Source organism: Salvelinus namaycush, chromosome 11 (genome assembly GCF_016432855.1).
Source record: "Salvelinus namaycush isolate Seneca chromosome 11, SaNama_1.0, whole genome shotgun sequence".
Taxonomy (NCBI): domain Eukaryota; kingdom Metazoa; phylum Chordata; class Actinopteri; order Salmoniformes; family Salmonidae; genus Salvelinus; species Salvelinus namaycush.
Window position 1 is genome coordinate 38926139 of NC_052317.1, and position 144179 is coordinate 39070317.

At 43.6% G+C, this 144179-nt stretch overlaps 6 protein-coding genes and 1 pseudogene across 7 annotated transcripts; 3 read left to right on the forward strand and 4 right to left on the reverse strand.

The window, feature by feature from the left end:
* Positions 1-11736: 11736 nt before the first annotated feature.
* scp2a (sterol carrier protein 2a) lies at positions 11737-31559 on the reverse strand. Its single transcript, XM_039004364.1, has 16 exons — positions 31318-31559; positions 30429-30483; positions 30142-30213; positions 29473-29604; positions 27887-27951; positions 26848-26974; positions 26611-26674; positions 26392-26478; positions 26042-26192; positions 25800-25947; positions 23697-23804; positions 20404-20557; positions 18176-18269; positions 17605-17734; positions 16385-16464; positions 11737-11875 (listed from the first exon to the last, which is right to left on the reverse strand). The coding sequence occupies exons 1-16, from the start codon at positions 31498-31500 to the stop codon at positions 11780-11782; spliced, it is 1746 nt and encodes a 581-aa protein (XP_038860292.1). The 5' UTR covers positions 31501-31559; the 3' UTR covers positions 11737-11779.
* A 214-nt stretch (positions 31560-31773) lies between these two features.
* On the reverse strand, positions 31774-34140 carry czib (CXXC motif containing zinc binding protein). Its single transcript, XM_039004366.1, has 8 exons — positions 34117-34140; positions 33945-34028; positions 33391-33447; positions 33206-33287; positions 33028-33059; positions 32721-32798; positions 32289-32354; positions 31774-32151 (listed from the first exon to the last, which is right to left on the reverse strand). The coding sequence occupies exons 1-8, from the start codon at positions 34120-34122 to the stop codon at positions 32074-32076; spliced, it is 483 nt and encodes a 160-aa protein (XP_038860294.1). The 5' UTR covers positions 34123-34140; the 3' UTR covers positions 31774-32073.
* A 1025-nt stretch (positions 34141-35165) lies between these two features.
* On the reverse strand, positions 35166-49346 carry uck2b (uridine-cytidine kinase 2b). The gene is made up of 8 exons (XM_039004365.1): positions 49232-49346; positions 40411-40476; positions 40080-40173; positions 38225-38321; positions 37532-37674; positions 37221-37318; positions 37059-37107; positions 35166-36815 (listed from the first exon to the last, which is right to left on the reverse strand). Exons 1-8 carry the CDS (start codon positions 49334-49336, stop codon positions 36676-36678), a joined length of 792 nt encoding a protein of 263 aa, XP_038860293.1. The 5' UTR covers positions 49337-49346; the 3' UTR covers positions 35166-36675.
* Positions 49347-56599: 7253 nt separating this feature from the next.
* Positions 56600-60653, forward strand: LOC120056158 (zinc finger protein 236-like). The gene is made up of 3 exons (XM_039004368.1): positions 56600-57154; positions 57348-58124; positions 58504-60653. Exons 1-3 carry the CDS (start codon positions 56824-56826, stop codon positions 59445-59447), a joined length of 2052 nt encoding a protein of 683 aa, XP_038860296.1. The 5' UTR covers positions 56600-56823; the 3' UTR covers positions 59448-60653.
* A 7041-nt stretch (positions 60654-67694) lies between these two features.
* Positions 67695-71269, forward strand: LOC120056159 (zinc finger protein 260-like). Of its 2 annotated transcripts, none has more exons than XR_005477763.1 (4): positions 67695-68021; positions 69019-69107; positions 69345-69465; positions 69845-71269. XR_005477763.1 is itself a non-coding variant. In XM_039004369.1 (4 exons), exons 1-4 carry the CDS (start codon positions 67808-67810, stop codon positions 71035-71037), a joined length of 1587 nt encoding a protein of 528 aa, XP_038860297.1. In that variant the 5' UTR covers positions 67695-67807; the 3' UTR covers positions 71038-71269. The 2 variants fall into 2 exon arrangements, 1 of the variants encoding a protein (XP_038860297.1); XM_039004369.1 differs by having other exon boundaries at positions 69345-69435.
* Positions 71270-73669: 2400 nt separating this feature from the next.
* LOC120056160 (purine nucleoside phosphorylase-like) lies at positions 73670-80075 on the reverse strand. Its single transcript, XM_039004370.1, has 6 exons — positions 79855-80075; positions 78225-78394; positions 78030-78133; positions 76342-76517; positions 75932-76122; positions 73670-75696 (listed from the first exon to the last, which is right to left on the reverse strand). The coding sequence occupies exons 1-6, from the start codon at positions 79875-79877 to the stop codon at positions 75479-75481; spliced, it is 882 nt and encodes a 293-aa protein (XP_038860298.1). The 5' UTR covers positions 79878-80075; the 3' UTR covers positions 73670-75478.
* A 14088-nt stretch (positions 80076-94163) lies between these two features.
* LOC120055405 lies at positions 94164-95203 on the forward strand (annotated as a pseudogene).
* Positions 95204-144179: the final 48976 nt, after the last annotated feature.

Genomic DNA, 144179 nt, shown 5'->3' on the forward strand with positions numbered 1-144179 from the left:
ATTCCCTCTTTGGCTTAAAGTAAAAAGGAGAAGCATGTGTGGAGATAATACAGTCATTTACAGTATGGGGGTACCCCTAAACATATGGGGGTACCCCTAAACATTCAAGGCAAGAGCAGCAAGCTACAACTAAATAACCACAGGTCTTACTCTGAATATGTTTATGATAATATATGCTGTAAATATATTTATTTCAAAAGTGAAAAGGAATTTGTAGTTTGTATGAACAGACAGTATGATTCAACAGGCACCATTATATCTCTGTCATGAAATTAACATAATTATTCATTGTTTCATCTAGTCCAATTGTACAAAATGTAACCCCCTTTTCTGTAAAAAATCAAAACAAACAACAACAAAAAACAAATATATTCTAAGGAAACACAAATACACATATTGAACTGTTGTGTATTGCTTCTGTTGATGAACTGATTGTTTGGTGTTCTTATTTGAAATCAGTAGTTTGGAATTGTTAGCTGAGTTGGATTTTCTTGCTATCGCAAATACACTTTCTGCCCTTTTCATGTTGAACCAAAAGAAAGACAATGTTAAGAGTTCAGAGAAGACCAACAACACAAAAGGGACATGGAAAACATTCAAAAAGGGCAGTTACAAAAGTTCAAAAACCAAATGGATGAACTCTCAAAGAACCCAACGTTCCATCAAAGTCATAGTTACCATAATCTATAGCAACCGCTTAGCGTTGATGTACATTGCCCACAGCCTCACAGGGTGAAGGGAAGATAAGCTCCAACACACACCTTGGAGCTCTCCTGAGTGAGCCAGGAACGAGCTACAGTCTCAAAATAGAACATTTACCTCAGGCGACGTGTTATGTGTACACACTTTCCATACTGTGGCCACTAGCGCATCTCAAATAGCACTCTATTCCCTGTGTAGTGCACTACTTTTGACCAAGGCTCTTGTCTAAAGTAATGCACTATATAGAGAATAGGGTGCCATTTGCGACACAACCCAAATCAGTAGTCCTTAAGGGATTCCCTTAGTCTTAACACCAGCCTGCCCTGGTTCTCTTCTTCCCAGATCATAGATCAGATCCCACAAGTTTTCCTTATCCGTTAATCGTTAACATTAAGGTGACCTAAGTCTGGTAGCCCGGGACTGAGAGGATGGACTAAACGGTCACTGAGCCAGGCCACACGGCCACCACAGCTGCTAAATGCCACCAGTTGGCACCATTGGATGGAGGAAGGGTGGAGGGAGATATTAAGAGCGCAGGCTGTATCTGACAGAAGGTGCGGCCCCGGTGGGGTGGGGTTGAGGGTGGAGGTGGGCTAAGCGTGGGGGTAAAAAAAAAAGGTACAGCATAATGAGATGAACGCACAAAATGGAAATTACAAATGCATTCAAAAGACATTCAAAATGTGTTATAATTCGGATAATCTAGAAACAGTGCTTTATATTTTGTTCTGTTGGTTTTGCTTTACCAAAAAGCCTCAGAGGCTTAACCCCAATGACTGTATATATGAATCATAGGCGGTTGCTGAGGGGAGAACGGCTCATAACAATGGCCAGAATGGGGCAAATGGAATGGCATCAAACACATAGAAACCATGTGTGTGATGCATTTGATACCATTCCACTGATTCCGCTCCAGCCATTACCACGAGCCCGTCCTCCTCCGTTTAAGGTGCCACCAACCTCCTGTGATATGAATGGACAAAGTCATCAATCACTTGACACCATTTGTTCCTATGTGAGGACTCAATAGGGCATTGAAGCCAAATGAAGTTGGTTCAGATTGCATCTCATGGAGACATAACATGTGCCGTTTGAGCTGATCCAGGAAGTGATGTTGGTTCAGATTGCATCTCATGGAGACATAACATGTGCCGTTTGAGCTGATCCAGGAAGTGATGTTGGTTCAGATTGCATCTCATGGAGACATAACATGTGCCGTTTGAGCTAATCCAGGAAGTGATGTTGGTTCAGATTGCATCTCATGGAGACATAACATGTGCCGTTTGAGCTGATCCAGGAAGTGATGTTGGTTCAGATTGCATCTCATGGAGACATAACATGTGCCGTTTGAGCTGATCCAGGAAGTGATGTTGGTTCAGATTGCATCTCATGGAGACATAACATGTGCCGTTTGAGCTAATCCAGGAAATGAAGTTGGTTCAGATTGCATCTCATGGAGACATAACATGTGCCGTTTGAGCTGATCCAGGAAGTGATGTTGGTTGAGATTGCATCTCATGGAGACATAACATGTGCCGTTTGAGCTGATCCAGGAAATGAAGTTGGTTCAGATTGCATCTCATGGAGACATAACATGTGCCGTTTGAGCTGATCCAGGAAGTGATGTTGGTTCAGATTGCATCTCATGGAGACATAACATGTGCCGTTTGAGCTGATCCAGGAAGTGATGTTGGTTCAGATTGCATCTCATGGAGACATAACATGTGCCGTTTGAGCTAATCCAGGAAGTGATGTTGGTTCAGATTGCATCTCATGGAGACATAACATGTGCCGTTTGAGCTGATCCAGGAAGTGATGTTGGTTCAGATTGCATCTCATGGAGACATAACATGTGCCGTTTGAGCTGATCCAGGAAGTGATGTTGGTTCAGATTGCATCTCATGGAGACATAACATGTGCCGTTTGAGCTAATCCAGGAAATGAAGTTGGTTCAGATTGCATCTCATGGAGACATAACATGTGCCGTTTGAGCTGATCCAGGAAGTGATGTTGGTTGAGATTGCATCTCATGGAGACATAACATGTGCCGTTTGAGCTAATCCAGGAAATGAAGTTGGTTCAGATTGCATCTCATGGAGACATAACATGTGCCGTTTGAGCTGATCCAGGAAATGAAGTTGGTTCAGATTGCATCTCATGGAGACATAACATGTGCCGTTTGAGCTGATCCAGGAAGTGATGTTGGTTCAGATTGCATCTCATGGAGACATAACATGTGCCGTTTGAGCTGATCCAGGAAGTGATGTTGGTTCAGATTGCATCTCATGGAGACATAACATGTGCCGTTTGAGCTAATCCGGGAAGTGATGTTGGTTCAGATTGCATCTCATGGAGACATAACATGTGCCGTTTGAGCTGATCCAGGAAGTGATGTTGGTTCAGATTGCATCTCATGGAGACATAACATGTGCCGTTTGAGCTGATCCAGGAAGTGATGTTGGTTCAGATTGCATCTCATGGAGACATAACATGTGCCGTTTGAGCTAATCCAGGAAATGAAGTTGGTTCAGATTGCATCTCATGGAGACATAACATGTGCCGTTTGAGCTGATCCAGGAAGTGATGTTGGTTGAGATTGCATCTCATGGAGACATAACATGTGCCGTTTGAGCTAATCCAGGAAATGAAGTTGGTTCAGATTGCATCTCATGGAGACATAACATGTGCCGTTTGAGCTAATCCAGGAAATGAAGTTGGTTCAGATTGCATCTCATGGAGACATAACATGTGCCGTTTGAGCTAATCCAGGAAATTAAGTTGGTTCAGATTGCATCTCATGGAGACATAACATGTGCCGTTTGAGCTAATCCAGGAAATGAAGTTACAGGCTCAGTGCTGCCCCTCTCATTGATTTACTCAAGTTGAAGGCTGACTGTAGTACTGCAAGTTGCAATTAGCAACTAAATGATCCTCTTCTGTGTGCGATTTTTAAATAATTAGTTCAAGGACATACATCTGGTGTATTAGAAATAATTATTGGTACCATGATTGTCTTCAAAAATTATTTTTATATACATGAAGATTGACCCCGAAGATTGACATTCTATTGAGTATGCAGGCTTGGGATATTTTCAGGTTCCAGGAATTGTGTACAGAGCCTTGTGACATCGGAACGTGCATTAACATGCTGAACATGAGGTGATGGCAGTGGATGAATGGCACAGCCATGAGCCTCAGGATCTCGTCACGGTATCTCTGCATTCAAATTGCCATTGATTAATTGCAATTGTGTTGGTTGTCCGTAGCGTATGCCTGCCCATACCACCGCCACCATGGGGCACTCTGTTCACAACGTTGGCTTCAGCAAACCGCTCGCCCACACGACGCAATACACGCTGTCTGCCATCTGCCCGGTATAGTTGAAACCGGGATTCATCTGTGAAGAGCACATTTCTCCAGTGAGCCAGTGGCCATCGAAGGTGGGCATTTTCCCACTGCATTCGGGTTATGACGGAGAAAAGCAGTCAGGTCAAGACCCTGGCGAGGACGATGAGCACACAGATGAGCTTCCCTGAGAAGGTTTCTAACAGCAGAAATTCTTCGGTTGTGAAAACCCACAGTTTCATCAGCTGTCCGAGCGGCTGGTCTCAGAGACGATCCCGCAGGTAAAAAAGCTGGATGTGGAGGTCCTGGGCTTGCGTGGTTAAATGGGGTCTGTGGTTGTGAGGCCGGTTGGATGTAGTGACAAATTCTTTAAAACCATGTTGGAGGCAGCTTATGGTAGTGAAATGAAGATTAATTCCTGCAGTCAGCATAACAATTGCACACTCCCTCAAGACATCTGTGGCCTTGTGTTGTGTGACAAAACTGCACATTTTGGAGTGGTCCACCTGTGTAATGATCATGCTGTTTAATCAGCTTCTTGATATGCCACACCTGTCAGGTTTCTTTATTTACTTTCCCCACAGCCAGCATTAGCATTGCTACTGGTGAAACAATGAGAATGGTAGGGCCTATTGCAGGATGCTTCCAAAAGCATGCCCAAATACTCATTCACTTCAAACCAAATGTTATAGCACCCAAGTACCATAACATGTTGCATGTATAGAATATTGGAGGATATTATAGGAATTCTGGTAATTATTTAACATTTCCTGTAGAAAAAATGTTTTGCGAACATATTTGGCAAATTTTGATATGCACAAAAATAAGGTCATTTGGGTTTTGTACGAATCAAATCAATTAAATTTGTCACATGCAGCGAATACAACAGGTGTAGACCTTACCGTGAAATGCTTACTTACAAGCCCTTAACCAACAATGCAGTTAAGAAAAATAAGTACTTACTAAATAAAATTAAATAAATAAAAGAGGAACATTAAAATAACAGTAAGGAGTCTATATACAGGGGGTACCAGTACAGAGTCAATGTGCGGTGGTACCGGTTAGTCAAGGCAATTGATGTCCAATGTACATGTAGGTAGGGGTAAAGTGACTATGCATAGATAATAAACAGCGAGTAGCAGCAGTGTAAAAACACAGTCATAACACATAGAAAAGTTACATCTTAGGCCGAGTACATGGTGAGCCGTATCTCTGCAGATGATCTGTCTATCTGGTCAAAATCACTGATACAGGTCCCCGGTACAGGTAACTCCTCCCTCTGGTGGTACAGGTAACTCCTCCCTCTGGTGGTACGGGTAACTCCACCCTCTGGTGGTACGGTTAACTCCTCCCTCTGGTGGTACAGGTAACTCCTCCCTCTGGTGGTACAGGTAACTCCTCCCTCTAATGGTACGGGTAACTCCTCCCTCTGGTGGTACAGGTAACTCCTCCCTCTGGTGGTACAAGTAACTCCTCCCTCTGGTGGTACAGGTAACTCCTCCCTCTGGTGGTACGGGTAACTCCTCCCTCTGGTGGTACGTCTCCAGAGATACGTAGATTCACATAAAGGTCCTATCTATCAAATTACTACATGCAGAAATAGGTGTTTTTGGTGGTGGTCAAAATGACTTCAAAGGACTTGAATTTGATACAGAGACTAAACAATGATTTAGATTTAAAAAGAAGAAGTTGATTGACAAATCATGAACATTTTGAAGAATTGAATAAAACACCTTTGGGCTATGATAAAATTATCCCAGTTGGTAGTATGAGGGAAAGAAATTCTCTGGTACTTTTGTTTGCTTTTTAGACAGTAGTTCTGAAAGTAGCGCTCATGAGCCAAAAGTGGTCCCCGAAAATTGCATAGCTGTCACCCAAATGGTGAGGGGCTTAAGCTCACTAGTTGAACCTTGAATTGCTAGGGGTTTGGCCCATGTGGGGGAACATTTTAGGGAAAATGTAGGTAAAACAATAATTCTGCTCATAAATTATGTATGTATGAACTACACAGTGACACATCCAGCCCAAAGCGGGAGGTTTTAAAAATACTAGTCATCAAAGTACATCCTAAATAGCACCCTATTCCCTATATAGGGAATAGGGTGCCATAGAGCTCTGGTCAAAAGTAGTGCACTACATAGGGAATAACGTGTCAATTGGTATGCAGAAAGTTCTGTCTTTGTAGAAAACCAATCATGTCCTGAGAGAAAGATCAACATGACATTTGACCCTTAAAGATACTTATGTACAACATAACAGAATAAAAATCTAGGGGCTGGATTCAATCAGATTGAGCTTTAACCAGAGTTAACCAGCGTTGGCTGACATCAGCATAGCAGACATCCTGCTGGTGTTGGAGGTGGGACTGTGGTATGAGCTGACATATCGGTGAGCGGCTGCTCTTGTGTGTCACAAACCACTCCCTTCCTTATCATCCCTACCCAGTTACAAGTTCAAAATGGCGCTAGAAAGTGTAGGCTCTATCGCTGTTGGAAATAATGACTGTCAAATGTCAAACCGTTGATGTTAGACTAATGCATGTTTTCATGTTCATTTAGATGGAGAATCTATAGCCTATCAGTCTAATTCAAGTGTTTGGACTTGTAACGCTGCTGCATTGGATTTGTCGGATTAAAGTTAACACATTTTGTTGTGTTACAGCCTGAATTTAACATGTGTCAGTGGCCAACACGCAATACCCCATAATGTCAAAGTGGAATTATGTTTTTAAAAGAAAAGAAAAAAATATATGAAAAAATGAATAGCTGAAATGTCTTGAGTCAATAAGTGTTCAACATATTTGTTATGGAAAGCCTAAATAAGTTCAGGAGTAAACATGTGCCGAACAAGTCACATAAGATACATGGACTCACTGTGTGCAATAAGTGTTTAACATAGTTTTTGAATGACTACCTCATCTCTGTACCCTGCACATACAAAATTATCTGACCAGTCGAGCAGTGAATTTCAATTTCTTTGCCTCGCAAAGAAGGGGACCTATTGGTTGATGCGTAAAACATTTTTAAAAACATACATTGAATATCTCTTTGAGCATGGTGAATCAATACACCCAGTCACTACAAAGATAAAAGCGCCTTTCCTAACTCAGTTGCCAGAGGGGAAAGAAACCACTCAGGGATTTCACCATAAGGCCAATGGTGACTTTAAAACCAATTTAAATTGCTGTGTTGGGAGAAAACTGAGGATGGATCAACAACATTGTAGTTACTCTACAATACTAACCTGAATACAAAGTGTTATGTTTTGGGCTAATCCAATACAACACATTACTGAGTACCACTCTCCATATTTTAAAGCATAGTGGTGGCTGCATCATGTTATGGGTATGCTTGTAATTGTGAAGGACTGCAGAGTTTTTTCAGGATAAAAAAGAAACGGAATGGAGCTATGCACAGGCAAAATCCTAGAGGAAAACCTGGTTCAGTCTGCTTTCCACCAGACACTGTGAGATGAATTTACCTTTCAGGAGGACAATAACTTAAAAAACAAGGCCAATTCTACACTGGAGTTACTTACCAAGAAGACAGTGAATGTTCCTGAGTGTCTGAGTTCCAGTTTTGACTGAAATCTGCTTGAAAATCTATGGCAAGAACTGAAAGTGGTTGTCTAACAATGATCAACAACCACTTTGACAGAGCTTTAATCATTTTGAAAAGACCAATGGGCAAAATGTTGCCAATCCCAGAGTGCAAAGCTCTTAAAGACTTACCCAGAAAGACACACCTTTAATCACTATCAAAGGTGATTCTAACACGTATTGGGAAAGGGGGGATACCTAGTCAGTATGTATTCAACTTAAACGTGTCTTCCACATTTAACCCAACCCCTCTGAATCAGAGAGGTACGGGGGTCTGCCATAATCGACATCCACGTCTTCTGCGCCCCGGGAACAGTGGGTTAACTGCCTTGCTCAGTGGCAGAACGACAGATTTTTACCTTGTCAGCTCGGAGATTCAATCCAGCAACCTTCCGGTTACTGGCCCAACGCTCTAACCACTAGGCTACCTGCTGGTTACTGGCCCAACGCTCTAACCACTAGGCTACCTGCTGGTTAATGGCCCAACGCTCTAACCACTAGGCTACCTGCTGGTTACTGGCCCAACGCTCTAACCACTAGGCTACCTGCTGGTTACTGGCCCAACGCTCTAACCACTAGGCTACCTGCTGGTTACTGGCCCAACGCTCTAACCACTAGGCTACCTGCTGGTTACTGGCCCAATGCTCTAACCACTAGGCTACCTGCTGGTTACTGGCCCAACGCTCTAACCACTAGGCTACCTGCTGGTTACTGGCCCAACGCTCTAACCACTAGGCTACCTGCTGGTTACTGGCCCAACGCTCTAACCACTAGGCTACCTGCTGGTTACTGGCCCAACGCTCTAACCACTAGGCTACCTGCTGGTTACTGGCCCAACGCTCTAACCACTAGGCTACCTGCTGGTTACTGGCCCAACGCTCTAACCACTAGGCTACCTGCTGGTTACTGGCCCAACGCTCTAACCACTAGGCTACCTGCTGGTTACAGGCCCAACGCTCTAACCACTAGGCTACCTGCTGGTTACTGGCCCAACGCTCTAACCACTAGGCTACCTGCTGGTTACTGGCCCAACGCTCTAACCACTAGGCTACCTGCTGGTTACTGGCCCAACGCTCTAACCACTAGGCTACCTGGTGGTTACTGGCCCAACGCTCTAACCACTAGGCTACCTGCTGGTTACTGGCCCAACGCTCTAACCACTAGGCTACCTGCTGGTTACTGGCCCAACGCTCTAACCACTAGGCTACCTGCTGGTTACTGGCCCAACGCTCTAACCACTAGGCTACCTGCTGGTTACTGGCCCAACGCTCTAACCACTAGGCTACCTGCTGGTTACTGGCCCAACGCTCTAACCACTAGGCTACCTGCTGGTTACTGGCCCAACGCTCTAACCACTAGGCTACCTGCTGGTTACTGGCCCAACGCTCTAACCACTAGGCTACCTGCTGGTTACTGGCCCAACGCTCTAACCACTAGGCTACCTGCTGGTTACTGGCCCAACGCTCTAACCACTAGGCTACCTGCTGGTTACTGGCCCAACGCTCTAACCACTAGGCTACCTGCTGGTTACTGGCCCAACGCTCTAACCACTAGGCTACCTGCTGGTTACTGGCCCAACGCTCTAACCACTAGGCTACCTGCTGGTTACTGGCCCAACGCTCTAACCACTAGGCTACCTGCTGGTTACTGGCCCAACGCTCTAACCACTAGGCTACCTGCTGGTTACTGGCCCAACGCTCTAACCACTAGGCTACCTGCTGGTTACTGGCCCAACGCTCTAACCACTAGGCTACCTGCTGGTTACTGGCCCAACGCTCTAACCACTAGGCTACCTGCTGGTTACTGGCCCAACGCTCTAACCACTAGGCTACCTGCTGGTTACTGGCCCAACGCTCTAACCACTAGTCTACCTGCTGGTTACTGGCCCAACACTCTAACCACTAGGCTACCTGCTGGTTACTGGCCCAACACTCTAACCACTAGGCTACCTGCTGGTTACTGGCCCAACACTCTAACCACTAGGCTACCTGCCACCCTATTGCCTCAGGAGGTTGAATACTTATCTAATCAAGATATATTAGTGTAATATTTTTCATAATTTATTGACTATGTGTTGATCGTTGACACAAAAAAATGACAAATCCATTTGAATCCCACTTTGGAAGACGACAAAATGTGGAAAAAGTCGAGGGGCTTGAATACTTTCTGAAGGCACTGTAGATGTGTCAGGAACAAGGGGAACTGAAAGTAAAGCAAGAGACAGAACACATTGTCTTCAATAAACATGCATGGGTTTTAAATGCAGTAGATATCGATATGCAGACTGGAAGAGACTTACTACACAAACACAAAGCCATTTTCAAAATGGAACACTATTCCATTTTTAGTGCACAACTTTGTTGGTCAATCCCTAAACTGTAGCCCCCTAGGTTAAATAAGAGAAAACTGAGGAAAGGGATTTCATTACTATGCATTACACCTTTAACAAACAAAACAACCCACCTCAGAACAGAAAAATTGTTGAGGAAAACATGAGGAAGACAACTTATGAACAAAGTAAACGGTCCGTGTACGTATGTATGGATAATTGGTTTGCTCAAAACACCTCTGGTCAATCATTTCAAGTTTCACAAGTTTATTCGCCATGTGCACAGGATAACAGGTGTTAAACAGTACAGAGAAATTCTTACTTGAGAGCTCTTTCACAACAATGCAGTGAATTTGTGAAGCAAACACACGATTATTAGTTTCACCTGTCCTACGGGCCATGGTCAAAAGTAGCACGCTAAATAGGGAATAGGGAGCCATCTTGAAAGTAATTAATGAAACACTCAGTCTGCTGGTCAACATAGCTGTTATTTATTTAGTAAAAATCAATTGCATTCATTCAGTCATTCATACATACACATTCTATATAAAAGCATTTCCTCAAATCAGGTCCTATCGGACTGTCATATTGAAATCAGAGCTGTCAGTTCATAGAGACACCAGAGGCACATAAAGTGGTGTTCTGTATTATTATAAAATAGTCCACCATGTTACATTATTATTAAACATTATTTACTACACAAACATAAAATATTGTATACATTTACCTCAATGACAGTGTTATTATTATGTGGCGGGAGAGCAGGCGAAGAGTCACTGCCATGCTCTCGCAGCAAACGCATGGCATATGGGACACAAACACCTGGTCACTGTGGTATTAAATGACTGAACAGCAGTGCCGGAGATCAAACCAGATTAGTTGGGTCTTAAAGATGATCTTTTGCTTTTCTTGACACAGCAACAGCCTCATAAGCTGTTTGTAAAATGGCCGTCAAGAGTCCAAAAAAACTTCAATTGCTTTTCACAACTGTCGCAATCTCTCTTCCTCCTGTTTGTCACAGCAGCTCAGAGCAGAATATTGTGACATAACAGTTAAGACATTTTCCAGTTCTATGTGTGTATGTGTCTTCACATTGGTTGGTTGAAACATGAGGAACCCATAAATCATGAGGAAAATGTGAATTAAATATAAATATTATCTCATCAATTATGTTACAGGACACTTGAGGAAGTTAGAATCTTGGGACATTGGGGTTGATTTCTCAACTAATTATCTAGTATAGAATCTATTTCAAAGAAAGACAGAGAGAGGGATCAATAGAGAAAGAGAGAGGCTAAATTAAGAGTGAATGTGAAGGGGTGTGGAGGAGAGAGATGGAATGAGATTATAGAGAGACGAGGAGAGGTAAGAGATGAGGAGAGGTGAGAGAGGAGGAGAGGTGAGAGAGGAGGAGAGGTGAGAGACGAGGAGAGGTGAGAGACGAGGAGAGGTGAGAGACGAGGAGAGGTGAGAGACGAGGAGAGGTGAGAGACGAGGAGAGGCGAGAGAGGAGGAGAGGTGAGAGAGGAGGAGAGGTGAGAGAGGAGGAGAGGTCAGAAATGAGGAGAGGTGAGAGATGAGGAGAGGTGAGAGATGAGGAGAGGTCAGAGATGAGAGGTCAGAGATGAGGAGAGGTCAGAGATGAGGAGGTGAGAGGAGGGGGGAGAGACAGGTGAGCGAGAGGTGAGAGGAGTGAGAGAGGTTAGAGAGGTGAAAGGAGGGGTGAGAGGAGGGGTGAGGGGTGAGAGAATGTGCATAACTGCTACATATGGCAGGAGTTCCAGAGCTGAGGGTCTATCAGCCAATCACAGCTTGGCTTTGGCTGGCACCAGCTGCAGACTCTGAAGCTTCATGGCCATGCCCATGTTTCCTGCGATCTTCAGCTTGCCCTGGAAGAATGCCTGCAGCGGACAGGTAGGGGAGAGAAATTATAAATCAGAGGAGAATGGGTTAAAACATAGGAAAGTCAACTACTGCTCAGGCTCCAAGGTTTAAAGGGTTCAGATTACCCAGTTGCAGGATTAACACAGTTCATTGAAAACTGGGACACGGGGGAGAGAGAAAGAGAGAGCGGGAGGGGCTGGCAGTGTCAGTGTTGGTCAGGGTGACAGCTTGCAGCCAGGGAACGGCTCTGCTCTGACATGAACCAACTGGAGGCATGCCAAACCCAAAAAACAACCATAACATTGCAGGATTCATCCTTGAGGAAGTATGTGTATGATGTCTGTTAAATGGTACAAAAAGAGGTTTCTAACCTCAAGTGTCTTTCGTGGTTAAATAAAGGTTAAATTCAACAACAAAAAATCCCCAACTTCTTCAATTCTGCTCGCTGATGCTGACTCTCAAAAATAAAAGCTCTGACGAAGACTAAGAGTCCGACACATAAGCTTGAATAAAATAAGTGACACTAAGAAGAGCAGTGTGAAGGTTTCTCTTTCCTTTGGGTAAACGAAGGAAGGGAAAACCCAAAGGACTGAGTTCAGTGTTGCTGAAAGGATCAATTAAACCAAATGAATCAATGTGTGGATGGGAAGTGGGCCTAGATTTAGCCAGGAAAAATCACCCAAAAACATCCACTATCATTAATCACATTCTTCCCTGTTGAATTTCTCCTCCCTTTGTATTACTTTTGTCTCAATTGCGAAAAGTTGGATTGGAAAACGTCCACCTGCTGAAAATGTCACCATGGTAAAAATCTACATTTCCCTGCTGTGTCATCTCCCTTTCTCCTCAACGTCAGAAAATGGATCATGGGAATCAGTTATAGTCTGGTCCTCCAGCCAACCTGGGGACGATGTTAGTTCAATAACAATAAATCTCATCGCTCTCAGGTCTTTGAAGTCCTTTATATCTGAACGGAGGTCTGAAACCACACCTGGCCAAATCTGGCCCCTGTGGCAACTGGGTTCCTAACAGGTCTGAGACCACACCCGGCCTTTCCCTGTGGTACCTGGGTTCCTAACAGAGGTCTGAGACCACACCTGGCCTTTCCCTGTGGTACCTGGGTTCCTAACAGAGGTCTGAGACCACACCTGGCCTTTCCCTGTGGTACCTGGGTTCCTAACAGAGGTCTGAGACCACACCCGGCCTTTCCCTGTGGCAACTGGGTTCCTAACAGAGGTCTGAGACCACACCCGGCCTTTCCCTGTGGTACCTGGGTTCCTAACAGAGGTCTGGGACCACACCTGGCCTTTCCCTGTGGCAACTGGGTTCCTAACAGAGGTCTGAGACCACACCCGGCCTTTCCCTGTGGTACCTGGGTTCCTAACAGAGTTCTGAGACCACACCTGGCCTTTCCCTGTGGCAACTGGGTTCCTAACAGAGGTCTGAGACCACACCTGGCCTTTCCCTGTGGCAACTGGGTTCCTAACAGGTCTGAGACCACACCTGGCCTTTCCCTGTGGTACCTGGGTTCCTAACAGAGGTCTGAGACCACACCCGGCCTTTCCCTGTGGCAACTGGGTTCCTAACAGAGGTCTGAGACCACACCTGGCCTTTCCCTGTGGCAACTGGGTTCCTAACAGAGGTCTGAGACCACACCTGGCCTTTCCCTGTGGCACCTGGCACCACTTGACCTCTGATTTTGAACACTTTGGGGTGATTAAGTGCTTGAGGACACCCACACTGTTTGCTGAAGTAGGTAAACATACTCATTCCATTTCTTTTGTGTGTGTGTGTGTGTGTGTGTGTGTGTGTGTGTGTGTGTGTGTGTGTGTATGTAATCAATGCATGTAATCAAAATCAATTGATTTTTCTCTCCCTGTCTGTTACATGTTGAGTGAATTGTCCTTGGTCTGTGGGCGTTGTCAGACTATGTCCCTTATGTCCAGGGTCAATGTCCATGAACAGACAAGGGGCTGATGCCCTTAGTACATCTGAAGGCCTTGACTAAACATTTATTTCTTAGGGGAGAGGAGGGAAGGGTTGAGTGAGTGAGTGAGTGAGTGAGTGAGTGAGTGAGTGAGTGAGTGAGTGAGTGAGTGAGTGAGTGAGTGAGTGAGTGAGTGAGTGAGTGAGTGAGTGAGTGAGTGAGTGAGTGAGTGAGTGAGTGAGTGAGTGAGTGAGTGAGTGAGTGAGAGAGAGAGAGAGAGAGAGAGAGAGAGAGAGAGAGGAGACCCACCCTATGGCATAACAGAATGCATTCTGGACAAGGACTAATCTCATTACACTGGCCAATTTCCAAACCTATTTTTAGAAAACAATCAAATCAGATTTGGCATCCTACTTAAGATCGGGCTTCGCTCGCTTTGGTAATTTTGATCAATATCAAATGAATATTTTTTGTTGTTGAATTAATACAAAAATACTTACAAGATTCATAAAAGCTGATCTCTATGCATCTATGTAACCATCTGCCTCTCCTGAGGAACTCAATTTGCACTAGGCTTGGTGGGCTACATTCATATTGTCATACAGTCCTTCTTATCCCAGGATTTACGGTATTACCGGCATAGCCCACCACGGGGGCGCAAAAAATGCAAGAAAAGCCCATTTAGCCTATATTACCAGAATGCAGAATTTAAAAAAAAATTCAGACTGTGAATGTGAATGTGAAGGAGAGCAATTGTGCAAATCACCACCTAATGTGTGCCGGAAATGACTTGCCGATAAATATTGAATGCTATGGACTCACCAGCTCGCTTTCTCCAGGCGCAGAACTGGCCCAGCGTCGTACGTGTTTGGCCGGTGTAGGCCGTCATTGTAAATAATTATTGGTCTAGTTAAATATAGGGTAAATTGAAAAACTTTATTTAAAAAAAAATCTTTATTCTCCTGTTGTGCTATTTACAAACAAACACATGACTGGCTCAACTCTTTTGGGGAAGTACGGTGTAGGATTCTAGAATGAAATACACTTATTCATGTTACGATACTAGAATTGATTGATTCCTTTACATTTAATGATGTATATATTAAGAACTGGATGAGAACTAGGTGTATGGAAAGTTACTGAGTAAGACAAGGGGGAGGCAGGAAGTTTGCATTCTGTCAAACATGTTATCTCATGGATCCTATGGAGAGAGGCAAAGGGCAAAAGTCTGGTTTCAGTCACTGATAAGGTAGGACTGTGGAGTAGGGAGGAGTGAGTAATTCAGCCCAAGGTCAGGTCAGATGAAGTGAGAAGGAACAGTCCTGTTACACACATATACTTACACGCCCACAAAGGTTCTAACAGGAGGCAGGGCCATGACTAAACCAGTGAGAGGAACTAATTAAGTTCCTGAATAGCAACAGAGATGTGTTGGCTGTCTATATGTACAAGGAGTTGACTCCTCCTAGTAGGAGGGTATAAATATATGTGCTTGTTTAAACATGTTTTTGCAGCTGTTTGACTCAGTGGGTGAATAAACTTGGTTTGAGCTTTTCCTAGTTGTCAGAACCTAACAATGGTAAGCTTCATAATGTAAAATAATGTGACAAGTGAAATGAAGAACGCAATCTGTTTTATCTGCTAATGCATTGCACAAGTTCACTGCAGGTATTAACTTGAAAAGTAGCTACAAATATTCACATTTATTAAAAAACTTAAAATAAATAGATGAAGGTATTGAAAAACCATGCCGTGGCTTTTTCCAAATACCCCGGTATACTGCCCAAGCCTAATTTGGACTAAAAGTGAGTGAAGAATCTCAATATTAAAGATATTGAAATGAAATGACTGGTCTCCATCAATGAGACAGAGATTCACTTTACTGTATAATACAGTGCATTCGGAAACTATTCAGACCCCTTGACTTTTTTAAACATTTTGTTACATTACAGCCTTATTTCTACAATGTATACAAAATCAAAAACGGAAATATCACATTTACTAAGTATTCAGACCATTTACTCAGTACTTTGTTGAAGGACCTTTGGCAGCGATTACAGCCTCAAATCTTCTTGGGTATGATGCTACAAGCTTGGCATAGTGCATGTATTTGTGGAGTTTCTCCCTTTCTTTTCTGCAGATCCTCTCAAGCTCTGTCAGGTTGGATGGGGAGCTTTGCTGCACAGCTATTTTCAGGTCTCTCCAGAGATGTTCAATCAGGTTCAAGTCTGGGCTCTGGCTGGGCCACTCAAGAACATTCAGAGACTTGTCCCAAAGCCACTCCTGTGTTGTCTTGGCTGTGTGCTTAGGGTCGTTTCCCTGCTGTAAGGTGAACATTCGCCCCAATAGGAACAGGATGCACCTGAGCTCAATTTCGAGTCTCATAGCAAAGGGTCTGAATACTTATGTAAATAAGGTATTTCTGTTTTTATATTTTGTATAAATGTGTATAAAAACTGAACAAGAGGACAATAGTATTGGGCTTCATCCAAAATGGCACCCTATTAGCATAGAGCTCTGATAAAAAGGCTGTGCACTATATAGGGAATATGGTGCCATTTGGGACACAGCCTTATTCATTGTTGTTTTAAGGACTCACCGTCTGTGGATTCATCTTGCCTGTCATCAGCTTCATTAAGTCTTCATCTCCCATGGTGATAGTGCAGTCAGCCTTCTTATCTGAATGGAGGAGAGAATAAAATAACAGAGGTTAAACTTTGGTGCACAATTTCTACTTAAAATATCAAAAGGGACGCAAAAGGCACGATTTTGTAGAATGACGCTGTTACGAACAGAAAAAGAGGAAGTATGCTCTATAGTTTCTCCCCCATCTTCAGTTTCTTGTTGATCGGAACCGTTCGAGAATCCAATCAACTATATACTGCAAAATACATGGGAACCTTGACATCATGTTAACTTAAATGCCCAACACCATAATCATTGGGACTGCGCTATTCATGGTTAAATAACATAAGACTACTGTCCATGTGGTTAAGAAGGGAACAAGTTGTCATTCCAGTACCAGGGACAGGATGAAGTGTACTGTGCTGTGCTCTACTTCACACACCTGCCACGGAAGTTGCTTTTATGAAATGTTCGCTGCTCTTCAGAGACCATTCAACGTACTATTGGGACAATGTCCCAAATGCCACTCCATAGTGCTCTGGTCAACAGTAGTGCTCCATATAGGGAATATGTGCTTTCTATACAACGTCCTAACAAGTGAGATAGGTTTGATAACAGGAACGGCTCAGAGGAAGGCCAAGTTTCAAAAGGTTTTTCAACAGAGCTGAGTGGAAGAACAGGACATTGCTCCAGACAGCCATAATGGAAGCAATTTAAAAGTTCTCTCTGTGTGTGTGTGTGTGTGTGTGTGTGTGTGTGTGTGTGTGTGTGTGTGTGTGTGTGTGTGTGTGTGTGTGTGTGTGTGTTTTCTAAAGGAACAATTCAAAAAGTGTGTGTTTGGCGTTTGATTAAAATCCTTCTTTATCTTTTGCATTACAGAGCTGCTCTCTCAGAAGACAGACCGCCCATCCTTCAGTCATTTATATTCTGCAGACAACCATCTCCTCAGACGGACAGTCGTTCTGTTTTTTTGTAAGGAAATCTAATATGTCAGAATCTCAGCCAAGATCATCGATCTCCTCCAAGTCCTCTAATGCTCACACTGATAAAAACACTCAACATTGTCAAAACACAAAGACCAGATATTCTGATGACACACACACACACACACACACACACACACACACCACACACACACACACACACACACACACACACACACACACACACACACACACACACACACACACACACCAGCGTCGTTGCTCACGGAGCCTTGTCCATTCTTGGCGTCTACGACCCACAGAGCGTCTTTCCCCTCTGGTCCATCTGTCACCTTGAAGGCAAAAACTCCTCCAATCTTCTTCACAACGTCTACTCCTTCCTGCAGACAAACCCAATGTGACATCAGAGCAGAGAGAGATGGACTGTTATGGCTCTGCGTTCTGTTGGGTTGTGTTAGGCTAATGTGGCAGCGGAGGCTAACGTCGGGTTAAAGTTACCTAAATATATACGAGGGTGACGGACTCCATAAATCACGTAGCTAGCTAGTGGTACTGGGTTCTGAGACTACCTTGACATTGGTCTCTGGTGACAAACTATTAAACAGAGACAACCTTATAAAGTCATTATTATAATACAAAAAGCTTTGTTAAATAACATTCAAATGTGGCACTTAATTTATGTGACAACAAGCAGCAATGACACTGCAGAGTGAGACGGAGGTAAGCAGTCGTCAGCGCCCACACAGAACATGAATACATTTGGACTTTGTATAGAAGGATATAAATGATGAATAGGAATTTAGTTTGTCCAGGTGGTGTACCTCGTGTAGTTTCTTCTCTATCTCCTGGAAGACAGAATAGACTCTGAAGCCCTCCAGACGTTCTGCTCTGGTGGGGACAGCCGCTATCTGGGACCTAGAAAACACACACAGGAACAGAACACGGCTTCAGTTAGAGTGCGTTCTCCTCACACAGGAACAGAACACGGCTTCAGTTAGAGTGCGTTCTCCTCACACAGGAACAGAGCACGGCTTCAGTTAGAGTGCGTTCTCCTCACACAGGAACAGAACACGGCTTCAGTTAGAGTGCGTTCTCCTCACACAGGAACAGAACACGGCTTCAGTTAGAGTGCGTTCTCCTCACACAGGAACAGAACACGGCTTCAGTTAGAGTGCGTTCTCCTCACACAGGAACAGAACACGGCTTCAGTTAGAGTGCGTTCTCCTCACACAGGAACAGAACACGGCTTCAGTTAGAGTGCGTTCTCCTCACACAGTAACAGAACACGGCTTCAGTTAGAGTGCGTTCTCCTCACACAGGAACAGAACACGGCTTCAGTTAGAGTGCGTTCTCTGAGAGAAAAGACAGGCTAGGAAAAACGTGTGTGTGTGTGTGTGTGTGTGTGTGTGTGTGTGTGTGTGCACGCACAACATCATCATTGAAGGACAGTCATAAAGTAAACGTGTGTGCGCTTGTTTGAGTATGCGTGCAAATGTGTGTGTGTGTGTGTGTGTGTGTGTGTGTGTGTGTGTGTGTGTACCAATGTTGAAAGGAGTATGGTTCAAGGCCATACTACAGTATCTTCACTTAATCTGTTCCAACACAGAAGGTTAAAGTACATGCTGTGGCCACGTCCCAAACAAAACCCTATTCGGTCCACTTCTTTTGATACACACAATAATAGTCTTTGATGAAACCACTTTCAACATTCAACATTGGTACATTCAGTGAGTGAGTGAGTGAGCTGGCTGAACGACAGGTCTGTCTACCTACACATCAGGTAGACTGAACGACAGGTCTGCCTACCTACACATCAGGTAGACTGAACGACAGGTCTGTCTACCTACACATCAGGTAGACTGAACGACAGGTCTGTCTACCTACACATCAGGTAGACTGAACGACAGGTCTGCCTACCTACACATCAGGTAGACTGAACGACAGGTCTGTCTACCTACACATCAGGTAGACTGAACGACATGTCTGTCTACCTACACATCAGGTAGACTGAACGACAGGTCTGTCTACCTACACATCAGGTAGACTGAACGACAGGTATATTATTTATCTGAATATCAAGTGTTATTCTATAGCCTGTCACTCAGGAGAAAGAACAGGTGGATAAAAGACATGTAGGTGTGTAGTTCCATGTTGTTGTTGCTGTGTGTGTGTGTGTGTGTGTGTGTGTGTGTGTGTGTGTGTGTGTGTGTGTGTGTGTGTGTGTGTGTTGTTTGAAAGAGAGAGAGAATGTTTGCTTTCTCAGTTATTAGGAACTTTTTACAAAATATGGGTTTGGTGCAGTATAGAGGATTAGAGTTGTGAGGAATGCTCCCATTTTACCTCCAAATATTAACAACAACTATCACACAGAGAAGCAACAAGATTGTGAACAATGCCCGCCAACTATATCTTTGAAGCCAATTCAATACCGTGAAAAACAGTGTTGAGATAAGAACCACGTTACCCAGTTCAAACAATGACTTGAAGACGTAGGCCTGAAGAGATACTGTAACACAGCCATTTCAACCTTGCCTCGGGGCAATTCCTCATTCACCGAATTACACCGAATTACACAGACTCTGATTTGTCACTTTGATCAATTGAACATTGATTTCAACGTTTAATAAACCAAACAACTCTATGCACAATGACTACTTTGAACAATTTACACAGTCAATTGTTTCTATAAAAACATTTACTGGAAAAGTTGTATTTTGTTACCAGGCTTTGTATCTGTGTTTTTGTAACATTTTCTGTGGAAATTGTTCTAAGTAGTCCTTGTGCATAGAGTTGTACGGTTTGTTAAACATGGAAAGAAATTGTTTTATTTATTGTACATTTTAAAGTGAGAAATCTGAGTCTCAGCGTAATTCCGTTACCATGGAATTGCCCCCCCCCCCCCAAAAGTGTTTTCTATTATTTTAAACATACGATTTCTGCAAGGATCTTAGAGATGAAGCCTAGTTATTTAGTTATTTGGTAAATCACCTCAGTTGTGTGTTTCTCACCTAGTCAGTTAATTAGTAAGTTGGCAGGCAGATAAACTCACCTGGCGTCCTGAGGGAACCCCATCCTGTAGAGAGTGACGACCACAGCTCCTCCCAGGCCGATGTTGTGCTGTAGGGCCACCTTCGCCCCCGGGACCTGCCTCCTCTCAGCCTGGCCTCTCAGCTGCCAGCACAGCTCCGCACACTGGGCCAGACCTGAGCAAGCAGAGAGAGAGAGAGAGCGGGGAGGTCAATGACACATACAGAGAGAGATCAGATCAGAACACTGTGCCAGACCTGACTAATCAACCACAGAGAGAAATTAAGGCCAACACAATAGAGCAGACCTGAGCAATAACAGAAACCAATAGGGTCAATGCACTGAGTCAATCCCAGAGATCAGAACGCTCAGCCAGACCAGAGTAATCAACAAGAACAAAATGAGAGAGAGAGAGGTCAGAACACTGGGCCAGACCTGACACATCAACTACAGAGAGGGGAGGTTAATACTGAACCAGACCGGAGTAATACACCACAGAGAGATAGCGCTCTAGGATGTCTGTGAGATCAGAAAACTGGGCCAGAACTTACAAAATCACAGGTCAACGCACTCTACAGCTATATAGGCGTTATATAAGAAAGTCATCATGCTAACAACCAGAGGGATTGGAAAGCCTACTGTAATATCTACTTGGACAACAAACTGAACATCACATGTATGAACATTTTATATTTCAAAAGTCTTCATATTTGAAAGGTCTCAATTAACAGATTGATTTCCTATCATAGATTTGGGGATTTCCTGTTTGTCCTTCCTTCCTTCCGCGAGCACACACGCACGCGCGCACACGCACAAAGCCTGTAAGTGCTAATGCTGGATTGCTAAATCTAACCAGATGGACAACAGGCATTTGAACCCAGTGTGGCTGAGGCAGGATGTCATTTCACAAATTAAAAATAACCCTAGGTCCCTGACACAACACATCGCTGGCCCTATAAAAACACAACGACCTTCCATTTTGCTTTTCTAATTTCTACATTGAAAAATTACTACATAGGGCCTCCATTACAGACATTTATAATCCTCTCCGATTCCAATGCACTTAATTTCCATCAACTCTTGCCTGCCACATCAAAGGGTGACAAGTTAACACCCCTCCCTAATCTTGCTGGCCGTGACTCCTAGGTTAGCGTTCCAGCATATAATAAACCCCAGGAAGAGTAGCTGCTGCATTGGCAGGAACTAATGGGGATCCTTAATAAACTTCAGGAAGAGTAGCTGCTGCCTTGACAGGAACTAATGGGGATCCTTAATAAACCCCAGGAAGAGTAGCTGCTGCCTTGGCAGGAACTAATGGGGATCCATAATAAACCCCAGGAAGAGTAGCTGCTGCCTTGGCAGGAACTAATGGGGATCCTTAATAAACCCCAGGAATAGTAGCTACTGCCTTGGCAGGAACTAACGGGGGTCCTTAATAAATAGAGTACAGTGGCTATAGAAAGTCTACAACTCCCTTGTGTTACAAAGTGGGATTAAAGTGGATTCAATTGTCATTTTTTTTGTCAACAATCTACATACAATCCTCTTCATTATATAAGTATTCAAAACCTGAGTCAATACATGTTAGAAACGCCTTTACAGCTGTGAGTCACTCTGGGTAAGTCTCATAACAGCTTTGCACATTTGCAGTGTACTATATTTGCCCTTTATTCTTTTCAAAATTCTTCAAGCTCTGTCAAGATGTTGGGGATCATGGCTAGACAGCAATTTTCAAGTCTTGCCATAGATTCTTATGCAGATTTAATACAAACCTGTTACTTGGCCACTCAGGACACTTCACTGTCTTCTTGGTAAGCAGCTCCAGCATAATTGTGGCTTTGTGTTGTAGGTTATTGTCGTGCTGAAAGATGAACGTCTCCCAGTGTCTGGTGGAAAGCAGACTGAACCAGGTTTTCCTGTAGGATTTTGCCTGTGCTTAGCTACATTCCGTTTCTTTTCATCCTGAAAAACTCCCCAGTCTTTGCCAATGTCAAGCATACCCATACCATGATGCAGCCACCAACATGCTTGGAAATAAAGGAGGCAGTTACTCAGTGATGTGTTGGATTTACCCCAAACATTAGGCTTCGCATTTAGGCCAAAACGTATATTCCTTTGCTGTATTACTTTAGTGCCTGGTTGCATACATATGCATGTTTTGGAATATTTATATTCTGTATATTTTTATTCTTCTTTTCACTCTGTCATTTAGGTCATTATTGTGGAGTCACTACAATGTTGTTGATCCATCCTCAGTTTTCTCCCATTACAGACATTGAACTCTGTAGCAGTTTTAAAAATCCACAATGGCCTCATGGTGACAACCCAGTTTCCTTCCTGTCCTGCAGCTCAGTTCAGAAGGACGACTGTATCTTTGTATCTGGGTGGTTTAATACATCATCCACAGCATAAATAGTAGTTAAAAATGTAGCTGAATCTGTGCTTGAAATTCAATACTTGACTGAGGGATCTTACAGATGTTGTATGGGGGACAGAGGAAGGGGTAGTTATTAAAAAATCCGGTCAACTCCTATTATTTCACACAGAGTGAGTCCATGTAACTTATGTGATTTGTTAAGCAACATTTTACTTCTGAACTAACATAGGCTTGCCTAAACATGGGGCGGCAGGTAGCCTAGTGGTTAGAGCGTTGGGACAGTAACCGAAAGGCTGCTGGATCGAATCCCTGAGCTGACAAGGTAAAAATCTGTCGTTCTGTCCCTGAACAAGGTAGTTAATGGAGATCCACAACAAGAGAGACAACACTACATAAAGAGAGACCTAAGACAACAACATAGCAAAGACAACAACATAGCAAGGCAGCAACACATGACTACACAGCATGGTAGCAACAAAACATGGTACAAACATTATTTGGCAAAGACAACAGCACAAAGGGCAAGAAGTTAGAGACAGGAATCAACCCAGCACGTAGCATAGTTCAATATCCTCCTGGGACTACTCAGGATGTCACATCCTGTCTGTGTGTTACAGGCAAAGCGTGGATGTGGGAGTTACTGACTTTCTCAGGAGACTACTGCCCTCTGGTGGTCATGACAGTCACATCACACATTCAGAATCCATCTTAATCTATAATGTAGCTTTTTCAACATTAATTTGTTGCATACAAAATTAGTTGTTGGATTAAGAGGATGATGAAGTCACTGGGTCAGCAGGAGATGGTTGGTGTTGTTTACCTGTAGCTCATAGAGGGGTCAAGGGTTACGAGGTCAGGGGTTATGGGGTCAGCAGCAGGTGTTTGTGCTGACGAGAGGGGTCAGGGGTTAGAGGTCACTTGGTCATAGATGTTATTACCTGTGGCTCCCAGAGGGTGTCCTTTAGAGATGAGTCCTCCGCTGGGGTTGACCACCCACTGGCCTCCGTACGTGTTGTCTCCTCTGTCTATCAGCTCTCCAGCCTTACCTAGGAACATAGAACAGTGATACATTAAATAATATAATACCTTTGATCTTTAAAGCGCTTTTCATGTTGGCCTACAGGTAGACATTCACAAAGTGTGGTACAAAGGTAAAACAGGACAGAATGCTAAGAGAACACAGTCAGGGGGTAAAACTCAGAATGCTAAGAGAACACAGCCAGGGGGTGAAACTCAGAATGCTAAGAGAACACAGTCAGGGGGTGAAACTCAGAATGCTAAGGGAACACAGCCGGGGGGGGGGGGTAAAACTCAGAATGCTAAAGGGAACACAGCCGGGGGGGGGGGGGGGGGGGGGGTAAAACTCAGAATGCTAAGGGAACACAGCCAGGAGGGGGGGGTAAAACTCAGAATGCTAAGGGAACACAGCCAGGGGGGGGGGGGTAAAACTCAGAATGCTAAGGGTACACAGCCGGGGGGGGGGGGGGGGGGGGGGGGGGGGGAGTAAAACTCAGAATGCTAAGGGAACACAGCCAGGGGGGGGGGGGGGTAAAACTCAGAATGCTAAGAGAACACAGCCAGGGGGTGAAACTCAGAATGCTAAGGGAACACAGCCGGGGGGGGGGGGGGGTAAAACTCAGAATGCTAAGGGAACACAGCCGGGGGGGGGGGGGGGGTAAAACTCAGAATGCTAAGGGAACACAGCCGGGGGGGGGGGGGTAAAACTCAAAATGCTAAGGGAACACAGCCAGGGGGGGGGGTAAAACTCAGAATGCTAAGGGAACACAGTCAGGGGGGGTAAAACTCAGAATGCTAAGGGAACACAGTCAGGGGGTAAAACTCAGAATGCTAAGGGAACACAGCCAGGGGGGGGGGGGGGGGGTAAAACTCAGAATGCTAAGGGAACACAGCCAGGGGGTGAAACTCAGAATGCTAAGAGAACACAGCCAGGGGGTAAAACTCAGAATGCTAAGGGAACACAGCCAGGGGGGGGGGGGGGGGGTAAAACTCAGAATGCTAAGGGAACACAGCCAGGGGGTGAAACTCAGAATGCTAAGAGAACACAGCCAGGGGGTGAAACTCAGAATGCTAAGGGAACACAGTCAGGGGGTAAAACTCAGAATGCTAAGGGAACACAGCCAGGGGATAAAACTCAGAATGCTAAGGGAACACAGTCAGGGGGGGGGGGTAAAACTCAGAATGCTAAGGGAACACAGCCAGGGGGGGGTAAAACTCAGAATGCTAAGGGAACACAGTCAGGGGGGGGGTAAAACTCAGAATGCTAAGGGAACACAGCCAGGGGGTAAAACTCAGAATGCTAAGGGAACACAGTCAGGGGGGGGGGTAAAACTCAGAATGCTAAGGGAACACAGTTAGGGGGGGGGGGTAAAACTCAGAATGCTAAGGGAACACAGTCAGGGGGGGGGGTAAAACTCAGAATGCTAAGGGAACACAGTCAGGGGGGGGGGGTAAAACTCAGAATGCTAAGGGAACACAGTCAGGGGGGGGGTAAAACTCAGAATGCTAAGGGAACACAGCCAGGGGGGGGTAAAACTCAGAATGCTAAGGGAACACAGCCAGGGGGGGTAAAACTCAGAATGCTAAGGGAACACAGCCAGGGGGTGAAACTCAGAATGCTAAGGGAACACAGTCAGGGGGTAAAACTCAGAATGCTAAGGGAACACAGCCAGGGGGTGAAATTCATTACGTGTATGATAGGAGTATTTACATTTACATTTAAGTCATTTAGCAGACGCTCTTATCCAGAGCGACTTACAAATTGGACTGAGTATGACATGAGATCAAAGACACAGATGGCCTCTCAATCAAAAAAATATATGAATAATTCAACTATAGTAAAACATTGAACTGAACAAATCAGAAACATTGAAAAACAAATAAAAAGCAATTCTATATTTTTTTTACATAAAAAAAACATTCTTAAAAAAAACATTTTTAAATAAAAAAAACATTCTATGGAGTTAAAAATGCTACTTTTATGTGGCTAGAAATAGGCGGTAGAGTGGTAGGGTCAGACTCACCCTCTGGGCACAGCCCCAGAGCCTCGTACGTGATCAGCTCGTTGGCAGAGAAACAGTCATGCAGCTCGATCACATTGACGTCACTGGGTTTCAGACCCGCTGTCTCAAAACACTTCTTGGCTGCCAGGGAGGTCATGTCGTATCCAACCTAACAGGAAACGACACAATAAGTCACTATCTTTTTGTTGTTCTGCATTTAAAAGTTGTTGGATACTTTTGAACAGCTTTATGTCCCCTCTCACCATCTTCATGCAGCTATTGTCGTCGAAGGTAGTGGCGAGGTCCGTGACCATCTCCTGGGCTAAGATCTCCACCGCCTGGTGCTCTAGACCATGGCGCCTCACAAAGTCCTCACTGGCCAGGACAGCTGCCCCTGCACCGTCAGAGGTAGGACTGGGGGGGGGGGACAGTGTTAGTGTCCCATATATTATTTTCCTGCCATAGTGCAAAAGCCCCAAAGCAACACCCTGGTCCTTAACACTAAAATGTTTAATTGTAATCAAATAAAGTCAAACTCTAGGGAGGGATTCCCCACTCTGCCTATCCTCTGGTAGGGGAAACACTGCCCCAGAGAGATAGTGGGACTCCTTACCAACACTGGAGAAGAGTAAGGAACTCAAACACCTTCCTGGACTGTTTGACCTGGTCCAGACTGTACTCATCCTGGAACTGAGAGTACCTGTTAAAACACACACACACGCACACTTGTCATGCAGTGGCAGGAAAACATTGATCATTGGATTGGTCAAAGAAGGTCATTTCTAATGACCAGGCCTTCTGTGTGTTAAAGAGTTGATGGTTGCAGTCTTACGGGTTGTTGGTGGAATGCTTGTGGTTCTTCCATGCGATTTTAGCAAAGTGCTCTGGTGTAGTACCTGGAAGAGTCCCGGGAATGAATACACTTAACTATTCAATGACAGACTTCCCAGAGTTCCACAGTCACACACTACATGGTGTATCATCCAGATGAAAGAAAAGGCTGAGAACAACACCAACAACACACTTCATAAGGTACTGTACACATGTGCACGCACACCATCATGTTTACCGTATTTCTCCATGTGTTCTCTGCCGGCGTTGCCAAACATCTGTGGTGCTGCCGGTGCTGCTGCCATCCCATATGTGTTGAACATCACCTCCATATGCTTGTCCATGGGGTTTGTCCTGTCCATGAACTACAATACACCGGGTTAGTCCTGATCATGTACTACAATACATCGGGTTAGTCCTGTCCATGTACTACAATACACCGGGTTAGTCCTATCCATGTACTACAATACACCGGGTTAGTCCTGTCCATGTACTACAATACACCGGGTTAGTCCTGTCCATGTACTACAATACACCGGGTTAGTCCTGTCCATGTACTACAATACACCGGGTTAGTCCTATCCATGTACTACAATACACCGGGTTAGTCCTGTCCATGTACTACAATACACCGGGTTAGTCCTGTCCATGTACTACAATACACCGGGTTAGTCCTGATCATGAACTACAATACACCGGGTTAGTCCTGATCATGAACTACAATACACCGGGTTAGTCCTGTCCATGAACTACAATACACCGGGTTAGTCCTGATCATGAACTACAATACACCGGGTTAGTCCTGATCATGTACTACAATACACCGGGTTAGTCCTGTCCATGTACTACAATACACCGGGTTAGTCCTGTCCATGAACTACAATACACCGGGTTAGTCCTGTCCATGTACTACAATACACCGGGTTAGTCCTGATCATGTACTACAATACACCGGGTTAGTCCTGATCATGTACTACAATACACCGGGTTAGTCCTGATCATGTACTACAATACACCGGGTTAGTCCTGTCCATGAACTACAATACACCGGGTTAGTCCTGTCCATGAACTACAATACACCGGGTTAGTCCTGATCATGAACTACAATACACCGGGTTAGTCCTGTCCATGAACTACAATACACCGGGTTAGTCCTGATCATGAACTACAATACACCGGGTTAGTCCTGTCCATGTACTACAATACACTGGGTTAGTCCTGATCATGTACTACAATACACTGGGTTAGTCCTGATCATGTACTACAATTGGTCTTACCTTTGATGACAAGGAGCCTCTCTCCATCTTTTCAAAGCCAAGGGCTAGTGTACAGTCAGCCAGACCTACAGTCAGCAAAATAAGGCATATGTTTAGGTCCAGCATAAGACGGATTATAGTAGATGAGCATGCATCCTACTTCAGTTTGCTTCCAGGACATGGCATCACTAGGGTCAGAAGTTTGTCCTGAACATGTGACCAGAGCAGGGAAAGACTCCTAGTCCTAGGAATCAATCCTGCCCCCCTCTCTCTCAGTCCCACTCACCTCTCTGTGTCCCATCCAATGACGTCCAGGGAAGGGGGGAAAAGTATGTGGCACACCTGCTCCTCGAACATCTCATTCTGAAATCATGTGCATTAATATGGAGTTGGTCCTCCCTTTGATGCTATAACAGCCTCCACTCTTCTGGGAAGGCTTTCTACTAGAAGTTGGAACACTGCTGCGGGGACATGCTTCCATTCAGCCACAAGAGCATTAGTAAGGTCAGGCACTGATGTTGGGCGATTAGGCCTGGCTTGCAGTCGGCGTTCCAATTCATCGCAAAAAGTGTTCGATGGGGATGAGGTCAGGGCTCTGTGCAGGCCAGTCAAGTTCTTCCACACCGATCTCAACAAACCTTTTCTGTATGGACCTCGCTTTGTGCACGGGGGTATTGTCATGCTGAAACAGGAAAGAGCCTTCCCCAAACTGTTGCCAAAAAGTTGGAAGCACAGAATCGTCTAGAACATCCTTGTATGCTGTAACGTTAAGATTTCCCTTTACTGGAACTAAGGGGACTAGCCCAAATCATGAAAAACAACCGCAGACCATTATTCCTCCTCCACCAAACTTTACAGTTGGCAGTTGGCACTATGCGTTTGGGCAGGTAGCGTTCTACTGGCATCCGCCAAACCCAGATTCGTCTGTCGGACTAGCAGATGGTGAAGCGTGATTCATCACTACAGAAAACGTGTTTCCACTGCTCCAGAGTCCAATGGTGGCGAGCTTTACACCACTCCAGCCGAAGCTTGGCACTGCGCATGGTGATCTTAGGCTTGTGTGCGGCTGCTCTGCCATGGAAACCCATTTCATGAAGCTCCTGACAAACAGTTCTTGTGCTGACATTGCTTCCAGAGGCAGTTTGTAACTCAGTAGTGAGCGTTGCAACCGAGGACAGACGATTTTTACTCGCTACGTGCTTCAGCAACCGCCGGTTCCGTTCTGTGAACTTGTGTGGTCTACCACTTCGCGGCAGAGCCTTTGTTGCTCCTAGACATTTCCACTTCACAATAACAGCACTTACAGTTGACCGGGGCAGCTCTAGCAGGGCAGAAATTTTACGAACTGACTTGTTGGAAAGGTGGTATCCTATGACAGTGCCACGTTGAAAGTCACTGAGCTCTTTAGTAATGACATTCTACTGCCAATGTTTGTCTATGGAGATTGAACAACTGTGTGCTCGATTTTATACACCTGTCAGCAATGGGTGTGGCTGAAATGGCCTAATCCACTAATTTCAAGGGGTGTCCACATACTTTTGTATATATAGAGTACTGTATGTGTAACACAGATATGATTAATATATCTACGGTCGAGTCCCACTCACCTCCCTGGATTAGCTGTCGGGCCATGAACAGGGCAGTGGAGCCTGTGGAGCAGTTGTTGTTGACGTTGATGATGGGGATCCCTGACAGACCAAGGCTGTGGTAGATGGCCCTCTGGCCACAGGTAGAGTCACCTGAAAAATAATGATAATAATATGGTCATTTACATTGACAGTAACACAAGTGGAGTCACCCGAGATACACAGATGGACAGACAGATGTCAAAATGACCTCATTTTAAAGTGATCTTGTTTTAAAAGCAATAGTTCATCACTAGATAGTTCTCTTCATGACACAGACACAGGTCAGCTCAGGTGAAGGATTGCGTTGTGTTATAATATCTTACAGGCCTATACAACAGCATAGCTTATTACTAGGCCTATACAACATCATAGCTTATTACTAGGCCTATACAACATCATAGCTTATTACTAGGCCCATACAACAGCATAGCTTATTACTAGGCCTATACAACATCATAGCTTATTACTAGGCCTATACAACATCATAGCTTATTACTAGGCCTATACAACATCATAGCGTATTACTAGATGGACACTTACAGCACTTTTGGACTGAATTTGAAGGCAACTCACAGGGCATTTAATATGCCTAAAAAAATATTGTTAAGTAACGGACAGTTAACATTATAATCAATGACAGTCTCTTACCATACACATAGCCCACACAGGCTTGCTGTATGGCAGAGTAGGGGACTCCAGCATCAGACAAGGCCCTCTCACCTGAGTCATAAGAACATGATTATAAGACACAACAGGGAACAATGGGCATCACTCAAAATGTTGCATGTAGAATGGGACTATTATATGACATGTACAACACAGGGTATTATAACCAGGTAGTATCCAGGTGACTATAGCTCAAGGTGTATCCAGGTGAATGTAGCAAGGTTGGCAAGTACAGGACAGGTACAGTAATTAAATGAAATGACAACCACCTGCTATCTTTGCCATGTCGGGATAGTCAAAGTCTTCTTTTCCTGGCTTCTCAAACTGCAAAGACAAAACACAGGAGAGGGTTCTGGATCAGACTGGGGATAACAGTTCAACTACTACACAGACAGAGCTCTGGGTCAACATGACCGCTGTGTACTTGAGCAAGGCACTTCGCCCGTAAACTGCTCGGTACTATGGCTTACAACCCCCGTGTGTGTGTGTGTGTGTGTGTGTGTGTGTGTGTGTGTGTGTGTGTGTGTGTGTGTGTGTGTGTGTGTGTGTGTGTACAGGAGGGACGTCCTTCTGCTGCATGCAATGTAGCTAGTGTTTATCTAGCTATCGGTGTGTGCAATGCATCCATGAACCTTGGCACAATTAGCCTATGACCATGGAGTATTGGACTTTCAGATTAGACGGGGTTTTAAAATGCCACGTATGGCAATTTCATTTTAGCTAGCTAGCAAATACATTTCCAAGCCACACTTTACAATACAATTGTAAACATTGTTCGCCCAATATAGTTGTTATTCAATGTTTCGTGTTAGCTAACTAGCATAGCTTGAAAGCTAGCTAAATTAGCTACGTTACTGTAGTTATCTAGTTGGCTAGCAACACCAACATGAACAGCTGACAAGTCTTAAATCTCGCGTTAAGTTATATGTTTAGCCAACAATAGTTGTTTAGCCTACGTTAAATATCGAAAGAAATTACAAGCTACTTTAGCTACCTACGTTTTTTGGAAATGCTACTAACCAACATGACAGGTAACGTTAGCTAGCTAAGGACAACGAGCTAGCTCTTTGCTAAATAGTCTTTCAATACTAGATAGCAATCCAGCTAGCATGGATGCTAGTCGAAATGCAACCATTTATAACCAATAGCAAGATTTACCTTTGTCATTCCCACTCCAATGACGAATACTCTGTTCTTTTGAGGAGCCATTCTGGTTGTTGTGCTGAGACTAACGTTAGTGCTTCCAAGAGGGAAGAGTGACAATACGGATGATAACCGTTCACCGAACTGAGAAGTCAAAGTACTACGAAGGAGTTTCAGTGGAGCACGTGAACGCAGCATAACTCCTTGCCTGTGATGATGCTAGCTATCTTTAACCATACTAACGTTACACAATACAGTGACTTCCTAATGAAGTCACTTGAAAGTGTGTCCAGTTGTGTAAACAATGGCTGAACTCTGGACAAATACCTAACGTTAGCGAGATGTTTTACTATTGACTGTTTAAGAGCAAATTAGTTTCATCACTACTTCTTGTGACCGAGTGCCTCAGATTTACTCAATGCATTCTGATACTGATCATTCCAGGCAGAGAAAACCTTAAAACCACATCAGTTTTTTTTTCTTTTTTCATTCATGATCTTTATTGGGGTAGTAACAAAAGGAAAGGCATGGTCACATATCTCATTCAATCCAGGATGATGTGGATGGACATTCCACCCAATCAATCCCCAAATGCTTCTTGCTTGTCACAAACGAAACAGCACTGCATTATAACTGTCAACAGCACTGCATCAGCATTGGAAGTGTCTGATACCGACAGCCATTTCAGTCAGTGGATGAGTGGATATCTGGCCAGTGTGTTTACATCCCGTCACCTGGGCTAGCTGGTCGTACAAAGCGTTTGACCGTAACTCAACACTTGATGAACTGGTGTGTGACCTCATAGATGCCCACTGACTCGCTGGCCTTCTCGTCATAGTCTGTCCAGTCCTGATATAGAGAATAAGTATTAAAAACACTGTTCCTGAACTGAAAATAACTATTGTATTGGGTACTGGAAACTATTCTTGTAATCAAAGTTCACATTTACTATGTTGACCTACTGGCCATAGATCAAAAATACTAACTTTTTCCAGTAGGGTGATTTCAGGAAACTTGGTCCTCGACTCAGCTCCCTCTGCAGCAAAGCCCGCCTGTTGTGTTTCAAGGTCAAAGTAATGTGATGTTAAAGACAGGGGACAATGTTGAGGTGTTGTAGTATTGTAAAGCAAATGTTTTAGTTGACTTGATTGTTCTTTCAGCAGTATTATAAGTTCTTAAGAACATTTGTCATTGAAAACTGTTACAAAAAAATACTAAATAAAGAAAATGTCAAGGTTTCAGAAATGTCTATGCTAAACATTTGGAATCTGTTTTTGAATGGTAGAGTGGATCCAATTGTTATACTTTATCAGAATAGTTACAGGGAGAAAACAAATCCCCTGATGCTATAATCTGTGCTTCTACAACCTTAGCTGAGATTTGACATTATACAGTACAAGAGTGTGCTCTGTTCTCACTTGTGGTTGGAAGTCCACCGGCTCCAGGCCTCGACACTCAAACTGCACCATGGTCTTAAACCGCTCACTATCCTCAGCCTTCACAGCAGCAGCACCATGAGGAAGAGACAAGAAGGATGGAGTGGCTGAAATAAATACTCTTGTGTTTTAAAGATGTATTGTTCTGTAGCAGAACACTTCAAGTGTCAGCAGCAACAGAGTGGTAGGATGAAATAGGCAGTATTATTACTAAACATTTCCCACCTTCAATTGCAGTCAAGCCAAGGATCAATTGAGAGGTAAGCGTCACAATAAGTACTGTACTCACATTGTACGGGGTGATTGTGTCTTTCATGATATCTGTGAACAGACACATACATATGAACATCATGGCAGAAACAAGGTGGAGCTGTTGCTTACCTCTATCCAGTCATCTCAGATCCCCAAAGGAAAGTGAAATGGCTGAATGTATGAAACTTATGTGTAATACTTCTCTGTTTGCTTACCAATAGAATTCTCCCTGGCACAGAGTTTACACTTCTGCACCATGCTGGCACTCCCTCTTCCTCCTTTGAGTGGTACACTGTCCTAGGGAAACAGTCAGTCACTGCAAAGTGTGGAATATCCATTGTCACCATATCAAATGTGATTTTGAATAATAAGATACATTTATAAATTCACCATTACTCACCATAAGGTTGATATACTGCCATTTCTCTGGGATCTCACCACAATTGGCACATTTTAACTGTGACAAAAGTACGTATGTTATGGAATTTGCCACAAATGGCACCCTACTCCCTATGTAGTGCACTACTTTATACTACAGCCCTATTCCCTATATAGTGCACTACTTTTGATCAGGGCACATGTTCTGGTCAAAAAAGTAGTGTACTTTATAGGGAATAGTCTGTCAACTAGGGAAGCACACATTCTATTCTAATTCTATGGGCTATTGGGAGTCCACAACACGACATCAGCATTGCTTTTGTATTGTTACCTACCATTAGCTGCCTAACGTTACATATCACATGCGTATTGCTTACCGACTAAAAACTAGCAATGTTTTGAAAATAACGTCACAGGAGTACATTTCATAGCTAGTCGTGCTGTAAATGTCTTGTTTATGTAGTGATACAACTTTTCACCATTTGACAAATTCGCTTATTGTGTGTCAGGATAAATATAACGTTATAGCTAATCGTAAAATGGCTAGCTTCAGCTTGTTAGCAAGTTCTTAGTTACCTTTAAAAACCAGCGGAAGTCTTCACCTTCTGGCCGCACATTTGTGACATTTTCCAAAGTGGCTTTGAACTGCAGCCCAATTTTCTATGAAACACATAACAAGTATTTCATTCATGGTAATGTAAATATTGTTGACAAGCGTGCATGATCTGAATGATGTGGCCTCACTTACCACCATCTTGACACTAGTACATTTGCGTAAACACTCGTTTCAAAATACGTAAGCGTAGCTACGTCAAGGCACGCTTTTCCGCATTGTCAAGAATCAATCAGCTAAGGATATTTTGTATAGAAAAGTCTTTATTTTTTAAGAACTGGTTCAATAATCATATCCTGCTGGTGAGTCAACTTTTCAATGCAGAAGGATTGTTACTCAATTATGAGGATTTTTTTATACCGTTACAATATCCCTGTTACACCTAGAGAGTTCGCCAGTCTTTGATGCTATTCCACCTGGAACTCTCATGTTATTTAGAGGTATAGCCAGACCTCACTTTCTTAATCTTAACCTACCCTCGCTTAATCCAGTTGATTCTCCAATAGGGAAAATGTGTTTCTCCTTGCGCCGTCAGAACAGATCTATACCTGCTTTATTTCAAAGGGATTTACTGCGATACATTGGTCACTAATATCTGTTGGGAAAAAGTCTGGTTATTACCACACAAATACCTGCTTGCTAACAAGGTCAAAGAGGTCTCTTTCAGAATGATCCAAAAGTATTACCCTGCGAATCACTACACGAAGAAACTTTAAAAAGACATTAACATTGACTGTACTTTTTGTGTTGAGCATCCAGAAACAGTTTCGCATTGTCTACACGTACAAAAAATTATAGAAAGATATTCATAGTTATAATTGTTAATATTCTTGATTACTTTTTTTAATGGGAGAATGTGCTGCTCGGTTTCCTTAACCATAAGGATAAAGAAAAACAATTTAACCTCATAAATCTAATTGTGCCAATGGCAAAATGTCATATTCATTCATGTAAATTCACTAATAAACACTGTTTTCTCTATAAGGAATTCAAGCAGTACATTAAGACCAGTCTATATTCTTCTAATAAGAAAGCTGTTAAAACAATCAATGTGTGTGTTTAAGGTCTTTGTATAATCTGTAATTTGTTGTACCCTCTAGCATGTTATCATTGTCTATTTGTATACTTCTTGTATGTATACTGTTTTTTCTACACAAAAATAAATAAATCAGCTGTTGCAGGAATAAGTCACAAACACACCTCCAGTTTTTTAATCCACCATTTTGCAATGTGCTTTTGTTTCAATCATCCAACGTTTCTACATCAATCCAACATCCAGAAAATTGTATGGTAAAAATTAAGTCACAATTCAGCAACTGCATGCTTACTAAAAACAGCACATGGCATATGAAAGACATTTTACAGAAATTGACTAATTGGAAATAATAGGGATGTGTATTGTGGTTAAATTCAGCAGCGAAAAGGCATTGTGCTGGTTTCATGTTTTCAAGTCTTGTCAGAAAAATAATGAATCAGGCGTAATTCAGGTACATTGCTGTTGTGACCCTTCCATCCGTTTGACTAATAACATCTCTGCACTTCAATGGTTCTCTGTCAACCTGAGAAAACAGTATTAGGAAAATATTAGGAAATAACAATTACTAAATGACTAGGGGAAATAAACTTTAATAGGTATATTTCTTCAAAATGTTAAATGAATTATGCTTCAAGATTAATTAGGGAAAAGCATTTTATGCAAATAGTTGAAGATCTTGTGCAAGTTTAATCAATTAACCTGACAATTTCTATTTTGTGTTATAGCACTCATAACACTTTACTGTGTTGACGAGATTGGATTTGGCTTCCACCACCAGGAAATACACAAGATATCATGCAGGACGAGTCAGCCCAAGCTAACTATACCACCGTTGTCAGGTAAGTAACACCGAAATTGGGCTTCCATAATAAAGGAGAACGCTTGTTTGAGAATATTCAACCTTTGTTACAGCTTCCTTTAACCTACCTATTCTGTGCGAAAATTAGAATTTCTGAATGTCATGGAGTTTGGATCTGCCCTCTTGTGGAGGTTCTGTAGCTTAGAAAATGGTGGAGGGTAAGTGACAGGCAAAAGACAACTCAACTAGGGAATGGAACAGACTAGAAAAACAGGATAAGACTGACAAAAAAAAAAGGGTAGGAAAAACCTATTTCAAGATTGTCAACGAGAACGAATAACGAGAGCAATCCTGAGATTTCATTTCAACTTTCAGTCTAGTTTCATCCCCATTTAAGGTCCAAAATTCTTCTCAATGAGGAATTGGATCGCAGACTGTGATTTTAGGGTTTAATTCTCATTGGACAACACCAGTTTCCCCATTTTATTCAATCTGTCAAAAAGCAAACTATATGAAATACAAATTTGAAATAAACAGATGAAAACAAAAAGGGGGTAATTCTTAACACATGATCTCATTGCAAAAACCAGAGGTTCTCTCTCCCCGCCTGAACCAAATCCAACAATTACAATAAAAGTACCTGTAATAACAGTAGTAGTAATAATAATAAGCATTGTAGTTACTCTTTGGCTGCGTCCCAATTCTCCACACTTCTCCTACAAGGACCAGAAGTGTGTAAGTGCACACTCTGGTAACAGGGTAGAGAATCAGGACGTAGCCTACCTCCATCTTAAATACGGCAATGCCATTGGGAATTATGTACAGATCTAATCACACTCTGCCTCCAATACAAAGGAGGTCAATGAGGGCGACTGCTGGACTCTGAGGTCCGTCGTTGCCGGGAGGGCGTGCTGTGCCCGTTCATGCAGCCGTTGTGCCGCTTGGTCAGTCCGCCGTTCAGAATGTCCTGGATGTGCTGTACTATCAGGTTTATTGCCACTGGGAAAAAAAGACCAGAGGAAGGGAACAGTGAAGTTAGGGTTACCATTGTACATTCACAAAAGGGGTATAAACAAGGAAACTCCCGAGGGAAAATTCATGAGTCATGTAACGTGACGGCTCCATAAGAACCAACCTTTCCTTACCATAACCCTTCGCTATATTGACAAAAAGGGGCAAAAAAGATTCCATACAACCCAAAGGGATATTAAAGGATCAGATCTCATGGACGTTCCTCCTTACCCAAGTTATCTGCTCCACGAGGGATGATCACGTCAGCATACTTCTTAGTCTGGAAATAAACATTGCAATTACTACAATAACTAGGCAAGTATTTGCAAAGATTATGGCTGGCTTCATTGACTAGCACACTATATTACAGGGACACACAGAGTGGAAACTTACTGGAAGACAGAACTCCTCAAAGGCAGGTTTGACAAATGTGATGTATTGAGTAAGAACCTGCTCAAGGTCCCTGCCCCGTTCACCTATGTCTCTTAGCACTGGAAGAAATAAACAGGTTGGAACACAGAACACACTAGAATTGTAACACAGAACACGCTAGAATTGCAACACAGAACACGCTAGAATTGCAACACAGAACACGCGCGTTAGAAGTCAAGAAGAGACACTGACACCGAGTCTGACTGGCAAGAGTTTGTACGACGTTTAACCTTATCCAGAAATACACAAGGAAGTTGAGTCAGCAAACACACCTCTGCGTGAGAGCCGCGTGTCTGCATCCGTGTCTACAAACAGTTTCATCTGGAACAGGTCTCTTATCTCCTGGGAGTAGAACATCAGGATGCCCTCGAACAGCACCACGTCAGCCGGGTACACAGTCACAAACTCATCCTTCCTGGAATCGAACAAGACACCATGAATATATATATATATATTTTTTTTTATCAGGGTGACCCAACAGGACACATGCCATAAAATAAGAACGAACAGCCTGGTATTGTACAAACAGTTTGTATTGATATTTCAGAAGAAAACATCCTGTTAGAGACAACCATGAGACAGATAAAATGTGATTGAATACCCAACAACGCTGTATTAAAACAGACCACAGAAACCTGCTCTACGTGGCTGTTCTCAGTCAGTACTACCTGAACTTGACAAATAAGAATACTTGGGTTAGAAACATGTACAGTTATTGTTAGAACACAAACAAGAGTAGAGGGGTATACTATCAAGCAGCAGCCAGCTAACCCTGATATATAACTATTGATTTCCTGTATCACTAAGAAAGCTACATTTTGGATATGTGATTTTGGTTGTTGAGTCAATTAGACCATGTCTAATTCAAGATAAGATATTTAGGCGAGTTAGCTGGCTAAGTCCTTGATCCTGCTTTGTAGTACCCCCCCTCTGGTGTGTGGACACCGCAACAACGAGGAGCTCACCTGGAATGGGTGAAAAAGTCATACACAGGGATCTGTACGGTCTTCCCCTGCATGATCTGCCACAAAGTCTTCATGACCAGCTCATTGTCAAAGGCATCTGAAGAATGACAGTTTTAGAGAAAGAAATTCCACGAGATTCACAAGGAAAACAACAAGAGACAGAAATGGCTTAAGAGAAAGCAAGAGAAAAAATAGGTTTCTCACATCTATTCCATTGGCAAAATAACTGACCATACATGGACTTCCATGTACACATCTGCTGACAGTGGCCTCCACTAAACTCACATGTGAACACACGCTATCAAACACACACACTAGACTAGTGTAATTGAGGAATCTCTGTGGAGTCTACTGGGTCACAGCTGTTACGGTCTGTCTCTCAGACCCTGGGTCTCTCCCAATAATATCTCCTGACACTTCTGCACACAAATCTAAAAGGTATTGGATCGGTGGAGACATGGGCTAGACTATGCCAGGCATTTCTCTTTTAAATCAGTTAGAGGAAATTAACACTTTAGGAGAAAGTAGAGATTGAGACACCCCCCCCCCTTGTCATGCAGCAGCTGAGAGACTCTGCTATTATAGATCTGCTGACTAAGAGTATGGCAGGAAGATGAGCTGAGTGTATGAGGGATGGATGGCCAACAGAGGCCAAAAATGGATCAGGTATGCGATGGTAAAAAACGTGAATGCCTCTGGAAATGTTATATGAAATGTGGCCATGGGTCACGTGATAAATTGAGTTGTTTAATTATATTTCAAAGAAGGGTGAAACATTGTATCAACTGGGTCCGGCCCTGTAGGCTATTCGTGCAAGGGATAAGAAGTAATCAGGTTGGCCTATTTTAATGACGTTTTCACTGGAAAGGGAGAGAACTGGAAAGATTTTTCAAATACATTGAGGAACTATTGTCACTCATTGAATTTACAAACAGACTTTTACTTGCTGAAAAAATTACTTTGAGAAGCTCCACAGTTCATTAGTGCTGGTGAGTTAAGCAAATAGGAAATATTACATCAGATCCCCAAATGGTGACATTTATACAATTGCGCACAGGCCAGGTTGCCTAGGCCTACTTCTATGTGTAATCAGGTACACGTCCTTACTCAACATTGACAGGAGTGCTCCAAACAAAAGACAATTAATACATTTGACCAAACTCAACTGGAATTAAATAAACCAAAACTGGTTTCTCACAAGTGTAGCATTGGTTGTGCACTCTGAGAACAACATGTCCACTCCAACAACGGTAAACGACTAATAATAATACAAAACAAATTGAATGCATTACCAGAAATTACCGTAGCCAAACAAACACTGTAGATTAGAAATGATCGTTATTAACATTAATGTACTATTGGTGATATATGCAATTGGGGATTGATAGACTAACAATCAAAGGGCAAACAATTCACACAATTAAATTATGAAACAATGACTTTGCACGAATTGGCGGGAGATTGCTTTTTCTGAAGAGCTGTGCATCAGCCACCACACTCCCCTTCTTGGACTGTGCCATCCCTGCAGCATGAACAATGAATTAGTCCAATGAGACAGGCGCAAATCAGACAGGTGTCTCGTGTGCCATACAGTAAATATATTTGCGACTGCTCGACAAAAACATATATAATCTTGGTCAACCAACAGCCTATCGACCAAACAATCGATCAGTCGACTAAATGGGGTCAGCCCTAGTTGAACTACATTCACAGTCAGACATTCTGATTTATCTACACACAGCAAAGCAGACCATTCCAAGCCCCAGCCAGCCACAGCTCCTGGTCCTACGCGTCGCTAGCATGGCCCCCACCAGTCCTACGTAGCTAGCAGCCCTATGCGGACCTGACCCCATACCTGGGTGATCGAAGTTGAACTGGCCCTTGAGTGCTTTTGCCTTCTGTTCTGGAGTCAGCTCTCTGTAGAAACTGTCCTGGCTGAGGATGGCTACCTGGAAAACAACGACATAAGTCAGCACTACACTGAGGAAGCTAACCATCTCGGGTTGTATAATACTGGTATAGAGAAAAAAAAAAACAGAATAGGGATAGATTGGAGAGAGGTTGGCTACCTGGAAAAATAATGACGCAGATCAGTCAGGGCTGCACAGTGGAAGCTAAACCCTGAGTGCTGTGGCTGTGAGGTACAGTACAGAAAAACCAGGACTGGGGGAGAGAATGGAATCTACCTGTCGCTGGTGGTGGTCGATTTCATTCTGGCCCAAAAGCTCCATGATCTTCTCACACACCGACGACTGCAGAGACACAGAAGAACACAGGACGCATTTTACACTGTTGTAGAACAAACTATATTTGATATGTTTCGATGGGTTTATTGTGGACCTAAGCTTGTCGCCTGCCTTCGCGCCTTTGGGACAACGACTCCCATCGTTAGGGCAGAGACTTGAACATCGTCATTATATACAGATCTCTGGTTGCAGTCACATTTCTTTACACAGTTGGAAGAGGGCATGATACTGGTGAATTTGCACTTCCCATGTAACACAAGCAGTAAATCCACGACTTAGCTTCATTGTTTTCTGATAGAAAATAAATGAATGTTTCTCGTGTTTCACATAGCCAGCCACGGAGTTGTGGTGCATAGTAGGCTATTTACTGTGCGTTGATTGACAACTGAACAGCAGTTTGTTTTATTTAAAAAATAAAGTGTCGAACTGACTGAATAAAGTCGATCTTCTTTATGCCTTTGACATTCATAAAATCATAAAACGTAGTTACATGTCCATGAAATCGCGTCGGGACAAGGAAACCAAAGGGCTTCCTAGACGTCGGGACAAGTAAACCAAAGGACTTCCTAGACGTCGGGGCTTGCCAAACAGTGATGCTAAAGTGAGTGACTCGTTTGTAACCTACCGGATTGCATCGGTGAGAGAGCCACTCATTTGGCCTTTTTTTTTTTTTTTTTTTTTTTTACAATTTATCTGCAGATAAATTATGAAAACATTCAATGAAGATAGTAAATGGTAATCTTAAACAAATCTACTTTGAAACAAGAGTATACACCTCACACACATGGTTATGGGCTTTAAAAAAAGTTACCTGTACCATGGTCAGAGAGTTGAAATGTATTCAATGTATTCCATTTTCAGTTCACACACAGAGAGAGAATACTAAAATACAAAACCATGACAAACACCGGATTTAAAAAATATATATTTTACAAGTAATGGTTAATTAATTATTAAAAAATATTCATAACATTGTCGTTTGACTGGAGGAAAGGATTTTAAGCATTGTTGTGGACTTACATCTAATTGTTGTTTTTCTATTTAAAAAGTGTGATTGAGCAAAATGGTGTACTGTGTACTAGTTACAGTATGTTCTGTGTACTGCACAGTGTGTTATACAGTGTGCTAGTTACAGTAGTTACATAGTACTAGGGCTGTTACGGTGACCATATTACTGCCACACTGACGGTCACGAGTCATGACTGCAGTCAAATTCCAGGTGACCGTTTAGTCTTCAGCAGCATCAGAGCTTGGAGATGGTGATTAGTAGCCTACCAAACTTGCTAACTGCCTGGTACTCAGAAGTCTATTGTCCCTCTAATCACTGAAATCAATGCAAATGTAATGGAACATTAAATCAAAACACTTCATGAGAGCCCATGAGCTCATGTTGCACAACAATAGATGTATTTCCCCCCCTGCTTCATGACAGGTGCAAGATAATTGTCCATTCTAAATCAAAATGTCACATTATTTAGTATATGTAAAGACAAGATTAAATGAAGTATGATGGTGACAATATTAGTCTATCACTTGTGAATGACACCCAGCTTCTGTGCAGTAAGGCAAGAAACAGTGAAACTTTCACCCCCCCCCCCAAAAATACACCTTTTTAATAAAGCATAACATTCATAATCACATTTGCAGTGACGTTTGATGCAGTGGAAAAAGTACCCAATTTGAATACTTCAGTAAAGGTAAAGAGAACCTGAGGCGTTTTCTATTAAGGAAAGTGAAAGTCACCTGGTAAAATACTACTTGAGTAAAAGTCTAAGTACCTGGTTTTAAATATACTTAAGTATCAAAAGTAAATGTAATTGCTAAAATATACTTATCAAAAGTAAAAAATCATTTCAAATTCCTTATATTAAGCTAACCTGGGGCACACCAACACTCACACATAATTTACAAATGAAGCATTTGTGTTTAGTGAGGCCGCCAGATCAGAGGCAGTAGGGATGTTCTCTTGATAAGTGTATAAATTTGACCATTTTCCTGTCAAAATGTAACAAGTACTTTTGGGTGTCAGAAAAAAATGTATAGAGTAATAAGAATATTATTTTCTTCAGGAATGTAGTGAAGTAAAAGTAGGCAAAAATATTAGGCTGTCCGACAACAAAATCTTGGTCATCAGAAAGTCTGGTCTTTCGACTAATCGATTGGTCAATTTAAAACTTTATATAGCCACTCCCTATGCATTTTAATAAAATCAACTATATGAATTGAGCTTGTCTGATGAAATAAGACAAGAGGGCACCAGAGATCTAGATCATTTCCTCCCTCTCCTGCTGGCTTTCAGATTCTGCTATTACTCCAGACCTGCCAACACAGTCCAATGCGGCAAATTGGAGATTCAACTCGCCCGCATAGCACACGCCGAATTGGGGTTCTTTCCCCGGACACTCGTTTGTGAGTCTTGGTACAATTCTATAATTGCGATCAATCAAGTCTATAAAAATGTGGGATACTTTGACAGCATTCCATTTACACATATGGTTAAAGTCACTAACAAGATCTAAATAGAAAGAACAAAAAGAGCCTTTATTCTTGGAGTTTATTTTATTTTAAACAACTGAAGTTATTTGTTTAGGTACAAAATGTACAAACGTCTAATCCACTTTATTTTTTACTGATATGATAAGAACAAAAGTTTGAAGCAGAGCATCAGTGTCAAAGAAACATGTTAAACGAATAAAAACAAAAAAGCTATGATAGGAAACAGTGAGGGTGAGAACAAATCTTCTGGACACCTTCAAAATGTTCAGGAAATAATTTCCTAGACAGATTTGCCTGGTAGCTAGCAGATTTAGCCTTACGCAGCAGGGCATCAGGGTAGACTTCTCTGTGGCTAACAGTTCCTCTGGCAATCATTGAAAACTTCTTGGTAACTAGGGCACTCAACATGTCTGTACTGAGGGAGGCTCTGTACTGGGTTTTGTTCTTGGAAACTAGACTGAATATTCGTTTGCAGTCTGCATTGCTGTGGAATATGACCAATATCCCCAGCCGAAAGGTGGGAGTAGACCAGGCTGCCCCCCCCCCCCCCTTTACTTGTGCCAATGTCTCTCCAGGCCTGATCCGTGCGCATGTTGACCAGACTCTGCTCAAAAGGTTATTTTTTGTATTTGCATTTAATTTCTGTCACTAGCAAATGCTAGTGAACTGCTGGCACTTTAGAGCCCACTGAATGTCCATCTTATGTTCACTAACGTTAGCTTGAAACAATTAGTGTTTACCTTTCCACAACACACAGAGTCAAAAAAAGGGATTTGTCCATGTGTTTACGTATAGCTGACAGTCGGCAAACTCAGCATCACAACAAACAGGAGGGGCAGACACGGGGTAGCTACGTCCAATAATGACGTATTAATCTCCATGTCCGTTGACACAAACGCTGTACATGTTTGTGTATTGCAGCTCGAGAATCGAGATGTTAGATTTACTCAGTGGATTTATTTTTTATTCAAATGTATTTATAAAAAAAACACTTTTAACCCAGATCTCATACCTGCGTACATGGACAGAGAATTGCGTAGTTGGTACGCAAAATGCGTGCATGTTGGCAGGTCTGTTACTCTCCTGAAGTTGCCGGTAATAGGCTACACGAGGAGTCGGCGACCTTTCTCAGGTGGAATGCCAATTTATCTGATCATTTCTACCGATCTGCGTGGCAGTTAGTTTTCATATGCACATTTTCACGGAACAGGTTAATTTAATTTACAATAACGTCTTCATATCTTACAATGATTGTCATGTGGTTAATCAAAATTCTATCCAAACCTAAATGAAAGTGACACATAAAAAGCAACTTCAATTGCAAACTACAGTACCAGTCAAAAGTTTGGACATATACTCATTCAAGGGTTTCTCTTTATTTTTTTTACTATTCTCTACATTGTAGAATAATAGTGAAGACATCAAAACTATGATATAATACATACGGAATCATGTAGAAACCAAGAGTGTTAAACAAAAAATATATTTTATAATTTAGATTCTTCAAAGTAGCCCCCCCTTTGCCTTGATGACAGCTTTTCACAAGTAAATGTGGACAGTTCTTCCAACATCCGATGTGTTAGTCTTCACTTGTAGCCTATGAGAAGGACCCCATCATGCGACAGACATTGGCTAATAACTGAGAGGTGCTTCGTAGCACGCACCCGGGAGAAGGGAATTAAAATTCTTATATTCAGCACAAGAGCACAACAGCCCATGGCCGCAAAATGCATGGATTTTTTTAGGGGGCATTACGGCCACAAAGGGGATTCCGCCTGGAAATTCAAGGCATTATCAAGTGCTTGTCAAATTGTGAATTAGGCGCTGATGAAGTGTGTACAGCCTGCGCAAAAAACAAAGCTTATGCCTTCCATGCCACTTTTTTCAAATCATTGGAGTTGTATCATGCAGCCTTAGAATGTATTAAAAATCAAAACATATAGCCCAATGTTTGTATCCCAACTGAAGTTTCATAAATAACAAAATAAAGCATATAGGAGGACCGGTTTCTTTATTAACCACTCAAAACAGAATAGCCGCATGTGCGCACTCGTTTGGAATAAATATCCTTTCTATTTTATTCAGCTATGTTCAATTGTATTCTTCATACTAAAAAAGAATGCCACAGAATTCTAAGCAACTAACTCCAACTCAGAGTATGCTATTCTGTTCTTCTGAAATAGACCACATTTCCTTAATTTCTTGTTTCTAAAATAAATGGATTGATTGTGATAGTGTAGGCTATATTAAAATGGCTTTATTAGACTGTCAATGTTCCTAAGGTCTGCATCAGTGGCTTGTAGGCTGTGTGTGGGGAAGCCAGGAGATGCTAAATGTGTTTGTTAATTAACAGTCAATTACTGTGAGACCACAGTTATTTGCTTGGCAATCATTGTCTGACAATTTCATGACGACCACAGCCCCACACAGTACCCCAGCAAAACATACTGTACCCAGTACCCCAGCAAAACAGGGAGCACTATGGAAGTACCACCCTGGACCCAAGTGCCCTTCCCAGTGCCCAGGCCATCTGTCCTCACCGACACCCTCAAATGCCAGGATCGCCCATCTACCAGGCTGCCAGTGCTGACGGGGCATTCTCCTGACCTGCCACAGACTATGGTGCTTTTGTGTCCGTGAAAAAGTGTCACAATGAAATCGGACGCCCACTCCGGAGACCGTGTTGTTCAGCACTGCAGCACACAGACTAACCTAAAGCTGCTCATCTAAGAGCCTGTCAAACATGATGTAGCTTCTATATACAGACTATGATTTGGCAAGACATAACACTACAGGAGGGTGTTTGTACAGTAAACATTACAGGCAGTAAGTAATCTCAGTTAGCAAACGCAAGCATACAAAAGGCCTGGATACCATTCAACCAGAGCCACATTGGTGTCAGTGCACTTACAGCAGGGTAATGTGACGTCATGTTTGGTACATCATGTTCGTTACCATACGGCAGGTTATTACTGTTCGCTCACTACTTCCTCATAACTCCATGGGCCAGCAATCCCAAACCACCCCACCTCAGTCACACCCACCACCATGTACGGGGATTTTCAAGGAGCCAAACAGTGGCCCTATGCCAAAAGTTAACTTCATGTCTGGGTCAACCGAACAATAGGAACGGAGGAGGGTATGGAAGGGGCCAGGGAAAGGAAAGGACATTGAGTGGAAGCTTCCATCGAGTTCTTTTAAGAATTTTAACATTAGTTCATTTCACAAGCTTATTACACATGCCTTGTGATATACGAAGCAAACTATTAATTTGCTTTCCAAACTACTGTTGGTATCAAGACCGGTATTTAATTGTGGTCTCAAACCAACAAGTACGAACAAATAGTGGAAAACTACAGGCCATACTAGGCTCAGTGTTAACACGTCATTATCAAATCACACAAAGCTATTAACTACATAGTGTGGCAACTACATAAAAATCTTGACTGCGTCCTGTACTACTTTAAAAACGAATCATCTAGCTAACAAAATAAGTTTCTTTGTAGCCTGGGTAGAAGTATTGTTAGCTAACATTCCACTCCTTTAATTTGCCAAAGATAGGAGTGGAATGAATGTTAGCTAAAAAGATTGGTAACCAGACTAGTTTCTTTCCCCACATCTGAAAAATCCATGTTTGTCTCGTTTGTCTCATTTAATCTCATCGCTGAGAAAGTGAAGAGAATATTATGCTTCGTTGTTAACGGATCTCTTAAAAAAAAAAAAAGGTAATATATTGCTGTCAAAAACTGAAGGATTATCAAGATTAATATATTCTGCAATGGCATTGGATGTTCCCCCAAGCAACAATTAAAAAGACGTAGACAGCTTCCATTTTGTTTGAAGGAATACTTAAAAAAATTAAATCAAGGATGTTTAAATGTGCTTGATTTTGGTACATCCAATATTATTTAAGACTAGATGGATCAACAATTACATCAATTTAAGGATAGGATTTGTAATATTATTCCAAATCTTGTTTTTGAAAAAAAAAAGTTGAAGTCATTGAATTTGTCCTAAAATGTAACCTCACTAAATTATACTCAAACATTAATTGTATATAAACATAATTCCTCCCCATAGGTGTTTGAGTTGGAATAACAGACAAAAATAATACATCTTAATTTTTTCAAAGATGGTTAGAGATCGTTATTTTGTTAGTGACAATTATTTAATGACAAATGTACAACCGTATAATTCTGTTAAATGGAATTCCAGGGACGGTACAGTACCAGTCAAAAGTTGACACCTACTCATTTAAGGGGTTTTCTTTATTTTCACACGTTTTCTACATTGTAGAATAATAGTGAAGACATCAAAACTATGAAATAACACATACGGAATCATGTAGTAACCAAAAGTGTTAAACAAAAATATATTTTTGATTTTAGATTCTTCAAAGTTGCCAACCTTTGCCTTGATGACAGCTTTGCACACTCTCAACCAGCTTCGAGGAATGCTTTTCCAACAGTCTTGAAGGAGTTCCCACATATGCTGAGCACTTGTTGGCTGCTTTTCCTTCACTTTGCAGTCCAACTCATGCCAAACAATCTCAATTGAAAAACAAATGATGTCCCACTAAGCGCAAACCAGATGGGATGGCTTATCGCTGCAGAATGCTGTGGTAGCCATGCTGGTTAAGTATGCCCTGAATTCTAAATAAGTCACCAACAGTGTCACCAGCAAAGCACACCCACACCTACTCCTCCATGCTTCACAGTGGGAACCACAAATGCGGAGATCATCCGTTCACCTAGTCAGCGTCTCAAAAAGACACGGCGGTTGGAACCAAAAATCTCAAATTTGGACTCAGACCAAAAGGACAGATTTCCACCGGTCTAAAGTTCATTACTTGTGTTCTTTGGCCCAAGCAAGTCTCTTCTTGGTGTCCTTTAGTAGTGGTTTCTTGACACAACAGCAACACAACTGATTGGCTCAAACGCAATAAGGAAAGCTCAATATGGAAATCAACTTTTAACAAGGACAACCTGTTAATTGAAATCCATTCCAGGTGACTACCTCATGAAGCCGGTTGAGAGAATGCCAAGAATGTGCAAAGCAGTCAAGGCAAAGGTTGGCTACTTTGAAGAAACTCAAATAAAATAGATGTTGATTTGTTTAACACTTTTGGTTACTACGTGATTCCATGTGTTATTTCAGTTTTGATGTCTTCACGATTATTCTACAATGTAGAAAATAGTACAAATTAAGAAAAACCCTGGAATGAGTAGGTGAGTCAACTTTTGACTGGTACTGTATATGCCATCGTTTTTTATGCAATACCTTACAGGTCTTATAAGACTTGTACAGGGAAATGGACTTGTCACTTATTAATGGACTTGTACAGGGACATTATGTTCATTAGATGAAGAATTCAGTTCTGTGTGCGTCAACCATACGTGCACTAATAATTATATTAGGAAGATGTGTACCGAGCCTGCTTTTCTTGCTTTTCTTCCTGCAAAAGTATACTGGAATACAATAAAATAAACTGACGCCCGTTTCCCGCTTGCGCCCACGTCTGTTATTGTTATGTAGCTAATATTAGCTAGGTAGCTACGCGTCAATAATCGATTCAACTGAAATAGCCAGTAGTCGTGTCCCTCGTCAATAAATAAGTCCAACAGTGGATAATAGCCACATTGTGTCGAATAGTTCGTCACTTTGACATTCAGAAGAGGGTACGAACCGTGGTCTTATTCGGCTAACCCGCGGGGCTAGCTAGCTAATCAAAGAACTTTAAACAAAAGAATGATTTAGCTGTATGGCGCGATAGATAACAAGCTAACGTTAGTCTCAATAGCCGATTTGGGTAGGCTCTCTATAGCTGTGACAGCTAGCTAACGTTAGCTGTCTAGCCAGTCTAGTTACTAACATAACGTTAGCATGTAGTGCCGGGGATAAAATATAACGATTACAGTTTAGATAATTTACTAACTAGAAATTGTTGGTTGATTTGATAGCCAACTATAATTAACTAACGTTAAATGTATTTGCCAACTAAAACTATTTCCATTGTGTGTGGTGGAATTAGGCATCCTGGGGGCAAGGGAAATATGATGCCAACGGATGAAGGAAACCACAAAAGTTACAATCATTTAGCCAACTCATTAATAAATGCTGATTACTCAAGATTGGCAAGGGGTTGATGTCATTCAAACCAACAGTTCAACATGAGCCACGCGGTCGGCGAGTTTACGAGCGTCTTGAACACATTCCATCAGTTGCAAAAACATACAACAATAGACAATATATGTAAGGTGCTAACCTTGCCACTGGCAGTGCCTCCAGACACTCCGATAAGGAATGGTTGTCGGATAACGTTGTTATTTTCGGCATAGTCACTCAGATGTGTTTCAGTGTCCCCGGCCATGCTTGCAATAACGTGCCTACAACAACGCAGCTGGGAAGAATACACTGTCCCGCTGAGCTCCTCCCATCATTTCTTTCACTAAATGTATAACTTTTTTAAATTTTATTTATTTTGTATTAATGAATTTTTCAAATGTCCTGGTCTTGCACATAATGTGATTTGTATGTAAATTGATTCATAAAGCTGTATTATTTATATCATTTGATTGTATGTTTGCACTTCATAAATGGTTCGTGCTATACAAAATCCTTGGAACAGCCCTACACTAAAACCTAACCTTAACCCTTACCCAAACCCTTATCAGGGTTGGGTAAGTTACTTTCTAAATGTAATCCTTTAAAGTTACTAGTGATCTGTCCACAATTGTAATCAGTAACATAACTTTTGTATTACCCAACACTCAGTAATGTAATCTGATTACTTGCAGTTACTTTTGGATTATTTCGATTTGAGTCAGAAACATTAATTCCAGAGACAAAATTTACTACGAAGTGTAAACAGGATAATTTTGTCCATGAAGTCAGACTCGTCCAAAACAGAGTTTTCTAAGTGAGTTCGTCATGATTTACTGTAGGATAGGGTACAATCACGCTCACTTGCCAAGTGCCCAAGACATCATATGTAAAATTTGCCTATTTGATTGCGAACATTAAAAAAAGTGTAATGACATGTGTAATATAGTGTAATATATATATATATATATATATACACACATGGGCAAAACTTTGGTTTTAGAAGTGGGGGGGGCAAAACTTATTTTTTTATTTTTTATTATCCATTCGGAAAAACACTACAAACAGCCTACCCCACCGCTGGGAGGCGCCCGCGTGGTCCTAAAGCACACCTGACCCCTTTTTGAATCACATACCAATGATAAAACGGGGGACAGAAATGCAATTTCAGAATGTCCCCCCCATCGCCAGTGAAAGTTGAACCCCGACTTGTAATTAACACCTAGACAACCAGGTGATGCCAAGAGTGTGCAAAGCTGTCATCAAGGCAAAGGGTGGCTACTTTGAAGAATATAAAATATATTTTGATTTGTTTAACAGTTGTTTGGTTACTACATGATTCTATATGTGTTATTTCATAGTTTTGATGTCATCATTATTATTCTACAATGTAGAAAATAGTAAAAATAAAGAAAAACCATTGAATGAGTAGATGTGTTCAAACTTTTGACTGGTACTGTATATACAGATCATATGGAAAGTATTCAGACCCCTTGACTTTTTCCACATTTTGTTACGTTACAGCCTTATTCTAAAATTGAACAAATAGATTTTTTTTGGTCCTCATCAATCTACACCAAATACCCCATAATGACAAAGCAACATTTTTGGGGGGATTCTTTGCAAATGTATATAAAAAAAATTGGTTTTTAGAAAATATGGCTAATTTATAATTCTGGGGGGGAAATATCACATTTACATAAGTATTCAGACCCTTTACTCAGTACTTTGTTCAAGCACCTTCGGCAGCGATTACAGCCTTGAGTCTTCTTGGGTATGACGCTATAAGCTTGGCACAGCTGTATTAGGAACATGCCTCAGGACTACCTGTCCTGATGACTCCTTGCTGTCCCCAGTCCACCTGGTCGTGCTGCTGCTCCAGTTTCAACTATTCTGCGTGCGGCTATTGAACCCTGATCTCTTCACCGGACGTGCTACCTTGTCCCGGAACTGCTGTTTTCGACTCTCTCTCTCTCTACCGCACCTGCTGTCTCTATCTCTGAATGATCGGCTATGAAAAGCCAACTGACATTTACTCCTGAGGTAATGACCTGTTGCACCCTCTACAACCACTGTGATTATTATTATTTGACCCTGCTGGTCATCTATGAACGTTTGAACATCTTGGCCATGTACTGTTATAATCTCCACCTGGCATAGCCAGAAGAGGACTGGCCACATGCTGTCTGCCCAGTGCAGTTGAATTTGTGATTCATCCATGAAGAGCACACTTCTCCAGCTTCTCCAGTGGCCATCAAAGGCGAGCATTTGCCCACTGAAGTCGGTTACGACGCCAAACTGCAGTCAGGTCAAGACCCTGGTGAGAACGATGTCCACGTAGATGAGCTTCACTGAGACGATTACTGACAGTATGTGCAGAAATTCTTCAGTTGTCCAAACCCACAGTTTTATCAGCTGTTCGGGTGGCTGGTCTCAGACGATCCTGCAGGTGAAGAAGCCAGATGTGGAAGTCCTGGGCTGGCATGGTTACATGTTGTCTGCAGTTTTGAGGCCGGTTGGACGGACTGCCTAATTTGTTGGAGCCGGCTTATGGTAGAGAAATCAACGTTCAATTATCTGGCAACAGCTCTGGAGAACATTCCTGCAGTCAGCATGCCAATTTGCCACTCCCTCAAAACTTGAGACATCTGTGCCATTGTGTTGTATGACAAAACTGCACATTTTACTGTGGCATTTTATTGTCCCCAGCACAAGTTGCACCTGTGTAATGATCATGCTGTATAATCAGCTTCTTGATATGCCACACCTGTCAGGTGGATAGATTTTCTTTGCAAAGGAGAAATTCTCACTAACAGGGATGTAAACAAATTTGTGCAAAACATTTGAGATAAATAATATTTTTGTGCATATGGAACATTTCTGGGATCACTTATTTCAGCTCATGAAACATGGGACCAAGAATTTACATGTTGCGTTTATATTTTTGTTCAGTGTATATACGGTGCCAAGAAAAAGTATTTGCCCCCTTTCTAATTTGTTCTACTATTGCATATAAAGGGAACCTGAGTGAATAAATAACACAACAATTACCTGCTTATTTCATCTATTTAATAAACAAAGTTATGCAACACCCAATGCACCTGTGTGAAAAAGTAATTGTCCCCTTACACTCAATAACTGGTTGTGCCACCCTTAGCTGCAATGACTCCAACCAAACGCTTCCTGTAGTTGTTGATAAGTCTTTCAAGTCACTGTGGAGGAATTTTGGCCCACTCTTCAATGCAGAACTGTTGTAACTCAGCGACATTTGTGTGTTTTCAAGCATGAACTACCCATGTCATCCAAAAAGTTATACTTTTGAATCATCTGTCTACAGAACATTCTTCAAGAGTCTTGATGATCAGGTGCTTCCAGGTGCTTTTTGGCAAACTTGAGTCCACTTTTTGGGATGACGTGGGTCCCGTTATGCCTGGCGAAAACCAAACACTGCATTCCACAGTAAGAACCTCATACTACTCATACCAACGGTCAGGCATGGTGGTGGTAGTGTGATGGTTTGGGGATGCTTTGCTGCCTCAGGACCTGGATGACTTGCCTTAATAGAAGGAACCATAAATTCTATTCTGTATCAGAGAATTCTACAAGAGAATGTCAGGCCATCCGTCTGTGAACTGAAGCGCAGCTGGGTCATGCATCAAGACAATTATTCAAAACACACAATGAAGTCTACATGAAATGGCTAAAAAGCAACACATTTGAAGTTTAGGAATAGCCTAGTCAAAGTCCAGACCTAATGCCAATTGAGAATTTCTGGCAGGACTTGAAACTAGCAGTTCATGCTTGAAAACCCACAAATGTCGTTGAGTTAAAGGGGCAATTACTTTTTCACACAGGGGTGTTGCATTACTTTAAAAAAATTAAATAAATGAAATAGTCATATTTTTGGGGGGGTTATTTTTAAACTCAGGTTCCCTTTATCTAATATTAGGGTTTGGTTCAAGATCTGATAAAAAAATATGCGAAAATATAGAAAATCAGATGGGGGAAAACACTTTTTCATGCCACTGTATATATATATATATATACACTGCTCAAAAAAATAAAGGGAACACTTAAACAACACAATGTAACTCCAAGTCAATCACACTTCTGTGAAATCAAACTGTCCACTTAGGAAGCAACACTGATTGACAATAAATTTCACATGCTGTTGTGCAAATGGAATAGACAAAAGGTGGAAATTATAGGCAATTAGCAAGACACCCCCAATAAAGGAGTGATTCTGCAGGTGGTGACCACAGACCACTTCTCAGTTCTATGCTTCCTGGCTGATGTTTTGGTCACTTTTGAATGCTGGCGGTGCTCTCACTCTAGTGGTAGCATGAGACGGAGTCTACAACCCACACAAGTGGCTCAGGTAGTGCAGCTCATCCAGGATGGCACATCAATGCGAGCTGTGGCAAGAAGGTTTGCTGTGTCTGTCAGCGTAGTGTCCAGAGCATGGAGGCGCTACCAGGAGACAGGCCAGTACATCAGGAGACGTGGAGGAGGCCGTAGGAGGGCAACAACCCAGCAGCAGGACCGCTACCTCCGCCTTTGTGCAAGGAGGAACACGTCGGGGCCTCATACCACCCTCATGGAGTCTGTTTCTGACCGTTTGAGCAGACACATGCACATTTGTGGCCTGCTGGAGGTCATTTTGCAGGGCTCTGGCAGTGCTCCTCCTTGCACAAAGGCGGAGGTAGCAGTCCTGCTGCTGGGTTGTTGCCCTCCTACGGCCTCCTCCACGTCTCCTGATGTACTGGCCTGTCACCTGGTAGCGCCTCCATGCTCTGGACACTACGCTGACAGACACAGCAAACCTTCTTGCCACAGCTCGCATTGATGTGCCATCCTGGATGAGCTGCACTACCTGAGCCACTTGTGTGGGTTGTAGACTCCGTCTCATGCTACCACTAGAGTGAAAGCACCGCCAGCATTCAAAAGTGACCAAAACATCAGCCAGGAAGCATAGGAACTGAGAAGTGGTCTGTGGTCACCACCTGCAGAATCACTCCTTTATTGGGGGTGTCTTGCTAATTGCCTATAATTTCCATCTTTTGTCTATTCCATTTGCACAACAGCATGTGAAATTTATTGTCAATCAGTGTTGCTTCCTAAGTGGACAGTTTGATTTCACAGAAGTGTGATTGACTTGGAGTTACATTGTGTTGTTTAAGTGTTCCCTTTATTTTTTTGAGCAGTATATATATATATATATATATATATATATATATATATATATATATATATATATATACACTACCGTTCAAAAGTTTGGGTTCACTTAAAAATGCTCTTGTTTTTGAAAGAAAAGCAATTTTTTTGTCCATTAAAATAACATAAAATGTGATGTCAGAGTTGGACATCAAGGATTCCTGATAGCAAGTAAATGACGTAAAAACATCTAGTCAAACGTCTGTAGCTTGCTGGTAAATCAGCCAATTACTGTCATAGTGTATATTCCGCCGACAGCCTAAATGGTTACATTTCCAGTTCGTGCATTTTGGAATTCAAAATAAAGTTTACCGGATATATTGTCTACCTGTACTGGGAAGGTTTAGGTTTCCAAAATATGAAGTATTCATATTTAAAGTATTAAAGATGTTGAACCTCTTTTCATGTTATTTTTCTTTGCCTCGTCAAAAAAGTGACGCTAGATCTCAAATTCCGCTGTGCATCATCTTTTCTATTTACGGTTGACTATTTTCACCACTTCCGGCCTTAACCCTATTTTAGTTTCTTGCATCATAGATTATCTATTATATTGACAAGATATTCGAGTAACCGCTCTAACAATGGAAATACGTGTCATCAAAGCCGGAAAGCAGGCAGGGGGAGGCGAGTTCAGGTGGGACCAGTCTAGCCAATGAGAAGGCAGATACGCGTGTGAACAGACATGGAGATAGATAGAGGACTCATCTTTGTATCTGTGCCATTATATCATCTGTGACAGCATGGGCAGCACCATTTTAAAAATTTAACTTGGCAAGTCAGTTAAGAACAATTCTTATTTACAATGACGGCCTACCCCGCCAAACCCTAACCTGGATGACGCTGGGCCAATTGTACGCCGCCCTATGGGACACCCAATCATTGTGGTACAGCCTGGAATCGAACCAGGGTCTGTAGTGACGACTCTAGCACTGAGATGCGCCACTCAAGAGCCGTTTTTCTTCTTCTTCATTGGCTGATTTCTCCCAACTCATAGGAATCTCCACCAAGTTGACTACTTTAAAATGATTTGAAGCCCTCAATTGGCAATGTTATATCCATGATGAGGCCTCTATCTAGCTCTATGACAAATCCGATATAGTCGTATTTTTCTAAATTTACGAAATGTCACATGCGTTTACTTATACCAGTGCATGCATAACAAGCTAGCCATTACGAAACGTCTATTGTATCAATATTGTATTGTATTTGCCTCACGTAGCAAATTAACAATTCAATTTTCCGTTGACCTCCATACAAAAATTCCTCATGTCGTGGGCAGATTTTGGGTGGAGTAAAAGCTCTCGCTTCGCCTTTTCCTCTCTGTAGCTGCACATAACTACACGATTCACATTGTTGCTAGCATATTTAAACCAAATTATTAGCATATTACTTAGATACAAAGTTTCAACCATCTGCAGAAGCAAGACCGAACTCTGTTTAGTTTTCGCAAACATTTGAAAATGTTGAGCAGTGTTTCTCTCCGGGCTCAGATCGCTTCCATCATAGAGGTACTTTCTAAAACTGCGGTTGCAGAAATTGGCAAAGTAGTCGACGATGGCATAGTTGTGTTACGTGTAGAAATGTGTCGACGGGAAAATGAAATCAACGTCCTGAAAAATAATGTACAACAACTTGACAGCGAGCTTCGAAGAGCTCGAGGGATTAATGCTCGAAGACGCATCCATCATGGTCGATCAGTCGCTGCTGAGAATCTTAGGAGAGGTGGGTCGACGTAGTGGTACTAACTATTTTATAATCAATAGTTATCAATATCTAACTGTGTACGTGACGTAACATTAGTCAGCCAGAAATATTTGCAGGTAAACAATGTAGGCGTATTTAATCAGCCTACTCACGTTCACACTGCACTGAGCCCAGGGCTAACGTTAGGGCCCTACAACAGACGAGTGTGTCCTCGGGTCATATCTGTCTGTGCACAATGGGATGGGAGAGGAATAGCAATGACTCATTATAACCAATTCAGTGGCCTTGTTAGAGTGAAGGCCTACACCCTGAGATTGGAAGGTTGGGGTTTCGACCACAGACTCTCTCTGCTTGACACTCAGCATTAAGGAGATGGATTTGGGAGTAAGGCCCTACAACAGACAAGTATCCTGTCCAGGGGGTGTACTTGTACATCCCGCTATAGAAACAGGAGGCATGTGAAATCAAATCATTATTATTACAAACCATTACACCCTTCTTTGACACAACTGCCCACAGGGACACATCCATTTAGATTACTATTAAAACAACCAATAAATGATTTTGATGACTGACATACAGTACTTATTCATTTCCACAGGGCCTCGTAAAGGTGGTACCACTTGTGTGGGGAAGACCTCGCTTGAAAAACTGCAGCCTAAGGAAGATTTGAATGAAAAAGATGGACCTGCGGATGAGATTCTGGTGAAGACTGAGCCAGGAGGAGAGGGTCAACAGGAAGAGCGGACTACAGGGATAAAAGACAAGGAAGCATCATGCAGCAGTGTTTTCTTTCCAGGGAAACCATATTTAGAGTCAGACGTCAGAGAGGATATGATTTTACAGCTCAGACAGCAACAACGTTATCGGCAGTCAGACGCGCTCAGGAGAACAAGCGACGGCACAGTAAAGTCAAATCCAGACCCTCAAAGTGTATTGGGTTCTGACCCAAATTATAATACGGCAAGGAGAGCGAGCAACAAAATATTTTGCCAGGTTAAGAAACACTTCATTTGCACACTGTGTGGAAAGAGTTTTGAACGTTACGGTCATCTTGAAAGGCATCTACGAATTCATACGGGTGAGAAACCGTACAGCTGTGACATATGTGGAAGGTGTTTCAACCAGAAGGGTAGCCTCAAAGGGCATCTGAAGACTCACAGAGGTAAGAGACTAGAATCACTTATATAGTGCATTACTTCTGACTAGGGCCCATAGGGTAGTGCATCATATAGGGAATAGGGTACTGTTTGGGACACACTCACTACATAACGACATCCAATATATTGGTTATTAATAGGACATAAACAATTCTATGCCTCATTGTTTTATTAATCAAATGTAATCTTTCCACACAGTATCGATGGATGGACTAGCTAACAACGAAGAGAAGCCTCCCCTGGATAGACGTCAGTCTGAGGAAGAGCAGTTGAACGGAAAGGACGAAGTGTTCCAAACTGCTCCTCAGATGCCTATGAAGTCTGAGCCAGGGGAGGAGAAGGATGCATTCCAGACACTAGATCCTAAAGCAGAAGAACAGACTGCAGGGAGAGCAGAACAGCAACTGGATGAGGAATTGTCAATGTACGAGAGAGACAGCCAGCCGTGGATGTCCGGTCCGCAAGCAGACAACGATATGGAGACGAGCAATTCAGAATATTTCAGCAGTTCAGGTCAGAACTCCCAGTGTCTCACTGATCACTCTCCTGTACTTCCTGTCCCAGGAATGGTGGAGGCGTCATGCAGCAGTGCTTCATCTCCAGGGAAACCATATGTAGATGTCAGCGAGGATATGATTTTACAGCTCAGGCAGAAACATTATGGATCTTCAGACACACTCTTGATAGCAAGTGACGGTACAGTACAGCCAAACTCACAGGTCATGGATGCGGCTTCTCTGAACCATCCTCCCATCTTCTCCAGTTTTCCGGAAAGGAAAGTGAAAACCTTCCAAGGAGTCACCAAGGACAAGAAGTGCTTCATCTGCTCATTCTGTGGGAAAGTTTTTGAGCGTGTTGGTCATCTAGAAAGGCACCAGCGAATTCATACGGGTGAGAAACCGTATAGTTGTGACATATGTGGAAGGTGTTTCAACCAGAAGAGTAGCCTCAAAGGGCATCTGAAAACTCACAGAGGTAAGAGATGAGAATAATATTGATGTTTTCATACTTTTAATACGTGAAAAGGTTAACTCTTAAGTGCATAAATCAGTCAATCATTCTGTAATTAACAGACAGTATACCTGTTATATAATTAAATAAGGTGCATCCTTAATGGAACCCTATTCCCTTTATAGTGTACTACTATTGACCAGGACACAAAGGGCTCTGATCAATAGTAGTACACTACATACAGAATAGGGTGCCATTTTGGGATGGATACGAAGTGTTTTCCTGTTCTCTGTCGGGTTTAAGATGACGTTAAACAGTTCATGTTGGATGATTTACATTGTTTGAATTGCCATGTTGTTAAAATCTATGCTAAAATACTTGATACTCTTTTCCTGTCAAGCAGACGATGCTGACATGCTAACGGGACAACCGCCGCTTGATGATAAGAAGCCTGACGTTTATCCTAGACCCTCGGAGAACCCAGAGGAACCGAGGGATCAGCCCTCACCTGCTGAAGCACAGCCTAGCTCAGGGTACAGTGAGGAGGGCAGGGGGCAGGGGTTGGTGGGGGAAGCAGAGAAAGAGAAGCAGTTTGAATCCCAGATACTCAGTCAGTCAGGACCTCCACACCAACAAAGCACAGAGCGACCAGGTTACCAGGACGACCCAGAGTATGTCATGGATGAGAGGGAGAGTCAGCTGTGTAGATCTTTCACAGAGAGGCACAGTGATACTGAGTCTGGATCACTACATCCAGGTTGCTCCTCCGATGTGACAAAGCAGCAGAACTCCCATCCTGTTTCACCCAGTGTCAAATACCATCACAGTCCTTTTGATGGACTGCACCACCACCATGGGTTCTATACGTCAGCTTCTAGAGAGGTGGAACTGGGAGACGTGTCTTTTCAGGAAGAGAAAGACAAGTTGGATGTGATTGAGCAAGAGCAGTATGCAGGGATGGTTCTACATGCAAGGAACAGGGAGGATGGTGATGGGACAATACTACCCAGGTTTCAGAACCGGGTACCACCGCCACAACTACCTGTAGAGGAGGAAACGGCAATGAGCGCTTACATCACAGAACCAAACTACAGTCAAGAGGGGATTTTATTTGCCCTTGGCATAGACAGTTTTGACAGTACAGAGGGCAGCAGTGCCACTACAGACGACACAAGAAATAGATGTTTCATATGCTCCTTTTGTGGAAAGAGTTTTGATCGCCATAGTCATTTTGAAAGACACCTGCACACTCATACTGGTGAGAAGCCCTACAGCTGTGAGATATGTGGTAAGACTTTCACTCAGAAGAGCAGCCTGAAAGCTCATCAGAGACTTCATACAGGTTAATCAAGGGCCAAAGAGTCTTAGGGTGTGTTCCGAATGGCACCCTATTCCTTATTTAGTGCACTACTTTTTAGGGTATGAATTGCCATTTGGGGCACACTGTCGGGACACAGTGACACACCTTGCTGAAATTTGTTTCCGCCTCATCAAAACTCAATCAACACCAGTTAATAAGTATGGGACATTTGGCTGCTATTGTTAACACGTTGATGGTGTTGCAACAGTTTAGAAGTCCAACTAAATTGTGTTGATAAGATGTCTTGTTTGTTTGATATGGTCGTTTTTACTTTTTAATTATATATATTTTTTACCTTTTTTAATTGAGAATCAATTCTCATTTACAATAGCGATATTCAAATGTTGGTGTTATGTAAAAAGGAACAGTTGAGTAGTTTTATGTCATCAGGTATCTCTCCAATAATCTCATCAGGTATCTCTCCAATAATCTCATCAGGTATCTCTCCAATAATGTAAAAGGGTTTTTAAGAAAAACTTTCCTGCATCAACCTTATGGATCATTGATCCAATTTAACATGTAGGCTACATATCCATTTTTGTGTGTGTGAAGACCTTGATGGTAGGGTTGCGTCTATAACCCTTGACCATGACTCTGTTGCATTACATTACACATAAGTCATTGGACGTAAGCATCTTCTTTTTGGGGGAGTTTTAAGAGCCCAGACATTCGGTCTGAACATTACCACGCGTCGCTTGTGGTATGGTTTAGGGTTAGTGTTTCCACAAGGCTGATTTAGCCATCTCCTAACACCTGTGTGTAAATGGATGCCACCACAAACACAGAAAAATACTGTCTTCTGCAACTGTGTTAATACAGTACGTTTCTATTTGTGAAATTATTTTTTTGATGTAACATTAAAGTAGAGGGATTTATGTATCTAGAACCAACTGCTGGAATTGAGAATAGATTCACGTTTAGATGGTGTTTTTGGCTGTTTTGGCTTCCAGACCCAATTCGCCTCTAAACAGAACATTTCAGGTCCTTGGACAATAAGGAGTAACGTTAGGCTCCTTTAGTTCATTATTGGGCTAGGTTGCTTACTACTCAATGAGTAGAGTAGTTCAAATGATTTAGTTTTTTTACTCCAGCTATCCTAACCCAGGAAAATCAACCAAATAAATGTTTGCTTTGATTTGTTTTTTGGGGTTTTTTGCTTGTGGATTTTTGAAATAAATGTAAAATTGTGAACGTCTCAATTTTGTGTGTTAATTGTTTTATTCAGTGACAGTAAAATAAAATGTTTTATAAGAGGATTCCTATTTCTGCCCTTGCAAATTTGGTGTTCACTTTTGTTGTACTTACGGTAACAAATTAGACTCATGTTTGAGAAGGTTTTGCCCACCTCCGCTAAGGTGTTTTAAATGACAAAGAATGGGACATGTAGCAGCTCTGTGCAAAGGAATGAAAAGATATGAGGGGAACAGGATTATGGTGAATGTGGGAACAATGTCAAGGTTAACTGTTGTGTGTGTTTGGGGAGGTGGGGGGCACAGTGCAGCATTTGGTGGATGCCAGGTGCAGAATGTGGCTAGAGAGGCCCAAAGATATAAAATCATACATAATGTCTCTTAGGCAGAGGCTTCAATGCAGATTGGTGGAACTATTCGGCAGAATGATAGAGATGACAGGGTCAGTCCTGGAATAAGTGGACCTATTGTAGGAGTTATGTTGGTCCTGACACCATTACGAGGCCTGTTCTGAAAGCTTGCTCTCACAAATGTGCCGTGTCAAAAGTTACCTTGATAGTTAATCAGATTGACTTTATAGCCTTCATTGGAAAGGTTATCAACATGACTGTACTTGAGGAAAGAAGAACTGCCAAGTTGAAGGTTATTGTGGGAGCAGCAACAGAGTTTTTAGGAGTAACAGATATTACTGTCGCCATGATTGTTGACATGTTGACTTTTAATAATTATAATGATTGAATGTCTCAGTATAATGATAAAGTCATGGTTTTTGTCATCCTTCAGTGGAATGCCAGAAGCCTTATTGCTAACGGTCAGGACTTTAAGAAGTCTGGAATTGATTTAGAGATCAAACCTGATGTGATATGTGTTCAAGAAACGTGGTTTAGACCACATCTTGATTTTATTATTCCTGGTTGTTGTTCAGTCGGATCTTATTGGACAGGAAGGTCATATATATGGTAATATACCTGTCCCATCTGAATATGAATGTGTGATGGTGGAATCTACAGTGCAGGTAGTAATATCGAGTAGCAACATTTTTATAACCCTTGTCGTCAACTATCTGTAGCGATGTTTGATGAAATATCTGGAGAATAGGGCTCTAGAGAGTTACAGTGCATTCAGAAAGTATTCAGACCCCTTGACTTTTTCCACATTTTGTTACGTTACAGCCTTGTTCTAAAATTGATGAAATTGTTTTTTGACCCTCATCAATCTTAACACAATACCCCATAATGACAAAGCAAAAACAGGTTTTTAGAATTTTTTGCAAATGTATTCAAAATTAAAAAAAACAGAAATACCTTACTTAAGTATTCAGACCCTTTGCTATGAGACTCAAGCTCAGGTGCATCCTGTTTCCATTGATCATCCTTGAGATGTTTCTACAACTTGATTGGAGTCCACTGTTACGTTCCCCAGTTTCTGTGTTGTAGTTTGTATTTGAGTGTGCGTGTTTCAGGAGATGGCTTCCTGAAATTCTCCCCAAGCAGCTGATTGGTCGGCCCCAATTGATGATTGGAGAGCTGACCCCGCCCCCTCGTCAAGATACAGCTGTCTCTAATTACCATTGCCTTCTGAAGCTATAAAAGCCAGTGTTCTGTTGTTCAGAAGAGAGAGATCATAGGCAGTCTTAGATCATTGCAGGCTGAGATCATTGCTGGAGAGATTGAATGTGATATAGATCATTGCTGAGAGAGGTTGATGGCTGAGGGTTATAGCATGTTGGTCGTTGGTATGTACTGTGTTAGTTGTTGCTGGGATCAGTTGGTATGTTCTGTGTGAGATTGTTGCTCAGATAGAGCTTATTTGATGTCCTTTGTTTCTTAGTTTGTTTGAGTATTGTTTGATATTCTGTTTCATTTGTTCCCAGGGGGGAAGGGGAAGGCACCTAGGGAGTGTTTAGGCAAGAGGCCTGCGGGCATACATATACCCGTAGTATATTCACTGTCTAGGCACACTAGGTAAGACCTGGGTGGACCACCCCCTGTATTTTGGTTAGTGCACCAGGTGGTGCTAAGTTAGGTGGGTAGGCAGGTTAGATAGGAGAGGGGGAGCTTTGACATTTACTTTCTTTGCTTTGGTTCCGTCCAGCCCCTTTTCCCCATATTACCGTGTAAAGGAAATAAATCCTAGTAAATGGTCAATTCAGCCTTTTGTCGTCCTTTCTCACACCTACAGTCCCATACCTCTTTCACTTCACGGGGAGTTGAGTTGTAGCAGGGTGTTGCGTTCCCTCTTCATAGAGGCGTGTGTAACATCCACCTGTGGTAAATTCAATTGATTGGACATGATTTAGAAGGGCACACACCTGTCTATATAAGGCCCCACAGTTGACAGTGCATGTCAAAGCAAAAACCAACCATGAGGTCGAAGGAATTGTCTGTATAGCTCCGAGACAGGGTTATGTCGAGGTACAGATCTGGGGAAGGGTACCAAAACATTTCTGCAGCATTGAAGTTACCGAAGAACACAGTGGCCTCCAAATGGAAGAAGTTTGGAACCACCAAGACTCTTCCTGGAGCTGGCTGCCTGGCTAAACTGAGCAATCGGGAGAGAAGGGCCATGGTCAAGGAGGTGACCAAGAACTCGATGGTCACTCTGACAGAGCTCTAGAGTTCCTCTGTGGAGATGGGAGAACTTTCCAGAAGGACAACCATCTCTGCAGCACTCCACCAATCAGGACTTTGTGGTAGAGTGGCCAGACGGAAGCCACTCCTCAGTAAAAGGAACATGACCGCCCGCTTGGCGATTGCCAAAATGCACATAAAGGACTCTCAGACCATGAGAAATAAAATTTTCTGGTCTGATGAAACAAGATTGAAAACTTTGGCCTGAATGCCAAGCGTCATGTCTGGAGGAAACCTGGCAACATCCCTACGGTGAAGTATGGTGGTGGCAGCATCATGCTGTGGGGATGTTTTTCAGCGGCAGGGACTGGGAGACTAGTCAGGATCGAGGCAAAGATGAATGAAACAAAGTACAAAGGGATCCTTGATGAAAATCTGCTCAGGACCTCAGACTGGGGCGAAGGTTCACCTTCCAACAGGACAAGGACCCTAAGCATCACAGCCAAGACAAATCAGGAGTGGCTTCAGGACAAGTATCTGAATGTCCTCCATCCTTTCTCCAATTGTGTATCTCCCGGGTGGCGCAGTGGTCTAGGGCACTGCATCGCAGTGCTAGCTGCGCCACCAGAGTCTCTGGGTTCGCGCCCAGGCTCTGTCGCAGCCGGCCGCAACCGGGAGGTCCGTGGGGCGACGCACAATTGGCATAGCGTCGTCCGGGTTAGGGAGGGTTTGGCCGGTAGGGATATCCTTGTCTCAGTATGTAAAAATGTAATAAAATGTATGCACTCTACTGTAAGTTGCTCTGGATAAGAGCGTCTGCTAAATGACTAAAATGTAAAATGTAAAATGTCCTTGAGTGGCCTGGACTTGAACCGGATCGAACCTCTGCAGAGACCTGAAAATAGCCATCCATCTTGACAGAGCCTGACAGAGCTTGAGAGGATCTGCAGAGAAGAATGGGAGAAACTCCCCAAATACAAGTGTGCCAAGCTTGTAGCATCATACCCAAGAAGACTCAAGGCTGTAATCGCTGCCAATTGCATGCTCCCCCAACTTGAGACATCTATAGCATTGTGTTGTGTGAAAAAACTGCACATTTTAGTGACCTTTTATCGTCCCCAGCACAAGGTGCACCTGTGTAATGATCATGTTGTTTAATCAGCTTCTTGATAAGCCACACCTGTCAGGTGGATGGATTATCTTGGCAAAGGAGAAATGCTCACTAACAAGAATATCAACAAATTTGTGTGCAAAATTTGAGAAGTTTTTGTGCACATGGAAAATTTTGGGGGTCCTTTATTTCAGCTCATAAAACATGGGGCCAACACTATACATGTTGCGTTTATATTTTTGTTCAGTATAAATAAGCAATGCAGGTGTGACATTTTAAATGCTCATGTTAGTGTGCATAAGAAAAGAAACACTGTTGACTCTTCTTTGAAGGCAGATTTTACCATACATGAGATGTGTTATACAGCTGCACCATCGAGAGCATCCTGACTGGTTGCATCACCGCCTGGTATGGCAACTGCTTGGCCTCTGACCGCAAGGCACTACAGAGGGTAGTGCGTACGGCCCAGTACATCACTGGGACCAAGCTTCCTGCCATCCAGGACATCTATACCAGGTGGTGGAAGGCCCTAAAAATTCTACCGCATGGCAAGTGGTATCGGAGCTCCAAGTTTAGGTCCAAGAGGCTTCTAACAGCGTCTACCCACAAGCCATAAGACTCCTGAACATCTAATCAAAAGGCTACCCAGACTATTTGCATTACCCCCCCCCTCTTTTACGCTGCTCTTACTCTGTTTATTATCTATGCAAAGTCACTTTAATAACTCCACCTACATGTACATATTACCTCGACTAACCGGTGCCCCCGCACATTGACTCTTTACCGGTACCCCCTGTATATAGCCTAGCTATTGTTATTTTACTGCTGCTCTTTAATTATATGTTACTTTCATTTCTTATTTTTTTAGGGATCTTTCTTAAAACTGCATTGTTGGTTAAGGGCTTGTAAGTAAGGATTTCACTGTGAGATCTACACCTGCTGTATTCGGCGCATGTGACAAATAACATTTGATTTGATTTTCAGCCTTAATAGGCTGTGGATATACAGCCCTAGGTCATGATCAGTTGTGCTAAGTAATGTTTAAGCATCTACTGTACCTGATGAGGTCATGTCCGTTCCCCTAGGATAATTTAATAAGATTTGTAGTGAGGGGTTTATACCTTCTGGTTGTAAACATGCAGTAATATTATCTTTTGTAAAGCCTGGTAAGGACCCTTCATGTGCTGATAGTTAGACCAATAGCATTGACCTCTAACTTGTGTAAATTGATGGAAAATATGATTGTCATCAGATTGTCATATTTCCTGGAACATAGAGGTTTATTGAGTCAATGTCAAAGTAGATTCCGTAAAGGTCGATCTACTTTGGATGCATTAGTAAAGGTGAGCAAGTTGAAAATACTCTGGCCATGCTACTGTCTTTTTTTATATATTGAAAAGACACCATGTGGAGAGAAGGCCTACTGATTCAGATGGAAAGACTTGGTATTGGTGGGAGATTATATATCTGTGTTTTATCCTTCTTATTTAATCACATTTTAAGTTAAAATAGGATCCATTTTATCTGATGCCTATGTAGTTGACAATGGTATTCCTCAAGGCAGTGCTGTCAGTCCTATTTTGTTCAATATTATGATTAATGATTTGTTTTCGAATGTAGATAGGGGTATTGGGGCTTCCCTATATGCTGATGATGGAGCTATATGGAAGAGGGGAAGGAATGTCTCTCGTGACCAAATCTATTCAACAAGATTTACTGGGGTTTAAAATTGTCAGAGACAAAGTCTTGCTGTATGTTCTTCTCAAAGAAGAAAGTTGCTGATAATATACAGTTGTTTCTGTATGGACAGCCTATGGGGAGGGTTTCTAAGTACAAATATTTGGGTCTATGCTTCAATGAGAGATATACATGGAAAGATCATGTCATAAATGTTGAAACCAAGTGTAAGAAGGTGGTGAATCTTATGCGCTCGGTCTCTGGTTATGAATGGGGTGATGACAGACCATTGTTGATGGATATTTATAGAGCTCTGATCGGGACCACATTGATTACGGGTGTATAGTTTATGGAACAGCGGCGAAGACTTGGCTTCAGAGGCTGGACAGAATCCAGTATATAGCTTTAAGGATATGTATTGGTGCATTTAAATCAACATCTGTATGTGCATTACTAGTGGAGGCAGGTGAGATGCCTTTGGATATACAGAGTAAAAAACTGTCATTAGCTTATTGGGTTAGGCTGAAAGGCTGTGAGGTTGCGCATCTCACTGCTACTGTTCTAGATGACTGATGGGAATATACTAGTAGACAAGGCAGTGGGTTTGGTTGGACAGATGGAAAGCTTGCTCATGAGAGTGGTTTGAGGGAGTTGGAGGTTGGCCCTTCTGTGCTGATAGGGCATGTTCCTCTGTGGTTAATCCCAGATCCTGTTTATCTAACCTTGGTAGAGAATAAAATATTGGTCAGAAGTCAGTGATTTTAAGGAAACTGGTTGACAATTACATTGGTAGAAGTTGTTATGCCTTTTTACTGCTTTTCACAGATGGATCCAAGGACCCAGATAGTAGGCGCACAGGAGCAGGCATTTATGTTCTTGAATTTAATGTGCAGATATGTAGAATACTAACAGACCAACTGTCAGTATACTCAGTTGAACAGTTGGCGATAGTAATTGCCCTTCAGTGAGTGGAGGACGTTCAACCTGTCAGAATGATATATAATATGCTCAGATTCTCTGTCTATATTGAATAGTTTATCATCTGGCAAATCTAATAGGAGTGACCTACTATTGGAGGAATTCATGTTATTATGGAGAATTAAGATACTGGGTGAAGTAGTGAGATTCTGCTGGGTCCCAGCCCATTTGGGTGTGGAAGGTCAGAGACTTTTTGTGTGGCAGAAAAGATGGGACCCTGAGCCCAGGGTCCGGCATTTATATTCCCTCCAAAGAAAGGTTGGTGGACCAAGATTCAAAGGTCAGATTAGGAAGGAAGAGGTGGTATTTGCTTGACGTGTCTAGGACATTATACATTGAACTCGTCTTTACATCTTGTTGGCAAGCATGTGACTGGTTTGTGTCTGGAGAGTATGGTCGATGAAACGATGGAGCATGTGTTATATTGTTGCAAGTATGTTGAAGAGAGGGAAAGATTTAAGTGTAAGGTCATTGAGGTTGGACAGGGTTGGGGGGTTTGGAAGGGATTTGGGGCATGGTCTATTAGAAGTTAATAGGCTTTTTTTCTCTCTCTCAGAAGTGCTGAGTTAGGTTGGAGGATTTAGAAATGTAGAACTAATGTTGTAAACCATGATTGTCCATACACTCCAGCACAGTAGATGGCGGCATGCACCTTTAACATTTGTTTGCTGACCGCCATTATATGATAGAAGAAGATTTAGACTCGGAAGTAGATAGCTAACGTTAGCTAGGTTTATTTTGCAGACATTTAAATTGGCTGATGTAGCTAGCTAGCTTTTAGAATAACATTTACATTAACTCGTTTTTAAACGACACTCAAAATGTCTAACTGTATCGCCCTTCAGACACAACTAACCTCGATCATGGAGGTTTTAGCCAAATCAGCTGTGTCAGAAATCGCCAAACTTATCGATGACAACTGTGCTGTATTACATTTCGAAATATCTCGGAAGCATAATGAAAATGAAATTCTGCGGAGAAAACTGCTCCTGATGGATAATGAACTGAAGATTGCGCGGATTCCACGACAAACTGGTGAGTACTGTACCAGTTAACGTTACTGTTATGTTAGCTAGTTAACGTTAGCTCCAAAGCGCTCAGTCGTACAGACTAGGCCTATATTGTTATTTGCTATTCTAATACCTAGCTAAGTATTTATGTGGTGGTGTTTATTCAAGGAAAACATTAGATAGAGAAATATAGATGTTATTGGGCCGATTGTTGTTTTGAAATGTAGTTGTCAGGCTAACGTTACCTACCAGCTAGCTCAGGACACCACAGAGCAGACGCTAGATATGGCTCAGAAAACGTACCTCAATCCAGGGATGGAAGATGACGCTGTAATCCTAATTTTCCCATTATCAAAATGTTACATCGAAAATATTGAAATACTGCTATTTCTTTATTAAACTGCCTTTGTCGTCCCAATGTTAGTCTACCTAGGCTATAGCAGCCCATGGATTCCGTGAAAATACGACGCCTAGCGTTGAGGTGAGTAGCTACCTGAAGTGTTGTGGAATCCAATGGGTTGCTTTAGTCTAGCATGAGGACAAAAAGGGCAGTTTAAGTAAAAGCGATCAGTATTTCAGTCTTCTCAGTGTATAATTTTGGACAATTATAGTAGTACAGCGCCATCTTCTATCCCTGGATTGAGGAACGTTGGTTAGAAAACTCGGGGCTCCCGAGTGGTGCAGCGGTCTAAGGCACTGCATCTTAGTGCTTGAGGCGTCACTACAGACACCCTGGTTCAAATCCAGGCTGTATCACAACCGGCCGTGATTGGGAGTCCCATAGGGCGGCGCAACAATTTGTTCTTAACTGACTTGCCTAATTAATTAAAGGTTACACACACACACACACACACACAACGTTTTCTGAACCATATCTCGCGCCGGCTCTGGACCATACTGGGAAGATGTACTTACAGCAACCATAAATAAGGTCGGAATCTTATGGTTGCCTACCTGTCAAAAAAATACTACTGGAGAGTCCTGGGAGTGTCCTTTATGTCTGTAATAATTTGCTGTTTCAGAGAAATACATGGACAGCTGTGCTTCAGACTGGAGACCCAGTCAACGAGGAGATGAGGATGTGTTTGGGTCAGCTTTGGGAGAAGTCAAGGTCTGTGCTCCATAGACTGATTCTTGTGTAGTTGAATCAGAGATTGGTAGTATCGTATTCCTTTCGGCTCCGAGTAGACCGAAGGGCCTTGACGGTGCATGTCTGTTGAGGCCCTTTGACAACTAGGAGCCGAAAGGGATACAACGTCTCTAGAAAAACCATAACCCAATTAAATCTTACAGACTTGAAACCTGACAAATTGACAATGCATACTGTTTAAAAGTTTCGTACTTCTAGTTTGCAGAGATAGAAACCCCTTTCATTAAGGTAGAGAGACAGGATGATGGATCATGGAGACGGGAGCAACACAGAGAACCAAATGGACATGGTAACTGAATTCATTGGGCCATTGGACATGGTAACTGCATTCTTCGGGCAGGGCAACTGCATTCATTGGGTTCATTGGACAGGCCTACTTCTGTTCAAAACACTGGCTCTGTCCCAAATGGTACCCTATTCCCTATATAGTGCACTACTTTTGAACAGGGGCCCATAAAGCTTGGGTTAAATGGAGTGCACTATGTAGGGGATAGGGTGGGTTTGGGCTACTTTGTTTCCAAACAGTGTTCTACTGGCCATGGTGTTGAACCTTCATTTGATAACATTTGCTTTCCAATTATATATTTTTTGGGACATATAAGAAGGACATGCAATTCTTGACATACTGTAAGTAACTACAAATATATCCTTTCTTTTGCTTTGCAATTATAACGATTGTCTTTGCACCTTATATCTAGGAAACACCACATACGGCAATAATGCCATTCAGAAGCTTCCCATTGGGAATCATCAGGACTTGGAAGAAGAAGAGAATCAGGACCCACTAATCCTCCTGGAGGAGCAGCTGGCAGAAGGTCAAGAGAAGCTTAGTGAGCTGTGCCAGTCTCAGTCTGGGCACTGTGGCGAGGAGGAGACCAGTGTTCTAGAGTTTGTAATAAAGACTGAGAAGGAGGAAGAACATTCTGGATTCAGTCAGGCTGGATGTCAGAGGAGCACAGTAAAGCAGCAGAACCCCTTGAGCTCTGAGTTTGTAATGGATGAAAGAGACAGTCAACTGTGGTCGTCTATAGTTCAAGGGAACGATGACATAGTCATAGAGACTGACTTTCCTGATTTCTCTTATGTAGCCGAGCAGTATTCAGAGAGTTTTCCAGATCGCTCCGTGGCTCAGCCCCAGCCACAGCCCCTCTCTAGCCCAGTGGAAGGCCCTAGTAAATCAGCCAGCTCACCTTTACAGAGACCGTGCAATGGATCAATGTACAACAAAGTCTTTCAGAAAGAGAAAGTAAGTGCATCTCAGTCTGTGTCTAGTTCTTTTCAGTGCCGACCGCAGATCAACCATTCACAGCAGCAGACCAGGCAGAGAGATCAGGTGTTCTCCCAGAGGGATAATCCCATCCCACCGTCCAGGCCTCAAGACACTGGACACACAGCAGAGCGAAGCTTTGGACTGGGTGACACTGGCAGACCAACTGCCTCCCATTTAGGGATTCGATTGAACAATAACACTTTTACACCAGGTGGCCTCAGAAGCTTCACTATGCCTCATTATAATTCAAAGAATCACTGGGGTACAGCCATAACAGAGAAGGTTTTCAGTTGCTCGCAGTGCGGCAAGAGTTTTAGTCGCCTGTCCTATCTCAAGATACATCAGCGAAGTCACACGGGAGAGAGGCCGTTTCGGTGCACCGTCTGCGGGAAGAGTTTTCACTGCTCCTCGCACCTGACTATACACCACCGCATTCACACGGGAGAAAGACCCTATAGCTGTGCCACGTGTGGGAAGAGGTTTACCCAGCAGAGCAGTCTCAAGACACACCAGAGTGTCCACAGTGGAGAGAGACCGTATGGTTGCTCTCAGTGTGGCAAGACTTTCACTCTTCTGCACCATCTGAAAAGGCACAGGATTATTCATGCTGGGTATAGCTGAGTGGGTCTTATTATTATTATTAAACCTCTATCCAGGAAGTCCGTAAATATGGTCCTCAAAGCTGAGTTTATTTGTTTTACTTTAAAAATTAAAATAGTTCAATAAAAATTTGAACTTTGATGTTTTATGCTAATTTCAACACTACAGAAACATTTCATGAAATAAAATACACAGTGAATAGTTTTGCATCAGGCCTTTTAATAAACTGTATGAAAATCGGTACGCTCCATAATCAAGTATTCTGGCTAAATGTTTTGTCATTACCTATTCATGTCATATAACAGTGGGTGTGTCCCAAATAGCACCGTCTTCTCTATATAGTGCTCTACTTTCGACTACGGCCCATAGATGCACACAGTATGCTGTGGAACCAATTCATAATCAGGGAAACCTTTGTAGAGTCTTGACTGCTGTATTGGATTGTAAATTGTGTAAATCTCTACACACCAGAGGGCAGTGGTACTCAACTTTCAGAACAGAGCAAACTAATAGTCACCCTAGTGCAGTTTTGCTACAGGAACTAACCCCCATTTGAAGTTCTCCTTTACTGTAATGGCAAACCACTCATTTCAGCAGAGCGGGGTCAAAGAGAATATAGAAAACCTCTCCACAGAGTTGTCCTATTACAGAAATAGTGGTGCTATGATGCTTTTCCAATAAGTAAGGGCTTTGCAGATATATACTGAACAAAAATATAAACGCAACATGCAACAATTTCAAAGATTGTACTGAGTTACAGTTCATAGAAGGAAATCAGTCAATTGAAATAAATTCATTGGGGCTCTAATCTATGGATTTCACATCACTTGGCAGGGGCGCAGCCATGGGTGGGCCTGGGAAGACATAGGCCCACCCACTTGGGAGCCAGGACCACCCACTGGGGAGCTAGGCCCAGCCAATCAGAATGAGTTTTTCCCCAGAAACTGGCTTTATTATAGACAGAAATACTCCTCAGACGATCCCGCAAGTGAAGAAGCAGGATGCGGAGGTCCTGGGCTGACGTGGTTACACGTTGTCTGTGGTTGGGAGGCCAAGTTGGATGTACTGCCAAATTCTCTAAAATGACGTTAGAGGTGGCTTGTGATAGAGAAATTAACATTAAATTCTCTGGCAACAGCTTTTATTTTTTGTTCAGTATACATTTGAAAAGTTACAGTATGATCTGAAGCTGCTGTTTTAAGCATAGCAGAGTAACTTTGCAACAGTTAACTTCATGACTAGCCTGGGTACCAGTCTGTTTAGCTAATGTTCCACTCCTTGTCATATGCCATGGAGTATAAGGAGTGGAATGTTAGCCAAACAGACTGGTACCCAGGCTACGACATGGGTCAATGTTGATGTGGCTATGTGTGTGTGCATAGTTTCACATCTCTGGGGCGGAACCTTTAGTACACAGCAGATACAGTATAAATGCCCTTTACAGAGCAAACAATGGCCTGAGCATTCCTCCCCATTTACAAACACTGACGTCACTTCCTGATTACTGTTCCCACCGGAGTAAAGTGAAGATGCTTCTGGACGCTGATCCAGTTTAGCATTTTCCCCACCAATGGTTAAGGTTAGGATTGGGGAAGGGGAAGCTGATCTTTGAGCTGTACCTAGGGGAAACTTTACACCGGAGTGCTTCAACTACAGCTTCTAGTTTTGCCAAGGAACAGCTCGAAGCCTGGTAAAGGACCAGCAGCTCGAAACCTGGTAAAAGACCAGCAGCTCGAAACCTGATAAAAGACCAGCAGCTCCAAGCCTGGGAAAAGACCAGCAGCTCCAAGCCTGGGAAAAGACCAGCAGCTCCAAGCCTGGGAAAGGACCAAATCCTATAGTTGATTCTGACTATTTGGGAAGGTTGCAGAAACGTTTGTCACTTGCATTGATAAGAAATAGGAAATGGATGTTTCCTTATTGGGGTCAGTAATTGATCTAAAAGTGTCATACAGTTAATACCTCTATTCTGGCCATCACCCCCCAGATTGAGGCTGTGTTCCCCTGCTCTGACGTTGTTGACTCATGCCAGATCTTACAACAGGTATTTTACGTATCAGATAACTACATCGTGTTATAACAATCTGGTGGCTGACTGCACTGTCTGATGTGGCACGCAACCATTGGTTGATGCATGCAATGTCTGAGCAGGGAAATGCGACCTTTGTGTTGTTCTACAATTAAGGTGATGCTAGTTTTAAAAAGCAACCAGGTTTGGTTGAACTTGATTTAGATATTGACAACACAATTCTCAAGCGCAGTCATACTTTACACATTAGGCATAAAACAAAAATAGTTAATTATGATAGGAGGATCTGGGACACATCCCAAATGGCACCCGATTCCCTATATAGTGAACATGTTAAAAGCAGTGTACTATATAGGGAATAGGGTGCCATTTGGGACATACCCCTGCTCTTAAAGGGATGGGGAGGACAGCTTGTAAAACGTAGAACCTACTCATGACCTTGTATGGGTATATATAAGAAAACATTGCACTGACGTCATGGAAATTGCTGGCTGGAGGTGCTACATGGCATTAAAATATGTTGGGTGAGAAAGTGGTACAGAGCTTCCTGGATTGACGGTTGTGGTGAGACAACACAGTAATTCTACAGAGACATAGAAAACAAGTGACACTTGAACACCACAGTCTATCAAGTTGACTCTGTTTATTGTGACAGTAAGACTTGAGTGTAGCACCAACAAAATACCCTATATTCACCTTTCAATCCCCATTGATATACACATTCATGAGCATTCTTATAAGGCAAAGCTAAAACTACCCGCCGTTTGGAAGGTAAAATAATCTAGTTTAACCCCTTTTAAGACGTTGACGAAAAAGCATACATTACACGATAAAAAAGTGCTTCTATAAATAAGTATTAAAAATATACAGAGAACATAATTGTTAGTATACCAACACACTTCTACTTTACAGCACATTACAGTCACTGCTCTAAATTCAAACATGTCATTGGTAGCACTGGTGCTCCCAACTTTAAAACGTTAGAAGCACCATTTTTTTTTTTAAGAGCATATAGCCTATATTAATTCTATTTACTTCTGAAGCACATGTTGTGCCCTAGAAACGAATATGTTATGCTGTAAATACATTGGTTTATTATAAAAAGCTAAAATGTTGATACAAATACCGGTCATGTGGGGAATATAAGGTTTCTACATGATGTAAAAGCACTATTTTCTTATTGAGATGCATTACATTGAAAATGGTACAGTGTCTCTTTAAGAGCGTCAAGTTTGTGATGACTACATGCAAGAGATCTGACATTCATGGTTTTGACTAGAAAGGAGTACGGCCATTACCGGAAGTGACTTTTTCATAGCAGGTTAGTAGAACTTATGCAGCAAGTTAGGATAACTAACGTGGTTGATTACGATACTTAGGTTAAGGGTATAAAATGGCTAGGGTTAGCTCAAATGCTCTCTTAACCTGCTACGTAAAGTCACTCTAGTCACAACCGTCATTCACTCATTGCTATGATCAGAGTTTCTAAACTCAGAGAGGCACAACATTATGATACTTCCATGAACGCTTCGCAAAGCCGACTCAACAAACCAGACTGGGGTTTGGGAAATCAATGAGAAGTGGAAAATTATATCTTAGTTGTTCATTTTCTCGATTTTCAATCTAGATTCGAGCCAATGTTTTAAGTAGCTGAACATGTCATAACCTTGTTAAAGTGACAAACTGACACGTTTTCATTTATATCGAAGGAGTGCCATTGATTTTGCCGGAATGCAAATGCGCAGTTCAGTGCGACACGACAGTTCGACCCAATGACGTGTTTCTGCACATGAGTTTAGCCAACTAACTTTGCCAGGACATCGCATAACTACATGCGTGATCTGGGATTTCTATTGGAGAAGCAGTTTCTAGGCATCTTCATACTAAACCATCTTTACTAGAATCACTGATCTCCTGAAGAAGCTATCCCTTTTCCTTTCTTTCTGTGCTCCAAAATTAAAACTGCAGTCGCACAGCTAAATATTTTGTTGCATATGCGACCAAATTGGTCGCACTTTAGAGCCCACTATATTATGGGAACACCCTTACGTTTTGGTAATTTACTTCACCTATATCATCTAATTTTAAAATCTACATATTAGTCACACTTGTTAGGGAAGGTACAACGTGCAAGTATTTCTGAACTGAACAAAAATAAATATAAAGTTAATTTAATGTCCGTCCGGGTCAATTCACCTCAATACAGCTCTATATTTATAAACGTTTAGTGCAGGGCTCATAAATAATAGTACTTTACTCCGAATTGTCATTTTTTCATAACAAACATTAAACAATGATTCACGTTGTCAACAAACAGCTACCTTGAAGAATGTTAAAGTACAGAAAAAGAACAGCTTGGCTTGGCCAGACGCCCCCACCCCCCACACACACACAGACACACACACACGGTGTAACCAGGGTCAGTCAGAGTTATCAGGCGTCGTTATTGTTGTGCTCTATGTAGGTCACCATGTTGGACACCAGTCTCTCTAGCTGCGTTGCCCTCAGCTGGCCTGTCTCCAGGACCTCCTTGTGGTTGGCCTTCTCCTGGCTGTCGTAGTCCATCACAGCCTGGTTGGTGATCAGGGACAGGGCGAACACACGCATCCCACAGTGACGCGCTACAATCACCTCGTGCACCGTACTCATGCCTAGAATAACAAGAAAGGGGAGAACAAAAGCAATGCACTAACTGACAATGTAATTCAAAAGTTGCATTCTTCATAATTCTGCATGAAATGCTGCAAGAGCAAACTACAAGAACAACGGAGTGCTTGCAAAAGTATTGTTATGGCAGTGGAAGAAGTTTAGAAGTTTAAATTGTTGCTAGAGTAGAAGATGATTGTAGTAGTGCTGAGGTGTTGTGATAGCTGCTCCAGGACTCACCCACAGCGTCAGCCCCCAGTCTGTTCATCATACGACACTCAGCGATGGTTTCGAATGAGGGCCCGCCCAGGACGCAGTAAACTCCCTCTCTCAGGAAGTCACCAAAGCCAAGCTCCGCCCCCACACCTTGTGCCAGCTGCAGAAGTTCCCTGTCGTACGCATCAGACATGGAGGGGAACCGAACCCCGAACCTAGGAGGAGAAGGTGGTAACTTAACCAAACCCGTTTTCAGTCCCTGATAAACCAGTCGTGGAAAAAGGATGCATGCCCCAAAAACATTGCCTAGTAATTACATTTGCTTAATTCAAGTAAAACAGGTATTTTTTGGGCGTCGGCACCCTTTGTAATTTGCATTCCGTAATCACTCTATTGTACATCCCTAACCGTTCCCTATATACATAACCACACACCTCTCATCATTGGGTCCTGCCAGTGGGTTGTTCCCAGCGAACCCAGGCATGTTGATGTGGTCTTTGATGATCATGATGTCCCCAACCTTGTAGTCCTGATTGAGACCTCCAGCTGCATTGGTCAGGATGACAGTCTCCACACCCAGCAGCTTGAAAATCCGCATGGGCATTGTGACCTGCAATATTTGGTAATTTAAATTGTAATTGTTTATTACGTTTTTTTAAATTATTTTTTTACACATGAAGATTAGCTGACCCCGTGGCATCAGCTAATCATCAAAGACCACCTCTCTTACTTTCTTTTGTTTGCTGAAGTGCAAAGGCCTACCTGAACTCTTGTCTTCGCATTGTATTTCACAGCCAGCTATACTGTGAAATACGATGCGAAGACAAGAGTTCAGGTAGGCCTCTGCACTTCAGCAAACAAAAGAAAGTAAGAGAGGTGCTCAAAAAGAATGACAGGAATCCAATACTAGGGCTTAAATAACACACAAAAACACTCAAAAAACAGGCAGTGATACATACAGTGCCTTCAGAAAGTATTCAGACACCTTGACTTATTCAACATTTTGTTGTGATACAGCCTGAATTAAAATGGGTGGGGAAGAAAAAGTCTCACCCATCTACACACAATAAACCCATAATGACAAAGTGAAGACATATTTTAGATTTTTTTTTGCAAATTTGTCAAATGAAATATTTTATTTACATAAGTATTCACACCTTTGGCAGTGAATAGTTTGGCAGTGGCCAGGCACGACTCCAACACCTTCATTAAGTTTGCAGACGACACAACAGTGTTAGGCCTGATCACCGACAACGATCAGACAGCCTATAGGGAGGAGGTCAGAGACCTGGCAGTGTGGTGCCAGAACAACAACCTCTCCCTCAACATGATCAAGACAAAGGAGATGATTATGGACTACAGAAAAAGGAGGACAGAGTACGCTCCCTTTCTCATCGACGGGACTGTAGTGGAGCAGGTTGAGAGCTTCAAGCGGTACCGGAGCGCCAAGTCTATGTCCGAAAGGCTTCTTAACAGCTTCTACCTCCAAGCCAGAAGACTGCTGAACAGCTAATCAAATGGCTACCTGGACAATTTCATTGACCCCACCCCCCATTTTTACACTGCTACTACTCTCTGTTTAATATCTATGCATAGTCACTTTACCTCTACGTACATGTACATATTACCTCAATTACCTCGACTAACCTATACAGACGCACATTGACTCTGTACCAGTACCCCCTGCATATAGCCTCACTACTGTTTATTGTTGCTCCTTAATTGTTATTTTTCATTTTTTTCCTTATTTTATTTATTTTTCTTATTTATTTTTTACTTCAGTTTATTTTAGTAAATTCTTTAAAACTTTTTTATTAAAACTGCTATGTTGGTTAAGGACTTGTAAGTAAGCATTTTACTGTAAGGTCTACACCTGTTGTATTCGGTGCATGTAACAAATAAAATGTGATTTGATTACAGCAGTGAGTCTTTCTGGGTAAATCTCTAAGTGCTTTGCACACCTGGATTGTACAACATTTGCAAGCCGATTTAAGTCAAAACTGTAACTAGGCCACTCAGGACACTTCAATGTCATCTTGGTAAGTAACTACAGTGTATTGGTAGGTAGGTAGGTCTCTCTCTCTCTCTATATATATATATATATATATAAACATCAACAAACCTTATGGATGGGGTATCCCTCATAGAGATGGAATCTTCCCTGCATACAAACACATGCTTTCCCTTTCAGCATGCCAAACACCAACCTGCCAGCGTGACCATGCACTGGAACACACAAAAACCAGTTAGATCAGTACACACACACTGTGTATTAGAGATAAGTATACATGCATAACACGCATACAAAACTACACACCTGTGCTCTGGGGAAAGTTAGGAATGTCGCTGTATTTAAATGCAATCTGATCTTTTAGCATTTCTGCCAAGCCTCCCAAGCCTGAGCCACAAACTATCCCCACCAGGGGGCGCATCTCTGTCCGGGACAGGAGCCATTCAGCTGTAGCGCTGCACTCCTCAAAGCTGCACCTGAGAGACAGAGAGAGACAGAGACAGAGAGAGAGAGAGAGAGAGACAGAGACAGAGAGAGAGAGAGAGAGAGAGAGAGAGAGAGAGAGAGAGAGACAGAGAGAGAGAGAGAGAGACAGAGAGAGAGAGAGAGAGAGAGAGAGAGAGAGAGACAGAGAGAGAGAGAGAGAGACAGAGAGAGAGAGAGAGAGAGAGAGAGAGAGAGACAGAGACAGAGAGAGAGAGAGAGAGAGAGAGAGAGAGAGAGAGAGAGAGAGAGAGAGAGAGAGAGAGAGAGAGAGAGAGAGAGAGCGAGAGAGAGACAGAGAGAGAGAGAGACAGAGACAGAGAGACAGAGAGACAGAGACAGAGAGATCATTAACATGGTGTATATAGACATAATATGACATTTGAAATGTTTATTATTTTGGAACTTTGTATTTATTTATTTATTTTTTCACTTGCTTTGGCAATGTTAACATATGTTTCCCATGGCAATAAATCCCCTTAAATTGAAATGAAAATAGAAATGTAATTGACAGAGGGAGAGAGGTGTGGGAAAACAGCCTCATAGTAAGAAAACAGCGAGATGGGCATGACCATCTGTGTTCATAGCACAAATGGCACCCTATGCCTTACATAGTGGACTACTTTTGACCGGAGTCCTATGAGCCCTGGTCAAAAGTAGTGCATTATAAAGGGAATAGGGTGCCATTTGGGTCACAACCTGAGTGTGAGTTAAAGCGGTGGAGCGAGAAGGGAATTGGGAAACACAGCTGTGTCCGAAGCAGCCTTTTGTTATGTAATATAACATTACAACAAGATTACCACTGAGAACATTTACCAAGGACTTCCCACACACGTACGCTCTCGCCTATTGTAAATAATCTTCATCTGATTCTGGTTTAACAGTAAAAGGGTACTACCAGCATCCACAATGTTAACACACCCCATGGCATGTGTAGGTCTACTAACAGATTCTTTTCACGGGGCTGGGCTACGTGACGAACCAAGCGCGCAAAGTTACGGCCACATTTTCCATGTTGAGGAATTTCCGCTGCCCAGTAAAAGTCTGCAATGGAGCCTAATCCAATTATGCATTAGCCTTCTGGCAGGATATAATTGTAGCCTTTAGAATTGAAGACACAGTAAAACCCTTCACATACCACTCTAGACAGATGTTCTTTTAACCATTAGTTTAGCGCCTGTCACCAGGTAAAACTGCTCTTCCAAGAAAAACTGTTGACAAATTAACCTAGGACTGGACCAAAAATAATAATAAAGTATAGCAGGCTACAGAAGCGCAAAAGACCACGGCTTTCCGTTAAGTACGCACATTCATCTATATTAGTCCACACTCACTCATAACATGAAACAATTCCGTACAGCACCATATAAGGTTCACAATTACTATTACTGATGCTTCTGATATCTGAATCCGCAGCTGTAATGAACAGTGGACATTGTAGGAAAACACGTACCCCACTGTAGATTCTGGATACATGATGTTGCTCCTGCAAGTTGACAAAAATTACTTTTCAAATAAATTATGGACCGACTGACTGACCTGACAAGTTTGGATAGCCTCAATGAGACTAAATGTGTGAAACGTTTGTAAAGAGATAAATAGGCCTATTCAAATAATAGCCAACTCAACTCAGTACTGACGCTTCTAAAAGTTTCGGGAGTTTACTTTGAGGGTATATAAACCTCCTTCCCCCCTACACGAGCCACATCCCGGTGTGACGTACGGTGACAGCTCGTGCTCCTATTGGACTGTCACGCGGGCGTTGTTCGGATGATGATGCCGCAATTGCTGTTCTCTTGGTGATTTCAAGACAACTCGGAAACTCGAGCTGCCTATTGGTTCAATCACTTTACAAGTGGGAAACTCGAAGCTTATGCCGTGTTCAATACAACTCGCAAACTCGGAACCTGAGTTAAAATTAGATATATAAACTACCAGGCAAAAGTTTAAGAACACCTACTCATTCAAGGGTTTTAATTTATTTTTACTATTTTCTACATTGTAGTATAATAGTGAAGACATCAAAACTATGAAATAACACATATGGAATCATGTAGTAACCAAAAAAGTGTTGAACATATCAAAATATATTTTATATTTGAGATTCTTCAAATAGCCACCCTTTGCCTTGATGACAGCTTTGCACACTCTTGGCATTCTCTACCAGCTTCACCTGGAATGCTTTTCCAACAGTCTTGAAGGAGTTCCCACATATGCTGAGCACTTGTTGGCTGCTTTTACTTCACTCTGCGTTCCGACACATCCCAAACCGTCTCAATTTGGTTGAGGTTGGGGGATTGTGGAGGCCAGGTCATCTGATGCAGCACTCCATCACTCTCCTTCTTGGTAAAATAGCCCTTATACAGCCTGGAGGTGTGTTGGGTCATTGTCCTGTTGAAAAATAAATGATAGTCCCACATTAACCCAAACCAGATGGGATGGCTTATCGCTGCAGAATGCTATGGTAGCCATGCTGGTTAAGTGTGCCTTGAAGTCTAAATAAATCACAGACAGTGTCACCAGCAAAGCACCCCCACACCATCACACCTCCTCCTCCATGCTTTACGGTGGGAAATACACATGCGGAGATCATCCAGTCACCTACACCACGCCTCACAAAGACATGGCAGCTGGAACCAAAAATCTCCAATTTGGACTCCAGACCAAAGGACACATTTCCACCGGTCTAATGTCCGTTGCTTGTGTTTCTTGGCCCAAGAAAGTCTCTTCTTCTTATTGGTGTCCTTTAGTAGTGGTTTCTTTGCAGCATTTCGACCATGAAGGCCTGATTCACACAGTCTCCTCTGAACAGTTGATGTTGAGATGTGTCTGTTACTTGAACTCTATGAAGTATTTATTTGGGCTGCGATTTCTGAGGCTTGTAACTCGAATGAACTTGTCCTCTGCAGCATTGGTAACTCTGGGTCTTCCATTCCTGTGGTGGTCCTCATGAGAGCTAGTTTCATCACAGCACTTGATGGTTTTTGCGACTGCACTTGAAGAAACTTTCAAAGTTCTTGAAATTTTATGTATTGACTGACCTTCATGTCTTAAAGTAATGATGGACTGTCATTTCTCTTTGCTTATTTGAGCTGTTCTTGCCATAATATGGACTTGTTATTTTACCAAATAGGGCTATATTCTGTGTATACCCCCCCCCCCCCCACACACACACAACACACCTTGTCACAACACAACTGATTGGCTCAAATGCATTAAGAGGGAAAGAAATTACACAAATTAACTTTTAAGGCACACATTTTAATTAAAATGCATTATAGGTGACTACCTCATGAAGCTGGTTGAGAGAATGCCATGAGTGTGCAAAGCTTTCATCAAGGCAAAGGGTGGCTACTTTGAAGAATCTCAAATATAAAATGTATTTTGATATGTTTAAACACTTTTTTGGTTACTACATGATTCTATATGTGTTATTTCATAGTTTCGATGTCTTCACTATTATTCTACAATGTAGAAAATAGTAAAAATAAAGAAAAACCCTTGAATGAGTAGGTGTTCTAAAACTTTTGACCGGTAGTGTATATATATTTTTTACAATACAAAACATCCACATACAAACAACAACATACAGCCAGACACATTGACAACATCACCCCTGCCCTGACACACCTGCTCACACCCCCATCTCCACCGCCCCTATCACTCTCCTCCACATGGACTCAAACTGCACCGGGGGGCCGGTGGCACTGTAATTGGGGAAGAAGGGCTCGTATTAATGTCTGGAACAGAATAAATTGAATGGTATCGAACACATCAAACACATGGTTTCCATGAGTTTTGAGTTATGTTGGATGAGAGAATTATGCTGCGCTCACGTCAAGTCTGATTCAAATTGATTCTGACACTTCCCAAGTGGGATCAAACTTGTGTATTATCTTTCTTCATTAGAAAGTCAAACATTTCAGAATTTCCAAGTTTCCGACATGACGTGAATGCAGCATCACCTCAGGATTTGAAGAAGTAAAACAGGTCTTATGAAACAATGGGAGGCTATTTACTGTCAAATATTTGTGTCATCATGAGAAGCAGTAGCCTAAAACTTGGTTGCACTATATACACTCCATAAAAGCAGAAGAAGAAGACTGATCATAGACTTCAGGAAGCAGCAGAGGGAGCACCCCCCAATCGACATCGACGGGACACCAGTGGAGAACGTGGAACGTTTTAAGTTCCTCTGCGTACAACATCACCGACAAACTGAAATGGTCCACCCACACAGACTTCAGGAGGCTGAAGAAATTTGGCTTGTCACCTAAAACCCTCACAAACTTTTATAGATGCACAATTGAGAGCATCCTGTCAGGCTGTATCACCACCTGGTACGGCAACTGCACCGCCCACAACCGCAGGGCTCTCCAGAGGGTGGTGCGGTCTGCACAACGCATCACCGGGGGCAAACTACCTGCCCTCCAGGACACCTCCAGAACCCGATGTCACAGGAAGGCCAAAAAGATCATCAAGGACAACAACCACCCAAGCCACTGCCTGTTCACCATGTTATCATCCAGAAGGCGAGGTCAGTACAGGTGCATCAAAGCTGGGACCGAGAGGCTGAAAAACAGCTTCTATCTCAAGGCCATCAGACTGTTTAATAGCCATCACTAGCACAGAGAGGCTGCAGCCTACATACACATATTTGAAATCATTGGCCACTTTAATGTCACTTTAATAATGTTTACATATATTGCATTACACATCTCATATATACAATTGAAGTCGGAGGTTTACATACACCTTAGCCAAATACATTTAAACTCAGCTTTACACAATTCCTGACATTTAATCCTAGTAAAAATTCCCTGTCAGTTAGGATCGCCACTTTATTTTAAGAATGTGAAATGTCAGAATAATAGTAGAGAGAATGATTTATTTCAGCTTTTATTTCTTTCATCACATTCCCAGTGGGTCAGAAGTTTACATACACTTAATTAATATTTAGTAGCATTGCCTTTAAATTGTTTAACTTGGGTCAAACGTTTTAGGTAGCCTTCCACAAGCTTCCCACAATAAATTGGGTGAATTTTGGCCCATTCCTCCTGACAGAGCTGGTGTAACTGAATCAGGTTTGTAGGCCTCCTTGCTCGCACAAGCTTTTTCAGTTCTGCCCACAGATGTTCTATGGGATTGAGGTCAGGGCTTTGTGATGGCCATTCCAGTACCTTGACTTTGTTGTCCTTAAGCCATTTTGCCACAACTTTGGAAGTATGCTTGGGGTCATTGTCCATTTGGAAGACCCATTTGCGACCAAGCTTTAACTTCCTGACTGATGTCTTGAGATGTTGCTTCAATATATCCACATCATTTTCCCCTCCTCATGATGCCATCTATTTTGTGAAGTGCACCAGTCCCTCCTGCAGCAAAGCACCCACACAGCGTGATGCTGCCACCCCCACAGCGTGATGCTGCCACCCCCGTGCTTCTCGGTTAGGATGATGTTCTTCGACTTGCAAGCCTCCCCCTTTTTCATCCAAACATAACGATGGTCATTAATGCCAAACAGTTCTATTTTTGTTTCATCAGACCAGAGGACATTTCTCCAAAAAGTACTATCTTTGTACCCATGTGCAGTTGCAAACTGCAGTCTGGCTTTTTTATGGCGGTTTGGAGCAGTGGCTTCTTCCTTGCTGAGTGGCCTTTCAGGTTATGTCCATATAGGACTCGTTTTACAGTGGATATAGATACTTTTATACCTGTTTCCTCCAGCATCTTCACAAGGTCCTTTGCTGTTGTTCTGGGATTGATTTGCACTTTTCGCACCAAAGTACGTTCATCTCTAGGAGACAGAACGCGTCTCCTTCCTTAGCGGTATGACGGCTGCGTGGTCCCATGGTGTTTATACTTGCGTACTATTGTTTGTACAGATGAACATGGTACCTTCAGGCGTTTGGAAATTGCTCCCAAGGATGAACCAGACTTGTGGTGATCTACAATTTTTCTTCTGAGGTCTTGGCTGATTTCTTTTGATTTTCCCATGATGTCAAGCAGAGGCACTGAGTTTTAAGGTAGGCCATGAAATACATCCACAGGTACACCTCCAATTGACTCAAATGATGTCAATTAGCCTATCAGAAGCTTCTAAAGCCATGACATCATGTTCTGGAATATTCCAAGCTGTTTAAAGGCACAGTCAACTTAGTGTATGTAAACTTCTGACCCACTGGAATTGTGATACAATTATTTATAAGTGAAATAATCTGTCTGTAAACAATTGTTGGAAAAATTACTTGTGTCATGCACAAAGTAGATGTCCTAACCGACTTGCCAAAACTATAGTTTCTTAACAAGAAATTTGTGGAGTGGTTGAAAAACGAGTTTTAATGACTCCAATCTAAGTGTATGTAAACTTCTGACTTCAACTGTATATATACTGTCATCTATACTATCTGCTTGATCTCAGTCTATGCCACTCTGACATTGCTCGTCCATGTATTTATATATTATTAATTCTATTCCTTTACTTAGATTTGTGTGTATTGGGTATATGTTGTGAAATTGTTAGATATTACTTTTTAGATATTACTGGACTGTCGGAACTAGAAGCACAAGCATTTCACTACACCTGCAATAACATCTGCTAAACACGTGTATGTCACCAATAAAATTTGATTTGATTTGAAACAGATTGCACGCCATCTTTTTAATCAATAAATGTATCAATAAACATAGACTAAACATATTACAACTAGGCTACATGAGGTAGATGTACAAAGGATGTTATTATGCACCTCTCAATTGCATAATACAGACCTAACCTGACCTTCACCACAGACAGACAGACAGACAGACAGACAGACAGACAGACAGACAGACAGACAGACAGACAGACAGACAGACAGACAGACAGACAGACGTGGCACCACAGGTTCAAAAATGGTGTGTCAAAATTTCTGTGTCTTTTCTGGGGTCTGGAGTTTTTACAAATCTCATGACCTGGTCAGGTAAAACTCTGGGTCCTATTCGTAGGCTTTGATAGGGTCCAATGTTAACTTTTTTGGCTCGATCGGGCCAGTTGATCCTAAACCTACTGGCCCGAACAGAATTTCTACTGGCCGGGACATGGTGTAGTTTTTAAATGCATTGTGGTCATGTTTTCTCTATATATGCAGCTATTTATAGGCTATATTTGGTTATTATAAGTATTAAAATGCTGTTCACTCCATTCTTTAGAATTGCATTGTATTAATTGTTTACATTTTTGTTTCTAAATTGATTTTGAGAAGATTTTCTTACATCTCAAAATAGGACGCTGCCCCTTTAAGAAACTTGTGTTTCCAATGTATACCATATAAATATTGACCTGGGTACAGTACACACCTCTTTCACATCGGTTTACCTCTTACAATGTCATCCTAAACACAAAACTCCTTTTGGGGGCCAAACGTTTCACATTAATTTAAAATCAGATATGTGTTAGTGTGAATGTGCGTATTCAGTAGCTGACCTGGTTGCATAGAACAGAGCTGAATGTGTTCTGGTATGTAGCCTACATAGCCTAATGTTATGTAACTGCTATTTGGTATTCAGATCAGTAGCCTTTTAGCTGTGTTTACATTGGCTTGCCAGCCAAATCTGTCACTGGTTCAAATAAGTTATCCACAGAGAAAGACTGGCTATATGGCAATTCTGGCAAAACGGCACCCTATTCTCTTATACTGAACTACTTTTGACCAGGGCCCATAGGGATCTGGTCAAAAATAGTGCAATATATAATGAATAGGGTGCCAGGACTAACATGACTAACCTAAACTGCAGAAGCCTAATAGCTTGACTTGGGTGGTCCAGGAGTGGTACCGACCCAGCTGGTTCTTACATCAGCCTACATCCTTGCATTAACTAACGTGAGAGGAGGAGTAGGCATCTGGCACCTTCTACTGGCCAAATTGTGAACTGTGAGTTGTATTGTAGCTCATTAGTTACACTGACGCGTCTGTTGTGTGTCCTTTCTAGCTCAGTTGGTAGAGCATGGCACTTGTAACGACAAGGCAGTGGGTTTGATTCCCAGCACTGTATGTATGTTTGATTCCCAGCACCATCCATATGTAAAATGTATGAATGCATACAGTTGCTTTGGATAAAAGCGTCTGCTACTTGGCATATATTATTAAATGGCACCCTATTCCCTACACAGTGCACTGCTTCTGACCAGATCCCTATGGGCCCTGGTTAGTCTCATTGTGTTATCATAGCTAATTAGTTATTATGTTACATTTGGGTTGTGTTCATTAGGAACTTTCCTGCTCATGCCTCTGATCTGGTGGACTCACAAAAAACACATGCTTTGTTTGTAAATGTTGGAGTGTGTAAATAAAAAAATAAAAAGAAAATGGGGCCATCTGATCTCACAAGCTCATATTCTGTTTCACTTCAGGTATCTGAACCCTAGCTGTCTCTGTCTACCCACACATGCAACCCTCACACACACGCGCACCCGCACGCACACACACACACACACACACCCACACACGCACACACACACACACGTTTTGTTCCATCGTGTCCGATGATGACTTTCACTTCTGAGGTAACAGTGAATTCTTTGGTGACTGTAGAGTCCAATCTGAGATCCACAAACGTTATTGCAGGTGGGGCATATGCAGTCTGTGTTGGCGGGGGAAGGCATGGTTGTATGTCTCCTGAGCTGTTTTCGCTGTTTCTTTGTGCTCCTCTCCTCCTTCCACCGCTGTACACCGCTCTGGCAGAGCTGCCGCCAGGTGGACCGGTCGGCAGCAGCATCCTCCAGGTCTGTGGGTTTGATGTTGCACTTCTTCAGCAACGTTTTCAGCTGGTCCTTGTAGCGCGGCATCTGCCCCCCTATAGACCCCCGGCCAAGATGTAGCTGGCCATACAGGATCTTCTGCGGCAAGCGCTCCTGAGACATTCTAATGACATGCCCACGCCGTTGGTGTTGGGTGACCATGGCCTCCATACTCTTGCAGTTGGTCTCAGCAAGTACTTCTGTTTGGGTCACACGGTCACACCAGGGGATTCCCAGGATGCGCTGCAGGCATCTTATGTGTAAATGCTCGAGCTGCTTGTTGTGGCGGCTGTAAGTAACCCAGGCTTCACAGCTGTAAAGAAGTGTGGTGATAGACGGCGACTTTGGTGTGGAGGTGGAGATGCCTGTTTTGGAAGACCCCACGTCTGAGTTTCCCGAAAGCAGCTGACGCTTGCTTAGTCCTGTTTTTAATTTTCGAGGTCGATGCTGCAATTCTCCAAGAAGATGCTGTCCAGCTATTTGAATGATGGGACTATTGCCACTGATTTATGCTCAATGGCGAAGACAGGCATGGTGGGTGGAGGGCTGGATCTCCATTGTCAGACCACCTCTGTCTTTGGTGGTGTGTATAGACAGTCCCATCCTGCTATAGACCCTCACAGCTGTTACAAGGACGTACTGAAGGTCTTCCGGAGTGTCGGCCACAAGAGCAAAGTCATCAGCATACTGCAGCTCAAGAACCCGCTCCGTCGAAATCTTGGTGGTTGCTTGGAGCCTCCTGATGTTGAATAGGTTTCTATCCAGCCTGAAGTCCACTGCAACCCCACTGCTGTCCTCAAGCTCCTTGTGGAGAAACTGGGTGACACATAGGAAGAAGATGTTAATACAGGTGCCAGCATACACCCCTGCCTCACACCGATGCTTACTACAAAGGGCACTGACTCCTGCTCTCCTATGGCCAACCGACCCATCATCCCATCATGGAACAGGCAAAGGATGTTGAGTAGAATGCCCCATAGTAGTTCCCTGCTCACAGTGTCGAAGGCCTTGGAGAGGTCGACAAAGGCCATGAAAAAGTCCTGATGTTGTTCACGGCACTTCTCCTGGAGTTGCCGTGTCATGAATATCATGTTGACCGTACTCCTGTTCTTTCTGAAGCCGCATTGTGACTCTAGCAGCAGTACCTCTGTGATGTTGTTTACCAGCCTTTGTAGCATCACCTTGGCCAGGACCTTGCCGGCAACAGCCAGACGGGATACCCCTCGGTTGTTGCCACAGATGGACTTGTCACCTTTGTTCTTATAGATGGTGACAATGTTTGCATCCCGCCGCTGTTGGGGGATGATCTCCCGGTCCCAAACCTGTTATGGGAATTTTATGAATAATGACTAAATTATGTATACATTTAACGTAGAATTATAACTAACAGAATTATATCCTGTCTGATGAATCATGTTTGTCCATAAGAAAGAGGGACTGTTGGTAGGCAAGGAACTGTGGCAGACAACTTGTGACCACTGTGAAACTGATAACAGGGATGGAATTCTCCCCACCCAGGGAGGGGAGAGACCTTGGGCTTGTAGTAGATTGTATAACAGGTGGCGGACAATGTATGAGAAGTAGACTTGTGAACTATGTTGCCATTGTATTTGAGAGGAGGAGGGACGTTTATGACGAAATGTGAGGTATATAGACCAATGTACCGGAAATGATAAGCAGAGCTCTCTAAATAAACATTCCTGACAATTGTAGCTGGGCCTCCGCTTGATTCATTTCAATCAGTTTCTTACAAATTCTGGGTTTCAGGCTGAGTAATTAATTCAATTGGGTATTATGAACAACTGAGAACAAAATTCTCGTAACAAAACCTCAGTGATGTACTGGTGGAGCGTTCTGTTTTGGAAGTAACCTCCCTTCTTAAGCAGCTCTGCCGGAAGGCTGTCAGCGCCAGGAGTTTTGTTGTTCACAGAAGGCTAGTACATTAGCATTTCACTGCACTTTTTGTACCAGCTGTAAACTGTGAAGAATACAAGACTAGAAATACTATAAATAACTTGTGAAACCAGACTGGACGGAAGGAGCAGAGAGGAAAGAGACTGCACTCCAAATGGCACCCTATTACCTACGTAGTGCACTACTTTTGACCAGGGCCCTGCACTATATAGGGAATAGGGTGCCATTTGGAACGTAAAATGAGTGTGCAGAGGAAGTGAATGCTAATGCAGATGACAGAATAGGAAACGGCATCAAAAGGCTGGAGAGAGCCAACAGATGAATAAAGAGGTAACACTACACTCTGGTGTGTGTGCGTGTGTGCATGAGTGCATGTGTGCGTGTGTGTGCGTATGTGTGTGCGCGCGTGTGTGCCTGTCTTTTTTTATCTGGCCAGTAGCCCTTCCTGTCCACTGTATTTACGTTTCCCCCTGCATCTTATTCATTCTGTCTTTCATTCGAGAAACACTGGGTCACCCTCTCATTCGTAAGCCAGGTCTGACTCCCAAATGGCATCCTATTCCCTATATAGTGCACTACTTTGGATAAGATCCCTATGGGCACTCACTATATAGGGAAAAGGGTGTCATTTGGGATGCAGACAAGAAGAGAAGCTGTATTCCCTTCACGGATGTTTCTCTTGATGTGTTTCCCTCCAACAGGACACTGTGTACAGACACTCTTGGCGGAGAATAAAGGGGCATTGAGGGCACTCTAATGGGTACACCCAAATGTAGTGCACTATACAGAGTGGGAGAAAAAACTATATCTTAGTTAGTGCACTTTTACAACAAAAACATACAGTACCAGTCAAAAGTTTGGACACAACTACTGATTCAAGGGTTTTTCTTTATTTTTACTATATTGTAGAATAATAGTGAAGACATCAAAACTATGAAATAACACATATGGAATCATGTAGTAACCAAAAAAGTGTTAAGCAAATCAAAATATATTTTATATTTGAGATTCTTCAAAGTAGCCACCCTTTGCCTTGATGACAGCTTTGCACACTCTTGGTGTTCCCACATACGCTGAGCACTTGTTCCCACATACGCTGAGCACTTATTGGCTGCTTTTCCTTCACTCTGCGGTCCTCAATTGGGTTGAGGTTGGGTGATTGTGGAGGCCAGGTCATCTGATGCAGCACTCCATCACTCTCCTTCTTGGTCAAATAGCTCTTACACAGCCTGGAGGTGTGTTGGGTCATTGTCCTGTTGAAAAACAAATGATAGTCCCACTAAGCGCAAACCAGATGGGATGGCGTATCACTGCAGAATGCTGTGGTAGCCATGCTGGTTAAGTGTGCCTTGAAGTCTAAATAAATCACAGACAGTGTCACCAGCAAAGCACCCCCACGCCATCACACCTCCTCCTCCATGCTTCATGGTGGGAACTACACACGTGGAGATCATTCGTTCACCTACTATGCATCTCACAAAGACACAGCGGTTGGAACCAAAAATCTCAAATTTGGACTCATCAAACCAAAAGGACAGATTTCCACCGGTCTAATGTCCATTGCTTGTGTTTCTTGGCCCAAGTAAGTCTCTTCTTATTTTTGGTGTCCTTTAGTAGTGGTTTCTTTGCAGCAATTTGACCATGAAGGACTGATTCACGCCGTCTCCTCTGAACAGTTGATGTTGAGGTCACACCTGTTAATTGAAATGCATTCCAGGTGACTACCTCATGAAGCTGGTTGAGAGAATGCAAAGCTGTCATCAAGGCAAAGGGTGGCTACTTTGAAGAATCTCAAATATAAAATATATTTTGATTTGTTTAACACTTTTTTTGGTTACTACAAGATTCCATATGTTATTTCATAGTTTTAATGTCTTCATTCACTATTATTCTACAATGTAGAAAATAGTAAAAATAAAGGAAAAACCCTTGAATGAGTAGGAGTGTCCAAACTTTTGCCTGGCACTGGTAAGTACATCGGTCTTGTCTTGATTTAGCTGGAGGAAGTTGTGAGCATCAAGTATTTAAATCACTAATACAGTCTAATAATGTACTGTATATGTGGAGCTAAAATCCTCTGGCGACACAGAAATGTAAAATCAAACCTTGCGGAACACCACGTGAGGTGAATTTTCGCCGAGTTGGAATTTTTCAAAAATACCAATTTCTCCAGAATTTTGCTTAAGAATTGAACGTTGGAGAGTGTCCGAAAATTGATAAATGCTGAAGAATCAAGATCATTTTTCTTCAGAAGGGGTTTCACCATAGCAGTTTTTAGTGTGGTGGGGAAAGTGCCCGTGAACAGGGAGGGATTAACAATATCATGCACTTCTTCAGATATGCAATTAAAAACTGTTTTGAATTAGGTGGTGGGGATAGGATCGAGAAGGCTTAAGTTGTGATATCACTTTCCTAAACATGTCTGTGTCAACCAGGGAAAATAACTCCATAGTGCCTTTGCGTGGTAGGCTAGGGCAAATATCATAAAACTTCTCATCAGGTGTTGCTTGACTGATACCTAGCCTAATGTTGGTTATCTTATCTTGGAACTATGCTGCAAACTCATCACATTTAGATGTGGATGAAAGTTCACATAGGTTTGCAGGGGGTAGGACTTATCAGGCCACCAATGGTGGAGAAGAGCACTCTCTAATTATTCTGATTGTTAGGGATCAAGTTAGAAAAATGAGCCTGTCTGGCATTTCTAATTACCTTGTTATATATGCCAAGTTGCAACTTTGACTTTCTCCACTTCCGCTCTGCCTTTCTGCAATTTCTGTTTAATTGATTAGTTTCCTCACTCCTCCAAGGCGCTCTCTGTTTGGATGTGTCCTTTTCCATCTTTACCGGAGCTATGGCATCAATGGTTGCCCTTAATTTGCTATTAAAGTTATCAACTAAATCATCACATTATCTATTTCACTTGCTTGGGCAATGTAAACATATGTTTCCCATGCCAATAAAGCCATTTGTAGAGAGAGAGAGAGATGCCTTTGTAGTTTAGAGGGAGAAAAGTTTTGATTCAGTTGATATTACTGTAATAGTACCACCGTACAAGAGTATATGTGTTGTCATGGAGACAGAATACATCCTACTGGAAAGGTACTGGTCGGTTACGTGTACACTTCTTCTTTCGGTGAAGTTTTTATTAATAATCTGTTATCTTGATGGTTTGCGTAGATGGTTTGCGCACATTCAGACAGAACGGGAGGACGAGAAAGAGAGAGCGTGTGTGAGAGTGAGGGAGAGAGTGAAGACAGGGACACAGAGAACATTTTCAATACTGTCATTGTAATTATGACAGAGTTTCATAACCAGAGATGTGTAATGAACACTCATTGGAACTCTGCATTGTAGCAGAGCTATTTCTGTGTTTACTTTTTACCTCACTTTGTGTGTGTGGGTGTGCGTTGTGCGTGTGTGTTGTGTTCTATGTCGTGTGTATGTGCATTAGTTTAGGTACTGTGTAGAGGAAAGAACATTGTGTGTTTTGTCAGTGGTATTATTACTATACTGTTGCAGTAGACTAGTCCCTGCCTGGTAACATCAATTATACACATATTGGGGGAAACAGCATGTTAAATAACACATTCAGAATAAGATAAAGAGCAGCATTAAAGTGAAGGCCAATAAAAACCTTCATTTTTCTATCTGTAAAACCCCGATGAAGGCTATGGGCCATTTTAAACATGTTGGTTTTAACAATAAAGAAGAAAATGTTTTATTAAACTTTCTTCTATGAGTTGAGGAATCCCCTCTTCAGTTCAAGAAGGGAAGGTTTGAAAAGTGCATGGAAACCAGTAAGTGAATGTTGGCCTTCCTTGCTAACTCTTATCACCATATCCTGTTTCTAGATAGAAGTTCACTCTTTGTCCACTGAAAGTCCTTCTTGTTGGAATCAACAGTACAGTCGCGCCTTTAAAAAGAAAAGTATTCTAAATAAACTCTTTGTTTTAGCAGAGTATTTCCCTTCATTTAATAGGTCCAGATTCCCTTTAATTTCAGATTTCTAATTGTTTTATCATCTTCTCTACCTCTTCGCTTTGCCTTGCTCAACTTCTGGTCTACGTGCTTTGTGGAAGCAAGTCAGAATGTCAGTGTGCAAGACTCTTTGCCTTGCTCAACTTCTGGTCTACGTGCTTTGTGGAAGCAAGTCAGAATGTCAGTGTGCAGGACTCTTTGCCTTTGTCCCAAATGACACCCAATTCCCTATATAGTGCCCTACTTTTGACCAGGGCCTAGAGTGCATAGGGTGCCATTTGGGACGCACAAGTGGAGCCTGCTGATGGGAGGACGGCTCATAATAATGGCTGGAATGGAGTCAATGGAGTGGTATCAACAACATGGAAACCACGTCTTTGATGTTTTAGATACCATTCCACTGACTCCATTTCAGCCATTATTATGAGCCATCTTCCTCTCACCAGCCTTCACTGACGCACACCTGGTAACCGGTTTTGATTGAAGGCAGCCCTTTGTGTTTGACCATTAAACCTCTAGTCTCTTGTTTTATCATGAGTGACTTGCAGAGCCAACCATGTCCCTAACTTCAACCTTCTAAATGGTAATTCATTGCAATGCTCTTTTGTTGCTCTTGTAATCTTTAATAGTTTAACTGGCTAACATCTTTACTACAGGATGCTCAAACCTTGTCCACAGTTAATATTTCATGCCTTGTTACTGTGGCAACGTCGTTGCCTAATCTCTCTCTCCTTCCTTCCTGTTTTACTGACAGATGACATCTACTACACTCCTTCTTCCCGAAGCTCCTCCCCTCAGAAGGTGTGTCACTTCCAGATACAGACAGACGTTCTAAAGCCCCTATTGGGGGGCGGCAGCCAAGGCAGAGTGCGCCGGCGGGGGCGGGACTCTGAGGAGGCGTGTTCTGTCTAAGGATGGACGCAGTAATGTACTAATTGAGCACATCAGCGGCCGGTCGGCCCTGTACATGTGCGACCTCTGGACGACCTTCCTGGATATGCAGTGGCACTAGAAGTTCTTCCTCCTCAGGCTTACCTTCACGGGGGCGTGGTTCCTGTTTGGGATTCTGTGGTATCTGGTGGTGTTCGTGCATGGAGATCTGCTGGGTGAGAGGATGGAGACTTACTGCTCAACTGTGTGTGTGTGTCTGTGTGTGTGTGTGTGTGTGTGTGTGTGTGTGTGTGTGTGTGTGTGTGTGTGTGTGTGTGCTTAACTGCCAGCGTAGTCTTTTTGTGTCATTTGCCATCAGGTTCTTACCAACCAACTACGAGCAAAACATTCTCCTGTAATTAGGATTAACTTCATTGGTGCCCGAGAACTTTTGAATGTCCCAGACAAATTTCCCCTTGAGGACAATAGGGAGCCAATTGGGACGCAGTCCCACCGTGACCCCCTAGTGAATGTGACGGGGAAGCTGCTCCAGACGTCTCATACGGAGGGGGAGACGGTGCGTCTGGACCAGCGGAACGTTCCCTTCCAGGTGGACACGTCCAGCAACAGCCCCTTCCTCATACTCCTCCTCACCTTCTATCACATCATAGACGGCAGCAGCCCGCTCAGGACCTGGGCTGCCAAGGGTACGCTACACCTGGTTAGGGCTGTTCCCTTTATAGTGCACTACTTTTAACCAAGGTCAGGGTCAAACGTAGTGTACTACATAAGAAATAGGGTGCTAGTTGGAATGCATCCTAGAAGTGTGTGTCAGGACTTTTTCCTGTCCTGAAATACTTTTCCCTCCCTCCCTGCCCAGGTTGAGGATGGACAGACTGAGTTGCTGGTGATCATGAGCGCCACGGTGGAGCCCACCTCTGTCACCTACCAGGTGCACACCTCCTACCTGCCTGATGAGATCCTGTGGGGGTAAGAGTCCCCCCCCCCCCTGGTCTCCCTGTCCCTGTGAGGGAAAGACATGGCCGACATCGCTTTTCTTTGACAGTGGCCAAGACCAAGACCATGCCAAAACGTCCTGCCCACAGAATTACCATGGCAACGGATGAGGTGGTGGGAGTGGGGTGACACTGATCCATAGAAGATCCGATTAGAGCAGAGTTATATGGAGAGAAGAGAGGAAGGGTGCGGGAGGGTCAGAGACAGTAGGGTCAGAGTCAGTGTCCGCATCAACAATGTCTGAGAGCCTACACACAGACACAAACAGCAGACCTGGGTTCAAATACTATTTGAAATAATCTCAAATACTTAATCTGTGCTTGATTGATCTTTCCTGTCTTAATGGAACCAATAGAATAGTCCCGACATTGGTCAACTCTGCCAATTTGGCACTTCAGGCAGACTCAAGCGAATGCTCAAAAGTATTTGAAAGATTTTAAATCGTTTTTGAACCCAGGTCTGGCATACACTGGATTCTAAACAGGGTCTGTTACCGTTTACTACAACTATTCAAATGATGAATTCATTACTTGTTGTTAATTTACATGATTTTGGTACGTAGAGAGAGATGTAAAGGAGTTCAGTGTGTTGGGGACGGAGGAGGCCATGGAAAGGCCCTGAATGCTTCCGCTGTGTCCCAAATCACATCCAATTCCCTTTATAGAGCTCCATGGGCCCTGGTCAAAAGTAGTGCACTTTATAGGGAATAGGGTGCCATTTGGAATGCACATACTATTTCTTCTGGACCAGCTTCACTCAGTGTGCTGGACATCTGTCCGTCCATACACTTTCAAAACATATACATATGTAACACTATAGATTTCATGATGATGATTTTGTTATTGTTATGTGCCAATGTACTGTAGAATATGCTAGCTAAAGCACTGGTCTTTGACTGGAAATGAAGAAGACAGGAGAAGATGCTAATTTAAGTTGCTGTGTATAGGTGTCTGTCTGCATTGTCTGCACAGATGTATCTGTTACTGTTGATACAGAGGACCGCAGTTAGCAATTCATTAAGTAGCTTAGCAACTTAGGAACTTTTGTAGCACTCATTACTGGATTGAATATAGAATTGTGATTTTAAACTTACTAAAAGCACTTTAACAATGAAGGAAAGGTTTTAATGATGCTTTCTATTCATATTATATGTGATTGTGTATGATTGTGATATAACGATTTTGGATGATTTGTCTCTTTAGTCGGTTTGTTTTTGTGGCTGTAAGCACATTTTGTATTGTCACATACACTTTTAGCAGATGTTATTGCGGGTGTAGCGAAATGCTTGCATTTATAGGAAATAATAATAATATTGTTCTAATATTGTTCAAGGAGAGCTATTTGGAGGAATCAACGGTAGCAGAAAGATGCGTTCTAGGTCTATTCTATGTTGTAGGTCACAGCTCTGTCTTAAACCAGAGAGCCTTTAGACTTAAATAGCACCCTATTCCCTATTTAGTGCCCTACTTTTGAACAGGGTCCTTCGGGTTGTGGTTAAAGGTAGTGCACTACATAGGGAATAGGGTGCCATTTGGGACACACACCCAGTGACTCTTACAAGTACACACTGCTATTTCTGCCTCTGGTGGTAACCATGGTTTTCATGTGTCAAGTTAGTGTTGGGGAACTTCCTGTCGGGTAAACTGAGTTGAAAGAGATGTGTCAGGGCTGGATGAGTGTCAGCACTTGAGAGACATGTGAAGATATGAGTGTGAAGAGATGTGGCTTTGGATATTAACCTATTATTGGTAAAACGCTATGCATGAAGCCTTTTTAGTCATAAGAGTCACACGTAGTCGACAGAAACTCAGCAAAAAATGAAACGTCCTCTCACTGTCAACTGCGTGTATTTTCAGCAAACTTAACATGTGTAAATATTTGTATGAACATAACAAGATTCAACAACTGAGACATAAACTGAACAAGTTCCACAGACATGTGACTAACAGAAATGGAATAATGTGTCCCTGAACAAAGGGGGGGCGGGGGGGGGGGGGGGGGGGGGGGTCAAAATCAAAAGTAACAGTCAGTATCTGGTGTGGCCACCAACAGCATTAAGTACTGCAGTGCATCTCCTCCTCATGGACTGCACCAGATTTGCCAGTTCTTGCTGTGAGATGTTACCCCACTCTTCCACCAAGACTCTTCCGTGGCCTCCAACTGCTCTTAAACGCAAGTAAAACTAAAAATGCATGCTATTCAGCCGATCACTGCCCGCACCTGCTCGCCTTAGAATACGTGCTCTGACTTAAAATACGTGGACAACTACAAATACCTAGGTGTCTGGTTAGACTTTAAACTCTCCTTCCAGACTCACATTAAGCATCTCCAATCCAAAATTAAATCTAGAATCGGCTTCCTATATCGCAACAAAGCATCCTTCACTCATGCTGCCAAACATACCCTCGTAAAACTGACCATCCTACCGATCCTCGACTTCGGTGATGTCATCTATAAAATAGCCTCCAACACTCCACTCAACAAACTGTATGCAGTCTATCACAGTGCCATCCGTTTTGTCACCAAAGCCCAATACACTACCCACCATTCCGACCTGTACGCTCTCGTTGGTTGGTCCTCGCTTCATACTAGTAGCCAAACCCACTGGCTACAGGTTATCTACAAGTCTCTGCTAGGCAAAGCCCCACCTTATCTCAGCTCACTGGTCACCATAGCAGCACCCACTCATAGCACGCGCTCCAGCAGGTATATCTCACAAGTCACCCCCAAAGCCAATTCCTCCTTTGGTCGTCTTTCCTTCCAGTTCTCTGCTGCCAATGACTGGAACAAACTGCAAAAATCTCTGAAGCTGGAAACATTTATCTCCCTCACTAGCTTTAAGCACCAGCTGTCAGAGCAGCTCACAGATTACTGCCCATCTATAATTTAGCCCAAACAACTACCTCTTCCCCTACTGCATTTATTTATTTATTTAGCTCCTTTGCACCCCATTATTTCTACTTTGCACATTCTTCCACTGCAAATCTACCATTCCAGTGTTTTACTTGCTATATCGTATTTACCTCGCCACCATGGCCTTTTTTTGCCTTTACCTCCCTTATCTCTCCTCATTTGCTCACATTGTATATAGACTTATTTTTCTACTGTATTATTGACTGTATGTTTTGTTTATTCCATGTGTAACTCTGTGTTGTTGTATGTGTCGAATTGCTTTGCTTTATCTTGGCCAGGTCGCAGTTGCAAATAAGAACTTGTTCTCAACTAGCCTACCTGGTTAAATAAAGGTGAAAAAAAAGGCACCTGCAAGTTCACTGGCGTAGCAGTGAAGACGTGTTTTTGTTCGTCCTCTCGTGTACTTTTTTATTTTTCTTCTTTTTTGTATATATTTCAATTTTATTTTCACTCTTTTCCATTTTAATTCCATTTTAATTCGATTATACCTTCCGGTAACCTGTCTCACCGAATGCGATACGGAATCGCTATTATTTTTAATTTTAGAACACATTCAAGAACCACCAGAAGCTAACAAGCTAATTAGCTACAAGCTATTTAGTCATTGTTAGCCACTGCTAGCGGCTTTTACCTTCTGCACAGATACCAGCTCTGTTTTTAGCCTGGATAATACTCGACAATCCACCAGTATTGGACTATCTCTCCACTACAACGCCGGATTCCTACCGTAATCCCTGGACCACCACTTCTGATCTTCACAGCTAGCTAGTGGCTAACGCCCCTGCCACGAAGCTAGCACCAGTTAGCCGTGAGCCAGGCGCATCTCCCGGCTAGCAAACTAAATTCTACAATACCTCTTTCGCCATCTGGCTTGGATCCTGTGTCCACACGGCGCCCCGCCGCACCACCGACGAATTCTCCATCCGCTGTGCCTTCAACCGGCCTCTGTCGGAGCAGACGCTCCTACTAGCCCCGGGCTACTAACTTTAAACGCTGTGTCGCCCGCGTGCTAGCGTAGTGGCAACAACTCCGCGGCTTCCCTGTTCCATCTACTGCTGCCCCCTGGACACTATGATCACTTGGCTACATAGCTGATGCCTGCTGGACTGTCCATTAATCCACGGTACTCCATTCTGTTTTATTTATTTTTTTATCTGTCGGCCCCAGCCGCAAACTCAGGCTCTGGGTGTAGTTAATCCGAACCTCTCTGCCTAGTCATCGCCATTTTACCTGCTGTTGTGTTAGCTGATTAGCTGTTGCTGTCTCACCTGTTGTCTTAGCTAGCTCTCTCAATCAATACCTGCGATTACCTTATGCCTCGCTGTATGTCTCTCTCAAATGTCAATATGCCTTGTATACTGTTGTTCAGGTTAGTTATCATTGTTTTAGTTTACAATGGAGCCCCTAGTTCCACTCTTCATACCTCTGATACCTCCTTTGTCCCACCTCCCACACATGCGGTGACCTCACCCATTATAACCAGCATGTCCAGAGATACAACCTCTCTTATCATCACCCAGTGCCTGGGCTTACCTCCGCTGTACCCGCACCCCACCATACCCCTGTCTGCACATTATGCCCTGAATATATTCTACCACGCCCATAAATCTGCTCCTTTTATTCCTTGTCCCCAAAGCTCTAGGCGACCAGTTTTGATAGCCTTTAGCCGCACCCTCATCCTACTACTCCTCTGTTCCTCGGGTGATGTGGAGGTAAACCTAGGCCCTGCATGTCCCCAGGCACCCTCATTTGTTGACTTCTGTGATCGAAAAAGCCTTGGTTTCATGCATGTCAACATCAGAAGCCTCCTCCCTAAGATTGTTTTACTCACTGCTTTAGCACACTCTGCCAAACCTGATGTCCTTGCCGTGTCTGAATCCTGGCTTAGGAAGGCCACCAAAAATTCTGAGATTTCCATAATCAACTATAAAATATTCCGTCAAGATAGAACTGCCAAAGGGGGAGGAATTGCAATCTACTGCAGATATAGCCTGTAAAGTAATGTCATACTTTCCAGGTCCATACCCAAACAGTTCGAACTTCTGCGCCGGGTGGCGCAGTGGTCTAGGGCACTGCATCACAGTGCTAGCTGCGCCACCAGAGTCTCTGGGTTCACGCCCAGGCTGGGCTGGGTTCGCGCCCAGGCTCTGTCGCAGCCGGCCGTAACCGGGAGATCCGTGGGGCGACGCACAATTGGCATAGCGTCGTCCGGGTTAGGGAGGGTTTGGCCGGTAGGGAGGGTTTGGCCGGTAGGGATATCCTTGTCTCAGTATGTAAAAAAATGTAATAAAAATGTATGCACTCTACTGTAAGTCGCTCTGGATAAGAGCGTCTGCTAAATGACTAAAAATGTAAATGTAAAATGTAAAAAAATTAATCTCTCCAGAAATAAGTCTCTCACTGTTGCCACCTGCTACCGACCCCCCTCAGCTCCCAGCTGTGCCCTGGACACCATTTGTGAATTGATCGCCCCCCATCTAGCTTCAGAGTTTGTTCTGTTAGGTGACCTAAACTGGGATATGCTTAACACCCCGGCAGTCCTACAATCTAAGCTAGATGCCCTCAATCTCACACAAATCATCAAGGAACCCACCAGGTACAACCCTAAATCCGTAAACATGGGCACCCTCATAGACATTATCCTGACCAACTTGCCCTCCAAATACACCTCTGCTATCTTTAATCAGGATCTCAGCGATCACTACCTCATTGCCTGTATCCGCTACGGGTCCGCGGTCAAACGACCACCCCTCATCACTGTCAAACGCTCCCTAAAACACTTCTGCGAGCAGGCCTTTCTAATTGACCTGGCCGGGTATCCTGGAAGGATATTGACCTCATCCCGTCAGTTGAGGATGCCTGGTCATTCTTTAAAAGTAATTTCCTCACCATCTTAGATAAGCATGCCCCGTTCAAAAAATGCAGAACTAAGAACAGATATAGCCCTTGGTTCACTCCAGACCTGACTGCCCTCGACCAGCACAAAAACATCCTGTGGCGGACTGCAATAGCATCGAATAGTCCCCGCGATATGCAACTGTTCAGGGAAGTCAGGAACCAATACACACAGTCAGTCAGGAAAGCAAAGGCTAGCTTTTTCAAGCAGAAATTCGCATCCTGTAGCTCTAACTCCAAAAAGTTCTGGGACACTGTAAAGTCCATGGAGAACAAGAGCACCTCCTCCCAGCTGCCCACTGCACTGAGGCTAGGTAACACGGTCACCACCGATAAATCCATGATAATCGAAAACTTCAACAAGCATTTCTCAACGTCTGGCCAGCGGGGCTCAACGTCAGCTGGGCTTGACAATCTAGACCCTCTATTTCTGAAACTATCCGCCGCCATTTTCGCAACCCCTATTACCAGCCTGTTCAACCTCTCTTTCATATCGTCTGAGATCCCCAAGGATTGGAAAGCTGCCGCGGTCATCCCCCTCTTCAAAGGGGGAGACACCCTGGACCCAAACTGTTACAGACCTATATCCATCCTGCCCTGCCTATCTAAGGTCTTCGAAAGCCAAGTTAATAAACAGATCACTAATCCCACCGTACCTTCTCCGCTGTGCAATCCGGTTTCCGAGCCGGTCACGGGTGCACCTCAGCCACGCTCAAGGTACTAAATGATATCATAACCGCCATCGATAAAAGACAGTACTGTGCAGCTGTCTTCATCGACCTGGCCAAGGCTTTCGACTCTGTCAATCACCATATTCTTATCGGCAGACTCAGTAGCCTCGGTTTTTCTGATGACTGCCTTTCCTGGTTCACCAACTACTTTGCAGACAGGGGTCTGCAAATCGGAGGGCATGTTGTCCGGTCCTCTGGCAGTCTCTATGGGGGTACCACAGGGTTCACATCTCGGGCCGACTCTTTTCTCTGTATATATCAATGATGTTGCTCTTGCTGCGGGCGATTCTCTGATCCACCTCTACGCAGACGACACCATTCTGTATACTTCTGGCCCTTCCTTGGACACTGTGCTATCTAACCTCCAAACGAGCTTCAATGCCATACAACACTCCTTCCGTGGCCTCCAACTGCTCTTAAACACTAGTAAAACCAAATGCCTGCTTTTCAACCGTTCGCTGCCTGCACCCGCCCGACTAGCATCACCACCCTGGACGGTTCCGACCTAGAATATGTGGACATCTATAAATACCTAGGTGTCTGGCTAGACTGTAAACTCTCCTTCCAGACTCATATTAAACATCTCCAATCCAAAATCAAATTAAGAATCGGCTTTCTATTTCGCAACAAAGCCTCCTTCAGTCACGCCGCCAAACTTACCCTAGTTAAACTGACTATCCTACCGATCCTCGACTTCGGCGATGTCATCTACAAAATAGCTTCCAATACTCTACTCAGCAAACTAGATGCAGTTTATCATAGTGCCATCCGTTTTGTTACTAAAACACCTTATACCACCCACCACTGCGACCTGTATGCTCTAGTCGGCTGGCCCTCGCTACAAATTCGTCGCCAGACCCACTGGCTCCAGGTCATCTATAAGTCCATGCTAGGTAAAGCTCCGCCTTATCTCAGTTCACTGGTCACGATAACAAAACTCACCCGTAGCACGCGCTCCAGCAGGTATATCTCACTGATCATCCCAAAAGCCAACACCTCATTTGGCCGCCTTTCCTTCCAGTTCTCTGCTACCTGTGACTGGAACGAATTGCAAAAATCGCTGAAGTTGGAGACTTTTATTTCGCCCACCAACTTTAAACATCTGCTATCTGAGCAGCTAACTGATCGCTGCAGCTGTACATAGTCCATCTGTAAACAGCCCACCCAATTTACCTACCTCATCCCCTTATTGTTTTTATTTATTTACATTTCTGCTCTTTTGCACACCAGTATCTCTACTTGCACATGATCATCTGATGATTTATCACTCCAGTGTTAATCTGCTAAATTGTAATTATTCACTCCTATGGCCTATTTATTGCCTACCTCCTCATGCCTTTTGCACACAATGTATATAGACTCATTTTTTCCCCTACTGTGTTATTGACTTGTTTATTGTTTACTCCATGTGTAACTCTGTGTTGTTGTCTGTTCACACTGCTATGCTTTATCTTGGCCAGGTCGCAGTTGTAAATGAGAACTTGTTCTCAACTAGCCTACCTGGTTAAATAAAGGTGAAATAAAAAAATGTCTGGGGGGAATGGCCCTAGCTCTCACCCTCCGATCCAACAGCTCCCAGACGTGCTCAATGGGATCGAGATCCGGGCTCTTCGCTGGCCATAGCAGAACACTGACATTCCTATCTTGCAGGAAATCACGCACAGAACGAGCAGTATGGCTGGTGGCATTGTCATGCTGGAGGGTCATGTCAGGATGAGCCTGCAGGAAGTGTACCACATGAGGGAGGAGGATGTCTTCCCTGTTACGCACAGCGTTGAGATTGCCTGCAATGACAACAAGCTCAGTCTGATGATGCTGTGACACATGGCCCCAGAACATGACGGACCCTCCACCTCCAAATCGATCCCGCTCCAGAGTACAGGCCTTGGTGTAACGCTCATTCCTTTGACGATAAACTGGAATCCGACCATCACCCCTGGTAAGACAAAACGCGTGACTTGTCAATGAAGAGCACTTTTTGCCAGTCCTGTCTGGTCCAGCTACGGTGGGTTTGTGCCCATAGTCGACGTTGTTGCCGGTGATGTCTGGTGAGGACCTGGCTTACAACAGGCCTACAAGCCCTCAGTCCAGCATCTCTCAGCCTATTGCGGACAGTCCCTCCACTGATGGAGGGATTGTGCATTCCTGGTGTAACGCTGGCAGTTGTTGTTGCAATCCTGTACTTGTCCCGCAGGTGTCATGTTCGGATGTACCGATCCTGTGCAGGTGTTATTTCACGTGGTCTGCCACTGCGAGGACGATCACCTGTCCGTCCTGTCTCCCTGTAGCGCTGTCTTAGGTGTCTCACAGTACAGACATTGCAATTTATTGCCCTGGCTACATCTGCAGTCCTCATGCCTCCTTGCAGCATGCCTAAGGCACATTCACACAGATGAGCAGGGACCCTGGGCATCTTTCTTTTGGTGTTTTTCAGAGTCAGTAGAAAGGCCTCTTTAGTGTCCTAAGGTTTTCATAATTGTGACCTTACTTGCCTACCGTCTGTAAGCTGTTACTGTCTTAACGACCGTTCCACAGATGCATGTTCATTAATTGTTTATGGTTCATTGAACAAGCATAGGCAACAGTGTTTAAACCCTTTACAATGAAGATCTGTGAAGTTATTTGGATTTTTACGAATTATCTTTGAAAGACAGGGTCTTGAAAAAGGGCCGTTTCTTTTTTTGCTGAGTTTATATGCACACCCACAAGACCATACACTGAGTGTTCAAAACATCAATGGCAACTGCTCTTTCCATGACAGACTGAATGAATTGGCCCATATTTACAAGCTGGGGAGCTAGTTATGCATGTCGGTATTTACTAAAGGTGTTTGATGCCGCTACTGCTGTTAGCACAAGATTAATTGTTGCAGTAGCTGTTCAGAAGTGAACATTTCATCTATTGATCGACAAAGCTCGCTTAGGGCCCCCAAAGTTAGCTTCCTAAAGAGAGTAAGATGTTAAAATTCCTGATTATTGTCTGTTAGTCGTTTTCCCCACCGTAGCATATACACTCTCTGGCATGGGGTTCATGGGGGTCATGGGGTTCATGGGGTTCATGGGGGTCATGGGGGTCATGGGGTTCATGGGGTTCATGGGGGTCATGGGGGTCATGGGGTTCATGGGGGTCATGGGGTTCATGGGGTTCATGGGGTTCATGGGGGTCATGGGGTTCATGGGGAGGTCCACAGGTGGATGCTGGTCTCATCCAGTTAAATACTACTTGAGTAAAAGTGTAAAAATATTTGGTTTTAAATGTATTTAAGTACAGTGGTGGAAAAAGTACTCAACTGTCATAGTAAAAGTAAATGCGATACATCAAATTCCTGATATTAAGCAAACCATCCGGGCAAATGTATATATGTATATATAGTTTAACATTATGGACAGATAAGGGCACACACCAACACTTAGACATAATTTAAAAACACAGTATTTGTGTTTAGTAAGTCAGCCAGTTGGAAGGCAGTAGGGATGACAATGCGTTATATTGATAGGTGCATGAATTTGGCCATATTGCTGTCCTGCATGAGCATTCAAAATGTAACGAGTACTTTTGGGTGTCAGGGAAAATGTATGGAGTAAAAAAATACTTCTTTAGGAATGTAGTGGAGTAAAAGTAAGTGGTCAAAAATATAAAAGTACAGATACCCCCCAAAAAACGACTTAAGTAGTACTTAAAAGTATTCTTACTTTAAGTACTTTACACCACTGTATATAAACACTCGATCACTTTGAATTTAGTGGAGACAATGTAGTGTGGTTAGTGTTATAGCCAAACTCCATCACTTTGAGAATGGTGGAGGTGGTAGAGTGTGGCTAGCACTGGGCAATTCTATTATAAAAAGGAGAAGTAGGATGATGGAAAATGATTCATTCTTATGGATGCTGCTAGACTATTTTACTTACAAGCTGGGCAGCTAGTTATGCATGTCGGTCTTTACTAAAGGGGTTTGATGTTGCTACTGTCTTGGTGCACTGCCGTTAGCACAAGATGAATTGTTGCAGTAGAAGTGAAAATTGTATCTATTGATTGAGAAAGCTCGCAAAGTCTGCTCCCTAAAGAGAGTAAGATGACGTAAAATGTTCTGATGTGTGATCCCGCTCTCCATAGCCGACGTGAGTAACACCTTTAAACAGGTTAACACTCAAAAGGCCGCTGGGCCAGACGGATTACCAGGACAAGTGCTCCCGGCATGTGCTGACCAACTGGCAGGTGTCTTCACTGATATTTTCAACACGTCTCTGATTGAGTCTGTAATACCAACATGTTTCAAGCAGACCACCATAGTCCCTGTGCCCAAGAACACTAAGGTAACCTGCCTAAATGACTACAGATCCGTAGCACTCATAGCCATGAAGTGCTTTGCAAGGCTGGTAATGGCTCACATGAACACCATTATCCAACAAACCCTAGACCCACTCCAATTTGCATACCGCTCAAACAGATCCACAGATGATGCAATCTCTATTGCACTCCACACTGCCCTTTCCAACCTGGACAAAAGGAACACCTATGTGAGAATGCTATTCATTTACTACAGCTCAGCGTTCAACACCATAGTGCCCTCAAAGCTCATCACTAAGCTTAGGATCCTTGGACTAAACACCTCCCTCTGCAACTGGATCCTGGACTTCCTGACGGGCAATGGAGCCCCTCAGGGGTGCGTGCTCAGCCCCCTCCTGTACTCCCTGTTCACCCACAACTGCATGGCCAGGCACGACTCCAACACCATCATTAAGTTTGCAGGGGACGCAACAGTGGTGGGCCTGATCACCGACAACAACGAGACCGCCTATAGGGAGGAGGTCAGAGACCTGGCCAGGTGGTGCCAGAACAACAACCTATCCCTCAATGTAATCAAGACAAAGGAGATGATCGTGGACTGCAGGAAAAGGAGGACCAAGAACGCCCCCATTCTCATCGACGGGGCTGTAGTGGAGCAGGTTGAGAGCTTCACGTTCCTTGGTGTCCACATCACCAATAAACTAGAATGGTCCAAACACACCAAGACAGTCGTGAAGATGGCACGACAAAGCCTATTCCCCCTCAGGAAACTAAAAAGATTTGGCATGGGTCCTCAGATCCTCAAAAGGTTCTACAGCTGCAACATTGAGAGCATCCTGACTGGTTGCATCACTGCCTGGTACGGCAACTACTAGGCCTCCGACAGCAAGGCACTACAGAGGGTAGTGCGTACGGCCCAGTACATCACTGGGACCTCTATACCAGGCGGTGTCAGAGGAAGGCCCTAAAAATTGTCAAAGACCACAGCCACCCTAGTCATAGATTGTTCTCTCTGCTACCGCATGGCAAGCGGTACCGGAGCGCCAAGTCTAAGATCAAAAGGCTTCTCAACAGCTTTTACCCCTAAGCCATAAGACTCCTGAACATCAAATGGCTACCCGGACAACTTGCATTGTGTCCAAGCCTTCCCATTTTTCCTCCTAACATAACAATGGTCAATCTGTTCTATTTTTGTTTCATCAGAGCAGAGGACATTTCTCCAAAAAGTACTATCTTTGTCCCCATGTGCAGTTGCAAACCGTAGTCTGGCTTTTTTATGGCGGATTTGGAGCAGTGGCTTCTTCCTTGCTGAGCGGCCTTTCAGGTTATGTCGATATAGGACTCGTTTTACTGTGGATATAGATACCTTTGTACCCGTTTCCTCCAGCATGTTCACAAGGTCCTTTGCTGTTGTTCTGGGATTGATTTGCACTTTTCGCACCTACGTACGTTTATTTCTAGGAGACAGAACACGTCTCCTTCCTGAGCGGTATGACGGCTGCGTGGTCCCATGGTGTTTATACTTGCGTACTATTGTTTGTACAGATGAACGTGGTACTGTCAGGTGTTTGGAAATTGCTCCCAAGGATGAACCAGACTTGTCGGAGGTCTCCATTTTTTTTTCTGAGGTCTTGGCTGATTTTCTTTTGATTTTCCCATGATGTCAAGCAAAGAGGCACTAAGTTTGAAGGTAGGCCTTGAAATACATCCACAGGTACACCTCTGATTTACTCAAATGATGTCAATGAGCCTATCAGAAGCTTCTAAAGCCATGATATCATGTTCTGGAATTTTCCAAGCTGTTTAAATGCACTGTCAACTTAGTGTATGTCAACTTCTGACCCACTGGAATTGTGATACAGTGAATTAATCTGTCTTGGGAAAATGACTTGTGTCACAAAGTAGATGTCCTAAGCGACTTGCCAAAACTATAGTTTGTTAACAAGAAATTTGTGGAGTGGTTGAAAAACATTTTTATGACTCCAACCTAAGTGTATGTAAACTTCCGACTTCAACTGTATACTGTAGCTAAGAAAGTAATACTAAGTGTATGTTGTCAATTTGTAAGTCGCTCTGGATAAGAGCGTCTGCTAAATGACTTAAATGTAAATGTATGTTAGTAGGCCATGTGCCTCACCTTTTTTTACCCCTCTTAATTTTGCCTACTGTTCTAACTTGGTGGTGCACATGTAGCCTATAACCTGTTTTAGAGAAATGTAATCATCGAATATTGTAAGAGCTTTCATTGTCTGCTTACATGCCACCTTTATTTATCCTATGGTTCTGACTGGGTTTACAGGGAGAACACTGTTAGAATGGCCCATGTTCTGAACTCTGTCACTGTACATTTCAAAAGTGCTAAACTAATAGTCATACTGACTACGTCCGTCCTAGCTCGCTCATTAATGTCTTAATCGAAATTACGGATTGCCTCATCCGCTTGTCGTCCCCTTATGCCATAGTTTGTACATCTCAATTGTCATTAGAAACCACATTTGTTTAAGCAAGTCAGCCATATCAGCTTATGTTTTTTTTAAGGCAGTAAATGAGGATGATTGAACTGTTTCGCTGACAGACAAAGCTCCGCTGATAGCCAGGTGTAGCAGTGGTAAGATGTTGGGACTGCTGTTGGGACAGCTTTATGTAGGCACTAACAGTTTGTGGGTACTATCTGTCACCGTTATAGTGCAATTCATGTGTTATGTAGTGTTGTGGCTTTACTGGCATGCATCCCCACTTTTTTGTTTTGTTTGCCCCTCCAAGATTTACACCTATGCCACTGGCAAGGTGTCAGGGTGGGATGTCCTTCAACTTGGAACAGGCAGAGAAATAAACCTCAGTGCTCAAATTCCATTGCTGGTTCAAGTTGTTGAAGCCACAACTACCTTTTATTAATGTGCAATTATTTGGTTAACAGTTTCACATATTTTAAAGCTTGGTCAAGTTGTTTACAGTAAGAGTAGAATAACAGCCTCTAATTTTAACTAGTAACACCAACACAATAGGGAAGGGAAAGTGGCAAGAGAAAGTTAGCTAACATTAGCAAGGTAAACAGACTCAACAGAATGCACAAATAACCTTGCTGGCTAGCAAGCCTAGATTGAACAGAACAGAGCTGGCTGCATTTCCTGTTTTTCAGATGTTGTTAAAATGTCTTGCTTCCAAATGAGTCGGGCAGAACTGTTTTCTCCTGCCAAGCCAATGCAATGAAGTTAAATGCAATCGGGTGCCCACTTTAGTCTCGGAGAACAAACAGGAAAAAATATATTTGCTACATCTCTTTAGCTGGCTAGCAAGTTCACTAATTATTGATTTTTTAAAAACTGTCCTGGTCTTCACAATTGACACATTGCTGAAACTTCAATTAGTTTGTTTAGTTGTTCATCTAAACAGCCGATAAGCAGGATGAGAACGCCTGATACCTAGCTATCGCCTCCGAAGTGTTAGCTAGCTAGCTTGGCAATGGGCTGATAAACAGCAGTTACTCAATGAAAGTAATTTGAGGAATAAATAAACTTTACATTTCGCAAAGTTGTTCCTTATACTTCTGGAATTAAAAAAAAATCCCCAATGGGGACTTCGGTCTGCCATTAATACAGATTATTTTTCAATTTCCGTTGAGCTGCAAGGTGTTAATGGATAGCCTCCATGGAAAATGAAACATGGGTTGGCTCACAGCCTAAACCTAGCCTTAACCATAAACCTTACATTAACCCTAACCATTTTAAAGTTCAACTTCAATGGGGTAGGGATGCCCAAGGTTCCCGGATAGCATGTATTTAAATGGGATTGAGGTGAGACAATTTTGACATCCTGCCTAAAAGGCTGCATCCTTATTGTCGCCAGCTGATGTCGCGTTAAACCATCAATGCATACTAATTCACCCGCACAGCTGATCTCAATTGCAACCATTATTGGTCACATTATTGCCACTCACTAAAAGATGATGCCGGAGTCCTGCTTGCAACCAGTCTTACAAGATATGTTCACCCTCTGGTTGGTATTGTCTACTTAGTCCGTTCAGAGTCACGAGCACGATTTATCTATGTGACAAGCATTCCATACAATATAAATAAAAACATCTCCTCGTTAAAAATGGCAAATCTACTGTGGCAATTTACCCAACATTTTCTATGAATGGAAAGTAATGTTGGTGTAGCCTACTGTCATTATTTTATTTGTTTCCTATTTATGTTATCCTAAAGTGTCTGGTATGGCCATTTATTATCAAGATCAGAGTTAAAATAACCCTGGACTGTCTACATTTGAAATGTGTAAACTACATAAAGTCAATCGGGAACTAAGTTATTTGTGTGAGAATGTCGAGGGCCGGAATCGAACTAGGCCTATAGGCGGGGGTGCAACTTTCACTGGGGAGGAGGGGACGGGACATGTCCCCCCTACATTCTGAAATTGTATTTTTGTCCCCCAGTTTTATCAATGAATGGTGGTACAAGTCGGTTGTTCTGACCAAGATCAATCTTGTCTTTCCCTGTGCTCTAACTAATGTCTGTTGCTCCAACCTCTCCTCACGTTCTCTTTCCCTTTCCTTGTGCTTGATTTTCAGTTGTTCCCATTTTGCCTTTAGTTCTACCTCTCTCAGTTGCATGTCTCTGGGTGTAGTCTACCATCTGTAGGACCCTTTTCATCATCCTCCCTCTCTGGGTGTAGTCTACCATCTGTAGGTCCCTTTTCATCATCCTCCCTCTCTGGGGTGTAGTCTACCATCTGTAGGACCCTTTTCATCATCCCCCTCTCTGGGGTGTAGTCTACCATCTGTAGGACCCTTTACATCATCCTCCCTCTCTGGGTGTACTCTGCCATCTGTAGGACCCTTTTCATCATCCCCCCTCTCTGGGGTGTAGTCTACCATCTGTAGGACCCTTTTCATCATCCTCCCTCTATGGGGTGTAGTCTACCATCTGTAGGACCCTTTTCATCATCCTTCCTCTGGGTGGACTCTACCATCTGTAGGACCCTTTACATTATCCCCCCTCTCTGGGGTGTACTCTACCATCTGTAGGACCCTTTTCATCATCCTCCCTCTCTGGGGTGTAGTCTACCATCTGTAGGACCCTTTTCATCATCCTCCCTCTCTGGGTGTACTCTACCATCTGAGGGACCCTTTTCATCATCCTCCCTCTGGGTGTACTCTACCATCTGTAGGACCCTTTACATTATCCTCCCTCTCTGGGTGTAGTCTACCATCTGTAGGACCCTTTTCATCATCCCCCTCTCTGGGGTGTAGTCTACCATCTGTAGGACCCTTTTCATCATCCCCCCTCTCTGGGTGTAGTCTACCATCTGTAGGACCCTTTTCATCATCCTCCCTCTCTGGGTGTAGTCTACCATCTGTAGGACCCTTTTCATCATCCTCCCTCTCTGGGTGTACTCTGCCATCTGTATGACCCTTTTCATCATCCCCCCTCTCTGGGTGTAGTCTACCATCTGTAGGACCCTTTTCATCATCCCCCCTCTCTGGGTGTAGTCTACCATCTTTAGGACCCTTTTCATCATCCTCCTTCTCTGGGGTGTAGTCTACCATCTGTAGGTCCCTTTTCATCATCCTCCCTCTCTGGGGTGTAGTCTACCATCTGTAGGACCCTTTACATTATCCTCCCTCTCTGGGTGTACTCTACCATCTGTAGGACCCTTTTCATCATCCCCCTCTCTGGGGTGTACTCTACCATCTGTAGGACCCTTTTCATCATCCTCCCTCTCTGGGTGTACTCTGCCATCTGTAGGACCCTTTTCATCATCCTCCCTCTCTGGGTGTACTCTGCCATCTGTAGGACCCTTTTCATCATCCTCCCTCTGGGGTGTAGTCTACCATCTGTAGGACCCTTTTCATCATCCCCCCCTCTCTGCGGTGTACTCTACCATCTGTAGGACCCTTTTCATCATCCTCCCTCTCTGGGTGTACTCTGCCATCTGTAGGACCCTTTTCATCATCCTCCCTCTGGGGTGTAGTCTACCATCTGTAGGACCCTTTTCATCATCCCCCCCTCTCTGGGTGTACTCTACCATCTGTAGGACCCTTTTCATCATCCTCCATCTCTGGGGTGTAGTCTACCATCTGTAGGACCCTTTTCATCATCCTCCCTCTCTGGGTGTACTCTGCCATCTGTAGGACCCTTTTCATCATCCTCCCTCTGGGGTGTAGTCTACCATCTGTAGGACCCTTTTCATCATCCCCCCCTCTCTGGGGTGTAGTCTACCATCTGTAGGACCCTTTTCATCATCCTCCATCTCTGGGGTGTAGTCTACCATCTGTAGGACCCTTTTCATCATCCCCCCCTCTCTGGGGTGTAGTCTACCATCTGTAGGACCCTTTTCATCATCCTCCCTCTCTGGGTGTAGTCTACCATCTGTAGCACCCTTTTCATCATTCCCCCTCTCTGGGGTGTACTCTACCATCTGTAGGACCCTTTTCATCATCCTCCATCTCTGGGGTGTACTCTACCATCTGTAGGACCCTTTTCATCATCCTCCCTCTCCAGAAGGATTTCCTCCTCTACCAAAGCAGTAATGATCAACTCTTTAACTACTGCTTTTGGATCACCAGATGCCACCTTGATGTCATAATGCTATGAGATGATGAGTAGATTGACCTCTGTACATTTATCTAGTGTCTAGTATTTGCACAAATGCTTCCAACTTAAAGTCCATGGCTTTATTTTAATTTTATTAGCCTGTGTTTTTATGCAACTTTCTAAATGTTTACACCAATCTTATAAACCCTCAAGGTGAATGTCAGTGACAGACACCCTACCACAAAAGTGTATTTTGAACACTCAATTATCTGGGCACAGCAGAGCTTCAGAGTAGGTGACTAGAGCGACTACCATACTCAGGGGAAAGAAAATCCCAGACAAGCCCCCATTTTTTGTTACGTTTTTCAGTAAGAAAACAAAAAATGTCACTCAAACAGAACGAACAGAGTCACTGACCAACAACCAAGGAGGGGTTCTAAAAGACACTCATTGGGGTGTCCACTGAAAGTTGCATAGCAACAACAACTGGGACCTAAAAGGCACCCACCATGAGCACCCACTAAATTCACCCACTAAGAGGCTAACAAAAGAAAAGCCCACACCAAACTTTAAGCCGGGAAGCAAAACAAAATCAGGTAAAATATTGTTTATCTAGAAATCAAAACAGGGCGCGTCAACTGAAGGTGTTAACCCTCCACATCTATCAAGACAAATGGAGCACTGGGCCAGCCACTCTTAAATAGTACATGGGCCAGCATAGGTGAAACACCTTCCCACTAACGAGACGGCAACCGGCACCGGTGTTACACAGAATTACTAACGAGGTGGCACCAATCGGTGCGTCCTATGTGCTAAACTCCAACCTCAGTGTATACTTCCATTCATTAAAAAAATAAATAAATGGTACCGGGCTACCTTCAGATGAGTGTTGAGGCTTCTGGGCATCCTAGAGCAACACAACCGACATGTAATGTTTGTAAGAAACTTGCCTTAGAGGGGTCATATTATAGTAGTATGTAGCCCAAACTGATTGGACGCTACAGATAGAAGTTGGCAGATCAACAGTACCGACTTCAGACGAGTCCCGTGATGCTTGTGGGGTCGGACACTACAGACATTTTTTGTGAGAAGACCGATTTTCGGGATGTCTCATGGTCTGACAAACACTGCTGTTGCTCTGCCACCTTTCACCCCAGATAGGACAATAATCGACGGTGGATTGAGACAAAGCAAAAAAAAGTTTTTGTATTATGTTAATTCCATTTCTGCGGGGAGCGGACATCGACGCTAAAAGTTGCATAGCCAACAAAGTGTGATTGAATAGAATCCCGGGCATAAAATTCCTGATTATTGTTTGCTAGTCTTTTTCCCCACCATAGCATATAAACTCTCCGGCGTGGAGGTCATGGTAGTCATGGGGAGGTCCACAGGCAAAGGCTGGTTGTTCACAGGCTGGGGTTGGGGTAGTCCCACCATACTATAGATGGTGGGTGTTGTTGGACCTGGAGATGCCTGCTCTTCACCACCTGCTTGAATCTGGAGAATAAAAATGTATTAACAACTCCAGGATGAATTTATGACCCAGGTATAATAGAAGGGATCAGATCAGTCGATGTGGCTGGTCAATGCTCTACAATAGAAGCATGAAATTAATATTATTTAACCTAAATTCCAAATGAATGATCTTCCACTAACAACATTGGTAAATGTTTTTATCAACAGTGACTCAGTATCAGTGATGTTTAATATCTTACCCCAACTGTAGCATAATCTGTGTTTATAATATCCTCTTTGCCCCCTAGAAATCAACCACATAAACATTTAAAAGTTAGATCTTCAGAGTTGCTATGAGTATATATAAATAATGTGAAATCATTACCGCCTGTTATCAACAGTATTCACAATAGTTTATTTAATATAATGAAGTGAATGTACTAAGAGTGATCCTGCAGCAGAAACAGTGAGCTTACTTTTACTTTGCTTTAGCCAACAAATCACGGCAGCGGCCCCTAATCCAACTAAAATGATGATGATGATGACAAGTATCATGACAGTGTAGTGGTCCTTCCACTCTGGTCCTGGTAATACAGCAAAATCAAAATCGAAGTCAACATAGCATATAACACCTAATCTAGTCTAGTGTATGTGTGTGTGCACACATGCATGTCTTACCAGATTTAGATACACAAATAGTTTCCTTGGTGTCACTGGCCCAGCTGACCTGGTTGCTGTGGTTACAGATGATGGAACCCCCTGCCACATAGACAGAGAGCAGGGGGACAGTGGAGGTCTCAGCCCCTCTACTCTCTCCTCCCACCTGAGAGCAGGTGCTGCTGTTACAGCTGGAGGTGACAGAGGTGTTCTGACCTCTGCAGGTCACAGTCACATTACAGGTGGCATTGATGGAGGAGACAGAGTCCACTGTCAGGACTGGAGGCTCAACTCTCTCTGAAAACAAGTAGACCAACATGGTTAACTTCACAGACTGAATTAAACAGATTATCCTAATAGCTGTCACTGTACAGAAAAACAGAGAGAAGAAGAAACCTACCTTGAACTGATATCTGGTACTTTGCAACATCTTTGTTTCTTTGCGCACTCACTGCTGCAGTATAACATCCACTGTCTCCTTCAGTTAGGTTCTTCAGCAGAAGAGAGAAGTTTCCCTCAATAAACTCAGCCCTGCCTTGGTATTTAATGGTGACTTCTGGCTCGAATTCATGGACGTATGTTACTACATTGTCTGATCTGTTAAACGTCCACTTAAAACTATTCAACCTTTTCAGGTTCTCTTTAACTGTCATATATTCCTGGACATCCAGACGAACATCCTGTCCCTTCTCCACAAACACAGGGGTCCCAGTGCTGGACACTGAAATAAACAGACAGAAGACTTCATGTAAATAAAAGATGAAGAATAACTCTACCAAGCAATTTAACAAATAGATTTCATATGATATGAAATAAGCAAAGTAACCTACAAAAGAAATACATGCAAATGGATCTTTTTTGCAAATAGCAACACACATCGTAATGTCCAGATTTCATAAATTCTGACAGATAATTTGTTTGTTCCATTTTGTGTCTGTAAAATTAATTATTCTGGGAATGGTGGTGGAAGCACCAAATATTGATACAGTATAAAAAGCATTATATCAAATAAAATTGTATTTGTCACATGTGCCGAATACAACAGGTGTAGACCTTACAGAAATATGCGTACTTACAAGCCCTTAACCAACAATGCAGTTAAAAAAATAATAAGTGTCACCTAAGAAAATAAGTAAAAAAATAAAATTATATATATAAATAAAAGTAACAGATAATTAAAGCACAGCAGTAAAATACAAATAGCGAGGCTATATACAGGGGGTACCGGTACAGAGTCAACGTGCGGGGGCACCGGTTAGTCAAGGTAATTTATGTAATATGTACATGTAGGTAGAGTTAAAGTGACTATGCATAGATAATAAACAGAGAGGGGGGGGGGCAATGCAAATAGTCTGGGTAGCCATTTTATTAGCTGTTCAGGAGTCTAATGGCTTGGGGGTAGAAGCTGTTAAAAAGTATTTTGGACCTAGACTTGGCGCTCCGGTACCGCTTGCCGTGCGGTAGCAGAGATAACAGTCTATGACTGGGGTGACTGGAGTCTTAAATAGGCAAAATAACCCAATCAAAACGGAAAGCTCCTTGAACTTGGGAATAGTCAAGGCCTAAAATCAATTATGGTATATTGTATAGATAATAGAACAAAAATGAACAAACCGTTTAAGAGACCTGATTTTTAGTTTATAAATACTTTGCTACAATGACACACTTATCCACCTCGTTCCTCTCTTTAGGACGTGCCTTGTTGATAGTGTTGTTATTAAGAAGGCAGAGCAGTGCTTTATTATGGACATACTTCTCCCCATCCTACCTACTGTTGTATCAATATGTTTTGACCATGACAGTTTACAATCCAGGGTTACTCCAAGCAGTATAGTCAACTCAACTTGATCAATTTCCACATTATTTATTGCGAGATTTAGTTGAGGTTTAGGGTTTAGTGAATGATTTGTCCAAAATACAATGCTTTTAGTTTTAGAAATATTTAGAACTAACTTTTTCCTTGCCACCCACTCTGAAACTAACTGCAGCTCTTTGTTAAGTGTTGCAGTCATTTCAGTCGCTGTAGTAGCTGACATGTAAAGTGTTGAGTCATCCGCATACATAGACACTCTGGCTCTACTCAAAGCCAGTGGCAATTCCTTAGTAAAGATTGAAAAATTTAGAGCGCTGCCCTGGGGAATTCCTGATTCTACCTGGATTATGTTGGAGAGGCTCCCATTAAAGAACACCCTCTGTGTTCTGTTAGACAGGTAACTCTTTATCCACATTATAGCAGGGGGTGTAAAGCCATAACACATAAGTTTTGCCAGCAGAAGACTATGATCGAAAATGTCAAAAGCTGCACTGAAGTCTAACAAAACAGCACCCACGATATTGTTATCATCAATTTCTCTCAGCCAATCAGCAGTCATTTGTGTAAGTGCTGTGCTTGTTGAATGTTCTTCTCTATAAGCATGCTGAAGGTTTGTTGTGAATTAGTTTACTATAAAATAGTATTGTATCTGGTCAAACACCATTTTTTCCAGAAGTTTACTAAGGGTTGGTAACAGGCTGATTGGTTGGCTCTTTGAACCAGTAAAGGGGGCTTTACCATTCTTAGGTAGCAGAATGACTTTTGCTTCCCTCCAAGCCTGGGGGCACACACATTCTAGTAGGCTTAAATTTAACATTTGGCAAATAGGAGTGGCAATATCGTCCGCTATTATCCTCAGTAATTTTCCATCCAAGTTGTCAGACTCCGGTGGCTTTTAAATGTTGATAGACAACAATCACTTTTTCTGAACTCTAACTTTACGGAATTCTAAATTACAATGCTTGTCTTTCATAATTTGGTCAAATATACTTGGATGTGTAGTGTCAGCATTTGTTGCTGGCATGTCATCCCTACGTTTGCTAATGTTGCCAATGAAAAAATAATTAAAGTAGTTGGCAATATCAGTGGGTTTTGTGATGAATGAGCCATCTGATTCAATGAATGATGGAGCTGAGTTTGCCTTTTTTCCCAAAATGTCGTTTAAGGTGCTCCAAAGCATATTTACCATCATTATTTACTTCATTTATCTTTGTTTCATAGTGTAGTTTCTTCTTCTTTTTATTAAGTTCAGTCACATGATTTCTCAAATTGCAATACGTTTGCCAATTGGTTGTGCAGCCAGACTTATTTGCCATTCCTTTTGCCTCATCCCTCTCAAACATACAGTTTTTCAATTCCTCATCAATCCAAGGGGATTTAACAGTTTTTACAGTCATTTTCTTAATGGGTGCATGATTATTAGTAACTGGAATAAGCAATTTCATGAATGTGTCAAGTGCAACGTGTTTGCTCCTCATTACTCACCACGGACCAACAGATATTCTTTACATCAATAACATAGGATTCACTACAAAACTTATTGTATGACCTCTTATACACTATATTAGGTCCAGCCTTAGGAACTTTGGTTTTCCTAGATATGGCTACTGTATTGTGATCACTACATCCTATGGATCTGGATACTGCTTTTAAGCAAATTTCTGCAGCATTAGTAAAGATGTGATCAATACATGTTGATGATTTCATTCATTTAGACCACTTGATTTACCCCACATTTTGTTCAGTTACAGCCTTACTCTAAAATGAATTAAATAGTTTCCCCCCCTCATCAATCTAAACAAAATACCCGTAAAGAAAAAGCAAAAACAGATTTTTAGAAATGTTTGCTGACAGACTTGTCTATACATTTTTTGAGCATATTGTCTTGTGGTGTGTCTTTATGGTAGTGAGAAGCTTCCAATATTCAAATTACGTTGTGCACTCTAAAAATTAGGGGTTCAACAAGGGTTCTTCTAAGATTCTTAAAGTTCTTTGAAGAACCGTAGGGTTCTTGGCACTGAAAATGGCCCCCAAAAGGTTCCAAGAACCCCATAGGAGGTGGGGTTCACAGAGGAACATCCTTAGTTGGTGGGGGTTCTTGCTGGAACCTAACTGCCCAACTGAAACATTTGGATTTGAAAGGACAGCTGGTTCAGGCACTTAACTGAAAAATGTAAAGTTGTCCTCAATTTAAGGTAAGGTTTGTCCCTTGTATGATCTAAATGTAAAATTGTTTTATGATGATAACACCTTTTCATATTTGTGCAAATCTTTCTGAAACAGAAAATGGGCACAATTCAATGGATATCAATCAACAAAGAGGTAAGAATATGTAGGCTATAAGAATATGTTGAAGACTAGCTGTACTGGGTGCAGATGACCGAACTGATCACTTTTATGTCTGTGTCTGCAGGTATACAAAAGGTATGTTATGCAGATCATATTTACCATCGTCCTCCCTTACCTCTTCAATGAATATCCCATAGGCCTCTACATTATGGACAAGGTATGTAAACCATTATCAAAAGTTTTTTTCATTTACATTCAGCACAAAAACCAAGGTATGAATACTGTCGTGTGCATGTTTTGTTAATCATCACTATTTTTGGGGGATTCACAGACTTTACCCTCCCTACATCTCTGATGAATATAACAGGAAACCTGTTTGTTCACCATGCACTGCAAAATCATTCTGGCTATGGATACGGAGAACAACACATTAACATCAACATGACAGAGGACTTGGGGTTCTGCTGGGATTTTACCTCATATTTAGATTTCTTTATTCCGCTTTCCCACTGAAATCATACACATAATACACACTGAGAACTCAAATATTATTATTATTATTATTAATAATAATAATAATAATAATAACAACAACAACAACAACAACAACAACGGGGGGGGCAGGGTAGCCTAGTGGTTAGAGCGTTGGACTAGTAACCAAAAGGTTGCAAGTTCAAAACCCCGAGCTGACAAGGTAGAAATCTGTCGTTCTGGCCCTGAACAGGCAGCTGGGTTTACTTCATATTTAGATTTCTTTATTCTGCTTTGCCACTAAAATCATAATAAACACTGAGAACTTTGGGATGCACCGATATGACATTTTTGGCCGATACCAATATCCAATATTTTCCTTGCCAAAAAAAACCCCATACCGATAACCGATATTTAATTTTTTTTTTTTTTTGGCATTTGCGTATGTCCCTATAATCAGTAATCAAAACGTATTTATTTTCCTTACTTGCGGTGCTGTTTCGTTGTTCATTTGTTCAGTCGTTTCATTCTCAACCAGATTTCATCATACATGTCAAGCAGTGAAGTTTCAGCTCTGTCTGTCCGTGGCCTCTTCTGTCGTGGGTCCTCTTCCTCGGTGCGCACTGTCACTGTGTCAGTTCCATCTTGTCCAGCTGTGTCCGTAACATTTCACGTAAACCCTGTTTCTTGTCTGCATTGAAGTAGTAGTACTTGTACCAAGCATCGATCATGGTGCCGACACAGTAAAAAGGCTCAGAGAGAATGCCACCAAATCGCTTGTTCACAGCCGCTAGTAGAGTACTTTTGTAAGTTTTAACCCCACAGTCTGTGTCGGCAGTTTTGTTGAGCAGGCGTTTCAATGCCATGACAGAGGGTATCACGTCTGCTGCAGACGCAGTTGATGAGCTTATTTCTCCAGTCAGTTGTTCGAATGGCGCTAGGAATGTGTTCATGTTTCCAAGTTTCAAACATGTTCTCAAATGCCATTGAAATGGCAGCAGCGGTATGAGAACCAGCACATTCTTGAGCATGCAGTACCACTTTCCTCAGTATGAAATCCTCGTCGACCCACTGTGCTGTCAGACTCAGCATGCTCATGGGGCTGACATCGCTGGTCCAAATGTCAGTCGTAATAGCAGTGACGCCCATAGCAAGTAGCACATGGATGTGCATTTCAACAATATTGTGTAACTCCGGTAGAGCAACATCTGAAAAATAGCGCCTACTTGGTAGTATGTACCAGGGCTCGAGGTGCTCGATCAGTTGGCGAAAGTCAACGTCATTCACGACAGAGAACGATATATATATATTTTTTTACCTTTATCTAGGCAAGTCAGTTAAGAACAAATTCTTATTTTCAATGACAGCCTAGGAACAGTGGGTTAACTGCCTTGTGCAGGGGCAGAACGACAAATTGTCAGCTCGGGGATTCGATCTCGCAACCTTTCGGTTACTAGTCCAACACTCTAACCACTAGGCTCCCTGCCGCCCCTTTATTGACAACGTTTCAGTCCGAAACCGAAGGTCTGACGAAGATCCATTCCAGACATTGTCAATAAAGCGGTGAATTGGAAGCTTTAACAGTGTGCGGGGCCTTCTTGTTCTATACATTTACAGTAGAATCAAAAACGGTTGCCTTAAAGTTAATTAAAGGCTTTCTATTGTAATGAAAGTCTTTATTAATTACTTCAATGGTTTAAAAGTCAATACATCACAATGGTGACCTATAATAAATGTGCATTGTCATGCAGTGACAGAATGATAATATAGAAAATGTAATTCATTGATGATTACTTAGTTGGGCTAACTTTAACTTTTTGCTGTAGGTCCTACATCATCATCCTCTGGCTACATCCCTAATCCCTACCTGTAGCCTACCTGCCTTTGGTATAATGCAAGTCTTGCTTGTCAAAAATGTGATATTCTAACAGATCAATCTTGCTGGTAAAACATTATGAAATATTGTTAAGTTATTTAAGTATAGTGTGGATGTATGTCATGATGCAACACAATAATAATGAGACCGAGACAAGCTGATCCGTGGAAATAAATGTGCGGGCCGCCTCTGTGTTGAGTACCATGTTGCAATATAAATATTCTCAGAACCATCTTGCTGATAAAAATGTTTCAATATTCTCAGAGCCGCCTCGTTCGTTGATACAATGTTTCAATATTCTCAGAGCCACCTTGTTGATGCAATGCATCAATTGTTGCAGAATGTTTCCCTTCCCTGGCGAATAATGCAGACAGTAAAATACAAAAAATAGCTGGGCGCACACATTATAAAGAACATCTCTGAATGCAGAGAAAACAATTTTGATGGGAAGAGCATTAGACAATGACACAGTCATACTGTATGGGTCGTTCCACAAGGGAGGCTTCATATAGCCTATAGCAGCGGGTCGGCAACCTTTTTCATAGGAGTGCCAACTTACAATTCATCCTACCATTTTTAAAGATCTGCGTGACAGTTATGATTTTCATATAAGAATTGTAGGCTAATCAACTGTCGGCCAAAACACTTCTAACTGCCCACAAACAAAATCATTATATCTGGCTACTAGACAGAGACGTTGTCCATTCAGTCACACCCAACAGAGCTCCACTATGCCTACCTGTACTGAGGCTCTGTCCATTCAGCCACACCCCACAGAGCTCCACTATGCCTACCTGTACTGAGGCTCTGTCCATTCAGTCACAGCCCACAGAGCTCCACTATGCCTACCTGTACTGAGGCTCTGTCCATTCAGTCACACCCCACAGAGCTCCACTATGCCTACCTGTACTGAGGCTCTGTCCATTCAGTCACACCCCACAGAGCTCCACTATGCCTACCTGTACTGAGGCTCTGTCCATTCAGTCACACCCCACAGAGCTCCACTATGCTTACCTGTACTGAGGCTCTGTCCATTCAGTCACACCCCACAGAGCTCCACTATGCCTACCTGTACTGAGGCTCTGTCCATTCAGTCACAGCCCACAGAGCTCCACTATGCCTACCTGTACTGAGGCTCTGTCCATTCAGCCACACCCCACAGAGCTCCACTATGCCTACCTGTACTGAGGCTCTGTCCATTCAGCCACACCCCACAGAGCTCCACTATGCCTACCTGTACTGAGGCTCTGTCCATTCAGTCACACCCCACAGAGCTCCACTATGCCTACCTGTACTGAGGCTCTGTCCATTCAGCCACACCCCACAGAGCTCCACTATGCCTACCTGTACATTCAGCCACACCCCACAGAGCTCCACTATGCCTACCTGTACATTCAGCCACACCCCACAGAGCTCTACTATGCCTACCCGTACTGAGGCTCTGTTCATTCAGCGGTGCTGAATCACGGGTGCGGCCTTAATGTGTAGATTTTCCTTTTGTATTTCATGATTTTCTTCATTCCTTGGTCGAGTTTGTTTGTATTTATTGTTTGTCCTTGTCGATTATAGGCCTAAGTAAGTCCTTTGATGTATGCCTTTTATTTCAATGCATGTGTAGGATTTATCTGGCATAGTTTACATTCCCAGTCAGCTGTTTCGTGCTCTGGTTACTTTCACATTGATGTTGGTATTTGAAGTGGGCCTTGATAGTGTTCATTATCCATCTATATCATGTTGCACTGTATGTCCCGTTCCACAAGTAGGCCAAATTAGTCAATGTAGCCAATGTATTATGAGGTTGATTAGTATATTGTGTACTCCATTCCACAGACCTTTAAACCCAATATAAACCTAATATTGCAGTGATAATTCATGTCTGGGGGCATTTATGTTTGTTTTTGCTGTTCTCCAAATAGCATTTTAGAGTTTTTAAATTGTGTAGAAGAACCCTAAATGAGCTTCAACTTGTGGATGTATTTCTACACACCCCACTTTGTCATACCCTAGGTTTAGCTGAACTGACGCCCCCCCACTCACACCACTTCCTGCAGCTATTGGCTACGATATTCTATACGCAACAGACCAAAGACTGAACACAACCTTGCATTATTACATTAGCAAAGAGAAAGAGCAGGCAGGCCAGCGCCAGGGTGAAAGAGAAGGGGCAGAAGCTATGTTTTGGTAATCTTCATCCCCCCTCCACCACCTTGCAAACCTTGAAGAGTTTTAAAGTTAATCTCCTGCAATTCTGCACATTTTGACGTGAGGCGCAGAGAAAATGTTGCTAATAGCTGGGCTATTAATTTAAGTTTTACAGTAATATGTTTTGTGAGAACTGTACTGTTACTTTGATTAACGTTAAGGATCCCAAGTGGAAAACACACCACTCAGAGGAAGGCCCAAATAATTGTCAAAGACTCCAGTCACCCAAGTCATAGTCTAGGACCAAAAGGCTCCTTAACAGCTTATACCCCAAGCCATAAAACTACTTAATCAAATGGCCACCCAGACTATTTACATCGACACCCCCTCCCCTTTACAAATTACTTTGACTAATCTGTACCCCTGCACATTTACCCGGTACCGGTACCCCCTGTATTTAGCCTCGCTATTGTTATATACATTTCTTGTGTTACATTTTGATTGATTCGATTTTTAAAATGTTTGTTTATTTAGTAACTGCATTGTTGATCAAGGGCTTGTAAGTAAGCATTTCACTGTAAGGTGAAATACCTGTTGTATTCGGTGCATGTGACAAATACAATTTGAGTTGATTTGAATATGCACATATTTTCTTTATGCAGATTTTAGAATATTCTAATTTAACTCTGTATTGGATGGAAACCTAGTTTGTGTGGCCCTTTTTTCAGCACACTTATGTCTATAAATTATTTGAGCATATTGGCTTGTGGTGTGACTTTCTGGTAGTGAGAAGTTTCCATCATTCAAATGACATTGTGGTGCAGTTTTCTGCCACTGACTTTCCTGTAGCCTAACTAACACTTGGAGAACTTTTTGTCACAGTAGTGTACAGTACAATATCACAATGCAAAATTGTTGCATTATTCAATTCTTTATATTTGTGTTGTCGTTTGAGTCTTTGTGAACAAACGTATAGCTTCAAAATATGTTTACAATTACAGTATAATCAAAAACGGTTGCCCTAAAGTTAATTAAAGGCTTTCAATTATAATGAAAGTCTTTATAAATTACTTGAATGGTTTAAAATTCAATACATCACAACAGTGACATAAACCTCCAGTACTTCATCATATGACTTCTTCACATTGTCTAATCAGTATAATCAAAATCACAATAAAGATGTCTTGAAATAAGGCTTTTACCTGCTTGATGGAGAAGAGTTAGTTGAATAGCGATGGTGAAAGGCAAAAAGGTCTCCATTTTCTGACAGATTACTAAAACTAAGAGAGGAAGTTTTGTGAGGAAATTCCGCAGAAGTTCCGCAACAAAGTTCCGCTAAATTACCCATCATACTAGTCAGCGTCAACGACACTGTGATAGGCTACAGCTGCCCACTGTACCTTCCGCAGGCCACCCCATACAATTGCGATCAGTAGATATAATCGATAACTATCATCAGAAATCACGCGATATGAATCAGACAGTGGGGCGGCGCCTGACCCACTGGTTGGTCAGAAGGTTCAAAATCAACGTTTCATATCATGGTGTAGATTATTGTATTGTACAGTATAGATTATAGTACAGTATTGACAATCACATAATAACGCGAGATCACATTTCCTGCATGGCCGACAACCAGAACTCCCTTGCCTGTCATAGGAAGCAAGCTCCGACAACTCGTGGCCCACCTGGCTAGCTTGACTAACATTGCAGGGTCGTGGTCGCGTTGCTAACCCGCGGGCGCGTTGCAGGTTGCAGGTTGAGACGGGAGCGTTCCAGGTGGACTTCATTGCTTCTTAATTTATGGATGTATAGTTAACATAACAGATTAGCATAAATGTTTCAGAGTATTTTATGATTTATTTGCCTCTACTTTTATTTTGTACAAATCCCAAATCACTATTGCATGGCTGACCAACTCTGTTCCTGGAGAGCAACCATCCTGTAGGTTTTTGCTCCAAACCCAGTAGTTACTAACGGGGTGGGTATAATTTGTGCAATGTTCCAACAGGAATCTGTTCCAATAACTTTGCCAACAAACAACACATAAGTAGCATGATCAATTCACCCAGCTAATTAGCTGCCGATAGGCATCAATTCACCACATAGTTTATTCTTAATGTTTGTCCATAGGCTACCAGAGTGAGGACATATATTTTTCGGAATAAATGTGGTGAGTGAAAAACGTAATGAAATAGCCCACTCCCTCCCCGGTATCTTATTCTGCCGCCATACAACTTTGCGTTGTTTGTTGGCAACCTTGTTATTTACAACGTTTTTGAAACAGATTCCTGTTGGAACGTTCCACAAATTATACCCACCCTAACTAACGTGATTCAGCTCATCAACCAGTTAGTTAGGTGTGCTTGACAAAAACCTACACTCCCATTCAAACCCAGAATCCTATACTGGATTTCTCCAGACTTCCAACACGATAAAATTTGGAAGGATGGCCATGCAAGGCTAGTGTTGAACATATCAGCTAACCACATACTGGTGGTGTTCCTGCCTGATTACGTTGAAGATGATGTTGCATTGCATCAACCAATGGTTGTGCGGCACGTCATCGATTGTCGGGCATTACATTGCTATAACATATGATGTGGTTAGCCGATATCTTAAACACCTATCCAAACTTTGCAAGATCTGGCAGGCGTCTGCAATGTAATCAGGCAGGAATGCAACCCATATCATATAGCTTACTGCGCAGTCTGATGTGGCATGCAAATGACGTGCTATGCAACTATTGGTTGATACAATGCATTATCTGCAATTTGGTCAGGGCCTGGAACATGACCCTCGACTAGCTGAATCAGGTATGTTAGGTTAGCGTTGGACTGAATACCCAGAAGGATGGTAGATCTCTAGGAAGAGGGTTAGGTAGATCTGTTGTAACCTATGTAAGTACTCGGTAGTATTTATTGGTGCGGACCGTAACAAAACTCCCTTTTGCCATGTAAAACTAAAAACAAATGTTTCTTATAGAACAAGTGTCAGGTTTTGGCCAGGACTATTTTGGTTTTGGTCACTAGATGCCCCCATTGCACCTTTTTTTGAACCTTTTGTTTTTCCCTTGTTCTAATTATTATTTGCACCTGTGTGTCATTTCCCTGTAGGTATTTAAACCCTGTGTGTTCATCAGTTCTTTGCTCAGTGTTTGTAAGTTAGCACCCAGCCCCAGACATGCTGTGAACATATATTTCTCTTGTTGGATTTTCCAGAGGTTCTCTGGTTTTGTTCTGGTTTATTTTGGATTAGTCTTTTGAGGTTTGTTTTTCCCTGCTGTTCTTACCACTTTGTGGATTTGCTTTGTATTTCGGAGGATATCCATTTTTTCTCTTGGCTTTACTTTTGACGTTGTGGATTTATATTTTTGCCTGAAGATCTTTTACCTTAATTAAACCACCGTCTCTAGTACTGCTGTGTCTGCCTCATCTTCTGGGTTCTGCCGACTAGTAGTGACTGTTTCTCACACCGGGTCCTGACAGAAACACTGAGCCATTAAAATGAACCCAGAGGCAGCCAGTACCCAGGATTCTTTTCCATGCTGTCCCACCACGAGGGGACTGTCCAACGTCACGAAGCTGCTCTGGTTCAGCAAGAGGCCTTAATGGCTAGACATTCTCAACTTCTGTCGGAGATGCTGACTTCCATAAAGCAGATTTCTGATCGACTCTCCCCGGCAACCGCGTCTGCTCCAGTACATCAGATTCAAGTGCCCGTGGCAGTTAACCCCCTGGCTGAACCTCGTCTGCCACCTCCCCAACGGTTCTCAGGTGATCCGAGTGTTTGTAAGGGGTTTTTCACCCAATGTTCTCTCTCCTTCGAGCTGCAACCCTCGTCGTTTCCCACCGACCGGTCCAAGATAGCATATATCATCACCCTGTTGTCGGAAAAAGCCCTAGCCTGGGCTACTGCTGTGTGGGATGCCCAAAGTCCCTGCTGTGCCAGCTACTCTACCTTTGCTGAAGAATTCAAGCGAGTGTTTCAAGGTCCTACCAGCGGCCCTGACTCAGCCAAACAGCTCCTGACTCTCCGCCAAGGTCGGCGCAGCGTGACGGACTATGCCATCCAGTTCCGCACGGTGGCAGCACCGAGTGGCTGGAACGACGAGGCGCTCAGTGTGTTTTTTGAATGGTCTTTCTGACACCATCCAAGATGAACTGGCCACTCGGGAACCACCGGACAACCTCGAGTCCCTGATCAAGTTGGCCTCGCGCATAGACCAGCGTCTGAGAGAGAGAACTCAACCGTAGACCTCTCACCCTAGCTCCTATCGGTTCCAGCTCCAAGTCTCCACCTTTATCCTCGCTGGCTCCACCAGAACCCATGCAGGTTGGACGCATCTCCCAGGCTGAGAGAGACCGCCGGATGAGGGAGCGATGCTGTCTATATTGCGGAAAACCGGGCCATTTCCGCTCCACGTGTCCCGGGCTCCAGGGAAACGCACTCTCCCGTGCAGGCCTGGGAGGACTGTAACGGGAAACATAACCTCCTCCCATCCATCCAACTCCCGCCTGCTCATTCCAGTTACCCTTTCCTGGGACAACCACGAGCTTCCCCTTCAAGCCTTGGTAGACTCTGGAGCCGCAGGTAACTTCATGGATGGTGTCTGGGCGAAGGAGAATGGCGTTCCCTCTGAACCTCTAAGTGACCCCATAAGGGTTACTACATTGGATGGAAGCCCTTTGGGATCTGGACTTGTCACTCGTGTCACTACCCCCTTGCGACTTTCAGTTTCCCAACACCAGGAAGTGATGAACTTTCATCTGACCTCCTGTTCCGAGTTCCCTCTCGTCCTTGGATACCCCTGGCTTCACAGCCATAACCCTCACATCGACTGGTCTGTGGGCACTATCAAGCAGTGGGGTCCTACGTGCCAAGCCACTTGTATCTTCCCGAGTTCCCCGAGTTCCCCTTCCGAGTCTCTAGAATCCATCGACCTGTCCCGAGTTCCCGAGTGTTACCATGACCTCAAACCGGTATTTAGCAAACAGAGGGCCACCAGACTACCACCCCATAGACCTTACGATTGCTCCATCGACCTGTTTCCGGGCACCTGCCCCCCCAGGGGTCGGATTTTTTCCCTATCTCCTCCCGAACGAGCTGCTATGGATACCTACATCAAGGACGCTCTGGCAGCAGGCCTCATGCGTCCATCTACCTCGCCGGCGGGAGCAGTTTTTTTTTTTGTGGCCAAAAAAGACGGTGGATTACGTCCTTGCATCGACTACCGGGGACTCAATGCCATAACCGTTCGTAACCGCTACCCGCTACCCCTTATGGCCACAGCCTTTGAGCTGCTCCAGGAAGCAGTTGTCTTCACTAAGCTTGACCTGCGGAACGCATACCATCTTGTGCGGATCAAACCCGGTGACGAGTGGAAGACCGCTTTCAACACGCCTACTGGTCACTACGAATACTTGGTGATGCCCTTCGGCCTGACCAACGCCCCGGCTGTGTTCCAAGCGCTCATAAACGATGTGCTTAGGGATATGCTTAACATCTTCGTGTTTGTTTACTTGGATGACATCCTCATCTTTTCGAGCTCCCTTCAAGAACACACTAAGCATGTCAGACAAGTACTCAAACGCCTCCTAGACAGCCATTTGTACGTTAAGCCGGAAAAGTGTGAAATCCATTCCTCCCGAGTACAATTCCTGGGATTTGTAGTGGAACCCGGTCGAGTCCAGATGTACCCCAGGAAGGTAGGGGCGGTAGCGGATTGGCCCACCCCCAAGTCCGTTAAGGAAGTTCAGCGTTTCCTGGGCTTTACTAACTTTTACCGCAAGTTCATCAAGAACTTCAGCTTGGTGGCAGCCCCTCTCTCAGCTTTAACCAAGGGTGGCAACGCAAAGTTTCTGTGGGGAGAAGAAGCTGAGACGGCCTTCCAAGGACTCAAGCAGCGCATCCTCTCTGCTCCCATCCTGACACTACCGACGGCGGATGAACCTTTTGTGGTGGAGGTAGACGCATCAGAGGTTGGTGTTGGAGCTGTCCTGTCTCAGAGGGGTGAAGACAAGAGGCTTCATCCTTGCGCTTTCTTCTCTCACCAGCTTACCCTGACCGAGAGGAATTACGATGTGGGGGATTGTGAACTCCTAGCGGTTAAGATGGCATTGAAGGAATGGAGACACTGGCTCGAGGGGGCTTCTCAACCGTTTCAAGTGCTTACGGACCACAAAAATCTGGAGTATATCCAGCAGGCGAAGCGGTTGAACTCCAGACAAGCTCGATGGTCTCTTTTCTTCAGTCGATTCCAGTTTATCCTCACCTATAGACCCGGGTCGAAGAATCTCAAACCGGACGCCTTGTCACGAGTCTACTCTCCTGCCATTCGAGAAGATACTGACATGCCTGTCCTTCCTGCCGCTAAGATCGTGGCTCCGATCTCGTGGCAAGTTGAGGATACCGTGAAACGAGCTCAAGCCATCGAACCGGGTCCTAAAGGAGGTCCTGCCAATCGGTTGTTTGTTCCCAAGGCAGCGAGGACCCAGGTCCTTCTGTGGGGGCACTCCTCTCGCCTCACCTGTCACCCGGGCGTAGGTCGCACCTTGGAGTTCATCCAGCGTAAGTTCTGGTGGCCCACCATAAAAGAAGACGTTGCCACTTTCGTCAAGGCCTGTCCCGTGTGCTGCCAGGGCAAATCTTCTCACCTCCGCCCTCAAGGACTCCTTCACCCTTTATCTATTCCCCACCGACCCTGGTCCCATATCTCATTGGACTTTATTACTGGCCTTCCTCCGTCCCATGGTAATACTACTATCCTAGTCATCATCGACAGGTTTTCTAAGGCGGCCAGGTTCGTTCCCTTGACTAAATTACCTTCTGCCAAGGAAACGGCTGAGTTGGTGATTAATCATGTGTTCCGAGTCTTCGGCATTCCGCAAGATATGGTTTCCGACAGAGGTCCCCAGTTCGCCTCAAGGTTTTGGAAGGCCTTCTGCCAACTCACAGGGGCCACTGCCAGTCTATCTTCAGGGTACCATCAGGAGTCCAACGGCCAAACCGAGAGGATGAATCAAGAGCTGGAAACCACCCTCAGATGTATGGTCTCCAACAACCTGTCCACATGGTCGTCCTTCATGGTTTGGGCCGAGTACGCGCACAACACCTTGTGCTCCTCCTCCACTGGTATGTCCCCGCACGAGTGTCAGTTTGGCTATGCTCCTCCATTGTTCCCGGACCAGGAGGCAGAAGTCAGTGTGCCTTCAGCCTTGAGGTTCATCAGACGCTGTCGGCTTACGTGGAAGAAGGCCCGTCTTAATCTTCTGCGTTCCTCACAGAGGTACCAACAACAAGCCAACAGACGTTGCCGTCCCGGGCCTACCCTGCGCCTCGGCCAGAGAGTATGGCTCTCAACTAAGAATTTACCGCTACGGGTGGAGTCTCGCAAGCTGTCCCAGAAGTTCATCGGTCCCTTTAAGGTTGCCAGGAGAGTGAACCCCGTTACTTTTCGCCTGCACTTACCCAGATCCCTTAAGATTAATCCCACGTTTCACATTTCTTTATTAAAACCTGTTGTTTTTTCTCCCCTTATCCCGGCAGGCAGACCTCCCCCTCCGCCCCGTGTCATCGGAGGCCAGTCGGCTTATACCGTCCATCGGATACTGGATTCCCGCCGGGTGCAGCGGTCCTGGCAGTATCTGGTGGACTGGGAAGGCTACGGTCCCGAGGAGCGCTCCTGGGTTCCTGCCAAAGACATACTGGACCCTGACCTCATTCGTCAGTTCAGGGCCCTCCACCCTGAGAAGGCTGGTAGGAACGTCAGGAGCCGTTCCTAGGAGGGGGATTCTGTCAGGTTTTGGCCAGGACTATTTTGGTTTTGGTCACTAGATGCCCCCATTGCACCTTTTTTTGAACCTTTTGTTTTTCCCTTGTTCTAATTATTATTTGCACCTGTGTGTCATTTCCCTGTAGGTATTTAAACCCAGTGTGTTCCTCAGTTCTTTGCTCAGTGTTTGTAAGTTAGCACCCAGCCCCAGCCATGCTGTGAACATATATTTCTCTTGTTGGATTTTCCAGAGGTTCTCTGGTTTTGTTCTGGTTTATTTTTGATTAGTCTTTTGAGGTTTGTTTTCCCCTGCTGTTCTTACCACTTTGTGGATTTGCTTTGTATTTCGGAGGATATCCATTTTTTTCTCTTGGCTTTACTTTTGACGTTGTGGATTTATATTTTTGCCTGAAGATCTTTTACCTTAATTAAACCACCGTCTCTAGTACTGCTGTGTCTGCCTCATCTTCTGGGTTCTGCCGACTAGTAGTGACTGTTTCTCACACCGGGTCCTGACAACAAGTTCAGTTATCCACTTGCAGTTTCAGTTTGATTTCATTCTGTTTCGTGCCTAGTGAATACAACCCTGTACTGCCTCCAAACAGGCTTTGTGGTCCCAGGCTTTGTGGGCACACTGCTCCATGATGGCTCATTTGCACTTCTAAATTTTCAGTTTAGTTTTTGTGTAGAGAGCTGTCTCGCGCATTGGTCGATGACCGACCCAGATTCTACTTTATGAATTCAGAAAGACTGCACTGCTCAAGGGAAAGATCAAAGTGAATGATGTGATGGACTGGTCGTGGTCTCCCATCTCGTCTGTGTTTTGTGTCTTTGGATTGGTGTGTAAACTGGTCACAGATAGACTATAGCCACACAATCAGAGTTGGTGGTAATTGCTTTTGGTGCAGCATGATAGGCAAAAACTTTCACAAGGTTTTAGTTTTAAAACTAACCTGTACCCCTACACATTGATTCGGTACCGGTACCCCCTGTATATAGTCTCCACATTGACTCGGTACCGGTACCCCCTGTATATTGCCTCCTTATTGTTATGTACATTTCTTGTTAGTTTTTGATTGATTTGATTTTTTTAAACTTTAGTTTATTTTGTAAATATTTTATTAACTATTTCTTGAAGTGCATTGTTGGTTAAGGGCTTGTAAGTCAGCATTTCACTGAAAGGTCTACACCTGTTGAACTTTTTCTCACTGTAGTGTACAGTAAGTTCCGCAAAATTACCCACATTACTAGTTAGCGTCAGCGACACTGTGATAGGCTACAGCTGCCCACTGCACCTTAGGTTGGCAGGCCACCAGGTACAATTGCAATCAGTCAATATAATCGATATCTGACATCAGCAATCCCGCAATATAAATCAGACAGTGGGGAGGTGCCTGAACCACTGGTTGGTCAGAAGACCCTCAAACTTTTACTGATGCACCATTGAGAGTATCCTGTTGGGCTGTATCACCGCATGGTACAGCAACTGCACCTCCAGCAACTGCAGGGCTCTCCAGAGGGTGGTGCGGTCTGCCCAACGCATCACCAGGGGCAAACTACCTGCCCTCCATGACACCTACAGCACCCGATGTCACAGGAAGGCCAAAAATATCATCAAGGACATCAAACACCCGAGCCACGACCTGTTCACCCCGCTATCATCCAAATCAAATCAAAGTTTATTTGTCACGTGCGCCAAACACAACAGGTGTAGTAGACCTTACAGTGAAATGCTTATTTACAGGCTCTAACCAATAGTGCAAAAAAAGGTATGTGAACAATAGGTGAGTAAAGAAATAAAACAACAGTAAAAAGACAGGCTATATACAGTAGTGAGGCTACATACAGACACCAGTTAGTCAGGCTGATTGAGGTAGTATGTACATGTAGATATGGTTAAAGTGACTATGCATATATGATGAACAGAGAGTAGCCGTAGTGTAAAAGAGGGGTTGGCGGTTGGCGGGACACAATGCAGATAGCCCGGTTAACCGGGCTGTGTGGGAGCACTGGTTGGTCGGCCCAATTGAGGTAGTATGTACATGAATGTATAGTTAAAGTGACTATGCATAGTCAATAAGTTAACATTCTAGTTAATGCCACTCCGACATTGCTCATCCTAATATTTATATATTTATTTATTTACATTTTTTTACCTTCAGATTTGTTAGATACTACTTCACTGTTGGAGCTAGGAACACAAGCATTTCGCTACACCTGCAATAACATCTGCTAAATATATGTATGTGACCAATAAAATGTGATTTGAATATATCCTAGAATCATGTAGACATATCTCTACCAATATAGAGTCTGATAGCAGAATGTAGGAAATAGTTGGAATGACTTTGTCCTAGCAGGTGGAACTGAGAAGCTGTGAACTGTCAGCGCTCTCTGAGTGGAGGGAGGTCGTGAAGGGGGTGCGATGGATCTCTCATGTCTTTGAGGAGTAAAATTATGGCTTCCTATCTACATTCTGTTAAAGTCACCATCCATGGCCAAAAACCTGGGGAGCAGGGTGGCAAAATATAGCCATCTGCATTGTACTCAAGCTCCTTCTCTAGGTCTTTGGTGAAACTGACAAGCTGGAAAATAAAGGAGAGCCGCACACTCTAGGAGCTCAGATGCAAAAATGTAATGTTCAACGTTTCGACAGCCAAGCTGTCTTCATCAGGGTATAATCAAATACTGCAGGTTGACTCGTTTATATAGTGTCAAAAGACACAGGTGTCTGTAATGATGGCCAAGTGTGGCCTAATATCATTGGTTAATTAGCAAATATTAAAATGGCATACCAAGAACAGCATACAAAAAACAAATGGATAGCATACGATCATAGATTCATTTTAGACTATACAAGCTTACAAACAATTACAATGGCAAAGTCACAATAATCACAAGAATGGCTTCAGATCAAAGTCTACGTTGAGACCAAAGGGAGCAAGGGTCTTTAAATTAAAGATCCAATTAGCCTCTCATTTTAACAATAAATTATCAAGGTCACCCCCTCTCCTAGGGAGGGTGACATGTTCGATGCCAATATAACGCAGAGACGAAATCGAGTGGTTTGCATTCAAAAAATGGGCTGCAACTGGGTAAGTCAAGTTTTTGCACCTAATGGTGCCACGATGCTCTGAGATACGTACTTTTAATTTGCGCTTTGTTTTACCCACATAATTTTTACCACAAGGACAAGTTATAAGATAAATAACTGCCTTAGTGGAGCACGTAATAACACCTTTGATTGGGATCTGTTTCCCTGTTTGTGGGTGTTTGAAGGATCTACATTTATAAGTGCCATTGCATTGAGCACAGCCATTACACTTATAATTTCCATCCAGTAGGGGCGCACATAGAGGTTGTTCAGGAATATCTTGGGGTGGTAAATCAGAGTGTACCAATTGGTCTCTGAGATTTCTGCCCCGCGAAAATACGACCATGGGAAGGTCAGAAAAGACATTACCGAGACTATCATCGGATTTTAGAATGTGCCAATGTTTGTGAACAATTCCCTTAATTTGTTCAGAGCACTTAGAATAGCGGGTAGTTAGAACGCAAGAATGCGTCTTTTTGTTTTGAATTATCTCAATGGCAATATTGATCTGATCATTTTTGTACCCCCTGTCCTTGAATTTACTTTGCGTCTCAGCCATATTTCTGTCGAAATCTGAATGTTTTTTGCAAATTCTTTTGATTCGACAGAATTGGCTGTAGGGCAAACTATTTTTCAAGGGAAGTGGGTGACAACTGTCAATGCGCTACGGATCCCTTTAGCGGGATCATTTTCCTAAACAACCGCTGAATTGCAGGGAGCAAAATATTACTAAAAATATTTATAATCATGCAATCACAAGTGAAATATACCAAAACACAGCTTAGCTTGTTGTTAATCCACCTATTGTGTCAGATTTTGAAAATATGCTTTACAGCGAAAGAAATCCAAGCTTTTGTGAGTGTATCAATCAATGGTAGAACAGTTAGCCCCAAATTAGCATGGTCACGAAAGTCAGAAAAGCAATAAAATTAATCGCTTACCTTTGATAATCTTCAGATGTTTGCACTCACGAGACTCCCAGTTACACAATAAATGTTATTTTTGTTCGATAAATATTATTTTTATAACAAAAAAATGCCATTTGGGTTGCGCGTTATGTTCAGAAAACTACAGCCTCGTTCCGGTCCTGAAAGGCAGAAGAAAATTCCCAAACGTATCAGATTCAAAAATATTACTACAAATATTTATAATCATGCAATCACAAGTGAAATATACCAAAACACAGTTTAGCTTGTTGTTAATCCACCTATCGTGTCAGATTTTGAAAATATGCTTTGCAGCGAAAGCAATCCAAACTTTTGTGAGTGTATCAATCAATGCTAGAACAGTTAGCCTTATATTAGCTTGGTCACGAAAGTCAGAAAAGCAATACAATTAATCGCTTACCTTTGATAATCTTCGGATGTTTGCACTCACGAGACTCCCAGTTACACAATAAATGTTCTTTTTGTTCGATAAATATCACTTTTATAACAAAAAAACGCCATTTGGGTTGCGCGTTATGTTCAGAAAACTAAAGACTCGTTCCGTTCGACGAAAATTCCAAAAAGTATCCGTAATGTTCGTAGAAACATGTCAAATGTTTTTTATAATCAATCCTCAGGTTGTTTTTAACAAACATAATCGATAATATTTCAACCGGACCATAACCTATTCAATAAAAGAGAGAAAGAAAATGGAGAGCTACCCCTCTCGCGCGCAGGAACTAATCAAAGGACACCTGACTACTTTTGAAAAATCTCGCTAATTTTTCAAAATAAAAGCCTGAAACTATGTCTAAAGCCTGGTCACAGCCCGAGGAAGCCATTGGAAAAGGAATCTGGTTGATACCCCTTTAAATGGAAGAAAGACGGGCAAGGAAACACAGATTTTTTAAAACAAAAATCACTTCCGGGTTAGATTGCCTCAGGTTTTCGCCTGCAGAATCAGTTTTGTTATACTCACAGACAATATTTTGACAGTTTCGGAAACTTTGGAGTGTTTTCCATCCTAATCTGTAAATTATATGCATATTCTACGATCTGGACCTGAGAAATAGTCTGTTTACCTTGGGAATGTTATTTCAAAAATAAATAAAAATCTGACCCCTAGCGTCAAGAGGTTTTAATCTGATCATTTTTGTACCCCCTCTCCTTGAATTTACTTTGCGTCTCAGCCATATTTCTGTTGAAATCTGAATGTTTTTTGCAAATTCTTTTGAATCGACAGAATTGGCTGTAGGGCAAACTATTTTTCAAGGGAAGTGGGTGACAAATGTCAGCCCTCAACAAACTGTTACAATCAGTAGGTTTCCTGTAAAGATCAGTGTATAGAACATTATTTTCACACATGATCGGAAGATCAAGAAAACTGATTTGACGTGTATCAGATTGCATAGTAAATCTCAATTGTTCAGAACAGGAGTTAAGAAAAGCATGGAACGCCTCGAGCTGTTTTGCATCACCCCTCCATAGAACAAAAATATCATCAATATACCGTTTCCAAATAATGATGTTAGGCAAGAAAACATTTTTGAGAGGATTGAAAATGGACTTTCTCCATGTAACCCACATACAAATGAGCATAGTTAGGAGCCATGGGGGATCCCATAGCAGTACCCTTCGTCTGAATAAAGAAATCATTTAGAAACATGTAGTAGTTGTGTGTGAGTACTATTTCAGCCAATGTTATAATGCATGCACTGGAAGGTAGATCATTAGGGTCACGTTGCAGAAGAAAATGTTCCATAGCTTCAATACAGCCCTCGTGTGGAATATTTGTGTATAACGACTCAACATCAAAAGTAACTAACAAGGTATTCTCAGGGAGAGGATCAAGAGATTCAATGATAGTGATCATACTGCTGGTGTCCTTTACAAGAGGAGGGGAGCTGTTCTGCAAGTGGTCTAATAAAAAAGTCAACAAAAGTAGATTGAGAAACTGACAAGATGAACATCACTATACTCCAGCACAGCATACTTGAATACATGAGCCCTTGTAATATTATTACAATATTCTTATAATCCGTATACTGTATATCAGCACCAGGTCAAATTGCTGGTACATTTAAATGTCCTTGGTGAAGTTAGTTCTGAATTTACAGGCCATTGATACAAAGTTATTTACAAACCGAAGCAAAATCACCATGTCAATAACAAGACAACGCAGTAACATAACAATAGTGTACTGCATCAGCCAACATATTGTAGCGACCCGCACAGACAGCTGTGTGTTATGTGTTAGGCTAGTAGGTGGTTGTGTTCGCGGGGTCCGACATGTCAGTCAACCTGCTATCTGCCAATCACGGGAATGCCTGGAATGTTCTGATGCCGGGCATCCTGGCGGTTGGCGGAGTGGCGTGGAGGGGGGTTGGGCAGGGGGATGGAGCATTGGAAGTTAAGACCAGGTTTTGCCTTTATTCTCTCTCTTACGTCTGGGCTTCACAAGAGAAGGTCACGATTGGCTTGTGGGTTATCTTTCATTTATTTGGCGTGGGCTACGGCCAAACAGTAGCCTGTGTAAAGTTGGTTTAATAAACCGTCCATTCGTAAACTCAATCCTCTGTCTGGACAGTCGTTCTTTTATGATCTAGTCAGGTCATTACATTGGTGTCAGAAGTAAAAACGTTGATAAAAGTTTGCCAGCTAGCTAGCTGACTTCTGTGGCTAGCTACCGTAGGTGAGAACGGGGGTTGAAAATGCTTCGAGGGAATCCGAAAGTGAAGGTGGAGGTAGGGGACGATTATGGCCAAGGAGATACGTGTGAATGGACGTCGGAGGTTCTGGCTGAGGAGATCGCCAGGGCGTCGGAGCGCAGAGGCCGCTTGAGGGAGGACGCTAGAGTGATGGCGGCTGAAGCGGGCATGAGCGCCTCGTCGACTGTGTTTCGCGCGGATTCTGGTGGGCGGGCCGAAGTGGTGACGTCGACGCGGCGGGACGAGGAATCTGGGGCTCAGGATGTAAACAAACATGGCGGCGCCCAGTTCCCGGCTGCGTCCGTATCTGTTAAGACCCCGAAGTATTCCGGTAAGGCGGATTGGGAAGCTTTTCATGCTCAGTTTGAACTGTTAGCTCATTTTAGGGGGTGGTCGGATGAAGAAAGGGCACTGCAGTTGGCTTTATGCCTCACGGATGAAGCTCTGGCCTGTTTGATATTGATTAGCCCCGAGGACAGACATGATTATGGCGCTTTAGTGGGAGCACTGAGGAGGCGCTATGGACAGTGTGTACAGCCCGGGCTACTGCGCTCCGAACTGAGTAATAGACGCAGGCAGCCTGGAGAGCCTCTACGGGTGTTAGCTAATGACATTGAGAGCCTCTCTCGGCGGGCATATGCTCACATGCCCCCCTCCGTGCAGAGCGAGCTAGCACGGGACCAGTTCATACAGGCGCTCTCTCCTACGGAGCTGCGCATACAGACCCAGCTGGCTCATCCTGAGTCATTGCAGATAGCCTTGGAGATGGCTTTGGAGAGGGAGCTGGTGTGGGCTGGGACTTCAGCTGGGGCTTTGGTGGGGGTGCAGGGAGACACACCCTCTGTGCGAGCTGGGGGGCAGAGCAGCCCGGAGCCGGAAAAGCCTGCATGGGTGGCTGAAATGACAGAACTCATTCGTGCTGTGTCGCTACAGGCGGCACAAAACACACACCCTGGTCCCAGGGTCTGCTGGGGTTGTGGTCAGCCAGGCCATCTGCGCCGAAATTGCCCCATGTCCCCCAGAGCTCAGGGAAACGGCTCGGGGTCCGCATAGACCGGGTAGTGCGGACCCCTGGCTTTCTATCCCAACCACCATCATCTTCAGGAGGAGCCCACCGGCACAGACGGGGAAGCAAGGCTCCACTTCCCCCAGAAGCAGACGAGAGCAAGCGAATGGAGCCTGTTGTTGTGGTGGGCCGGACCTGTGTTGGGGACTTTTGTCATGTCCCTGTCACTGTGGAGGGTGTGCCCTGCTCCGCCCTGGTGGACACTGGGTCCACAGTAACCCTGGTGAGGCCAGATATTGTGCCAGGTTGGACTCAGTGTGAGCCTACAACTGTGCAGCTCCGCACAGTCACAGGTGAGCTGGCACCCATGAAAGGGAAGGGAATAATGACTCTGACAGTAGGGGGCAGGACTGTGCGTCATCCTGTGTGGGTGGCGGCTGTGCAGGACCCTTGTATCCTGGGGTTGGACTTTCTTAGGAGCACAGGCTGCCAGTTAGACCTAAATAGGGGCACACTGAGCTTCCAGGGAGGGCCGGAAGTCACCATGGCCCCCCCTAATGTCACATTCACTCAACCCAACAAACCCTTTACTCCAACAGTTAAAGCAGCAGAGACTCATGGCTGCCCCCCCTCCCCCACAGCTGTGTGTGACTTTTCCCCAGCCCCCCTGTCACCTACTGCGGTGTGTTACATTCCCCCAGCTACCTCCATGACACAGCCCTCTGTGAGCCCAGGCCGCGCCCCCCCAGCCCAGCTACCCCAGATGGGAGAGGAGAGGACACTGTCTGCAGTGAGGGAGATATGGGGGAGGAACTGTGTTGGTCTTGACCCCGAGCAGCAGGAACGGTTGTGGCAGTTGCTGTTTGAATTCAGAGACAGCTTTGCGCTGAGTGAGGAAGAGGTGGGTCAGACTCATCTGGTGCAGCATGAGATCGACACAGGTGATGCTCGACCCATCAAGATGCGTCCCCGCCGTATCCCGCTGGCACGCCAGGAGGCGGCAGACAAGGCTGTGTTGGAGATGCAGCGGGCAGACTTCATTGAGCCCTCAGACAGCCCCTGGGCGGCGCCAGTCGTCATGGTTCCGAAGAAGGGGGGCAAGCTGAGGTTCTGTGCGGACTACAGGCGGCTGAATGAGGTAACCAGGAAGGACTCATACCCCATACCACGTATCGATGAGTCGCTGGACCTGGTTAGGGGGTCCTCCTGGTTCTCCTCACTAGACCTCCGCAGTGGCTACTGGCAGGTGCCCCTCTCCCCAGAGGCCAGAGCCAAAACTGCATTCTCCACTAACAGAGGACACTGGCAGTTCAAGGTCCTGTGCTTTGGCCTGTGCAACGCTCCAGCTACTTTTGAGCGTTTGATGGACAGGGTGCTGGATGGCATCCCCAGACAGCAGTGTCTGGTATACCTCGATGACATCCTGGCCCATGGCAGCTCCTTCCAGTCAGCCCTGGGGGCGCTACGGCGTGTGCTGGAGAGGGTGGCTGCCGCAGGTCTGAAGCTCCACCCCGAGAAGTGCCACTTCATGAGGAGAGAGGTGTCCTTCTTGGGCCACCGAGTGGGGAAGGAGGGGATCAGCACCATGGAGGACAAGGTAGGGGCTGTCAGAGACTGGCCCACCCCCACCGACCAGCGTCAGCTGAAGAGCTTCCTGGGCCTGGCCTCGTACTACAGGATATTTGTACGGGGCTTCTCAAGCGTTGCTGCTCCACTGAACCGCCTGCTGCCGAAGGACAAAGCTTTCACTTGGACAGTGGAGTGTGAGGAGGCGTTCAACACCCTCAAACGTGCACTGATCGAGGCCCCCGTGCTCGCCCCCCCTGACCTCACCTTGCCCTTTATCCTGGACACAGACGCGAGCAATGTGGGCATGGGTGGGGTGCTGGCCCAGGTGGGGCCAGCGGGGGAGAGAGTGGTGGCGTACTTCAGCAAAACATTTGACAAACATGAACGCCGCTACTGTGTCACCCGGCGGGAGCTCTTGGCTGTTGTGGCTTCCGTCAAACACTTCAAGTACTACCTGGGTGGTCTGCCCTTTACTGTAAGGACTGACCACTCTGCTCTCCAGTGGCTCATGTCTTTCAGAGAGCCAGAGGGGCAGGTGGCACGCTGGTTGGAGGAGCTTCAGCCGTATGACTTCACAGTGGTGCACAGGGCAGGGGCACGCCACTCCAACGCCGACGCCATGTCCCGTCGGCCCTGTACTGCAGACGGCTGCCGCCACTGCGAACGGAGAGAGGGACGGGAGAGAGAGCTGTGTGCAGAGGGGGTCTGTGCCACAGTGTGTCGGGCGAGCGGGCCTGTCTGCTGTGAGTTGCAGACTGTCGACGTGGCTGAATGGCGGCAGCAGCAGGGACGGGACACAGACCTACAGCCAGTGCTACAGTGGGTAGAGGCGCAGGTGAGGCCACCATGGGAAGAGGTGACAGCGCTCTCACTCGCGACCAAAGGGTTGTGGTCAAAGTTTGAGAGACTGCGGCTGGCTGATGGCGTGCTACAGCGGGCATGGAAGGAGTCAGCTACGGGAGAGGAGAGGTGGCAGGTGGTGGTCCCAAAAGCATTGCGGGAGGCTGTGCTCCAGAGTACTCATGGCGGGGTGGGGACTGGACACTTTGGGGTCACAAAAACACTGCGCCGTCTCCGTCAGGGCTTCTACTGGGGGCAGCACAAGAGGGATGTGGAGGACTTTTGTCGCCGCTGTGACAACTGCACAGCGAGAAAGGGCCCCCCAGGCCGCTCTCATGCTCAGCTCCAACAGTTCCCAGTGGGGGCTCCCATGGAGAGGGTGGGAGTGGATGTAGTTGGGCCGTTCCCCACCACAGACAGTGGAAACCGCTGGGTGCTCACGGCCATGGACTATTTCACAAAATAGCCCGAGGCCTATGCTCTGCCTGACCAGGAGGCAGAGACCATCGTCGACGCCCTGACAGCGGGGATGTTCAGCAGGTTTGGAGCTGCAGAGTCCATCCACAGCGACCAGGGCAGAAACTTTGAGTCCCGTGTGTTCGCCACCATGTGTGAGAGGCTGGGTATGCACAAGACCCGCACTACTCCTCTCCATCCTCAAAGTGATGGCCTTGTAGAGCGCTTCAATAAAACGCTTGGACAGCAGCTGGCCATCGTCTCTTCCAAACACCAGCGTGACTGGGACAAGCACCTGCCTATGGTCCTCATGGCATGCCGCTCCGCTGTCCAAGACTCCACCTCCTGCACGCCTGCCCTCCTCATGCTGGGGAGAGAGATCCGCACCCCTGCGGAGATGGCGTTTGGTCGGCCCCTGGATAGCCCTCATGTTCCCCCGGGGCCGGAGTATGCCCGGAGACTCCAGGACCGCCTGGAGACAGCCCACACCTTCGCCAGAGAGCAGCTGGTGAATGCAGGTGTGAGGCAGAAGAGGAACTATGACGTGCACACCCGGGGAAGGCACTTTGTGGCTGGGGAGCTGGTCTGGGTCTACAGCCCGCTAAGGAAAAAAGGCAGATGCCCCAAGTTGGACAGTCACTGGGTGGGACCCTGCAGTGTCCTGGAGAGGGTAGGGGAGGTTGTTTACCGGGTGCAGCTTCCTCCCAGGGGGAGAAAGGTGGCACTGCACCGGGACAGGTTAGCCCCATACAGAGGGGCCTCTTCTCCCCAAACCACAGGAACCCCCACAATTCCCCTCTCTGGCAATGCCATTCTCCAGGCACCCACCCCCAGGTGCCGCAGACAAGGCTCCAGACAGCCCACTCCCCCTGTCTCCCCCCCTGTGTCACCGCGTGGTTCCCCAGAGCCACGGACTGTATTACCCGTTCCCGCTTCCTTGTCCCCCATATCCCTGCCTTCATCCCCTGGTTCCCAGAGGGGCACTCTGCGACCATCACGGCCACGCAGGCAAAGGAGACCTCCGGGTCGCTTCAGAGACTTTGTTCGTTCCCTCGGGGACGAGGGACTTTGTGGTGGGGGGGCTGTGTAGCGACCCGCACAGACAGCTGTGTGTTATGTGTTAGGCTAGTAGGTGGTTGTGTTCGCGGGGTCCGACATGTCAGTCAACCTGCTATCTGCCAATCACGGGAATGCCTGGAATGTTCTGATGCCGGGCATCCTGGCGGTTGGCGGAGTGGCGTGGAGGGGGGTTGGGCAGGGGGATGGAGCATTGGAAGTTAAGACCAGGTTTTGCCTTTATTCTCTCTCTTACGTCTGGGCTTCACAAGAGAAGGTCACGATTGGCTTGTGGGTTATCTTTCATTTATTTGGCGTGGGCTACGGCCAAACAGTAGCCTGTGTAAAGTTGGTTTAATAAACCGTCCATTCGTAAACTCAATCCTCTGTCTGGACAGTCGTTCTTTTATGATCTAGTCAGGTCATTACAATATCATGGAAACAACCTCACTATTAAGTCCTAGCAATAATCTGTGGAGTAGGTTTTTAGTCTGTTAATGGCTAAGGGCACAAAGCTTATAGTGAAACATGCTTTTTTGCATTATACAGTATGACGAGTGAGTGGCTGAGGAGTGGCTTCTGTCTGGCCACTCTACCATAAAGGCCTGATTGGTGGAGTGCTGCAGAGATGGTTGTCCTTCTGGAAGGTTCTCCCATCTCCACAGATGAACTCTAGCGCTCTGTCAGAGTAACCATCTGGTTCTTGGTCACCTCCCTGACCAAGGCCCTTCTCCCCAGATTGCTCATTTTGGCCGGGTGGCCAGGTCTAGAACGAGTCTTGGTGGTTCCAAACTTCAGCCATTTAAGAATGATGAAGGCCACTGTGTTCTTGGGGACCTTCAATGATGCAGACATTTTTTGATTCCCTTCCCCAGATCTGTGCCTCGACACAATCCTGTCTCGGAGCTCTACGGAAAATTCCTTCGACAACATGGCTTGACCATAGACTGACCAGGTCAGGTAAAGACCATAATGGCTATAGAGGGTGCAAACATTTCAAGACTCTAGGGTCAGATGTTTAAGGAAGTCAAGAGCTGTGTTCGAATACCTATACTAACATACTGTATACTACATACTTAATGAATATATACTACACTCTATATACTCTTAATTCATTTTAGTATACTGTACACGAAAGTTTTGTATAACTATACCAAGATACACCACAGCCTCTCGTTTCCAATGTGATCAAATGAGTCATTGTGGGCAGAACAAGCAAGGAGGTGGGCAGAGCTCAGCACGAGCTAGCGAGATCCTATTGGCGCATTCTAGTATGCGTCTGCATATTACCATGGTGCCCGTGTGCAATACCTCGATTCGCCTTTGCACTCCTGAACAATGCATTTTTAAAAAACTAGCTAGACATTTTACGACTTCGGGTGTGTTCTTAAATTCAACCTGGAGTGCCAGAGTGCGCTCTTGGCATTCGTAAATTAAATTCAGAGCGTTGTCAGATTATCCATTTGTAAATTCAGTGTTTCGCTCTGGGAGGGTTCAGAGCGCACACTGGACGCTCTGGCCGAAGAGTAGGGTTGATCAGAGCGTTCTGTCCTTACAACGGAAGTCAAGCACCCAAGCTAACTTACTAGCTACTTCCAGACACAAATGAGAGAACACCTCACTCTGACCATTTTACTCATCCTAGCAGAGCTGGTCAGATTGATTATGTTATCCAGAGTGTTGGTGACTGCATCTGGCAACAATTTAATTCCGCTTTTTCTTCTCCAAC

Bases quoted from the DNA above. Each gene is read 5' to 3' on its own strand.
- uck2b (XM_039004365.1), bottom strand. From the start codon at position 49,336: ATGGCCGGGGACACTGAAACACATCTGAGTGACTATGCCGAAAATAAC. The intron at 40,477-49,231 runs GTTAGCACCTTA...GTGTCTCTGCAG, and splicing joins GAGGCACTGCCAGTGGCAAG to TCGTCGGTGTGTGAGAAGAT. The intron at 38,322-40,079 runs GTATGGGGTCAG...GTCATTCTTCAG, and splicing joins GTTCAACTTCGATCACCCAG to ATGCCTTTGACAATGAGCTG.
- czib (XM_039004366.1), bottom strand. The intron at 33,288-33,390 runs GTGAGTAATGGT...CTGTTTCCCTAG, and splicing joins GGCAGTATATCAACCTTATG to GACAGTGTACCACTCAAAGG. The intron at 32,799-33,027 runs GTGAGTACAGTA...GCTGCTGTGAAG, and splicing joins ACACAATCACCCCGTACAAT to GCTGAGGATAGTGAGCGGTT.
- LOC120056160 (XM_039004370.1), bottom strand. From the start codon at position 79,877: ATGTATCCAGAATCTACAGTGGG. The intron at 76,123-76,341 runs GTGTGTGGTTAT...TTCTCCTCCTAG, and splicing joins GCAGGACCCAATGATGAGAG to GTTCGGGGTTCGGTTCCCCT. The intron at 75,697-75,931 runs GTGAGTCCTGGA...TTGTTATTCTAG, and splicing joins ACTGGGGGCTGACGCTGTGG to GCATGAGTACGGTGCACGAG.
- LOC120056158 (XM_039004368.1), top strand. From the start codon at position 56,824: ATGATTTTACAGCTCAGACAGCAACAACGTTATCGGCAGTCAGACGCG. The intron at 57,155-57,347 runs GTAAGAGACTAG...CTTTCCACACAG, and splicing joins GCATCTGAAGACTCACAGAG to TATCGATGGATGGACTAGCT. The intron at 58,125-58,503 runs GTAAGAGATGAG...CCTGTCAAGCAG, and splicing joins GCATCTGAAAACTCACAGAG to ACGATGCTGACATGCTAACG.
- LOC120056159 (XM_039004369.1), top strand. From the start codon at position 67,808: ATGTCTAACTGTATCGCCCTTCAGACACAACTAACCTCGATCATGGAG. The intron at 68,022-69,018 runs GTGAGTACTGTA...TTGCTGTTTCAG, and splicing joins GCGGATTCCACGACAAACTG to AGAAATACATGGACAGCTGT. The intron at 69,108-69,344 runs GTCTGTGCTCCA...TCGTACTTCTAG, and splicing joins CAGCTTTGGGAGAAGTCAAG to TTTGCAGAGATAGAAACCCC.
- scp2a (XM_039004364.1), bottom strand. From the start codon at position 31,500: ATGCTGCGTTCACGTGCTCCACTGAAACTCCTTCGTAGTACTTTGACT. The intron at 27,952-29,472 runs GTGAGTGGGACT...TGCTGACTGTAG, and splicing joins CCGACAGCTAATCCAGGGAG to GTCTGGCTGACTGTACACTA. The intron at 26,193-26,391 runs GTAAGGAGTCCC...CCCCCCCCCCAG, and splicing joins CTTACTCTTCTCCAGTGTTG to TCCTACCTCTGACGGTGCAG.